This window comes from Diceros bicornis, chromosome 28, assembly GCF_020826845.1.
Source record: "Diceros bicornis minor isolate mBicDic1 chromosome 28, mDicBic1.mat.cur, whole genome shotgun sequence".
NCBI lineage: Eukaryota > Metazoa > Chordata > Mammalia > Perissodactyla > Rhinocerotidae > Diceros > Diceros bicornis.
The window spans coordinates 39,696,222-39,803,566 of record NC_080767.1 but is presented as its reverse complement, the minus strand read 5'-3'; the positions used below and the strand labels follow the sequence as shown (position 1 = coordinate 39,803,566).

At 43.3% G+C, this 107,345-nt stretch overlaps 2 protein-coding genes across 4 annotated transcripts; one reads left to right on the top strand and one right to left on the bottom strand.

Annotated features, from left to right (window-relative positions):
* Positions 1-4,375: 4,375 nt before the first annotated feature.
* Positions 4,376-27,854, bottom strand: GTF3C4 (general transcription factor IIIC subunit 4). Of its 2 annotated transcripts, XM_058524362.1 has the most exons (5): positions 27,257-27,854; positions 18,842-20,668; positions 15,731-15,861; positions 12,330-12,418; positions 4,376-10,467 (listed from the first exon to the last, which is right to left on the bottom strand). In XM_058524362.1, the coding sequence occupies exons 1-5, from the start codon at positions 27,602-27,604 to the stop codon at positions 10,403-10,405; spliced, it is 2,460 nt and encodes an 819-aa protein (XP_058380345.1). In that variant the 5' UTR covers positions 27,605-27,854; the 3' UTR covers positions 4,376-10,402. The 2 variants fall into 2 exon arrangements, with proteins under 2 accessions (XP_058380345.1, XP_058380346.1); XM_058524363.1 differs by lacking the exon at positions 15,731-15,861.
* Positions 27,855-28,165: 311 nt separating this feature from the next.
* DDX31 (DEAD-box helicase 31) lies at positions 28,166-106,535 on the top strand. 2 transcript variants are annotated; one of them, XM_058524364.1, is made up of 20 exons: positions 28,166-28,442; positions 33,443-33,696; positions 33,804-33,879; positions 34,840-34,883; positions 36,038-36,108; positions 37,084-37,148; positions 42,335-42,379; positions 44,185-44,226; positions 45,030-45,094; positions 46,646-46,765; positions 46,877-46,983; positions 47,907-48,142; positions 48,909-49,085; positions 52,550-52,609; positions 68,878-68,928; positions 70,569-70,708; positions 75,969-76,047; positions 82,407-82,518; positions 88,110-88,278; positions 105,791-106,535. In XM_058524364.1, the coding sequence occupies exons 1-20, from the start codon at positions 28,347-28,349 to the stop codon at positions 105,975-105,977; spliced, it is 2,196 nt and encodes a 731-aa protein (XP_058380347.1). In that variant the 5' UTR covers positions 28,166-28,346; the 3' UTR covers positions 105,978-106,535. The 2 variants fall into 2 exon arrangements, with proteins under 2 accessions (XP_058380347.1, XP_058380349.1); XM_058524366.1 differs by lacking the exons at positions 82,407-82,518; positions 88,110-88,278; positions 105,791-106,535 and adding an exon at positions 81,732-82,358.
* The last annotated feature ends 810 nt before the right edge of the window (positions 106,536-107,345 follow it).

Genomic DNA, 107,345 nt, shown 5'->3' with positions numbered 1-107,345 from the left:
TACATCAAGTTCAGTTTCCCCACATGAGGAAACAGGGCCTGGGACAAGACAGTGAATGTAGACTTCAGTCTTTCCTAGGGGAAGGCAAGCTACTGTTGATCCTCTTCTCTGATGGGCATTGAGAAGAATGCATTTGCCTCATCAATACACCACGTGTTGATTGCCAGAAGGTCTACTTGTCTGTTCTAGTAAAGACATCACATCTGGCACAGCTGCAATTGGTGCTATAACTTGATTGCATTTAGAGAAGCCCACCATCATCTGTTGTGACCATCTGCGTTCACAGGGGCCAGCCTGGTGCACTAGACAGAGATGTGATGGAGACCACCACCGCTATATCTTTAAGTCTTTGAGGGTGACAGTAATCTTCATAACTCCACTTGAGTCAGAGTATTGCTTCTGATTTACTATCTAGGCTAGGGCAGGAGTTTCAGGGGCTTCTGCTTGGCCCTTTCTCCATAGGTCAGAGAGCCAACACTAAGTGTAACCATCCCGAATATGAACTCTGGGATTGGGGAAATGACTACAGACTGGGTTCTCAAGCCTATTGGCCCCCCATTTTTGTTTAAAATCAAACAAAACCCTCATTGTCTACCCATCTATCTCACCCGTAAGAACCCCCGTCTATTAGCCATTGCCCCAGAGCCTCATACGACAAGGCTCTGATCACCGCTCCAGCCTGCCTGTTGTGGCAATTCTATTTCCCGTTCTTTAGCAGTTCAGTGCCACCACTGGATCTCTGCTATTCTGGAATCCTATCATCATTGACACTAAGAAGTCCAGATCCTTGGCAGCAACTGTTACTGTCAATCCTGGCCTGGGGACAGCCACCATAGAGCTTCTTACTGACTCAATGCCCACCCCGGGCTTTAGCCAAAGGGACATCCTCTGGTCTCTCCTGGGAAACACGGTCAGCTGGTATGCTCCCTGGCCTCACATAACCCATTCTAATGTGCCCTTCTCTCTTTCTAACACGCTACATACAGATCTCTTCCTCGGTCCTCTGCGCCGAGAACCACGTTCTTGTTCTGGCATCCAAGTACTGAGGGCTGCTTTAGTGTCCCAGGGTCAGTCAGCGATCCATCATTACACAGGACCATCTGTAGGTGTCCTTGCCTGAGTCTCAGAGCGTGCTTCCACATCAGTAAGCTCTCCCCCGTCCAGCTTCTTCTCCTCCCTCTGGGGCCCAGACTCCCTGGTTTCTGCCAGATTCCCTGGTTTCTGCCAGGTCCGGCAACTCTTTGGTGATATCCTCCTGTGCCATGTCCTCCCGTGGCAGGGACTGTAATTCTCCACGTGGGTGGGGCCAAAATTAACCCTAGTTATTGACCTAGAAGGAATGAGGGGAAGCGAGGTTGGACCTTGAAGTTGGAAAATATCATCTTGTGAGGCTTCAGGTGGTCTTAGCGTGGTCTCCAGGCAATCAGAGGTGCTCTCCTTTATCAAGGGGGAGGGGACCAATCTGCTGACCCACAGGATTCCAGGGAATCTGGGGATTCAGTATTTTTAAGTCCATTCCCAGATCTCAGCATCCTTATCGGGAACCTTTTAGTCTAGATCTTCTTGGCTGTGCACTCAGACTCCTTTGTCGCTCCCAGGACGTCCCACCAGCACTATGGTGCTTGTTGCTGACTGACTGGCAAGTGAACCAATTCCAGGATTCCATCTTGAGGGTCTGCTTTCTAGGGCTACTTATGGTATCAATTGTCTTTGTTTAAGTCACCCCCAAAACAGACCGTGAAATAAGCACTTTGGTGTGCATAGTTTGTTTGAGATGTGATCCAAATAAGCAGAGAGGAAGTGAGGAAAGCAAGGCAGAGAAGGGGAAAAACCTTAAAATGAGGGTTAACAGCGGGTTACTGTGATGATTTCAGTCACATGAGGGAGGCCTGAGAAAGTGTGTAGAATGCTGGTTAGAGGACTGAGATGCTGTGCATTGGCTGAGGGTGGGCCCTGCAGGGTAGCTTCTCCATGCCACTGAGTTGTGGCTGAGCAGGCCACCCTGGTGCTGGAGACAGGCCTCAGGCAGAGATACAGATCTCAAGGTAGGAAGCTAAACTGCTGGCCCTCAGTGTGCCACAGAATGGTTACTGAGCTGCCAATAAACTCAGGACAGAGGATATGGGGATAAATAAAATCTTAAAAGCAGCCAGAAAAAAAAAAGACGCATTATATATAGAGAAAAAATAATTTACAATAGAAGCCAGAAAACAATGGAACTAGATTTTTAATATGCTGGGAAAAAATAAATTAAAAAATATGTATAATTTCCACTGTATTCTGTGAAAATATTCTTCAAAGATGAGAGTAGAAAAAAAAGATTAAATGAATGCATAGAAACCAGTTTTTTAAAAAAACAGCTAAATATATTTATCAGATAAACAAAAGCTGAGAAAATGTGTCACCAGCAGAGCTGCACTGTGGTAAATGCTAAAGGCACTCAGCATCACTAGGGAAATGATACCAACTGGAAGCTTGGATCTACAGGAAGAAATGAAGAACACCAATGGTATGGTCTGAATGTTGGTCCCTCAAAATTTATAGGTTGAAGCCCTAACCCCCAACATGATGGTATTTGCAGATGAGGCCTTTGGGAGGTGACTTAGGTTAGATGAGGTCATGAGGGTGGGGCCCTCATGATGGGATTAGTGCCCTTATAAGAGACGTCAGGAATCTTGCTCTCCTGCTCAAAGTCATGTGAGCACATAGCAAGATGGAATCCACCTATGAGGCAAGAGAAGAGGCCTCAGAATGAAACCTACCTTGTTAGCACCTTGATCTTGGACTTTCCAGCCTCCAACAATGTGAGAAATAAATTTCTCAGTTTAAGCCACCCAGTCTACGGTACTTTGTTATGATAGTCTGAGCTAAGACAAGTGACTGTTAAAATAACTTGGTATGTTGGGTTTATAATGTATGTAAAAGGAAACTATATGACAGTGATAGCATGAGGGTTGGGGGACACAAATGGAATATCAACTACCTTTTGATTTGTGTTCACATAGTATACTTTTCCATTCTTTAAAACTTTCTGCATTGTCATATATTTATCGCTTGTAAGCAACATGGTGTTTTTTTTAATTGAGGTCATATTGGCTTATAACATTCTGTAAATTTCAGGTGTACATTACATTACAGTTTCTGGATAAACTGCACTGTGTTCACCACTAATAGTCTAGTTGGTGTTTTTTTTTTAGCCAGTCTGACAATCTTTGCTTTAATTGGATTGTCTGTTCATTTACATTTAGTGTAATTACTGCTGTATTTCAGTGTAAACCCATTATCTTATTATTTGCTTTTCATTTTCCCAGCCTATTCTATGTTCATTTTTTCCTCCTTTCTTGCCTTTTGGATTATTTTTAAAATGCTCTAGTTTTCCCTCTATTAGCTTAATTATAGACTCTCTTGCTATTCTTCAAGTGGTCACTCTAGAGAAAACTTGACTTATCCAAGTCTAATTTGGATTGGTAGCTTGACCTGTTCCTCGACAAGGCAGGGAGTTACAGAATTTGGCACCTTCTGACTTGCAGTCCCATGTTGTATCTCCAAGTCTCTTGGAACATTCTGTTCGTTTTATGTGGTCGGTTTCTGCCCACCTTTTTTGCCTCTTCAGTGCTCTGCATTCCTTGCTGCTTCTCTGAACTTCCTTCCACCTGACAACACCCCTTAGAATTTCCCTTAGTGCTGGTATTGGTGATGCATTATTTTCCATTTTTATTTGTTTGAAAAATGTCTTTACTTTCACCCTTAAGGGTCATTTTTGCCAGGTTCAGGATTCTAGGTTGGCAGTTATTTCCTCTCAGCACCTTCCACTGCCTTCTCACTCTCATCGTTTCCATCGAGATGTCACCTGAGTCTTCTCACTGCTCCTTTTAAGGTAACTTAACCTCTTCCTTTGCTAAAATTTTTTTCTCTGTCTTCGATTTCCAGCAGTTTTACTAGGACGTGTTTAGGTGTGTTTTTCATTTTCTTTATGCTGTTTGGTGTTTATCTAGCTTTTCTGGTTGTTCTCAGCAGGTGTATTTGTCTGAATTACATGTTTATTGTTGCTGAAATCCTTGCAATCAGTACTCATTTAAGTACTCACCAGACACTATTTATGACAGTGTTAAGAATACATGGTCTAACATCCCTACTGAAGCTCTACTGATTATTTCCCCTCACATTCCTCATAACGTTCTCTGTAATAAACAACCACAGACATACTGAACTGATTGGGGTAGTTGCTGATGGCCATTTCTCTGACATACATAGCTCTTTCCTTCTCCTCTGCACACACCTGGGCATTACTTAACCTTGCTGGTGCTGGTCAGGCCTAAAGAGGTTTCTAAACTTTGTACAAACCATGTGAACCTGATAAAATATGCACACAATATACAAATAATTCTATTATTTATTTATTTTGAATAAAAAAGTGGCCAAGATAATACTAGTGGCTCTGCATACAAAACACAACATATTTGAGGTTCTTTCACATTTATAAAACTGCCAGTATGTACAGCACTGGATATTCACAGCAACTTTATTAGACTCTAAGGACTAGAATCATACGAGCAATTGAGAGGAATCCAAAATGCGAAAAAGCTAAAAACCAATGGTCTTTCATAAACTGGATAACCAGCTAACTGGTAAAGAAGCAGAGGCTCTATCACCCCTTTCTTCAGTAATAACTAAAATAAGATTGCCCCACAGGGCTGTATACTGACAGAAAAACACCCTCCAAAATTTCCATTTCATTTTCTCTATAATATTCCCCCAGTTCAAACTTTCCCCAGAATCCTCTGCCCTAATATTAGATAAAAGCTCAGGATGCTGGTATGTTATCTTCGGGAAGAGAAGGCTACATAGTGCTAAAGGATATGGCATGGTCTGGTTCAACCCAAGAAACTCTGTTCAAACCCAAGAAAGAATTTGGCCCTCTTCTGGTCATTAGTTCTTTGCAGTTTTGAATGCACTGGAAAAAGTGAAGCATGCTTCATCTTAAAGGTGGCAGGAAGTTACTCACTCATTCTACATGTCATGAGCACCTACTCTGTGCAAGGCACTTTCCATTAGGTGCTGCAGGAGCTACCAAGATGAACAGACAGTCCCTGCCATGAGGAGCTTACAATCTAGTAATAGACACTATGCGCATATGTACAATGGAAGGGAGCAGCCAATCTTCCCTTGGATGGGGGGGATTCCCAACAAAATGTGTTATTATTCTTAAAGTTTTTAAATTTAAACACTAAAAATCTAAAACACACTACCTAATCAGATGGTAAGAATTAAAAAACCATCTCCTTTTTATAACCTTAAGTTTTTTAGATGGCTGTTCTTTTTATTTCAAAAAATGTCATATGTAAACATACATATAATTCAAAGCCAAGCACAAAGACTAGCACAGGCATTGGGTAAACATAAAATATATCTCACTACACACAACACAGACTTATTTTTCTTTACAGTCTCATTTCTGTACAAACAAGTTTGATATTCACTTTCCTTTCATATGTTAAAGTACAAATCTGAGTCAAAGTCTTGAAAAAGATAATTCATTTTTGCATTAGTACCAAAAACAAAACAAAATACCCAAAACCCTCCCAATCTGTTAGCCAAATGTAAAAGTGATGAAGTATGAAATGCCTCAAAGCCATCACAACCTCCTTCATTGTCCAATATGACTACTTTACAGGATCTTTTTATGAAAGTAACAGGATTTCATGACGATGAGGTAAGCAAAATTTTACCTTAAAAATAACCATAAGATTTAGACTTTTGAAATGTAATTCTTCCAAACCCATTTACAACATTTCAACTAGATGGCCTCTGCCTTTACTTGATGATATTAGGACAAGAGTATCATCTTTCCCTTTTTTCAGCTCCTCCCCAGCCTGGCAGGAATGAATGAACACCATGTTGGTAATTCAAACAATATTGTTCCAAATAAGCTCACCGACTGGGACCTCAGACTGGATATGAAGTTTCCTGCTGGAGCACAGTTATAACTCAAAGAAAATTCAAGATAAGAAAAGCTGAATCAACTAATTGGATAAAGAGGTTGGGGGAGAAATAGTCACATACCAAAAAGATTAACTTTTTTAGAGGACATCCTAATAAATAGTCATTCCTCTATTAAATTTACGGATTTCCACAGCAAGTTTCAGAAACAGCCCTGTCTTACACCAAATTATATATGCAGATGGGAGGCTGTATCCTATCTCCCAGACAGCCCAGCTAACAAGTCTTGATACAATCTTCTGAAAAACCCTGCTGTTTCATCAGCATAGTGACGCTGTATTAGATCATTAGAAGCAACTCTATATTCTGCAAATTTGATTTAATTCAAGGATAGTCAAATTTCACATGCTCTATAATCAGTTTGAATAGCAGATATCATGTTAGCAGATGTGAAGATCTTAACTCCAAAAACCTCTTTTAGCTTCAAGAAAGAGCAGTTCAAAGTTTAATAAACATGAGACTGAGATACAGTCTAAAACTCTGCTTGAAGCTGCCAACTGGTACTTCCACTAATAACTGACAACAATTCACTTCAGTTAGATTCTTTAGAGGCATTCTGAGAATCCGACAAGCTTGAGGGGAAAGGGTGGGTTCTTGAGATGCTCTGCAGTCTCACTGAGTTGCTCACCTCCACCCACACACAGAGGAGCAGGTGAGAGCACGAAGCTACATTTATGATGACTTACGGAAGCCATGCAGAGACTCAGAACAGTCCACGGTGGGCTAACTGTAAAGAGATTCACTTATTCATCTGGCTACTTGCTGTTTGTGCTGCCCAAGCTCTAAAAAGAAACAAGGGCAGAATAAAAAATTATTCTTTCCCTTAAAAAATTTAGGCTTGCTGACTCTGAATATAACCCATTCCGCTTAGCTTAAACCAGAATTTTTGCCTGTCAAGAATCATACTGGCATGGGGAGAGGGGCAGGTGGTGTTAAGGAGCTGACATCTAGCACACTCCAGCCCAAAGCCCAGCCAAGAGCTGGTGAGCACTCTGCCGGGGAAATTGAGTTCTGAAGAAAACCAGATACAGTTTACCAAGTTGTTAACAACGAACACTATTACCTTTACAAAGAAAAATTACTGTTTAATAGCTTCTTCTAGGAAGCAAGACCTACTATGTGATTTAGCTTTTAGAAATTTTATCACTAATATATTTTTCTTTCAAACATGAAATCTGTTAGCTCTGAATGTGTCCTAAAGCTGAGAGAACTAAAGGAACGGAAATCAAGAGGACCCCCCCCACCCGCCTCGGGCCCCCTCGGGGAAGGAAAAGCCAGAGAGAGGTCAGGAGCAGAAAGGACGGACAGCTCCTGTGGAAATGGACCAGCGTCCAGGAACTGCAGCAATTCACCCAACTCCAGAGCAGCAGCTGCTCCACAAACCAGCACTGCCTTCCTCCCAACAAGCACCAACAAGCATCAATTTCTTCTGTGTCTTACCTGATACTGTTATAATTACAACAGAATATATTTTAATATTTAATTATTACCCTTTAACATTCTTTTAACCTAATTAACCTGTGAAACTAATAGGTCCAACCCACACGATTCAATGTTAACATTCTCCAAAGCTTCTTAGAGGGAGAAGCAGAAGAATGTCACATTCAACCATGAGCTTCACTAGTGGTTCTAATAACTTTTGACACTGAAAAATAATTGGTAGTTTTGGCAGATATAATAGCAGGTAGAGATTGCCTGAAGTCTGGGTGGTGGACACATGAGGATTTCAGAATGAATATCAAGCATAACAAGCTATCAATTTCTTATCTGGAATAATAGGAACAAATTAACCTTAGGCAGAAAAAATGTGACACAGGTGTGCATATCAGACTCCCAAAATGCAACACGGTTGTAGCTTAAAAGGTCTAATTGTCTAGAATCTTTGCTCCTGCACTTGAACACAGCGCAGCAGCATCACTTCTACCATTTCTTTCATTCCTGAAACAGTTATTACAGTGATAGCTGAATAAACTTAGAATCCACTAAATAGATCAGGCAAATTTTAGGAAGGCATAGAGGGTATGATAAGTTTAAACCAGGAGAGGCATTTAATAATCCCAAGACTCCTGTGTCACTCTCACTTTTCCAAGGTTTCACCAATCAACACTATCCTCAGGCAGGCTGAACCTTAGTGAAACTCAAAAGTGCACTGTGATGCTGCCAGTAACTCAAAATCTCCTCTCATTCTCACAGGGCAATGGAGTAGCCTCCACGGATGGGGCGTGGGACAGGAAAAGTGGGAAGGCCTCTCATCTGGGGGTGCAGAAGGTTGGGCTGAGGCAGGTGTTGGCTGGATTTCAGTCTTAAGAATGCCACTGGGCCCAGCCCCCTCTGGAGAAAAGCCATGTTCTTGTGAAATAGCTGCCATGTTTACTCCTATACAGACATACAAAATGATTCGGGAGATCCTTTTTAGTTAACTCCTAAGAGTTAAATGTTCCCCAAAATGCAGTGCTGCTTTAAATAAAAACTTAATGTAAGTTTTAAATGGCAGCAGCACAAAATTCCCCAATAAGAACAACTACTGACTACAACTACTGAACAAGAAAACAAGTGAAACTAAGCATGCCATGATTATTAAAACTGCAATAACTCCTTGCCATGATCCCAATTTTTACTGTCACGTTTATTGTCAAGTGAAACAGCTACAGCCACAACCAACTACAGCCATACCAGTAGCCTCTGAGCTGTGGTGATCACGATTTTAATGCTGCCTGGTTCCTTCTTGAAAATCAATTTAACATGCTGGACCCTAAAACCTGGATAAACACTATTCTTGAAATTACCACCAAAATGAGAAAGATAATCAGAAGACTCCAGCAAATACATAATTAAACATAGAAGACAAAACAAAAATTTGAAGAGGAAACAAAAGACATTTCAAACCAGACTGAAAGTGCCTCTTAAGGGCTTGTCTCCACTACATCTGAACCGGGGGGAGGGGGTGGGGGGACGGACACGACACACCATGGGACACAAGTGTGGTGTGTGGTGTGTTCTGTTACAGTGTTATCCAAATATCAAGTGTTTCTCAAGTGAGGATAAAATGTCTTTCACTAAGGATACAAAATAAAAGAAAATTATATTCTATTAAAGGCAAAATAGCATGTAATATGAATTAGAATTTCACATTTTGTATTTCCTATTCAACTTTCGAGAAATATGCACCATTTCAAGATGTGTGCATTGTAGTCCTATTGATTAGCACCAATCCCTAGGATACTTATTTTAAAAATCCAAGAACACTGTAATTCCAGAATGTCTATTTTTTATTTTAGGTTTTAAGACCAATTAACATCTAACATCTCCTCTTAAGAGCCCCCAGAAAAATACCTGTATTATAAATATCAAGGACCTTTGCAGAGAGAAGACATTCCCAGGCTCTGGTCAACTGAACTACACTCACTTATAGCACCAGAGTGCAAGTGTCTGCACTTCTGAGCTGCCCGTCTCTTTCTGGAAGTCTCTACATAGATTCTGTGCACACTCTTATACCAGATAGAAATGAAATGTCTGGAAATGTCAACATTAAAAATATTAAAAGTTTTAATTTAATACTAAAAGGAGAAAATATTCTTTTTCTTCTATGTACAAATATCTCGTCTAGGTTATCAGAGTTAAGTCTGTAGCAGAGATGTGACACAGGTGAACTGGAATACTTGACATCTGTATACATATTAAGGAGTTGGGGCAGGAAATCTGATGACACAGGAGATTAAAAATAAGTCACAATTATTAACATATAAGAGTCACATGCTCTTTTGACACATTAAAACCAACTTTAGTCTTGGCTTCACCCTCTCAAAATACCAAGTTTTAGAAAAATGTTTTCAATATGCATGAAAAACAAGAATCAGTGGAACACAGATCTGCAGCTATCTGTTGAGGACAAGATATCAGGTCTATGAGTTCTTTTAGACACTTTTAATATCTGTTAGTATACTGACCTCCACGTACCAGGTAATTTAAGCTCTCTGGAACCACAAGGCAGTTCCAGACCAAGGCTAGGATTAAAGTCTAACTCAGCCCGGCAAGGCCCTTATCCAAACTCCCTGGAAGAGATCATTCTGTTCCTAAAAATGACAGGGCATTCTTTTTGTTCAAACTGCTTCAGTCAAGACACCTGAAAAATAAGTGTTCCTCATTGAGTAAGGAGTGGGGACTAACGTTCATCTCAAAATGACCTAAAATCTCTGCATTCAGTCATTTTAAAGATATCCTTTAGCCCCTGGAGATGGAGAATGCACTTCAGAAATGAGTTCCCAGGGCACTATTTACAATCATGAAGAGCGCCTCTACGCTTGGGAAGGCCAGGCTTACTCCAGCACACCCTAGCTCTTCAGGCTAGAGGGCACTTTCTATAGCAGAGTACATGCCCCTTCCATCTTCCCACTGCTGACATTTAGAAGACAGGAGAATCGCAGAAAGGGCAGGGGCTTTGCAGTAACCTCTTAATCCAGTCCGGATCTGCAAAAGGAAGACAAGCGGTACTGAGCTTGTTAGCTTCAGAAAAGGCAGTCAAATAGGATGAACCCTGGAGGGACTGCAGTGTCCAGAGACAAGCGCTCTGGTCCCAGCTCTGCGGCCTGGACAAAGCACCTCACTCCAACATTCTAATCGAGGCAGCACTAAATCTGTGGTTCCCAAAGCTAACTGTGTGATGAAAGAGGAAAATAAGGGTAACAAGTGTTTCATAAAGCTAAATTTATTCAATTTAAAGAAAGGACTATACTTTGTTCTGAGAGTGTACCCTTCATACACTGTTAATGTTGAAATATTCTTTTATAAAATTACAGTAACAGTAACTTGTTAAACACGCATTATTTGGAGAAATAAAAACATGGCAACACTGGGGCGACACCTTCTCCCCCTCTTAAAAACTTCCCTGGTCTGTGAAATGCTCTACTCTACTACTACTCTCCAGACCCAGTAGATTCTCTCTTCCCAAAAGCTGTATGTGGCTTAACTCAAGTCAACTGGCAGGTAGGTGTATGTTTTTTGTTTCAATCTCTTCCTGACTTCCTGCCTAAAAAGTATACCTATTCTCAATCGCAGTGAGTGTTTAAAAGTTCCCAAAAATTTGTTTCAAAATAATCCAATAAGAGGGAAGAGAGTGGGGGACTACGGAGGAAACATAAAAGGGCATGAGTTGGCAGTTTCTGAAGTTGAGTGATGGGTACATGTGGGTTTATTATACTCTTTTCTCTACTTTTATATATGATTACACTTTCCATAATAAAAAGTTAAAACAGAACACAAGCTGCCAACACACCAACTTCTCAGAATTAGAGAGCTTTAGCCAGTTTAGAGAAAAAACCAAGAATAAAGGTGTAGCTTTATATAGAATGTTTTCTGTTGTAATGGAGACCACAGATTTCCCCCAAAACGTATATAACTGTATATGCTTGTGTCTAGTTAGCTCCTTTGGTTAGAGTGTGATGTTAATGAACCTTTGGGGGCCGGCCCCGTGGCTTAGCGGTTAAGTGCACGCGCTCTGCTACTGGCGGCCCGAGTTTGGATCCCGGGCGCGCACCGACACACCGCTTCTCCGGCCATGCTGAGGCCACGTCCCACATACAGCAACTAGAAGGATATGCAACTATGACATACAACTATCTACTGGGGCTTTGGGGGAAAAAAAAAGGAGGAGGATTGGCAATAGATGTTAGCTCAGAGCTGGTCTTCCTCAGCAAAAAGAGGAAGATTAGCACGATGTTAGCTCAGGGCTGATCTTCCTCACACATATACAAAAAAAGAAAAAATGAACGTTTGGTCATAAATTTGACATTCGTGTGGCTATTTAAATCACTAATTCCTTGCCCTGGTCTATGATCTTATTTCCAACTAGTTATCTCAGACATGTGGGCTTTGTCACCGGGGCTATCAGGAAAGAGAATATAGACCAACTGGAAAAAACCCAGCATGGCTACTAGAATGACTCCAAGTGCATATCTTACTGCTGGCTTAGCAATGCTGTCTTTGTATACATTATCATTTGCAGAGTTTTCATTCAAATATAATCTATATATGCTGTCTAAAACAAGTTCTGACATTTTTTTGAATGAATTTGTTCTCAGTGACAGAACAGCAAACTGCACCCCCACACACTCATATACTTAAATGCAATATGTACTTTAACATGACATATCCCAATTATCATTTTTAATCAGTTGTGCCTTCATAATACTGTGAAGAGCAGAACGAGCCTGCTCAGCCTCCCTGATGCCATAAGATAAGGAGTGTGGAGCCTGACCCGAGGCACGATTTTGAGGCGCTGGCGCTCTGCCAGCATGCTCAATCTCCCTGTCCATGGCTGGGAAAGCACTCACCTTCTGGAGCTGGATGGCAGGCAATGCTGTCGTGGAGCAAACACCTTCTGTATATCAAACTCTGGCAGGACTGGTAGGTTAGAAAGCACCTGAAAGAAGAGAGACTGCATCGTCAGTTCTACCGAGAAAAGCAGCACAGCCTTGAGGGCGACCATCGCCAGTTATTCTAAAACCACACGGTAACCAAGTAAAGGGCAGAAACTCTTCATAAACGCGTGCCAACAATGTATCCCTCCGCACACCTAAGCTGGCCTGACCTCCAGCCCCGACACTAGTAAAGGGGAAGTGTGGGTGTCAGGTGACTAAGCGAAGCCATGCAGAGCTTCTAATGCAGGCAGCCACTGCAGCTTCTTCCCCCAGTTTGCAGCCCTGGGAAAGAATTGAGTCTGCCCATTCCTGACTGTACTTTGAATTTTTGATTTGTTAAAAAAAATTGATCATGTATTATATTGAAAATTATTCTTAGTGATTTTTAAGATTAGGTATAAGCATTATCTTTAAGAATCTGACAGTACAGTGGGGAAAACCTGAAGAATATAGAAGACAATATTAATGGTGCAAAAAAAAAAAGGGGGGCCGGCCCGGTGGCGCAAGCGGTTAAGTGCACGCGCTCCGCTGCGGTGGCCCGGGGTTCGCTGGTTCGGATCCCGGGCGTGCACCGACGCACTGCTTGGCAAGCCATGCTGTGGCGGCGTCCCATATAAAATGGAGGAAGATGGGCACAGATGTTAGCCCAGGGCCGTCTTCCTCAGCAAAAAAAAAAAAAAAAAGAGGAGGATTGGCGGATGTTAGCACAGGGCTGATCTCCTCACAAAAAAAAAAAAAAGGGACATGAACAAATGTTCAGAGGTTTGATTCATCCAATGACTATTCACTGAGCATCTCCCAGGACCAGGCAAATAAGAGAAGGGGGACTGCAATGAGACGGAGAGTGCACCTGGTTTCCGCAGGGAAGCTTTTCTGAAAGATCACAGTTAAGTTAAGCAACTAAGGAGTAGGAAACTACAAAGAGGAAGGGGGATGGGGCAAGAGATTCCAAGTACATTTACTTTGAGTAAAGACTTGGGTATACAGGAAGAAAGATTACACCTGAGTGAGGGAAAGCACCCATTCTCACATGGAGAAATTAGACCGCCTATTCTGGCATGAACTGCAATCAGCAAGAATGAAAACAAGTTTTGTGAAGGAACCCGGCTGAGAGACCACAATATATAGTGGTTGGTTACACGTGAGCTCTGGAGCCAGAATGCCAGCTTCTCAGCTCTGCCACTAACTGCCTGTGTGACTTTGGGCAAATTATTTAACTTCCTCAGCCATCAGTTTCCTCATCTGTAAAAACAGAAATAATTACAGTGCCCCTGGGCATGCTTGTGAGGATGCAGGAACCCAGGCCATGTGTACTGCTTAGAATAGTGCCTGGCATACACACAGTGCTCAACAGAGGTTAGTTGTTGTTGTTATGATGACGATGATGATGACAAGCCTACTACTACAAGCTTGTTTCCTGTCCTCTCCTTTAAAAAAAAAAAGGCTGAACAAATTAGAAAAAGTGTAGGAATGCAATAAAAATTGTAAAAAATCCAAATATCCATCAATGAGGGAGTAAACAATGGAACATCTACACAATGGAAAATTTTACAGCTGTTAAGAATGGGATCTACGTACTGACTGGAAAACTGTCCACAATATTTTGATACAGAGAATTGGCAAGTTGTTAAGGTAGTATGTGTAGCACAATTCTGTTACTGTTAAAAAACTCCCTGTCCTCATGGAGCTTTCTATACCAGAGGAGGGAGAACAACAAAAAATAAAAAATATATTAAATGGTGATAATTGCTAAGGAGGAAATTAAAGCAAGGAAGAGGGATGAAGAATATTGGGAGGGGAGAGGAATGTCAGCAGGGTGTTATAATTTTAGGTAGCATGGCCAGGAAGGCCTAACTGATAAAGGGACAGCTGAGGAAGCCATCTGGACACCTGCTGCAAGAGCACTCCAGGCAGAGAGAACAGTCAGTGCAGGCATCCTGAAGCGGGAGGGGTGCCTCGTGTACCTGAGGAACAACGAGGCCAGTGCGCTCAGAATGAAGTGAGCAAGACAGGGAAATGTGGGGGGGATGGGGGCCAGACTGTGTCGTCTTGATCACTAACAGGATTTTAGCTTTTACTCATCAGAAAGGGGCAGCCACTGGAGAGTTCTGAGCAGAGGGGTGACCCGAGCTGACAAGTCTCAACAGGATCACAATCACGGCTACACTGAGAACAGACTGGAGGGGGCAAGGATGGGAGCTGGAAGCCCAGGTTGGGAGATAATTGTAATGATCTGGACAGGAGACGCTGTTGTCTTGGACCAGGGCCGTAGAGGTGGAGGTAGTGAGGAAAGGCTGGATTCGAATTTGAAATGCCATTTAACCTTCCAAACAGGGATACTGAGCAGGTGGTTAGGTATGTAAGTCTGGACTGAGGGCGAGAGATTCAGGCTAAAGCTATATGTTTAAGGCACCAGTGTACACATGAAATGCAACAGCCAAGGGAGAGTGGTGACAGAATAAAACCAAGTCAAAGATGGACATCAAGAAGATGAAGTTTAATCAGCAACGACGACTAAGAGAAGAGTCAGAGGCAGGAGGAAAAGCAGGGAGCACTGCGTGCAGGGAGCCAGGTGATTGAGTGCTTCAAGGAGGAGCAAGGAGTGATCAGCTGTGTCAAACGCAGCTCAAAGGTTCATAAAATGAGGACACGCCAGGGTTCCCTCTCAGAGTGAGACTAAGAGAAGGAAGAAGACTTCTACCTTTTATTATAAAGTTTAACAAAAAAGGGCACAAGCACTTGTATATTCCGTTAACAGGTATTACTTTTGTAATAATAATTTTTAAAAATTTAATGCTACTTTAGGGGCCGGCCCAGTGGCGCGAGCGGTTAAGTGTGCGTGCTCCACTGCAGCGGCCCGGGGTTTGCCGGTTTGGATCCCAGGCGCGCACCAACGCACTGCTTGTAGAGCCATGCTGTGGCGGCGTCCCATATAGAGTGGAGGAAGATGGGCACGGATATTAGCTCAGGGGCAATCTCCCTCAGCAAAAAAGAGGAGGATTGGCATCAGATGTTAGCTCAGTGCTGATCTTCCTCACACACACAAAAAAAATTTAATGCTACTTCAAAGGAAAACAGCATTACCAAAATAAATTTAAAAACCCCTATAAATATCAAGCAGCAAAAAACTGTCTTTAAAGGAGGTCCTGCTTTAGTCAAACTGACGAAAAAAGCCCACACCAGGTCTTATAACAGCAGCTTTCCTCCAACTAACAGCATGGGCAACATATATTTTGGATAAATTCTTTACAGTGGTTTGTGCTATACAAAACTCAAAAATGAGCAAAAGCAGCAGCTGGCTTAAAATGGCTTACCGGAGCCAAATGTGGCCATTGGAACAGACTGCCTGTTTGCGATCTGTGAATGGCAAGATCTCTTTACACAAACTACAGTGCTCAGGGAAAGTCTGTTTGTTCATCTTCTTTGAGATGTGTCCAATCAGCACCTAGTAAGACAAAGCAGTCAGCAGTGTTTAGTGGAGAGTGCAGGGCATCCTGAAGGAAAAGCCTACCAACACAGGAGAAATGAACAAACACGCGGTACCTGCCACGAGGCAGGAGATCTGCATGTCCACATAGGCCCATCAGAATGTCTGAAAGCGAAAAAGCTAGACCTTCAACTTGTGCCAGCTGGCTGAGTAAAATAATTCATTCAGGGACCCTGTGATAACAGGGTAAACTATAACCACTATAGCAAAAACTGTTCTGAAAAGCCAAAATCTGATTACTTGCCTCGTTTTAGTTGCTTCTGAGACAAGGACTTCAGAGTTCTGTTAGAAGACAAAGTATTTAACTATTACTTACAATGTGTTGACTTTAAGAAGGAAAAGCATAATCTTTATAGGCAAAATAGTCCATGAAATACTAACTTTGTAGAACTGTACAAATGTCTATTCTTTAAGAAAGCCTTACAAAGTAAAAAGAATCAGAATTAAAAAATAATAATTTCCCCTCCTGATGGTCCAAAGACCCATGAGCAATCTAGTCTAGGAGTCTGCAGCCTGAGATCCGCTGAGCTCCACTGCTGAGGCACGGCAGGACCCACGGTGGGAGTGGGGAGGTGGCAGTGAGGGTCGACAGGGCAGGCTCCAGGCCTTGTCCCTGTTTCAGCTTCGCTTTTCTCGGCTTTGTTTGTTAGGATTACACCACTCTAAAAGTGAAAGTCTGAAGAACACTGATCCACTTCAATATTTTGTTGAAAAACCCTTCACTGGCTGTATCGAGAGGCATGGGATACACCAACCCTTAAGAACCATCTTGTCTTACTAGCAGATAATGTCCTTCCAAGTTTTTAATCCATTTACACTTAAGCTCTCGTGGAAGAACTCTCTAAGTCTGCCATTCACTAAAATTAGTTCACTAAGGTTTGAAGGGTATCTTAATAGCTCAGAGGGAGTCTTACCTACTCTGTATATAATTTACAAATTTAAAGTCCATTAACTTTTAGCCTTTTTTGGTCTTCAGAATTCTAGTTCATGGTCCATTACAGCAGGGACAACTACCCCTTCCCTCTTTTCTAGATAGGCCAAACATCCTGATAGTGATACAGGAACAAAATCTGCTCAGAATTCCTCCAGTAGAGATGCACTCAAATCTTACATAAGGAAGTACTGCTTCTGTTTGCTCTTAAGAGCCTTCATTATGCAACCCCAGCTGTGTCAGTTTAACTCACACATTCTCAACAGGGGTGATATTCCTTCCAAGGGGGCGAATATTGGTTCTCGGGGGACAAAAAATCTTCACCCTTTTCATGTATAAAGCACAGATATACACATAGTACCTGAACAGATACACAATATATCTGTGGTATTAAAATTTCACGGGTAAGAACAATTAGGAAAAAAATGCCTTAAAATGCTGGGGGGTGGGTGGAAGGATAATGAAAACAATGGCTGAGAGATGCTGGTCTAACGATACCAACATACCAGGCTGAGAATCTCAGAAACAATTTATAATTATTAGTAAGTCAACATACTAGGTTTGAAAAGATTCATTTTATGCATATAGTGGGATTTTAAAGACATGCAATGCATTGTTTTCAATCAAAACTCAGTTGCTATAGATGGGCAGAGGTATAATATTCCCATCTTTAAACTGGCTCTGCTGGAATCACATGACTATGCTAAATGTAGCTTCCCACGCTCATGCAGCATCTGGACAATCACTCTAAACCATTACCAATCAACTTCCATTACATATGTTCTAAAATGTTTTTGTTAATATTTCACTACCTCATAATATCCCTGCTAGGTCCTATGAGACAGTGATAACCAGAAAATTCTTCCACACAATTTAGACCACAATGAAACAATTCTTAAAAGCTGACTTGCAAACATGAAAAGTCAGTTACAAGAACAGTACATCTTAACTACTCTTCAGATTACTGCAAACATCCTATGAGCAATAATTTTAGGAGTGTACGTATACACACTTTCCAACAAGAAAATGCAACAAGTGATTTTCAAATGGTTTAAGATTAGACATGAAGATATTTGAATTTATTGCCTTCAATTAATATTTTAAATAAGATTTTAGGCAGTGAGAATAAGCATCAATCTTTGGGGTAAAAAGGAACACAGGCTTTTGTGGTTTTGAATATTTTAGTATATAGCATGCTCCTTGAAACACAAGTTCTTCAAGATTTTAGCAGTTGTTAGCTCAAAGAAAGGTTCCCTGATGAGTAAGTCTGGATAACACCGAGCTACACAAAGTTAAATGGTTTCTTCTCTGTAGGAATTCTCAGAACCCTTAGAAGGCTAATGTGCACTGGGAACCTTTAAGAGGACTATTGAATATGCAGTATGTTCCCTAGCTTGGAACCCCAGTGTTCTGTTGGGGAACTTGAATTCTGTGGAATACACTTTGGATAACACGGTAAGATTGTTCTAACATCAAAATAAAGATTATGCTCAGTTTTTGTAAAACAAAAAACCACAAAACATATTAGTAATAATTTGTTTACTTTATATGCCCTTCTTGACTAAATTAGAAGACCTCCTCAAGTCCTTTCAAATGGAAACAATCCCTGCCGCCACTCCTACCTAAAAAAACCCTCCAATTTTTTGCAAACAGTGAGGGAAGGGCGCATGGTGCCACACGCCCCCTGCTGTGAGGGCCCAATCACAAACTACTCTGCTAAATGCAGCCTGCTCGAGCTCACCCACAGCCTGGAAATCTCATCTTGCAAATCTTGCACATCAATCAAGGCCATAGTGAAAAGAAGAATCGAAATATTCTTTTCATGATATGATTATGTCCTCTCCATTAATCCATGTTTTCTATTTATTATCCTGCACCTCATGCCAATCAATTACCAAAAAATGTCAAAGTAAAAGTTGAGCTTTAGGAATTCAATTTAGGTCATTTCTTTCTCAAGAAGCAAGCAGACTTTTCACGGTTTCAGTGCATTTGTTAATAAACACCTACCCGTGCTGTTCTGTCATCATACTCTTCATCAGACATTAAAAAGTTACAGAGTCCCCTGGTGGGGATGCTAGTGTTTTCTGTGATCCAGGTGTGCAGGTACACTTCTCCTAAGACTCGCTTCATGTGCTCCCTGGTCAAGTGCATTTCCACGGCTTCAATTTTCCCTTGGATTTCAAGGAGTTTCTCTTCCATTGGCTCACGGCCTCCAACATCTCCAGACTGGGTAAGTGAGTCATCTGTGGGGTCCTCTGGATCACCTTCCTTGCTCCTCTCCTGAAGGCCTTGCTTAGTCACCTGTTTGGAAGAAGTGCCTTCTTCCTGCTGTTCATCCTCAGTATTGCCCATCCCAGGTGAGTCAACTAGTAAGATTTTTGAGTCCTCATGGGTGGGTTTACATAAGGCTTCTGAAGGGGTTTTCTGCATTGACTGATATAAAATCCTCAGGAGGAAAAGTTTGAAACGCCAAAAATAAGTGGCCCCACTGCTTTCAATCTTTTTTTCCAAAGCTTCTTGTAAAAACTGAGGGATATGTTTATCTTTTAAAATCTTCCAGCGTACTAGGTCTATTAAATCTACCTGCTTAAAGAGATTTTGAACGGAAGACTCCAGGAGCTGAGCAGCTGCCTCTTCAAAGGTTTTGAGAGTAACAAACTGGACCTGGTAGTTTTTGTTCACAGGATGGAGGCCGTTGACCATGCCCTCAGTCGTAATGACGGCCAGATATGCACCACAGGGGCTCACTGCTATCCCGTGTGTCCTCACCGAGCCAAACACATCTGAGAGTTTAATCAACTGGTGTTCAAACTTTAATGCAACATCAGTGAAAATGGGAATCAGCTGCCTCACTTTCCCATCACTGGAACAAGTATAGACGGTTCCATTCTGCTTGTCTGCAGTCATGGAGACAATTGGCAGTGAGTGAAGGCCTGTGACGTGGGAATTGTGAACATTCAGACCTGCTTTGGAGATCAGAAGAAGACACCAAAACACATAGGATCCTCTTGCAGCCACCACTAAGCTACAACTACACTTCTGGTAAGGGTGATAAAGTGGTACACATTTGATGCTGTGCACTGGCAACTGGTCCATTTCTTTCCATAAGACAACAGGCTGCCTTAAAGTGAAATAGCCTTTAACTGCTTTGAGATTGACAGGAAGAATTTTTACAGGTCCAAAAGCACTCCCCACAATAAGGCCACTCATTTTCCGATTGTTGTGCTCATATTCCCACCAAAATAAAACACTAGGAGAGTTGATTCCTGACTCAATTGTGTTGCACGAAGAGATGGATTCCTTTCCTACAAACGGTAGCTGAAACTGCCACACAGCAATGTTACCGTTTTCAAACAGGACTGCCAAAAGCACGCTGCCCACGTCCCGGCACTCGTTGTTATGCTTGACTTGCTGTGTAGTACAGATGCCCGACCACTCCATCCTCACTGGTGTCTGCATGCTGTGTCTTCTCTGAAACTCAGCAAAATCCCCAAGATTTCCTTCCGGGGCCTCATTTTTAGAGAGCCTGTAACTGGTCTCATAAAGACGTTCTCCGTAAATCTCAGTTAGATCGACCAGCTGGACCCACTGCAGTCTGTTGAGGTTAGCCTGAATGGTCAGGCGATTGTCCATGGTCAGCGCTGCCAGGAGGCACCGGCCGTTAGCATCACAACCCATGGGGGACCAGCTAGTGTACTTGAATCCTCTCAGTGGAGGCAAAGCCTTGCCCTCAGGGTTGAAAACCCTATCCAACATGAAAGTCTGACTGACTGTGGGGTCTTTAGAGGTGGCAAATTTCTCCTTACACTCAGCAACTTCTGTTTTTGAGCCAACCTGAAAATAAGAGACATAAAAACTATCAGATAAATATTTCACTCTAAGAGGAATATATTTATATTGTTTGGGTGTATTAACAGATTCACATTAATATATGCAGTAATTTTATATCAGTTCTGTTAATTTTGGTATTACATGCATTTAAAAGATCAAGTACATGTCTAAAACTAAATGAGTATTTACTCAGGAAGTGGCTTTTTTTTTTAAAGAGTCAGAATAAATGCCGTCAATATTCGTAGCTTGGTTCCCACATTCTTCTTAGAATTGACGTAAGTAATAGAGATGATACAGATGTACTTGATTCTTTTTTTTTTTGGCCCTGAGCTAACATCTGTTGCCAATCTTCCTCTTTTTCTTTGAGGAAGATTGTCCCTGAGCTAACATCTGTGCCAATCTTCCTTTATTTTTCTATGTGGGACGCTGCCACAGCATGGCTTGATGAGCAGTGTGTAGGCCTGCGCCCAGGATCCGAATCCAAGAACACCGGGCTGCCGAAGCAGAGCGCACGAACTTAATCACTATGCTATTGGGCCGGCCCCAAGATGTACTTGATTGTTAAGAGCCAAGAGAACATGTAGCTGAACTAGTCACAAAACAATAAAGGTATTAAAAAAGTCATGAAAATATATATTTATATACATCTTTGATACAATTAGATATTTGGATTTTTAATAATATCTTCATGATATAAATGCCAGCTTTAAGTTTTCTATCCAAAATTTCATTTACAAATTATGCTGAGGGCCAACTCGAACTGCTTTGTCCGCTGTTTCTAGAGAATAATGTTCACTCCGATTAGGCTATCTGCCATTCCCTGGACATTCCCACCTCTGCCTTCCCTAGCTCCCTTGGCTAGAACACTCTCTTTCGTCTTTTCTAAATCCCATCCATCCTTCCAGGTCTAATTCTTTGAGGCCTTCTGAGATCATCCTACTTTTCATTCCTCTCTCCCTCCTCCAAGTTTCTAACATACATCAGCAGTGCTATTTATTTAGTGTCTAGCTGTAAGATGGTGAGCTCTTTAAAAAGATTTTAAAGGGACATTAAAGGTGGAGGAAGAGATAAATGACCAAAAGAAAGTGGTCCAGAGTCATAATAGCCAGGAAGTCTAAAGCCAAAAAAGAGGAGAAATCAACTAAAATATGGTTTCTGTTATGTTGGAAGCAGGAAGAAGAAAGGACTTGACCCACTGTCTTTAGAGAAATGGATAACACAGAAAGAAAGCAGAATCTTTCAATTCCTTTCTAGTGTCAATCTCCTTTTACATAGAGGCTGATGTTGAAACTGGAAAGGGTAGAATAAACATGATTAAAAAGGAATTCAAGCCTAAGATATAAATGGATATAATAAAAGTCACTTTAAATGTGTTTAAGTCCCCAAACCCAGAGGGATTACAGTCCAGGACACAGAAAGAACTCGGAAGATGCTGAACTCAAAATCACTACATTCCTCCACAAAGCTTAGACAACTGGGGAATGTGTCAGAAAACCAGAGTGCAACAGATAGTTAAAAAATATCCCCCAAATGGTAAATAGATAACAAAAACTATAGACCATTAAGCCTGACAGGGAAGAAACTTCTTCCATGTATTAGCAAACTGCAGCGATCATGAGAAACTAGCATAGGATAACTGGAATAATCTAATCTTACTCTCTTTTTTGCCGAAACTGCTAGACGACATCATAAATAAGCATATAAAATGAAAGGTAGATATAAAGTTGTCCAACAAATGAATTAGATGACTAACTTTTCCTAAAGTGTGTTATACAGAACACCACTCCCCCAAATTGTCCCCTGAAAACGAGTTCTGTGGCCAAATAAGTTTTGGAAATGCTATATATTACACATCATTCCCCCTTCAAGAGTCACAGGAGCACACTGAATGCCTTGGCCAAGGAGCTACCAAAGAGACTTATTTAACCAGAGTTATTCAAACTTTTATTTTTTAAAAACAGAGCCTCTTTTGGGGATGTCATCCTTTATCATCCTAATGATAAAGGATGAATGTTAATGACACTCTGGAAATAGTGTCCTACGCAGTATATCTTGATTTTAGAAAGGCATTTAAGGTAGTCTCTCAGACACACTTATGGACATGCTGGAGAAATACAGACTAGAAATTCCAACTAAATAGAGGTGTAGCTGGTTAGCCTGTTAATAAAATAGTGCTAATCAAAGCCCAGAGCTTTGTATGGGTAGATAAAATTTGAAATCTGACATAATGAAGCAAAGCATAATGACCGCAAATCTGTGCTATGACGCCCAAGTGCCTGGCTCTATCACATACTAGCTCTGTGATCCTGTGCAAGTTGCTTAAACCCTCTGGCCCTAATTTCCTCATTTATAAAGAGAATAACACATGTCTCATAGAGTTAGGAAGGTTAAATAAGTCACTATACGTAGAGCATATATTAGTAAGTGCTCAATAAATGTTAGCTATGATGATAATTATTAACACTCTCTGAGGATTAAGTGAATGTTAATGACACCTAATAAAAGTATATAAAATGCAGGGTAGATATTAAGTTGTCCACCAAATGAAGGGTAGATATAAAATTGTTCACCAAATCCTATAATACTGTAATAAACTAAGCAATAATCCTTACAATAGGTAAATTTACTACAAATAAAAGCTACTATAGAACTAAAAGTAACCTTACAGGATTTGTAACCCAGAGCAGCAGCACAGGAGGCAATAAGTAGGCTCAAGCAACCCTTGGTCCTACTGGTTGTAGGAAGAATTCTCGATAGGATGGAGAGCAGCATGGATCTCAACCAGCAGGGAAAATCCTTATGGTTCTGTACAGTAATTGCTAATCTATTAGTTTGAATGAGCCTACTGCACCTCCCCCCAACTCTCCATTATCACAAAACAAGTTAACAAAATAAAACAAGTACTCAGATGCCCAAGGAGCATACCACTTATGAATCTAGCTCCTAGAGGCCTGCCCCTAGCCAATCATTTAATTATATACTATCCTGTTCCCAGTTGGCCACTATTACTGCTAATAGCTGTGTACTTTGTAAGCAGCTAACAAATAAAAACTCATTTGAAGCTATTAGACAGGAAGCTTCTTGAGGGCAGGAATATGATTCCAAGAGTTATTTAACTTAATGTAGTAGATGGAGTTAATACTTTCTAACGCTCCTAACAAGTGATACACAATAAAATTAGTTATATATATATTATTGGAATTTGGAACTGTATACAACTAGATGATTCACTAAATCAGCAGTCCAATGGGAAGAAAAATTGCAACTTAATTTAAATTACTATTTTATTGCTTTTCAGATTTATATCATTCACCTTCATATCACATATCCTCAGTGCCCAGGACAGTAACTTGCAAATAGCAGATACCAGATAATATCAACTATTCTATAACTGCATATTTTCTTGAAAGAAATTCATAAGCTAAATAACAGAATCACAGAGCAAAGCTTCAAAGGGGGTTGTCATGTAGCCTTCTAGCAGAGCTACACACTAATACTGTGCTCTGGTTTGCAGAATGTCCATGTTTTCTGTTAGAGCAAAGGCAAGCAGGAGGACACTGAGTAGACTTAAATCCCCAGGGACTGTCAATGGGTAGAGCCATCAAGGTACTGAATACAGACTTCTTTGCATTCCTCCATTGCATCACAGTTTGATCCCACACAGGCCTCTTTTAGAATTGCAGGGACGACTCAGCATTCATTCACCAGGCAGTCCTAGTCTAATTAAGACTGCTGACTGATTGATGGTTTGTGTGATGTACATACCGAACAGTACAGAAGGGGAAGATGCCACTAATTAATTTCAGGCAAGCTATCTATCAATTATTAGAGGGATATATACAGAGTTCCTATTCCTTGTTAGACACTTGTGGAACCAATGATGGAGTCAAATTTTTATCAGAATACTACGGACATCTTCATATCCATAGCCACAGCATTAATCCAGACTCATTCCTTCACACCCGTATGACTGCATTTTTTAACTTGAGCATTTAGTGTGCCAGGAACTGTGCTAAGTGATTATGTGTGTGTGTGTGTATACATATATAAATATCCATATATATACATATGTGTATTTAATTTAATCTTTCAAAAAGTCTAAACAAGGTGGGTTTTATTATCCTCGTTTTATAGATAGGCCTATCTTGCGCCAACGTCCAATCTCTTAACCCCTATTTTATACTGATCTCAACAATCATCTTCTTGCCTCTAATCCAGCCAAATTCATATTCTTGAACCATACCAGGTCTGTACATGCTTATGATCCTGTAACAGCACCTTAGGGTTTCCTAGATTGACGCCAACGTCCTCATACTGACCTCCAAAGTTCCCAAATTGACCTCATTTTACTTTCTGACTCTCTAGAAGAGCTACTTGAGCTCATCTGTTGACCCTTCATTACTTATACAAACAACAGTAAATTATGTTCACGACTTATATATTGTATGCGCATGAGATGGACATGTCATTCATGCTACCTGGATGACCTTTCCTCCCTTCCTCTTACAACCCCAAACCTGCCTTCTTTTAGGATTGCTGCAGATTCAACACCAGATAACCTTCTCTGATAAGCACGTCCCCTCACTAGTCCTTATTTTCTTTAAATTCTCTCTGCTAAAGCATTAAATCTCCACCATATTGACACACACTTAAAATTTTCTAATTGATGTGCATATAAACATCCTTGGAAATAGTAAGTTCCTTTTCAGTAGAGGATACACTTTTTATTTATTAATTTATTTCCAGAGGAAGATTCTCCCTAAGCTAACATCTGTTGCCAATCTTCCTCCTTTTTTTTTTTCCTTCCACCCCCCAACGCCCCAGTACATAGTTGTGTATAGTTGTAAGTTCTTTTTTTTTTTCCCTTCTCCCCAAAGCCCCAGTAGATAGTTGCATGTCACAGCTGCACATCCTTGTAGCTGCTATATGTGGGACGGTGCCTCAGCATGGCCCGAGAAGCGGTGCGTCAGTGCGTGCCCGGGATCCGAACCCGGGCCGTCAGTAGCGGAGCGCACACACTTAACCGATAAGCCACGGGGCCGGCCCCTAGTTGTAAATTCTTCTAGTTCTTCTATGTGAGCTTCTGCCACAGCATGGCTACTGACAGACAAGTAGTGTGGTTCCACGCCAGGAACCGAACCCGGGCTGCTGAAGAGGAGCTCGAGGAACTTGAGCTGCTAGGCCATCAGGGCTAGCTCCAGAGGACACACTTTTAAAATCCCTTCTTCCGCCTCCCTCTTTGAGTGTTCCTGAATTTCACAGCACCACCAACATCTGTCCACCTGATCGGTCTATACTTGAACCAATTTGTTCATATCTTCTCCAAGAAGACCTTTGAAGGCTTAGTCATACAAGTTTACCAATGATCTAATACAATAACAAGGTGTCTGTTTAAAACTTGAATTAAGTATGCTAAACAGTGGTGTGGGCTCCCTGCACCCTACCCACAGTTAAATGATTCATATTTAAAATGTCCGGACAAAGTACGAGTTTTCATAAAAACACTTCCACATAAATACGTTCTCTGTACATGAATACATATCTTTACAGCACTTATCACTACCTGATATTACAGGGTTATTTGTTCTTGACTTGCCCAAGAATGTAAGCTCCACGAGGATAGGGACTTTGTACACTGCTTTATTTCCAGAACCTAGATCAGTGCCTAGCTGAAACACGGTGGTATTCAAATATCTGTTGAATGAGTGAATATACGCTGTGGTAGACCACATATATGCATACAGATCTATAAAGGAAATAGGGAAGGTTTTTATACTTCCAAATCACTAAAATAAACGATATGACTTACTACTTAAAAAAAAGAATTTGAAAATGGTGATATTAAAACTAAAACGTTAGGAATCCTAAACTTCTGAAGGCAAACTTAGTTTGTATGAGGCTGAAAGCGCTAAATCTACACAGAGACCTTGGACTTGAAGTTAAAAACTGCATTTATTTCCGGAGGCTTATATTTCTCATTCTACAACCCAAAGACGTTTAGTTATTAAAGAAAAACTGGAGCACAAACCCAGAGATCCAGTATTTACCCATCTGCTCAAGGTGAGAAGCAAAGACTACTCATAAGAAAGCCGCTGAAACAGTTAAGACAACGGAAAGGACCAATTTTTCCTCTCCCAAAGCAAAAGCGGCGCAAGAGGAGGGCACGTCACAGTAAACAAAGCCAGCCAAGGGCCTCTGGGAGTCGGTCCCAGACAATAGGAGCAACTGTAGAGGCAGGTCTGGGGTTGGGTCAACGGGAGGTGGAGTCTCAGAGAGCACGACGGAGAGTAATCTGCGCCCGCAGCCAGCCAGCCGCAGGGGCGAAGGGAGGACACGGCTCCGAGGGGACCTCTCAGAATACATGTGTGTGTCGGGAGGGGGTGGGTGATTCGGGAAACGGCGCAAACCGCTGCAAGATTTTTTGTCTGTCTGTTTTTTAAGCCACGGCGACCCTAGCCGCTTAGCCGTAAACGCTGGGTGCGAGGAGGGGAATCCCCGGACTATGTGGGCCGGGATTCCCCAGGGACAGCGACGCGGCCGCGCGAGGGGGACAGGAGGAGACCCCAGGGCTGGGGCCCGGGAAGGACTTACTTTGAGGAGACAGCTGTTGAGGGGCGCCGGCACCGAGGTGCGGTGGATGACCAGGTCCTGGCCCGGGTTGTGCACGTCGCAGATGAGCTCCAGCACAGCGACGCTGCGGGCAGTGGACACGGACACGCGGTGGTCCTCGGACCAGGCCAGCGGCTCCAGGCCGCTCACTGCATACTGCAGCTTCACGGCCGGCTCGCGCCGAGTCACCAGGAGGCGGAACGCCGCGCTGGGCCCGGGGGCCGCGTCCACCGCCGGCTCCTTCCCGCCCGCCTCGCCGCCCCCCTCGCTCTCCTCCTCCTCGGGCGGCGCAGGCCCGTCCGCCGCGGGCCTCACCCGGGCCTTGTCCATCTCCCCTCAGACGCAGAGGCCGGATCCCCGGACTCGCCAAGGCCGCGTCGCCGCCCCGTGGCCGCCTCCCGCCCCGTGGCCGCCGGCCCCCAGCGCCCTCCGCGGCGGTTTTCTCCCCTCAGACCCGGAGCGCCCCAGAGCCAGGAAGGACCCCGCCGTTGCTAGGCGACCCAGCCCTGCCAGGTGGCCAAGGCGCTGCCTGTCTAGAAAAGCCGCCTCCCCTGCGGGCCGGACCGAAGCCTTCGCTGGTGCTCGGCCGCGGGTGGGTGCGGGGCAGGGAGCTTCGAGGACCCCCTCTGCGATGACCAATGTCCAGGCCTCTTTAGGGACCTCCCGGGCAACGAGCTACGCCTTACTCAACTGCTGAGGAAACAGGAACTTGGCGGCAAAGAAGGGAAACGTTGGTTAGATGGCGCACGGCCTCTTGTTTCTCAGAGGAATTCAGAGAACTTCACAAGCGTGAACTCTGGGGTTGAGTGTCACTTGGCATCCCCTGCCATAGGCCCAGCCACGAAGGACGCCAAGCGAGCGGCCACTCTCGCCGGCCGGCGTCCCTCGCCCGCCCTGCAGCCCCGGCCCGCCGCTCCGCTCCCTAGTGCGGCCCGTGCGTTCAGGACCCGGAAGGGGCGCGGCCGCAGGACCCGGCGGGGCAGCTACGCGGGGTCCTCGCGCGCGTCCCACGTGGGCCCGAGCGGAGCCGCGGTCCGGGTTCGTGAGGTTCGGGCGCGCCTTCTCGCTGGCCATGGCAGCTGCGGACGAAGCGCTCCTCCACGTTTCCGAGCTCCGGGCCGCCGCCTCCAGGACGTTCGCCAGACCCCGCCTGGCCCGGCCGAGGCGGGTGAGTTCTGACCCGGCTTCAGACCCGTCTGCACCCGGGTCCCGACCCGCGGCGCGCCGCGAGCTGCCACCTTGTCTCTGGGTTGGGTTCCGAATTATTTACGGAGTTAAGGTGGAAAGTGAGACGTCAGGCAGCTTCTGGAGAAGTCGCTGAGCAACACGTGTCTCAGCCCGGAACACTCCCCCGCGGGGATGTTCTTGGAGCGAGTGTGGACGGGGACTGGCTCGGACTGCTAGTTGCAGGACTCGAAAGGTTGTGGAAGGGTTTGGAGGCTGTTTCCCGCAGAAGTTAGGAACTGACGCTCGGGCGTGAGTCCCAGCCCTGTCTCTTACCAGACACGTCGCTCAACTTCTCTCAGCCACAGTTTTCTTGACTCTGAGGGTCGTTTGTTTCAGGAATGAGGACTGGAGATTAGAAATTTCAAGAGTTTTCAGAAACGAGATGGATTTTTATCCACGTGCGATGGAGGGGGAAAAGAAGATCCAGCTCATCAATGTAATCCCCTCACTAGGGAGGGGAAAGATGCCTTAAACTTAACCCCAGCCAGAGTTGAAAACTGGTTACTAGGATGGTTGACTTATCTCCTAGAAAAGAAGAGGGCTACAGGGCAGAAAGTCTGTTGTAAAATCACGTTACCTAAAAGACCAGGAAGGATACAATCTCGTGCCAACAAAAGTGTGTGTGTTTTCTCGAACAAGTAGCAGATAATTCCATTGAAAAGTCAGTTGCCAAAGTTCAGTTCTGTCCAACCGGTATGTTGAAGCTGAAATTCCTTGAGTTCATGTTAGCTCACACCAGCTAACACCCACTGTCTGGATTCTCTTTGGTGATTTTTTTTAGTGATAATCAAGCTTTAGGATTTAGAGGTTTTGGAGTAAGGAGTTTTCAGTTAGCCAATGGTGTAGCAGCATCTATACGGGAGGGGGAGGGGAAGTACAGAAGAGCCGTTGGGAGCATGGGATTCTGGGTTGGGCAGACCTGGCATTAGATGCCAGCCAGCCTTGCAACACTCTAGCTCTGTGACCTTGGGGAAGTTACTTCACGTCTCTGTTCCTCACTTTTCCTATCTATAAAGTGAGAACAATAATTTTTACTTCATATAAGGTTATTATGAGGATTAAATGAGACAATATACATAGAGACTATACATTTTCTGGCCCATAGAGGCACTTAATAAATGCCAATAATGAAAAATAAATAAAGGCATATTGGTTCCATTTTGGGTAATAGAATTGCTACATCAGGAGATCATTGGGGTTCTTGTGCGTGTACATGCTTAGTAACTAACACATAGGAAGTACTTACTAAAACTTTGTTGAATGAGTTGAATAAACAAACATAAGGTATCTGGTTTTGTAATTGCTTGAACCGCTGTGTCAAAAGAGTGTTAATTAGTGAGGTGATGACAAATGTCCACAGTGGCTTTGTCTGCATCTACATTTTTGTTTATGTCTTGAATGAGAATTAAGGATATGCTGATCAAATTTGCCAGTAGCCTGAACTTGGGATGGGTAGCTAATATGCGAGATTTGGAAAGACCTTGACAGCTTAAGTTACGATATATCTAACGCTATACAAAATATTTTCTTTCTAAAAATGTTTTCTGATTATTAAACTGATGCGCATTTATTTTAGGAAATTTGGAAAGTAGATTGAAAAAAACCCTGCCCATAATTGCCATACTCAGAGATAACTCTGGTTAACATTTTGGTGTATACTCTTCTAGAAAGCAATAACTTAAAACAAAATAGGGATCAAACTATGCATGATACTTTCTAACCAAACAGGATACAATTAATAAGTGATATTACAGCATTATGTCAGGAACCCGGGCTGTGGAATGAATGCCTGGGCAAAGCCCGGATCCCTCAGTGATCCTGGGACAGACACCTCACATCTCCGCCTCAGTGTTCTCATCTTAAAATGGGATAATACCAGTACTGTATTGATGAATGAGACACTTCATGTAAGTACTTAGCGTACCACCTGTTGTATAGTAACTATGTGTTTATCAGTGTGTTTATTAACATCAAAGATGTAGTGTCTAGGCTGTTAGGGCTAGATGGGCCCTCGAGGTCATCTGCCGTAATCTCCTCATTTTACAGGATCAGGAACAGACTTAGAAGTGACTTGCTTCATGTTGTGCAGCTAAATTTTGGTAGATCCAGGTATGTTCTTGCTCCTTTCTGCTCAGATGCACCTCACGAAGCATTTCTGCTTCCTTTTGTCCTCTCCCCTTGCTGCAGCCCATGATAGTCGTCATCTTTTGTGCTCCCATAACCCTTTGTACATACCTCTTTTATTGTACAAATAGAGGTTTGGATTTGTGGTTTTACACTTTTGTCTCTTCCACTAGTCTGTGACTGCCTCAAGGGCTAATCTTCCAGCTTTGTATGTTCAGAACCAAGCTACTTGACAGCTGCTAAGTGGTCAGTTTTTTATTTTCTATTTTTTTATTTTTTTTGTGAGGAAGATCGGCCCTGAGCTAACATCTGCCAATCCTCCTCTTTTTGCTGAGGAAGACTGGCTCTGGGCTAACATCCATGCCCATCCTCCTCCACTTTACATGGGACACCACCACCACAGCATGGCCCGACAAACGGTGCGTCGGTGCGCGCCCAGGACCCGAACTGGCGAACCCCGGGCCGCCACAGTGGAGCGCACGCACCCAACTGCTTGCGCTTGGCCCCAAGTGGTCAGTTTTTTAAATAAATATGTTATGGATACTGGGGGAAAAAAGCTAACAACTAGTAGAATAGTGTCCAGATTGTGGAAAGGGCTATTTGCATTGGGTGTCTTTCATTCATCTTACAAGTATTGATTGAGCACTTACTTTGTGCCGGACCCGGGACCATGCAGAGGATTCAGTGCTATGCAGGACAGACTCGTCCATTTCTTTATGGAGCTTACAATCTAATGGGGAAGACAGACACCACACAATGAATTTCATCCTGTGTTTGTTATTGTACTGAGTGCTACAGAGGAAAATGAGGGTGCCAGGAGAGCCAAGAACAGGAACCCTGTCTTGACTGGGTGGAGAGAGGATGTTAGGAAAGGCTCTTCTGAGGACCCAGTACACCTAGATCTCAAGGATGAGTATGAGTTAGCCAGCCGACGGGAGGGTTGGAGATGTGGGTGTGAGAATAGCATGTGGAAAGGCCCTGAGGAGGAAAGGATCATGGTACATTCTGGGAACAAAGGAAGACTAGGATGGCAGAGGGTACAGCTGAGACTGGTGAGATGGGCAGAGGCCAGATTCTAGAGGGCTTTGTAGATCATGTTACAGATTTTTGATTTTAGCCTAAGACCAATGGAAAGCCTGTCTAATATTGTGCTTAACTCTGAATACTTGCTTTCAGAGAGAAGTTGACATGGGAATAAAGGGTGATTAGGTTGATAAAGGATCTAAAGTTTGTGTCTTATTTGGAATATTTATTCCAAAAAAGAAGGAAAAAAGGAGTTAACGTGATGTATGAAGCAGTGTTAATGTACAAGAGGAAGTAAGCTTGTTCTGTGTTGCTGCAGAAAACAAAACCTCAGACTAGTAGGTAGATGAGTTCAAGGTGGCAGATCTTGCCTGAATGTCAGAATCAGCTTCCTAACCCCTAGCATTTGGTCTGCCCCGAGGGATGGAGGTAAGTGAGAGGGGGTATATAGGCAGAAACTGCAAGGCCACCTGTCAGGGAGCCTGTAATTGGAATTCCCCACGTGGTGGGAGTGGCCTTTTAGGCCTTTTGTGCTCTGAGAGTCTGTGATTCTGTAAATCATGTAAAATCTACACATTTCATTCCGCCTTGCAAATGATTCAACAGACATGAAACTTGACTTCATCTCTTTCTTTAATCTGAAAATTCATAAACTTGGGACTTTGTAAAAATAAATTTATAAAATGAAGTAGGCGAGTACTGCCTTTATTAATATTAAATATTTGAAATTGTGTTTATTGAATTGCTTAGTTATAGAAGTCCTTATGGTTGCCAGGAACAAAGAACTATTGTTAGGTTAGTCTGAAGCTGACCGTCATGGCTAAAGTGAGCTGATGTGTAAACGGAAGTCATCATTTCAAGCAAAGAGGAAAATAGACTATTCCACGAGGAACCAAAACTCCAGAATAACAAGCACTGGCTACCTGGGATGTTTATATACGTGTGTAAATTGGAAGAGAAGGCCAAAGAAAATGGAGGAATTGGATGTTTCTTCTGCTAGGGGAAGTCTGGACATCATGCATTTACCCACCTTAGTGTTATGGAAATAAGAAGCAACAGGCAAGAAAATATGTAGTGTTGTAGCCTGTAATCGACGATCAGATGGGGAAATGAAAGGCAAGGAAAGTTGGATATAATTGTGATAGAAGTGATGGATGGAGCAGAATTCTCATTTGGAATGGAAACGGCGAGTAGGAATTGTCTCCAAGCCACTGAATCTGGGGGAGCAGCTTGAGGGGAGAGAATGACAGCGATCCAAGCACTCTAGGGTAGAACAGTGATGAAGGTTTCTGCTTCCTGGGCATGAGCTGGGACGCAGCATCCCACTTGTAGTCACCAACGGCTTTGTTGATAGAGAGAAAATATTCATTTCCCCCCTCGCCGTTCTTCTCGTGTGAATAGATTCCTAGGGATGTCGATTGACTTAGTGTGCACACCTCACAAGGTAGCTAGGTTCTCTCTTCCCTTAAAACAGACTCCATTGGTTAACATTCAGCCTGAAAAATGTTTCTCTCTTCGTGATCCTCACCCGCATCTTGGTTGAGTTGACAGTTAAGATGGATGGTGAGGTCTAGTAGATGAATGAGCTGAGATTTTGTGGGGTTTTTTTTCCTTTTGGAAAAAAAGCTGAGTCAATGAATCTGATTGCAGACCCTAAACTGTTGCTTGACATATGGGGCATAATGATCTCTGCAGGGAGAGATGCAATTCTGTGGGCAGTCAGGCTTCACTCTGAGGTCTGTCTTCATGGACTAATGCATCTCTTGTTGCTCTCTCCTTCTGGGAACAATGCAGCAAGCAGAGGCCACCAAAAGAAAATACCAAGCGTCTGGTGAGGCTCCTCCAGCGAAACGGAGGAACGAGACATCATTTCTCCCAGCCAAGAAAACTGCTCAAGAAACTCAGAGGACTTTTAAGAGGAAGGCACAGAAAACGTTTTCTCCAAAGAAGTCTTTGGCCGGTGCAAGTGACAGAAACCAAGAGCAGAAACCGTGTGTTAAGACTTCATCATTGTTTAAAAACAACCCTGAAATTCCAGAACTCCACAGGTATGTCCAGGTGCAGATGCACTTCGGGAATAAAAGGAATTAAGTATATTCTGCCCTTTTCTTTGTTTATTGGAACTGATGCCTGGGTTTATTTTCATCATTTGCAGACCTGTAGTAAAGCAGGTGCAAGAAAAAGTGTTTACTTCAGATGCTTTTCATGAACTGGACCTCCACCCACATTTGGTAAGTATCTCTCAGTGTTTTATTCAGTGGATTTCTTGGTGTGTTCATTTATTCGGATTGTCTTTGGAATGATAGTTCTAGGAAGAAAAATCAAAGCATGGTTATTTCTGCTCCAGGTTACCTGAATGAGCTCAGATGGATGAGATATTCTTCTAGGACAATTCAAGTGAGCTTAGGTTACTGCTCACTGGCCTTACCCCCAACTCCACCCCCGCTTTCTTTTAAAGAACGAAAGATTTTTCCTCACCTAATTGAATTTAGGACTGGGACGCCACTTACTGGCCTTTAGGACAACCTCTACTTACTGGATAGTATGACATCAAGGCTGTTCTGGGTGGCAGATGTCACGGTGACCATAGGAGAGGGAACTGAGCTGGCATCTTGCTGTTAAGAGAAGTCTTTAGTTACAAAGAATTGAAGGAAGAAGGAGCTATTTTAACATGCGTTTTCTACAAACAAATGGATACTTTTTTTAAAAAAACCATGAATGAGTTTTCCAGAATTCTTTATGAGAAGGGAGAGAAAAAGGAGTCTGGATTTCCTTTGCTCACATGGTCACAGCTCGCCTCCTCCTTCAGGGTGGGTTAGATGACCTTGTTTTCTCCCCTACAGGGTGAGCAGAGTTTTCAGCCTTGGTTACCCTTTGTCATGGGGACTATCCTGTGCATTGTAGGATGTTGAGCAGCATCTTGTGCCTCTACTCACTTGATGCCGATAGCATCCCCTCCCCTAGTTGTACCAACTAAAAATTCTCCAGACGTTGCCACATGTCCGGGGAGGGGGGTGCAGAACCACCCTCAGTTGAGAACCGTTGAGCTGGAGGAACTTGATTTGATCATGGTCATCAGTTTTATCCTGGTATTTTCTCCTTTTTTGCATCCTTGTTTGCGTTAGATATATTTGTCCCCCAAAAATTGATAGTTGAAGAAAAATATTTGTTTTTTTTGTCTTCTCTTTTAGATTTCCACAATAAATACAGTCTTAAAAATGTCTAGTATGACCAGGTAAGAGTTCCAGGCCAGTCTTGATTTTCCTAAGACTTAATAGGGTATAACCAGATGAAATCTGAATTGTCTCTGGAGGACAGAGCAAATTTGTGTCTTGGCATTAGAGAACTATACCAGATTATTGACCATCAAGGCCTTTACCTGTCACTTAGCCACTTGGTTTCCCTACCTGTTAAATGGAGAGACTGGGTGTCCATCCAGTTCTGCTCTCAGCTCTAAATTATAGGAAATCTCTGGTCCAGAAGATGGTCTGCATAAGATCCCACTCTTGTCCATGTTTCCCTGAAAACAATTTGTCTAAAATATAGAATTTATCATGTCACTTCTTAGTAGTAAGAATTAGAGTTAACCAAAAAGACAAGAGTAAATATTTAATTGGATATAATGGGATACTGAAAAAATTTTTTAGAGTGTTTGTTAATAGTGATGACTCCTGGAATACAGACTAGAGTAGTAAAAGACGTGGCGCACAGATAGACTTCCTCTCTTTGAGTATGCACGCTTCTGTACGTTAATAATAATCAGGTTTTACTTGTAAGTAAAAATTAGCGAGAATATTAGGAGGCCCCTAACCAATTTTTTTTTGTTCAGTTTTATCAAGCAAATTTAAATGATTTCTGTACCCTTTTTGTTGTTTGTTTTTAAATACATGTGTAGACACACATCTTAGTGTGTGTGAAGCAGTCAGGTCTTGGTTCTCTGGAGAGTGGACAGCAGTTCCTGGCTCTCTGGATGGCTCACACGCTTCCTTTCACGCTTCTGCCTGGGAATCTTCCCAGAATGTTTCATTGTGTTTCATGTTCCCTGTTAGAGAAGGCGAGAGTGTGTGAGGTATGCTTTTATGGTAGCTCCAGGTTGTCAACATGCTGTCCCATTTTTCTTTTTAATTAGCCTAGTAGAATCGCCAGTCTGAGGCTTGCCTCAACATTTTCAGCTAAGTTCCAGAAATTTAACTGAGGTTTTATTCTTCTGATCATCATAAGTTTCTCAGCACCTGCATTTGAATGTTTGGGTAACTTCTAAGGTGGCAGTTGATAGACAAATCAAAGCATGGGGCAATTGCATTTTGTGTATTCTGCATCTCTGCCTGTAAACATAAGTGGGTAATATGTTATAGATAAGCACATGTTCTTTCTTTTGGGTGGCCCAAGTGTTCAGAAGCAAAGCATTCCTGTGTTGCTGGAAGGCAGAGATGCTCTTGTGAGATCCCAGACGGGTTCAGGTCAGTCGTCATTTAATTTCGCCCTTTGTCCCCTGGTAGCCAGGCCATGGTCACGTAGAAGGTTCTGTAGTAAGATGTCTGTGGTGGTGGCTGCTTTGTTTCGTTTGGGGGAGGGAGGCCATGCTTGCTTTTGATTAGAGCACTGAATTTGTTCACATAGTGAAAGGAAGGGGAAGTTTGATGGAACCATGATCAGGAATGATCAGGATGTAGTCAAGTTCTGCTGTCATTCCTCAGAGCCTATTTCAGGGCTTCGCCACGTCCCACAGTCTGTGGCCAGAGCTGCCCATCCTCACTCCAGTGGGGGTGAGTATTTTCTTCTAGTACTAAAACACAGTTCTGGCATGAGCACACTGATTGGGTGCCAGTCATTTTGCTCAAACGTGGAACACAGTTTTTGAGTGTTCCAGAACTGTCTGGACTTGTTCTTCTGACCCTCTTGTGCCCTTGATGGCAGGTCAGCTATTCTCTGCTCCCCCCAGCCCAGCCAGCATGCAGATGGGTGGAAACCCAAAGCTTTTGCCATCCTTTGGTTTCCCCTTGGTCTTTAGAGGCTAGCTCTGGGATTCAGGCTGGCTCCTAATCACATCAGCCCTGCAGAGGACATTCACTTGACCACTGAAGCTTATTTGAGAGGTTAAGGACCACTTCAAAGAAGTTTTCTAGCTTCTAGGAACAATTATCAAGTTGAGCTTTTGTGTAACTTGGGAAATGTATCATGGTCTCCCTTGTTAGATGGCTAAAGGAGCTGAAGCTTCAGGGTGTTATAGAAGTACAGAATTTACAAAGCAGAGTTAGGGGCTGTGGCAGACAGGTGAATTCAGTTTTCACCTCTCTTAGATGTATGACATGCACTTTCCTTTCCCCTGAATTTAGTACTACCCAAAGAGAGCAGAGCCTGTTTCCTTTGCTGTCTTTGCTTTTCTTACGTGTACAGGGTCTGTGATTGTAATTGGTTTTCTCCTTTCTTAAAAGGTAAAACTCTTGCTTATTGCATCCCTGTGGTCCAGTCCCTTCAAGCAATGAAATCAAAAATACAGGTGAGTGTAAAATGTGTTTGTTGTTATTGTATGTAGTGCGTAAGAAACCATCAAACTGAACTTCACAAAGCAGTAATATTGGGACCAAAAGAATCTGTTTTCACTTAGCATTGTTTTCGTAGCTAGTGCTTGGACCAAAGGGGTCAAAATTGGGTTCCTTGGGTTCCCTAGGAGGCCAGTTAACTACCATGTTCCATAGGCATAGGCATCATCTCAAAACTCAGCCCCAAACCCCACAAATACAGCCCTGGGTGGTCTCAGTGGAGAGGAAATGGCTAGATGAGAAATAGGAAGTGAGCTGGGTTCACAAACAGATGAGAAGAGCTAATTGGTTGCTTTCTTTCTCAGTTTGGACATCTGAATTAGACATGTATCAAGCTTACCTGATGTTTCAGTGGCTAAGTAAGTAATGATACTATTGAATTATAGTCCATAGACTAAAGTATCCATGAGTCCAAACGATACATATAAATTATTGAATAAAGAAATAAATGGGGAAGGAAAAGCCCTTCCTTATAGTAGATTCCAATGAATAAATGTAGAAGAAGTGATAGAAATAGAGCATCATCATTTGGCAGATGCCACACTAATATTATTTCAGGCAAGAATCATCATAGATGCTAAAATGAGTGGATGAAAGTGTGATGAAAAATAGGATATTTACTTTGTCTCAAAGTATCTGCCCACAGATAACTTGTTTTTTTTGTTTGTTTGGAAGATCAGCCCTGAGCTAACATCCATGCCAATCCTCCTCTTTTTGCTGAGGAAGACTGACTGGTCCTGAGCTAACATCTATTGCCAGTCCTCCCCTTTTTCTACCTTTTTCTCCCCAAAGCCCCAGTAGATAGTTGTATGTCATAGTTGCACATCCTTCTAGTTGCTGTACGTGGGACGCCGCCTCAGCATGGCTGGAGAAGTGGTGCGTCGGTGTGCACCTGGATCTGAACCCGGGCCGCCAGCAGCGGAGTGCGGGCACTTAACTGCTAAGCCACGGGGCCGGCCTCCCCACAGATACTTCTTAATCACAAAGGAGAAAACAGTAACTTGACAGTGGGGAAGCCTGGCTGTCACCACTTTAATGAAGTGATCAGAGTTGGCATCACCAGTGCTGAGATATGTCAACCTCCTGTGCCTTCTTCCAGGTGCGCGGAGGATGTAACAGCACTTTGTGGTTTTCTTGCCCAAAATGCATAACCCCAATTTAATCATAAGCAAATGTCAGACAAACCCAAATCCAGGGCCATTCTACAAAGCAGCTGGCCAGTACTCTTCAAAAGTATTAAGGTCGCAAAAGACAAAGAAATACTAAAGCTGTACCCTAGGTTAAAAGAGACGAAGGAGATATGAAAGCTAAATGCAGTCTGCGGTCCTGAATCGGATCCTAGTCTGGAAGAAAGACATTCATAGTTCAGTTAATGGAATCTGAATAAGGTCTGTAGATTAATAGTATTGCATCAATGTTGATTTACTGGTTTTGGTCTCTATACTGTGATTTTGAAAATCGATAATGTAGGGAAGCTGGGAGAAGGGTATAAGGGCATTCTTTGTACTATTTGTGTGATTTTTTTGTAAATCTAAAATTATTTCAAAATGAGTGAGTTAGAAAATTTTTAAATCATTAAAAAAGAAAACCTACACAATCATCCAAATGATGGAACTTTATATAGCCATTAAAAGTAATATTGATTTCAATTACTATTTGTGAACTTAACAAGTTCATGTTAATTGAAAAAAGGCAGGTTACAAAACAGTATGTATAGTGTGACTCACATTTCATAAATAATAACCTATGTATATATGTATGCATAAAAAGACAAAGATACTTAAACTGTTAGTCTTGGTTTTCTCTGAGGAAGATAAGAGAATTTTATTGCCTAAAGGTGGCTGATTTTTTTCTTCCCGTTGGGCGCTTTACAGTGAGATAATTCCTATAAAGGGCTTAGCGTTGTACCTGATACATAGAGAAGAATAGATGTAAATTATCACAATAATGTAGTAAAGTCTCATCCATTGATAAACTCTAGGAGAACTTCTTGCTAGTAGAGGGTTTTTTCTTCGTACAAAGTTAGCGAGTTTGGGAATATTTGAGCTAGAACGGGTTCTGCAGCTCTAGCCCAACTGTCTCATTTCATAGGTCTGTGAACCGAGGACAAGAGAGAGATTAGATTACATTCCTAAGGTAGACACTGTGGTGGGCAGCTCTGCTCAGATCTGGATCTGAGTGACTTTAGGCAGATCATTTCATCTGTCTGTGCCTTCATCTGTGGCGTGGGGATGAAGCAGTGCTTAGCTCCCAGAGTTTCAATGAGGATTAAGTAAGTTAATGCAATGGAGGGTTGAGAACTGGTATCTAGTAATGGTACCTGCTCAGGAAGTGTTCACCATCGTCATTGGTCCTGTGGCGACTCTGAAGGGCAGTGATTTGATTTGCTTATATTCAGAACCATTAGCAAGCCATGTAGTTGTTTTTATTTGTTCAAATATTTTTTAATATCAATAACCGCTCATTCTATTGAAGACTGAAATATGCTGTAGAAGAATTTTCCAAGCCCAAATTTAATTCACTTATTTCAAGTAATATTCAGTATAGACCCTTGGAGTTCATTGTAAAATGATTTGACCTGTAAAAAACGTGTCTGGAGGGAGCAGCAGATTCAAGGCACCCAACAGAGTCTTAAATTACTCTGGTGATGGAATGAGAATGGACTGCTTTTTTGTGTTTTCACTCTTTCCGTTATTTTGGCTCTGATTTTTTTAACATCACATCCATCCTTCACTCACTTCTGCCCTGCGAGGAATTGATTTTTCTTTCTTCTTCTCTGTGTAGTAACACCTTTTGAAATGTCAGAATCTCCTACCGTCACACTGTGGCACATTGATACCGTTGTACTAACATGTTTACCGTTCCTCGCCTGGGCTGCAGCGCAGTCTCACCAAGTTGATGTTGAGTACAGACAGCTCTAGTTTGAATTCCAAATCCTTTTCTCCTTGTGGGTAAATGTTTCCTATGCAAAACATGAAAACCACACCTGTAATTGAATTTGCTGCTAAATCTGCACTTAGCTTCTGCACTAACATTGTTTTGATTCATTCACTAAATGTCTGTGAGCACTTTTGAGGTGCAAGGGACCTTTGACTTCGGGGCCTTTATCTGATTATTTTGTTTTCTTTTGTTATTATTACTATTGTTTTTAGATATAATGTACATATTTTAAAAATTTAGAGTATCAACAAATGTATAGTGAAAAGTCATTCTACTCCCCCTTCCGCTGGGGGGCACCGTTCTCCTCTCAGGATGTAGTGGTCCTGACCACCAGTCTCTGTATCCTCACAGGGATAGTCTTTGTGTATAAAGCAGATATGAGTATACATAGTTCCCCTTCCCCCTTTAATTGAAGTTTTTATTTGTTTGATACACAAATGGTTACCTGTTATACATGATGTTGTCTGCCTTGCTTTTGTTTACTTAATATGTTTTGGGGATGGTTTCTTGTCAGTACCATGTTGATCTGCCTTGTTTTTTTAATGACTGCCTAGTATTCTACTGTATGTGTGTACCATAAATTATTGAATCATTCCCTCATTGGTGGAATTTACATTATGTTCAATATTTTGCTGCAAACAAGGCTATTATAAATATTCTACATTCTGTAAAATATTTTCTGACTTCTTTATGCACATGTATGAGTATATCTTTTAGAGAAATTCTTATAAGTGGAATTTACATTTTTATTTGGGAGATAATGCAGAAATTGACCTTTAAAGGAGTCACACCGATTTGCACTCCCACCAGTGGTGTACAAGAGTTCTTGTTTGCTTGTGCTCTTATCAACACTATCAGCTGTTTTATTTTTGCTCATTTGACAGGGGAAAATACTATATTATAGTTTCAATTTGAATTTCTCTTAAGAGTAAAGTTGAACATCTTTTCATATATATATAAAAGCTGTATTTTGAATTCCTATGTACATAAATTAGCTGTTTATATCCTTCTCTGTTTGTCTCTTTGAGTTGCTGATCTTTCTTATTTTTAATTGAATTATAGACCTTCTTTTTAAGCTGAGGAAATTGGCCTTCTCTTGTGTGTGGCATATTTTTTTCCCACCTTGTCATTTGACTCTTGATTTTATTTAGGTTATTTTTACGTTCTGAAATTTTAAATTTTTATGTAATAAAATTTATCAGTGTTTCATAGTTTTTGAGTTTTATGTCATCTATAAAAAGGTCAACTTAATTCCAATCTTATTTTTCTAACTTAATTTTTTTCTAGGAGGACTTTTGAATAATCCATCTTTTCCTACTGATGTAAAATGCCCCTTATTGCCTAAATTTCTATATGTATTTGATTCTATTCTTGACTCTATTTGCTATTATTATTTCCATGTGCCAGTATCAGTTTTTTAAAACTACTATAGATTTAAATTGTTTTAACATCTGATGCTATTCAGATATGTCTTGGTTATTCTTGCGCATTAATTTTTCCATGTGAACTTTGAAATTAGCTTGTCTGGTTACATATATTATTTTATATATGCATATATATATACACATATATGCATATTCATGGCATTTTTCTTAGAACTGCATTACATTTATGGATTTATTTAGGGAGAATTAACTTATTTATAATATCGAGTCTTCTTATCCAAGAACAGGATACATCTTTCCATTTATTCAAATTTTATTTTATGCCCCTCAGAAGTATTTTTTAATTTTCATTATATAGATTTTGTCCATGTTTTGTTAAGCTTATTCTTTTTATCTTTTTGATTGCTATTGTAAGTGTGATTTTTTCCCCCTTCGTTGTATTTTCTAACTTTCTGTGTTGGAAGGCTATTGATTTTTATATGTTAATTTTGCATTCAGCTAGTTGACTGAGTTGTCTTCTTTGTAATAGATTTTCAAGTGATTTTCTTAAGATGTTTTTTTAGGATGAAGTATCATCTGCCAATACAATTTTTCCTCCTACTTTCCAGATATATACATATTTCTCTTGTCTGATTGCATAGGCCAGAAACTCTAGAACAGTGTTCCATAAGAATGAAAGTAGAGGGCAGTCTTGTCTCTTTCTTTAATGAGACTGCTTCTGATGTTTTACGAATGGCCACCCTTAAGTTCTGTCCGTCTGGACTTGTGTAACCTTCGTTCATTCGACTCATGGCGTTTCTTTCCTTCCATGTTCACAGCGCAGTGACGGCCCCTATGCTCTAGTACTCGTGCCAACGAGAGAGGTAAGTGGTCTCACTTTTGGGATGAGTCTTAAGCAAGTATTTTCAGTGACATTCTGTTGAATATAAAAGTGGTTTTAGGGGCCGGCCCAGTGGCGCAAGCGGTTAGGTGCACGTGCTCTGCTGTGGCGGCCTGGGGTTTGCCAGTTTGGATCTCGGGCACACACCAACGCTCCACTTGTTAAGCCATGCTGTGGCGGCATCCCCTATAAAGTAGAGGAAGATGGGCATGGATGTTAGCCCAGGGCCAGTCTTCCTCAGCAAAAAAGAGGAGGATTGGCGTTGGATGTTAGCTCAGGGCTGGTCCTCCTCAAAAAAAAAAGAAAAAATGATTTTACCATTTTCCTCCCTAATGCACAAACCACTGCACCCTTTCCTTTGCCTGGGATCCATCCTTCTAGTCCCTGAAAGAAGAAAAATTCAACTACTCTTTGAAAATCATAAGTATGGAAAAGCATTTCCCTATTATCTAAAAACTAATGACTCTATAAATTTCTGTCCCTTTAAAAGGAATTAAAATAATCACATTTTTGTACGTTTTTTACAACTTAATTCAAAAATAAGAGCAATCAGCCCTAAAAATGAATTTTTATTTTTTTTAAGAAGCCACTATACCAAAAATTTTACTTGTTTCTGAAAATTAAGCTTCTTGATATTTTTCTTCTTTCTTGGTGGAAATCTCTCCTGTTTGACTTATTTTATTTGCCTACAGAGGCAATTTCAGATTAGGGTATCTGTTTTCTATATCAAATGCTAATCACTTCCTTGTAGAGAATTGATCATGGAGATGGAGGTTTCAGCTCAGCCTCTTAAACAGCCTGCAGTGCCCGTCTCAGCACAATCCAGTGAAGGAGGAGGCCTGAAGCTGTTTAAATTTTTACAGCAGCAAACTTGCTTCTTCTCTAGGATGTTTCATGAATACTCAACATGTGGAAACTATACATATCCTTGGATAAGGAGATTGTGTCGAGGCTTTTTTGATGGTTGTTAATGGTTATAACCTACATTAGTTTTCACTTTCTCTAGTTTCCACTGGGCTTGTTGGTTTATTTTTTCTTTAATAAACTTGGGGAATAAGCGTCTCTCAGTCTTCAGCTACTGTTCTTCCCTGGCATACTTTTAGGGTACAGTCATATCACCTTTATAATTTTATTTATTTATTTTTTTTCCCACAAAGCCCCAGTAGATAGTTGTATGTCAGAGCTGCACATCCTTCTAGTTGCTGTATGTGGGACATGGCCTCAGCATGGCCTGACAAGCGGTGCGTCGGTGTGCGCCCGGGATCCGAACCCAGGCCACCAGCAGCGGAGCGCGCGCACTTAACCGCTAAGCCGCGGGGCCGGCCCAGTCATATCACCTTTAAAGCAAAGTTCCTGAAGGCTAGCCTGTTGCATCTTTGTTCTGATTTACGTCTTTATGCGTATTATCTTCTTTCTCTTTCTAAAGAGAGCCAAATTCAGGTCGACTCTGTTTCGTTTTCCTCCATCCTTGTGCACCATAGACTAGTACTTCTCTTTGTGGCACTCTGGGAATTTGAGCCAGCAGAGGGAGCACAAAACACTATTTTTGTATACATCCAAGAAATAGATGTGATGTCTCTACCCACATGCTCCAAACTGACAGGTTTCAGAATTGGTCTAAGGATAAGATGTATTTCTGAATAGCTTCTGTGTATAAGATTTGTTTTTTCTTAAATCTTAACTTGAGGTCCAAGTTTGGATCCTAATCACTTTATATTGTCTACATTTTAAAAATACAGGGGGGAGAAAGGACCTTGGTCGTTATCTCTAACTTTTTAATATTTACAGCTGGCTCTACAAAGCTTTGACACTGTCCAGAAACTCCTTAAGGTAAGATGAGCCGTGAGTTCAGTTTTATCCTTTTTTTCCTGACTTTTTAAGGAACGAGAAATGTACCACAGTCTTTTGTTTATTTTCAAAGAGCTAGGAATTACTCTGATTTCCCTCTGTTCCTTGGATGTGTCTGTTCTTCTCAGGTACAATTTGTAGGTTTTTACTGATCTAAAACTTACTAACTGCTGATTTCCAGCTTGGCTAGATTACTAGTGTTTCCTGGTGCTTAAAGTCCTATAATCTGTTCCTCATTGTCACTAGCCAGCCGCATACAGAGATTCACAGGTGCATCTTAAGGTGATCCACTGGAAAGCAACTTACAAAGCTCAGGGTTTGTTTAAGGAAGAAAAGAGAGAAGGCTTCAGAGCCAAAGCCTGCCAACCCAGCAAATTATATCGAGAATTGATCTATTTTTTCTTTTATTGGGGTGGGGAGTAAGGAAGGATTGTGCTTGGGTTTTATCTTAACCAAAAAAAACCTAGGCGATAGACTTACTAAAATGTGTTTTCAGTTCACGCTCCTTGGGGAAAGGCAGAGAAGCTACCAGAACCATTTAAAAAGCTCACATTTCTCTCTTACAATGTTGGAAGCTGGGTTATATAGCTATAGTTTAAGTTACAGCTGATGGTAACCCTGAGTGTGGCAATGCCTGGGAATTGTGTCTACACAGTGACGCCTCATGCAATGAGAAGCCCGAGTCCTCTCTCCCGACTTGTTTAAAGAAAAGGAATTTAGAATCATTCTCTGTGTTTTCAGTAAAGGGAGCTTTGCATTGATTTTGGTCTGATGTCTTTCTGTAGCCGTTTACCTGGATTGTGCCCGGAGTGTTAATGGGAGGAGAGAAGAGAAAATCAGAAAAAGCCAGGTAGGGGGAGGTTGGCTTGTTGTTAATTCCTTTTTGAATCTGTCTTTTGTGCCTTCCTATTCAGTAAAACCTGGAGAGAGCCTTGTTTCAGACTGTGCCTCCTAGTCCCAGTGCAAAGGGACAGATTGAGTCAGCAGGGAGTGGTCACCTCTAGACGGTGCTCTCTTTATCTTTCAAAATATTGATGAACCTACAAAGAGATTCCCTTCTGATGTGGTCAGTAACAGTGCTCATTACCTTCTAACTCCCATCCCCCAGTACCCTGCAGTCCCCCTTGCTTAGTCTACATCCCCCTTGGTGACTCCCTTTTTGTGCACATTGGGAGTTTGGGGTTTTGTTGTTTGGTTTTACAAAAAAACAAGATCATAAACTTACATAATGCTTTGTACTTTGCTTTTCACACCCAAATACATTGATTCCTAATTCTCTATTAGAACTGGTAATGGGTGTCAGTAGAAAATTGTTGCAGCAAGTAAATCCCAAATTGTCTGCATTTTTTTAAAGACATTTTTATTGTATTGTAGCTTAATGCTTAGTAGTAATAGCCAACTGTATGTGTAGTCTATAACTGAGGAGTAAATATTAAACTTGAAACCTATAAGTGTTGGTTGGGATTAGATTCAGTGTAAAAAACAACAACATATAGCAGTGGCACAAACAATATGAAGTTTTATTTTTCTTTCACAATTAAGAAGCCTGACGGTGGCCCAGTCAGCTGGCATGCTGCTCCAGTGCCAGTACCCAGGCTCCTTCTGTCTTTTTGCACCACTAAATGAGGCTTCCATTTTCAAGATTACTTCATAGTATTAGATAGTTGCTGGAGGTCCAGCCATTACATCTAGTTTCCTGTCAGCAGGAACAAAGATAATCATACCTCCTTCCTCTAAAGGTACTTGTGGCATTTGCATATTCCCTTTATCTTTTTATCCTATTGCTTGAACATAGGCACATGACCATACTTAACTGCAAGGGAAGCTGGAAAATATACTCAGCTAAAGGTTGGAGGCTTTTATTACTGTGGAATAATGAGATAAAGGATGTTTGGGTGTGAAAAATTAGATTTATTCTACCTAGTCTAGGGGGCAAAGTTAGGCCCATTGTATGGAAGTTACAAAAAGGATTCAATATAAGAAAAAAGGCTGTAGTCATTAGAGCACGTTAGGCATGGGGTAACTCATTGGCGTAAGAGATTCCCTGGCACAGAAGCCTTCAAGAACAGGCCAGGTGACCATCTGGAATGTTCTAGAAAGGATCTGTGGCTCAGATGAGGGGCATTGGATTATATAGTTAAGATTCCATTCAAAGTTAAGGTTTTATGTTTTACTATAATTTGAGATCTTAACAATTACATTTTACAGGAGAGAGAAACTTCAAAGGAAAATTAAAACTCAAATATATTATTGTATCCATTTGTCATTATATTTGTCATGATTTCAAGTTGTGGCACATTTGTGCTAGACATGAATCTGTCTCCTTTGCCTCTTCCCTGTGTTTTCTACCGATACAGCCCCACTTGATTTACTTTCTTTTATGATATATAATTTTAAACAGACTCCGCAAAGGAATAAATATCCTTATCTCAACTCCTGGACGTCTGGTGGATCATATAAAATCCACAAAGAACATTCATTTTAGTCGGATACGGTGGCTGATTTTGGATGAAGCAGACAGGTGAGCCTTGTCCAGGAAGCATGAAAGGTAGAAGAAAAGGGCTGTTTCTACTGTCTTCATTGCAACATTTATTCTTCACGTAGATTAAAATTCCTTGTCTTGAAACCACAGAATCTTGGATTTGGGTTTTGAAAAGGATATCACAGTGATACTCAATGCTGTAAACGCCGAGTGCCAGAAACGACAGAACGTCTTGCTGTCGGCAACACTCACGGAAGGTGAGTTGAAAAGAAACGCTCTTTGTTGTTAATGGAGAGGAAGGGTTGTGATTGCCACCCACTGAGAGCAGCGTTCTTGTCCTGAAGATGGTGACCTCTATTCAAGTGCCTTTTCTAGTGTAATCACCTACCTTTCTCCTAAAGAGATATTGATCTTTAAACAAGAAATTCTTTAAGCTCATTTCTGTCTTTCCATCCTCCTGAGATGGGAATTCTTCACTCTCTTTTATGGCTGGGAACACCAAAACTTGGAGAGTTGTATCACTCTCTACCAGAATCACCCCGCACAATGAGCCGTTGTCTGAATAACAGCGCAGCTTTCATGTTCTTGTGTCTGGTTTACTTGTTACTAGCCGCATTATGGTATGCACATACCAGATGCCATTTATGTGACCCATCAACAGCGCTCAAAGTACATTCTAAGTAACATTAATCTTAAAGAGATAATCCATGAAAAAGGGATTCTGTGCTCAAAAAATTGGGGAAATGCCACACATTACTTCCTCTTCTTGGAGATTCATGGTGCACGTTAACACAATAAAGCTCCCAAGAAGGCCTCTAAACCTGTAAAACCCTATGAGAGAATCCCATGAAACCTTTTTATCAGGGTTTTCATAACTTACTTGACCATCGAACTCTTTGTGGGTGGTGGTGGGCAGACATCTGTTAATGTCCCTTTCAGTGGTCTTCCGCAGGTCCGAGTTTGGAAACACTGGTGTGGATGGGTTGTTAGGTGTAAGAAGAAATCGATGGGTCTGCCCCCCACCAGATTGACAGTAGGGCAGATCAGTGCTGCCACTTGGTGTCGCTCATAGAGAGTTTCTTAGTGAGCCTGGATGTGTGGTGTGTGTGGGTGTGCATACGTGACAAGTTCCACAGTGTATGCTTGTCATCTCTTTTGCCTTTTTCACTTTGTATCCAAGGTGTTACACGGCTAGCTGATATCAGTTTGCATGACCCAGTCAGTATTTCTGTCCTGGATGAATGCCAAAATCAGTCTCACCCAAAGGGCAAAGCAATTCTTGAAGTCTCTCCTCCACAAACTAGTGACGAGCTGGACAGCTTTGCAATACCAGACAGTCTCGATCAGCATGTGACATTGGTGCCCAGCAAACTGAGGCTTGTCTCCCTCGCGGCCTTCATCCTGCAGAAATGCAAGGTAGGACTGGGCCCTAGACTCAGCTTGATCCAGGGAAGGATGACCTGTTTTGTTTGTGTCAGGCATTGATAGCAATGAGTTGAGAGACACAAACACACACACACGTTTTCCAACTTAATAGGTTTGTGAATGCAGACCTTAATAGATATCTTTTCAGTCAGTGGTTCTAGGGTTGTCGTAAAGAATCAGAGGTCACTGATAGCCCTTATGTTCAATGTGAAATCTGCCTTAAAGATCTTTTCTGGAACTCATACTGGGCATGTCATAGGTGGTAGAAACATGTTGGATGTGAGGCAGATATAGGGGCCTGTGCCTGTGTTTTTTAGAGAATCATAGTATTTGTATGTTTATTTACTAGATTCATGTGATAACTTTCTCTGGTATATGGGAAAATAGTAGGTAGAAGGGCTTGAGAATGAAGCTTCCAGATTTACTGCATATGCGGAGCCTCAGCTGGGTGGTATTGTGTATGGTGAGCCCTGAATGAATGAAAGGAACAGAGCTAATGTGCAACTTCACTCTAAAGTATATTTGTTTTTCTCAGATAGAGGAAACCTGTTCGAGGTTATAGCTATACCATTTTCCTTTCCTACCTTCTTTGTAGCATGGAGTATCAGTGTTATTTTGTAAAAATAATTCAAAGCTTCTGTCACCTATGTTTCCAACTCGAGGCCACCATGACTATGTATTTTAGAGAAATATTCATTTTGGTGTCACCTAATCTTAAAAACTTGTGCTTATTTTCTCCCCCTTTGTATCAATGTAGTTTGAAAAGGACCAGAAGATGATTGTCTTTTTCTCGAGTTGCGAGCTGGTGGAGTTCCATTACAACCTCTTCCTCCAGACCCTGCTGACCAGCACAGGGGCCCCGGCATCAGGGCAGTTACCATCTGCCTCCATGCGATTAAAATTCCTGCGGCTGCATGGCAACATGGAGCAGGAGGTGAGCACTAGCCTCCCCCTTGAGTGGAAACAGGAACACACCTGAGTCCCGTCGAGCTTGAACTCTTCCTCCAGGGTCAGCACTGGCTTCCCTCGCAGGCTCCACTGGGCTGGGAAAGAGCAAGCCTGAAATGGGTGACCCGCTGGAACAGAAGCATATCACACCGCTGTGTTGATGTGGGCAGGGGGGTCTATTGTTGCCGTTTGTTCTTGCTCCGGGGGCTGGTCTCTTCCACCTGAGAGAGCTCACAGTCCTGGCTTGGCCTGAATCTACCTCAACCAGCTGTTAAGGCAACAGAGTACCACTAAGTAGCTGGCACCAGGGAAGGGTTTTGCCTTTTTAGTACCCAGTGTGTAATTAGGGCTTGATGTCTTCAAATTAAGAGCATTAATGGAGCTAAATTGTGGATCCCATATGGTACTGCTGAGCACGACTGCTGTCATTGTCAACAAGATGCAGCGCTTTCTCTCTGAACACTTTTGGTTGGGAGAGGGGACTGTGTATCAAAGGGGCTTCGGGTCTCAGTTCTGTCTCAGCTCTGAGTAATATTTTTATTCAGGGAGAAGAGTGTAACATTTTCCTTATCATAGGTACTTAGCTGCATAACCCTCATTCCACTGCTGGTAAGTAGGCCATCCACTTAGGGAATCGGGGCGGAGGACAGAATGAGGTGAACTCACTGGAATTGGAAAGGAAGGACACACAGGGCTTGGAAGTAGGAGCCATTTTGTCCTCAAGGAGAAGTTACCAGGCAGCTGAGAAGACGAGGCAGAATGAGGGAAAGCGGAATGAGACTTGACTAGAGCTGGCTGAAGAATCGTAACATGTTTAGAGCTAAAAGAGATGTAATGGAGATCAAATCCAGTTCTTTTTGTTTTTGCTTTTTTTTTGTTTTAGTCGTTAAGGAAGTGGAGGCTTAGAAAAGTGAACTTGCTCATGGCCACTCAGGGACACGGCCACTTCTTTACCGAGATTATGTAGAATTTTCTGAACATTTCAGCCTTTGTGAACTTGATAAACTCTTGGTTTTTACCTTCAGGATCCCTGAATCAATCATGTCTGTTCATTTCATAATGTAATACCATTTGTGATGTTTGCTTGTTTCTTTAAACTTAATTTACTAATCCTCTGGGTCTGTTTTCATCAGAGGCATTCTGCAGGCTAGGTCTGAGGATGATGAAGGAGCCGGATATGGACTCAGAAGAATCTAGGAATTTGAATAGATCATACAGAAGATTCTGTAGTTAAATTACTTCAAACCATTTATCTCACATTATAAGAGGATAGTAATCTAGTGGGGTGTAGATAGCCATGTGCTCTGGGGGCACACTGATCTGTTCTAGTCCTGGCTCTATCCTTTACTGACTGTGTGACCTCAGGAAAGCATTAAACCTCTCTGTGCCTCAGTTTCCATGTTTCTAAAATGGAGCTGGTACTACTACCTATTTCCCAGGGTGGTTGTGACGATTCGTTGAGTGAGTGCAGATAAAGTGCTTAGTACTGGGCCTGCCGCAGAGTAAGTGCTCAGTAAATGTTAGGTGCCGTCATTGTTATTTCTCTCTCAGGAATAGTTTAATAATTGTCAATATTTTACTTATGTTGTTTTGTTATTGTGTAGCCTTCACTGCCTCCCCATGAGATGGGGCAAAGATGGGAGGGAGTGTCTGTGTACTTCGTTTTATAAGTGCTGAGGTTCAGTGTCTTGTCCCAGGCTAAGCTAAAACAGTCCCAGTCACATTTCCTGGCTTGTTACCCTGAGCATTGCTCCACATGACCTTAGTGTGGTCTCCCTAAATGATTGACCTGACCCTGACCAACTTTATGAGCGTTAGAGAGAGGATACTGTTGGAAGAAGTTGCTGCATGATGGTTGTGATGAAGGCTCAAGAGTTTGGTAGTTTTTTTCCTTACCCCAAATCTGAATACATTATGTCCAGTCTTTAAGGTATTTTGGGGGGTTTTATGGACTTCTCTGGTTTTGACTCTATAATGCCACGATTAAAAGTGACCCTTATAAAGACCATGCAGCAAACTGGGCAAATGCAGCTGTCCTTTTGAGGGTCTGAGCACCGGCTCTGGAACACAGCTCTCTGGGTTCAGATATCAGTCCAGCCCTGTACTAACTGTCTGTGCGTGTCCCTTGGGCAAGTTCCTTTACCTCTCTGTGCTCAGTTTCTTCATCTGGAAATGGGGTGGTGATGGTACCTACTCGTAGGGTGGTTATTCAGATTCGGTGAGTTCAGACGTGTAGGATAGGCCAGGGCTGGTCCATGAAAGCTCTCAATACGTGTTGGCTGCCGTCATCCACTATTCTCAGTGAGATGTACCCTCAGGTTCCAGTTATGTGACAGATACATGCACGTGAGAGACCAGAATGAGGTTCACCTCAGTGGCATAGTGGCTGTGCCAAAGCGGAAGGAGAGACTTGACTTTTTTATTTTTTCCAAGTTTTTTAAATTTAGTTATATTTCCTCTTTTTTTGATGCTGACAGATGGACATGGTCAAGTCTCAACTGCTTGCAACGCTGTGACTTAAACACACTCCGAGTGTGCCCTTTGCAGATTCACACTGAAAGCCTTTTAAGTGTACATGCCTTTTGGTCCAGCGAGTCTGCCTTTAGGAATGTACCCCAAAGGAATAATAAGCGTGTACGTGAGGACTTATCTAGAAAGATATTTATCATAGCGCTGTTTGTGATAGTGAACGATTGGAGACAACCTCAGTTGCAGTGATGGGGCATTGGTCACGTAAATGATGGTACACCCATTCAGCTGCATACTATATAGTCACGAGGGATGAGGTGGTTTTTGGATATTTATTAGCATGAAAAGATGTTCACATTCTATTGATTTGTGATAAGAGCATCTTAATAGTATAGGTAATATGATGCCATTTTAACAAAGCCACGTATTTGGTTATGTTTTATGTAGAAAGGGGCTCGGGAAACATCAAGGTGTTACCAGTGGTGGTTTGCTTTGAGTGGAGGGTTGATTTCATTGTCTTCCTTTGACTTAAATATAATTTTTCTACAGTTAAAATATATGGTTTTATAATTTTTTAGTATTTTTTTAAAATTAGTTTTTAAAAAATTGCTTCATAGCAAAGGTTGATTGGTCTTCATCTCTCTGTAGGAAAACGTGTTTAGAATCAATTCAGTAACTTGTGGCCTTTGGCCTTCCCTGCTCCAGTATTGGCCATTTCGGAAGGATGTGTGCGCCCTGGCATTGTCTTACTGAAACGGGCTGCCCTTCGAGCTCCGCTGCTTTGCCATAGTTTGAGAAGTCTAGTCCTGTAAGCAGTCTTATTAGAAGATGTGAAGAACCCACTTCTTCTTTCTTGGCAAAGCCTCTGTGTGCCTAAAAATAGTTACAGCAGAAGGAAATTGGGAAAGTTACGGGAACCTACGTGTACCTTGCTGGAATTGATCCCAGAGTTGTAAGGCCTCGTTTTCTTTGTTTTTGTAGGAAAGAACAGCAGTGTTTCAAGAATTCTCACATTCCAAAACAGGCGTCCTCCTTTGCACGGTATGTATCATTCTATACTTTGTGTGAAGATTGAAAATATCTATAATGGTGGTTGCAGTTTTCCATCTCTCAACAATTTGCCTTGAAGTCAGCCCCACAGAGAGGGGGAATACCAGGGGCCTTTGTGTGTCTGATCTCTTTGCACTTCTGGTTTGCCACCTGACTGTGCAACGGATAGCCGGCTGCCACTGTGCAGAAGACTTGGCGATTTGCTCACTAATAGTGACAGCTGTTGGTCTGAAAACGTGTGAATCTTGGCGATTTCTGTCCCCCCAAACTTGTAAATTACAGCTATCGGGAGTAATTAGAGCTGAGAAAGTCTTTCCACAACAAAATCACTCTACTTGCCTCTGCTCGTCTTCTCTTAGCGGAAAATAGATACACTTGGACAGCTTTTATTTGCTATTGTCCAAAACTATCATTTGCCCTACAATCTTCAGGGCCAGTTCCTTCGGCCTCAGTTTTTGCGGTCTTGGATAGCTGCCTCCTCCAGCACAGCACTGACCTTTTTTATGCCCATCTCTTGCGCTCATTCGAGATCGAAAACTCACACCTTTGCTCGCTCCCAAGATTAAAATACCTTCTCTGTTTGTGCCATCTTGGATGATGTAACTAAATCCCTAGCTGGTTATTTGAGAAATCCTTGTATACACAGTCATGAAATGGCACTAGAAGTTGAGTAATCCAATGAACAAGTGCTGGGTGGAAACAAAGACATTTAGCTGTTTGAATACCTGTCTAGGCCTCACTTAAGCAGTTACTTGTTTTTTGGTGAGGAAGGTTAGCCCTGAGCTAACCTCTGTTGCCCGTCCTCCTCTCTCTGCTGAGGAAGACTGTGTGGCCTAACATCCATGCCCATCTTCCTCTACTTTATATGTGGGACGTCTGCCACAGCGTGGCTTGGTAAGTGATGTGTAGGTCCACGCCCAGGATCCAAAGCTGTGAACCCCGGGCCGCCAAAGTGGAGCGTGCGAACCTAACTACTACGCCACCAGGCTGGCCCCTGTAGTTACTTTTTAAGGACCTCTTACTTTATATTCAGTTTGAAAGGTAATAGATGCTTTTCTCTTTCTAAATTTAGAGTTTTGGGGTGAGTGCAGGTTTGTTTCTTGTGTGTATATATGTATGGGCTTATACAAGTTGGCCTACCCGGTCACCTGCTTACCCTGGTGTGCTGATTCTCACACGTGTGGCAAACAGCGGCTCTGCCAACTCTGGTTGTTCTGACCTGAGAGCAGTTACTGTGGGAATGCTGGCTCCTAATGAGAGCTGTGTCTGACCAGGCAGGCCTTCCCTTTACGAAGCCCACCCACAAGTCAGATGCTTGGGTTTGCTCTAAAACCATCTTTAAATGCCGGGTCTAAAGTGAAGACAACTCCAAATCATCTACTTGATAAAGAAATTTGTCAAAAGTCCGTATCATGTCCAATAATTCTTTCTGGAACCTGACTCCTTCCTGTCTCCTCTTTCCCCCCTGTCCTCCTTGCTCCTTACCCCGCAGCCAAGCAGGCCCCTCTTTTAGCTCTTTGAATGTGTCATTCTTGCTTTTTCTGGCCTTGGGGCCTTGGTGCGGATATTCCCTCTGCATGGGACACCCTACCCTGACTTTGACCCTTACGTAGGTCTCAGCTTAAAGTTCCTTTTTTTTTTTTTATTTTTTATTTATTTTTTTTTTTGTGAGGCGATCAGCCCTGAGCTAACATCCGCCAATCCTCCTCTTTTTTTTGCTGAGGAAGACGGCCCTGGGCTAACATCGGTGCCCATCTTCCTCCACTTTATATGGGACGCCGCCACAGCATGACTTACCAAGCAGTGCGTCGGTGCGCGCCCGGGATCCGAACCAGCGAACCCCGGGCCGCCGCAGCGGAGCGCGCGCACTTAACCGCTTGCGCCACCGGGCCGGCCCCTAAAGTTCCTTTTTTTTTCAGGAAACAGACTGCTGAGCCCCAGTTCTTCTTCATTAGGCACTCCCAGTGCACCTGCATTACTTTATAATGCTCATCATACTGGGTCTAGGTGTCTTCCACCAGATCACTAGCTCACGAAGATAGGGGCTGCGCAGTTCTGTCACAGTGTCTGGCATGGAGCAGGCGCACAGTAGGCACTTGGTGTTTGTGGATTGAATGGGTAGATAGTTTGGGACCAGGAAACTCAATGTTGAAAACCACCAGTGACAGAGAGGCTGAGATTGATATACTTGCCCATTGGGAATAAGTTCACTTTTTCATATATATGGTGCTATCTCAAGAGTGAGTGTTGTAGATTGTCTGTATTGAAACAGAAGGCGGTAGGAACCTGTGTTATGTTGGAGTTTGGGTTAAGATCTAAACAAAATGTCGTCCCCCCACCACAAAGGCCCAGTAGATAGTTGTATGTCATAGCTGCACACCCTTCTTAGTTGCTGTATGTGGGACGCGGCCTCAGCATGGCCGGAGAAGCGGTGCGTCAGTGTGCCCCCGGGATCGAACCCGGGCCACCAGCAGCGGAGCGCGCACACTTAACAGCTAAGCCACAGGGCCAGCCCTAAACAAAATGTTTTATCTTTGATCCTTAAGATGCAGGATTGTCCTTGGTGGGAAATTGTCGAGTCTCTTGGTGTACAAATGCCACTGTGTTTTACAGACATGGGTGAGCTCTAAGTCTCAAAGAAAACTCCAGGTATTTGAAGTTCAATTTTTTGGTTTGTTTTGGTTTTGGTTTTCATTTTTTAGTAGCTCTACACGGAAGAAAAGATAATTCTGAAATGTAATTCTCAATGGGGTCAAAAGCATCGATGACTTTCCTTGTTCTGTCTGGCTGGTACCTGTAGGCAAGTGATGTCAGCTAGACAAGAGAGTGCCATTGACTTGGCAAAGCAAAGCACCCCTCATGCCCTGCCCCCTGCCAGTCCTGGGTGCCCCATGGAAAACAAACTCTCACTTGCCCACAGTCAGATTTCTCGAAAACCTCTTGGGCCATGTTCATTTGCTTGTCCAGGTCACTTCCAATACACTGATCCTCTGCCAGTCTCATCTTTTCTTTACTCTGCATGAAGACTGCCGGAGAAGAGCTCGGTGGGGGCTCATTTCCCTCCATTTCTAAGCCAGGATACGAGCAGCTTGTCTGGGGATGAGAAGTTCTTCATTCGCTCTCTCAGGATTCCTCCTGCCTCTGCCATGTATGTTTGCTTTAGCCTGACACTTCTGGCGTTTGAGAGCTGTGGGGCACATGAGACATGCTGTAATAGATCATGCCTGGGTTGGGGGAGATATTGTCACTCTGCATCCTTTTCAGCAGCCTGTTGCTTGCCAGGCTCTCTGAGTGCTCTCCAGGAGCCTCCGTAGTGTTAATGAGGAACGGGACCACGTCAGGACGAGGCAGATGGAGAACTGGCTTCTTTTGATAAAGAGGAATCATGTTGTTAATTGTTGGCGTGGGGATTTTTCCCCTTTATACCATATTTTTTGCTATTTTGATTTATCATCCCAGGATCCTTTTAACGAGGCCAGAAGACTGAATGTCTCTATGGAAAGTTGGGAACTGTGGTGTAACCAGACAAAAGCTTACAATTACTTTATTTCCTTTACTGCTAGAAAATCCCTTCTCCCACCCCATTTCCTCCCTGCTATCTTTCCTGTTATTAGGGACAGTTAAGGTATGCATATGCTTGTGTGCACGTGTGTGTGTGTTTTCTTTCATCTTAATTATAAACGTCTTAAAAGCAAGGACCTTTTTAATTCCATGCACCTCTTTCAGGACCTGATACATGGCTCTTGATACTGTGGGTTCTCAATAAACACGTGACCACGGTGAGGTGGAGTCTAGGTAGAGGTAAAGGGTAGTTGGGAAGGAGAGACCAGTTTGTGAAAGAGAAGTCTTTACATATCTAAAACGTAATTTTGTGTCCTCTAGAAAATTAGATCTAAGAAGAAGCCAAGTGAAGGAGGGAAGCAGGAAGGAGTCATTTGAAAGTTCAAAGCCCACTTTCCCAAATAGAATTAAGAAATCAAAAGAATCAGATATAGGGTGTTGGATTATCTACAAAATATTTCCTACAGTTGTGAAGAAATCACCCTAAGTGGAAGGAAGGGGATGTGGTTTTTAACACCATTGTTATGTTGATGAGTTGATAAAGAGAAATACCACTGAGTGACTGGAAATTGGTATTTCCAAGCTATCTCTGGTTTTAAGGCTGACACTAGGCTTTCTGTTGGTGCATGTGGTGCTCCCTGGTTGTCCCTGGATAAGTGCAGTGCAGTCACCTTGTCCCCAGCAAGGAGAGGCACCTGCAGCTCCACCTGGGTCTGCTGGCTGATTATCCGTTGGGATATATCGTGGTTGTCCAGCACATGCTTTCTTTTCCAGAAGATACCTAAATCATCTGTGCTGCTTTCCTCCACTGTCTCTTTTTTTGTTTTTTTTTTTTGCTTGAAGCAAACTGTTATGTCTGTGCAGTTCTTAATTTCCTCTCCTCCTAGGGAATTTCCACCGTGCCAGGAGGCTACGAGACAAAGGAGTGAGGCTGTGCGAGGCACAAGAATGTCAATTCACTACCCAAAATAAGTGGAGACTTTCTTGGTTTTCTCTGGGGTAGCTTTTTAGGTAAAGTTGATCTTTTCTCCTTTATTTCATTAGTGTTAATGGCAGGATCATTTGGAGATGGTTGGCTGTTTACTCCATTACGCTAACTCATGTTGCCAGTTTTTTGGCGGCTCCAGCCAAGATCTCTCGCCTCTGACAGCTTCTGCACTCTCTCCTTCCTCCTCTGATTACGCAGCCCAATCTGTCACCCGGACAACGGGGGCCTGTACCCCGCTGATGGCTTTCCACACACGGCAATAATGACTTTTGGCAGGCCGGGAAGGTGGCAGAGGCGAATTTGCTGCGTCCCTTGCTCAGAGAGGCGGCAGGCCCCCTCTCCCTGTTAGTAAAAGCACTTTGTGAGGTTCTTGGGTAAATAAATGAGTCATTTTAATCCAACTGACAGGCTGGCACCTGAGCAAGCTGCCTTCCATCTGTACTCCTTGGTCTCATGGAGGCAGCCAATTGTCAAGCCCAGGGCCTTCAAGGCCTCGCTGTCGAGTGTCTTTCAGAACTGACTTTAGCAATTCTTTTGCCCTAATTAGGTTAAAAGAATACAGTTGGGCTGGATCTAAGTTCTAAGGGTGGACAGGGAACTGAAGCCTTCGCTGAATCTTTGGCAGGTCATTTTCCTGTGATCTGGTGCAGCTGGTTGACGGCATTCCAGGAAGATTGAGCAGTCTCCTGCTTCTCTGTGTCCTCTGCCCAGGTGGGGTGAATGAGGTGTGAGGGAGAAAGAGAGTGAAGAGGCTTTTAAATCACTGCCTAATTGCCACCATACCAAGTCTTACTTCATCATGAAGTGGAATAGATTTATAATTCTCAAAACACTTTTGGCCTACACTGTCTCATTTGATATTCACAACAGCCTCATGAGATAAATAGGGTAGATCTTATAGTCATTTTATAGGTGGGTAAACTGAGGCTCAGAGAGCTGAGTTGACTTGCCCAGATCGTATGGCTTGGAGTACAGTTCTCTCTGTTCCCTTATTATAAGATTATTCGTTTCTCCTATTCTCTGTGGTAGCCTCGGCTGAGACTAGGAAGAAGTACTTAAAGAAATAGCCAGATTGAGTCCAAGCAGTGGTTGGCTGTCAGTGAGGTTCCCCTACCCTACCCCAAGAAGTAGTGGGAGGTGGGAAGATTGTATCTCAGCCAGTTGTTCTGAGCTAGATCGCCCACTTGGGAAATAGGACCTTGAACCATCCCAGTGAGAGGCTCTTGGTATTCTTCCTAATGCACTCTTTCAGCGTGTTTGTACTCCGAGTGAATTTCATGAACATCATTTGCTGTTTTAGAGTTTTATATGTGTTTCTTGGTTGAATTTACTAAACCAATGAGTGGTAAATTTTTTACAAAGCTGTCTGTAAAGCTCAGGCAGTCCGTTGTCTACACACGTCTCCCACTGCAGAGCACTCAAATAAAATAAATCATTTCTTAACAAGAACTTAGCAGATTGAAGAAGCCGTCAGTTTTTCTAAAGACGTCAACCATGGGTAGTATAGAAAGTAGTTCCTGCTCCCCTTCAGATAGAGCACACTCGAAATTGTGTTCTCAGAGCCATCGGCTCTGGAACATCAGCCTTCAGCTTTCAGGGCGTGTGGGAGCTGTCTGAAAACACTTCATGGGCGCTCGACACACTGTTAGTACATTAAACTTCTGCTTAACAGTTTATAAATGCAGCCTAGCCACCATTCAGAGGAAACCAGCAAATCACAGATGTAATCAGAGTGAAGGCAGACAAATCCTGACTCACCCTCAGTGGTCCTTCTGAGTGAGTTAGATGATGGTGGGACATATCTTCCTTGGGTCCTGCCTCTAATCCTGGGGGATAGGAAATGATTGTTTTAACCTACTTCTTGCAGAAACTTTGCATAAGATTATTTTTCAAAAACACTTTATACATATAAATCCTTAGTGATACTTAAAAGTGAGGAGAGAGGGAGGAGAGCTGTCCTTTACAGAAGAATGCCAGCGATCAAATGGAAGTAACGAATGATAGACATACAAAGTCATCATTTTGCAGCCGTCAGGGTAAGAACTGATAGGGACAAGCAGCATCAATAGATGCTACAACTATTGGGCAAAAGGTTTTGGGAAACAGTCTCAAAGTTTCGCTCCCCAGTTTACTTATTAGTTACAAAGAAGAAAGGTACCTATACGATGGAGAGAGCTGGTGGACGGCACTCACTCCAGTGATTGAACATAGCATCACCAGGATGCTATGGACATACTGCCCTAGTGCATCTCCCTGTATCATAACACTCACAAGTATACACCACCCTGGTGTCTTTCTGCCAGAATACTTCACCTTAGTCTTACCATGAGGAAACAGACAAATCCAGATTCTGGGGTGTTCCTCAAGACACCTGGACTCTTCAACATTGAAAGTTAATCGAAAAACTAAATAAGTCAATAAAGGGCAGGGATACCATTCTAGATTAAGGAAGTCTAGAGGAATATAATAAAAATAGGATGCATGATCTATGATTCAATCCTGGATTGGGACAGAATAACAACTATAAAAGTTATCTTCAGTACAGTTGGGGAAATTTGAAAATGGACTGATCATTAGAAAATAAGGTTATTTAATATTAAATTTTTTTTTATTGTGAAATTTTTGTTGTACATTATTGTTTATCAGTCACCATATAAGTGCATCCCTCCACCCCTTGTGTCCACCACCCACCCCTCTAGCCCCTGGTAACCACCAGACAGTTCTATCTGTGCATGTGTTGGTTTATCTTCCACATATGAGTGAAATCATGCCCTGTTTGTCTTTCTCTTTCTGGCTTATTTCACTTAGCATAATACTCTCCAGGTCCATCCATGTTGTTGCAAATGGGACGGTTTTGTCTGTCTTTATGGCTGAGTAGTATTCCATGGTATATATGTACCACATCTTCTTTATCCATTCATCAGTCGAGGGACACGTGGGTTGCTTCCATGTCTTGGCTATAGTGAATAATGCTGCGATGAACATAGGGGTGCATAAGCCTCTTTGGATTGTTGATTTCAGGTTTGTTGGGTAGATACCCAGTAGTGGGATAGCTGGATCATAAGGTGTTTCTATTTTTAATTTTTTGAGGAATCTCCATACTGTTTTCCATAGAGGCTGCACCAGTTTGCATTCCCACCAGCAGTGGATTAGGGTTCCCATTTCTCCACAGCCTCTCCAGCATTTGTTGCTTTTTGTCTTGGTGATTATAGCCATTCTAACGGGTGTAAGGTGATATCTTAGTGCGGTATTGATTTGCATTTCCCTGATGACTAGTGATGTTGAGCATCTTTTCATGTGCCTATTGGCCATCTGTATATCTTCTCTGGAGAAGTGTCTGTTCATTTCCTCTGCCCATTTTTTGATTGGGTTGTTTGTTTTTTTGTTATTCAGTTGTGTGAGTTCTTTATATATTATGGAGATTAATCCCTTGTCAGACATACGGTTTGCAAATATTTTTTCCCAGCTGGGGGGTTCCCTATTCATTTTGATCCTGGTTTCATTTGCCTTGTAGAAGCTCTTTAATTTGATGAAGTCCCATTTGTTTATTTTTTCTTTTGTTTCCCTTGTCTGAGTAGACATGGAATTCAAGAAGATCCCTTTATGGCTGATGGCAAGTAGTGTACTACCTGTATTTCCTCCAGGAGTTTTATAGTTGCAGGTCTCACCTTCAGGTCTTTGATCCATTTTGAGTTAATTTTTGTGTATGGCGAAAGAAGGTGGTCTACTTTCAATCTTTTGCACGTGGCTGTCCAGTTTTCCCAGCACCATTTATTGAAGAGACTTTCCATTCTCCACTGTATGTCCTTAGCTCCTTTGTCAAAGATTAGCTGCCCATAGATATGAGGTTTTATTTCTGGACTTTCAATTCTGTTCCATTGATCTGTATGTCTGTTTTTGTACCAGTGCCATGCTGTTTTAATTACTATGTAGTATGTTTTGAAGTCAGGGATTATGATGCCTCCAGCCTTGTTCTTCTTTTTCAGGATTGCTTTAGCTATACGGGGTCTTTTGTTGCCCCATATGAATGTTAGTATCCTTTGTTCTATTTCTGTGAAGAATGTCCTTGGGATTCTGATTGGGGTTGCATTGAATCTGTAGAGTGCTTTAGGTGGTATGGACATTTTAACTATGTTTATTCTTCCAATCAACGTGCATGGAATATTTTTCCATTTCTTTATGTCATCATTGATTTCGCTCAATAATGTCTTATAGTTTTCATTGTATTGGTCTTTCACTTCCTTGGTTAAATTTACTCCTAGATATTTTATTCTTTTTGTTGCAATTGTAAATGGGATTGTCTTCTTGAGGTCTCTTTCTGTTAGTTCATTGTTGGTATATAGAAATGCAACTGATTTCTGTAAGTTGATTTTGTACCCTGCTACTTGGCTGTAGTTGTTGATTATTTCTAATAGTTTTCCAATGGATTCTTTAGGGTTTTCTATATATAAGATCATGTCATCTGCAAACAGTGAGAGTTTCACTTCTTCGTTGCCTATTTGGATTCCTTTTATTCCTTTTTCTTGCCTAATTGCTCTGGCCAGAACCTCCAGTACTGTGTTGAATAAGAGTGGCGAGAGTGGGCACCCTTGTCTTTTCCCTGTTTTCAGAGGGATGGCTTTCAGTTTTTCCCCATTGAGTATGATGTTGGCTGTGGGTTTGTCATATCTGGCCATTATTATGTTAAGGTACTTTCCTTCTATACCCATTTTGTTGAGAGTTTTTATCATAAGTGGATGTTGGATCTTGTCAAAAGCCTTCTCTGCATCTATTGAGATGATCATGTGGTTTTGTTCCTCGTTTTGTTAATGTGGTGTATCACATTGATTGATTTGTGGGTGTTGAACCATCCCTGCGTCCCTGGTATAAATCCCACTTGATCATGGTGTATGATCTTTTTAATGTATTGCTGTATTCGGTTTGCCAATATTTTGTTGAGGATTTTTGCATCTATGTTCATCAGGGATATTGGTCTGTAGTTTTCCTTCTTAGTATTGTCTTTGCCTGGCTTTGGTATCAGGGTGATGTTGGCCTCGTAGAATGTGTTGGGAAGTGTTCCAGCTTCCTCTATTTTTTGGAATAGTTTGAGAAGGATAGGTATTAAGTCTTCTTTGAATGTTTGGTAAAATTCTCCAGAGAAGCCATCTGGTCCTGGACTTTTATTTTTTGGGAAGTTTTTGATTACTGTTTCAATCTCTTTACTTATGATTGGTCTATTCAGGTTCTCTATTTCTTCTTGATTCAGTTTTGGAAGGTTGTATGAGCCTAGGAATTTACCCATTTCTTCTAGATTGTCCAATTTGTTGGAATATAGTTTTTCATAGTATTCTCTTATAATCTTTTGTATTTCTGTGGTATCTGTTGTACTTTCTCCTTTTTCATTTCTAATTTTGTTTATTTGAGCCTTCTCTCTCTTTTTCTTGGTGAGTCTGGCTAAGGGTTTGTCAATTTTGTTTATCCTCTCAAAGAACCAGTTTTTTGTTTCATTGATCCTTTCTACTGTTTTCTTAATTTCAATTTCTTTTATTTCTGCTCTAATTTTTATTATTTCCCTCCTTCTGCTGACTTTAGGCTTTGTTTGATCCTCTTTTTCTAATTCTGTTAGGCGTAGTTTGAGGTTGCTTATTTGGGCTTTTTCTTGTTTGTTAAGGTGGGCCTGTATTGCTATGAGTTTCCCTCTCAGGATCGCTTTTGCTGCATCCCATATGAGTTGGTACGGTGTATTTTCATTTTCATTTGTCTCCAAATATGCTTTGATTTCTCCTTTAATTTCATCAATGATCCATTGGTGGTTTCGTAGCATGTTGTTGAGTCTCCACAGCTTTGTCACTTTCCCGGTTTTTTCCTTGTAGTTGATTTCTAACTTCATGGCATTATTGTCTGAAAAGATGCTTGTTATGATTTCAATCTTCTTAAATTTATATAAGCATGCCTTGTTTCCCAAAATATGGTCTATTCTTGAGAATGTTCTATGCGCGCTTGAGAAGAAAGTGTAATCTGCTGTGTTTGGATGGAATGCTCTGTATATATCTGTTAAGTCCATCTCATCTAGTTTTTTGTTTAGGTCCATTATTTCCTTATATATTTTCTGTCTGGATGATCTGTCCATTGATGAGAGTGGGTTGTTAAGATCCCCTACTATTATTGTGCTGTTGTTAATATATCCTTTTAGGTTTGTTAATAGTTGCTTTATGTACCTTGGTGCTCGTGTATTGGGCACATATATATTTAAAAGTGATATGCCCTCTTGGTAGAGTGTCCCTTTTATCATTATATAATGCCCCTCTTTGTCTCTCATTACCTGTTTTATCTTGAAGTCAACTTTGTCTGATATAAGTATGGCAACACCTGCTTTCTTTTGTTTGCCATTAGCTTGGAGTGTTGTCTTCCGTCCTTTCACTCTGAGCCTGTGTTTGTCTTTAGAGCTGAGATGAGTTTCCTGGAGGCAGCGTATTGTTGGGTCTTGTTTTTTAATCCATCCCACCACTCTGTGTCTTTTGATTGAAGAGTGCAGTCCATTTACATTTAGGGTAATTATTGATACATGGGGGCTTGTTGTTATTTTATCACTCTTTTTCAGGTTCTTTTGCATTTCTTTTGTTTCTCGCCCCATGTGTTTCGGACTACCAATGCAGTGTGCTAATTCTATGGGAGTTCTCTTAGTTTTCTCTTTCTTTATCGTATGTGATTCTGTTGTGATTATTTGGTTAGTGGTTACCAGGAGGTTTGTATAAAAAAACTTGTGGATGTGATAGTCCATTTTTTGATGGCCTCTTATTCCCTTAGACTAAGTCGATTCGATCCCTTTCCTCTTCCCCTTGTATGTTATTGTTGTCACATCTTATTCCTTCCTTTGTTGTGAGTTTGTGTTTAACGTGATGAGGTTATATTTATGCTTGGTGCTTACCTTCCCTTGATCTTTGGTTTTATACTTAAGTGTTTGCTAATCCGTTTTGATAGAGGACTGCAATTTTTCTGGTTTTGTCGACCTATTTTCCTCCTCGTTCAAAACTTTGAATCCCCTTTCTCTTTTTTTCCTCAGGGATGAGGGCCTTCTTGAGCACTTCTTGTAGTGGGGGTCTTGTGGCAATGAACTCCCTTAGCTTTTGTTTATCTGGGATAGTTATTATTTCTGCATCATATCTGAAGGATATTTTTGCTGGATAGAGTATTCTTGGCTGCAAGTTTTTGTCCTTCAGAATTTTGAATATATCATTCCACTCTCTCCTAGCCTGTAAAGTTTCTGTCGAGAAATTGGCTGAGAGCCTGATAGGAAATCCTTTGTATGTTATTTTTTTTTTTGTCTAGCTGCCGTTAATATTTTTTCTTTGTCATTGACTTTTGCCAGCTTTACTACTATATGCTTTGGAGAGGGTCTTTTTGTATTGATATATTTAGGAGATCTATTGATATCATTCACTGGTATTTCCACCTCCTTCCCCAGATTTGGGAATTTCTCAGATATTATTTCTTTGAACAAGTTCTCTGCTCCTTTTTCCCTCTCTTCTCCCTCTGGAATACCTATAATCCTTATGTTGGATTTCCTAATTGAGTCAGATATTTCTTGGAGAGTTTCTTCATTTCTTTTTAGTCTTAGTTCTCTCTCCTCCTCCATCTGGAGCACTTCTGCATTGCTTTCCTCAATACTGCTAATTATTTCCTCCATATTATCAGCTCTGGTGCTTAAGGCTTCCAGATTTTTCTTTATCTCCTCTGTTGTGTTTTTCATCTCTAAGATTTCTGATTGTTTTTTTTTTATGGTTTCAGTCTCTTTTGTGAAGAAACTCCTGATTTCACTGAATTGTCTGTCTGTGTTTTCTTGTATTTCATTAAGCTTTTTTATGATGGCTCTTTTGAATTCTCTGTCATTAAGGTTATACATTTCTGTGCTTTCTCGGGTTGACTTCTGGGTGCTTCTCATTTTCCTTTTGGTCTGGAGATTTAATATATTTTTGCGTGGTGCCTGTTGGTGTTGGCTTACCTTTCCTCATAGTGAAAATATATGGTCACAGTTTCCTCTTGCTGCCGCTCGCTGGGGGTCAAGGGCTGTGTATTCTGGCCTGCCTCAATCCGTGGGCACTCTCTTCGGCCCCTGGGTGATCTGCAGTGTGGCTGAGTGGACGCTGCTGGAGGGGAAGTGTGGAAACAGCTGGAGCTGGAGCGCAGCTAGGCCAAAGCAGCTGGGGCTCAGGTGCGGGTGGGTTGAAGCAGCTGCAGCTGAAGTGCCGCTGGGCCAAAGAAGCTGGAACTGGAGAGCACTGGGCAAAAGACGCTGGAACTGGAACGTGCTGAGCCGAAGAAGGAGGAGCTGGAGCGCCGCTGGGTGGAAGAAGCTGGAACTGGAGTGCCCTGGGCCGAGGAAGCCGGAACTGGAGTGTGCTGGGCAGAAGAAGCTGGAACTGGAGTGCGATGGGCTGAAGTTGCTGGCGCCAAGTCAGCTGTAGCCTGCGCACAGACCAAGCCGAAGCAGCTGGAGCCAGGGGAGGGGGGGCGGTCAAGCTGAAGGAGCTGGGGGTAGGGCACGTTCCAGCCAAAAGAGCTGGGGCCGTGGCACAGTGGAGCCGGGGAAGCTGGGGCCGTGGCTTGGTCCAGCTAGAGCAGCTGGGTCTGTGGCGTGGTGGGGACTAAGCTGCCACTGCCTCTGGTGCAGGGGTGCAGGCTCGACCCACTGCTGGTCGGGCTGGGCCCCTGGGCTGCTGCCTCTGGGGACGGGGCCGAGCTGAAGTGCCACTGTGCTGAAGCGCCACTTGGGCAGTCCGGGTAGGGGAGCTGCGCTTACTTTCGCCTTCCCGATCTCAGAGGTTTCTCACCTCGCTGTCGTTCTCTGCTCTCCTAAGGGGCTAGCTTGTTGAAACTACCCTTGCAACAGTTCCGCTCCCTTCGTAGGCAGATGCCCTCGGGCTGTGAGGGGTCTTGGCGAGCCGCCCCTCCCCCTCCTCTGAGAGCCGCATGGTCTCAGTCTCTGGGTCGCAGTCCTTGGGGAAGGAAGGGAGCTCCTCTTACTACCTCCTTCCACTTACTCTGGAGATTCCAGCACCTCAGTCCTCGGGTGTACGCCTGCCTGGGTGCCTCAGGCGTCTCCTGTGTTGTGTGAATAGCTTCTGTTGGAATATGAATATCCTTTTCGTCTTAGAGGGGGAGAGTTCAGTGGGGGAAGCTCACTGTGCCATGATGCTGATGTCACTCTCTCAATATTTAATTTCTTAGGTATGATAATGGTGTTGTGATTATATAAAAGAATGTCCTTTTACTTAGGGATGCATGCTAAAGTATTTAAGGGTAAAACGTCATGACATTTGCAACTTACTTTCAGATGGTTCAGAAAAACGTTTGTGTATAGAGAGAAAAAGAGAAAGCAGATGTGCCAAAGATCAGCAATTGCTGAATCTAGATGAAGGATATACAGATGCTCACTGTACCATTCTTCCAACTTTTCTATAGGTTTAAATTTTTCTAAATAAAAATTTGGGAATAATATGCATCCATTGTTAAATAAAAAACAAAGCAACAACACAGGAACATGCAAAGAGAAAAGTAAAAATCACCCCACTTCCTCTACCTAGAGATAACCACAGTGGACAGATTTGGTGAACCTCCTTCCAGGTAGTGGTTCTCAGTTTATCTATTGATCTATCTGTCCATTTATCTGTCAATTTAATGTGTGTTTTTGTTGCTCTCTCTTTTTTTTTGGCTGAGGAAGATTAGCACTGAGCTAACATCTGTGCCCATCTTCCTCTACTTTGTATGTGAGTTGCCGCCACAGCATAGCTGACGAGTGGCACAGGTCCACGCCCAGGATCTGAACCTGGGCCGCTGAAGCAGAGCGCCCCGAAGGCCACGGGGCTGGCCTCTTGCCCTCCTTGAATTTTTTGGTGGAAGAAACCAGACCATTTGTCCTTTGAAATACCCCACGTTCCAGATTTGGCTCATTGTGTCTTCTTAGTGGGGTTGAACTTGTTCCTCTCTCCCCCACATTTCCTCTACACAAGCAGTTAGGTCTAGACACTTGTTTAGATTCAGGTTAGGGTTTTGTTTTTGTTTTGGCAAGAACCTGCCCTAGGTGATACTCTGTCCTTCCTACTGCTGGACAGCTGATTGGCTTACTTTTTAATTATGTCAAACATGGTCTCAGAGTCAAAATGATAAAGGTCCTCGAACGGAAGTCTGGCTTCCCTCCTTGTCCCTTCACCCTGTTCTCTTCCTGCCCCTATAGGTAACTATTTCTGTGAGCTTTTGGGTTTTTCCCTCCATTGTTTCTTTTTGAAATATGAGCAAATATATTTGTATTTCCCCCATTTCTTACACAAAAGCATACTATATACATTCAAAATAAATCCTAGAGATTTTCCATATCAGTACGTGGGAGTCTTCATTCCTTTTTTTTTTGTAGCTGTTTAATACTCTATTATATGGGGTAGGTATTGCCATATTTTATTCAACCCGTCTCCTGCTAGACATGGGGTTTTTATCAGACCCGCGATTACAAATAGTGCTGAAATGAATAGCCTTGTACATTTATTATTTTGTACTTTTGCCATTGTATCTTTGAGATGGATTTCTAGAAGTGAGATTGCTCTAGGTCAAAAGGCAAGTGTGTATGTAATTTTGCTGGATATTCCAAATTCCCTGCCATAGGGGTTTGTGCTGTTTTGCTTTCCCACTAGCACATATGAGGGACATGGCATCTTTTTTTGATGGTGGAGCAGTGTAATATAATATGGTCTTGGAAAAGTAAAGCAGACCTCGATTTGAGGGCTGCCTCTGCTTCTTAGCTGTGTGTCCCTGGATAAATTACTTAATCTCTCTGAACTTTGGTTTCCTCTCTGTCAAATGGGAGTAATAGTTGTTTTGAAGATCACTCAAAATAATGCAGGTAAAATGCTCCACACAATGTCTGGTGTATAGTAACTGCTCAGTAAATGTTGACTGGGGATATTCTTATTATGACTGTTACACTTGAAGATGAATGCCAAGTGTAAATTTATAGATAAAGACTGCAAGATTCCCATTTTCTAGTCTTTCTGCCAGAATGACTGGAAACCAGACAGCAGAGTCTCTGCTCTTTAGGTGGCGACCAGCTGAAAAGAAAAAAATATATCTCTGTTGCTTTTATGGTTTTCCTCTGTCTGGTTAAGTGCCTACGTTCTGACTTAGCTGTCAGAAGAGGTGGGGCATTACTTGATCCTTACTGCTCTCTGAGGCTAATAAGCAAAATCCTCAGTAAATACTTTGCAACTCACCTCCCCAAGGGAATACCTTGGGGTGGTCTTCCAGAAGCACGACTTGAAGCCATGTTGTTGTTAGGCATTGCTGATAGGTATGGGATGAATGCATTCACCATAGAGTGGTTTTTCAGATAAAATGGAAAAGTAGTAAAACATGCTAGAAGTTTTCAGAATTCTTACATGACACAACTGATAATGACTTGTTTAAGTTCTTGTGCTAACCTGCAGGTTATGTTCTTTTAGTGAAGTGGGTTGTGACTGCCTCACCAATGGGTTCTGTAGAACTTAACCCCAAATCAGAATTTTTAACCACAGATGGACTTCAGTGCGTTCCTGAAGTTGTATGTAAATGGGCATATGTGCGCACATGCCTGCACATTTGTGGGGGTGAGCCCTCATAGTTTGCATTAGATTGTCAAATGGATCTGTGACCCAAAAAAGGTTCAGAAACTCGGTCCTAAGCCATATTTTTTTCTGTTTTGAAGGATGTTGCAGCTCGGGGCTTAGATCTCCCTCAAGTCAAGTGGATTGTTCAGGTAATTTTTTAATTGTTAAGGTGTGAGCTTGAGGCAGGAATATATGATCATGTGTAGATGCATTGGCTTTAAGTAGGATAATTATTATTACCCTCTTGGATGTTGCCCTGGTAACCAGGCAGCAACTAGCCTTATCTGCACAACTCTCCTGATAACTTTCCTTAACCCAGGCTGCCTAACGGCTGTAGCAAAACAGCCCGATTGTGCAGTCAAGGGAAGGAGGGAGTGGGCTCCCCTGCTCCCAGGCTAATGCATGTCACACACAAAGTTTCAGCATCTGAAAATAACGAGAATTACCTGGGCCCTTGGGAGGCCTCATTGTGTCCAGAAGGAGATGGCTCAGCTGTCCCGAGAGCCGTGTCCGTGTACATTGACCTGCAGGGGGCAATTAAGTCCCTGACAGCATCTTACACATACCTCGATCCTTAGACGCCTTGCCAGAGGGTACAGGTGTTAGCACTAGAGTCTAGTGGTTTTAGTTTTGTTTTTTCTTTTCATTAGTCTGCAGAATGATATTTTTAAGCCCTTCTGTGTGGGGGTCAGGGGACACGTGCCCTGTTTACGTGAGTCATGGTTTATTCACATTTTAGTGGAATTGCTTGCCTGTCACTGGCTAGTAAATCTGATCTGCTTACTGAAGATGATCACTTTGCGACTAGAGTCATTGTGTCTTCTTTCCTGCTGGCCACAGAGCAAATTAAAGATAAGAAGGCAAGGATAATTTTAATGTGTAGGGGGCCAGACACACAAAATTGATCATAGAGCCTTCTTATATTGTAAATATTGATTAGTTGAATATGCCTGGCCTCCGTATATATGTATTCCATATATATATATATATATATATATATGGAATATAATATATTCATCTTGGCCCTCTGATCTTTGATTCATGTCGCAGCAAAGAAAAAAAAGAATGAAAATATGGTCAGTTAGTTTTAATGATGACGAAGTTATTGCCATACAGAACATCCAATGCTGTGATAATCCATTCTGCTGAGTTTTTGAGTCTGCCCATTTCCCCAAGTCAGGAATGCTGTCCGTGGGAGCAGAAGCACGTCCCTGTGCAATGGGAATGCCTCTCAACTGCCCTGCAACTCCACTCCATTGGGACGGAGTGGAAGGTAGTGGTGACCAGCTCCTGGTGGCCCAGCATCAGAGCTGAACTCTGTGGTCAGAGTAATCGGCCCCTTCCTCCTTGGCCTCTCCAGTATCTTCTGTGGCCTCATCCCCACTGCTTTGTCTACCAAGGAAGTAGGCCAAGGTCGTGTGGTCATCCTGCAGAAGTTTACCCCCCCACCTACGTTTTCACCTTGCACAGTCACCACAGTGAAAAGATGCAAATAGGAAAATGAAGAGACCTGTGGAGAAGTAAAATTAAAAAGGAGATATTGGGATGAGAAGACATCTCGTTTATCTGAAACTTGGCCACTGTTCACGTTTGCGTGTCAGAGCCTTGTTGTTTCCAATGAAGCCAGGAGTTTCAGGGTTGAGTGACTTCTCCTTGTGATTGTGTTAGGGTAACCATAGCACCAGGATTTAATTCCAGGGATACCTGGAGGCAGGTGAGGGGTATTGCACTTCCAATTAATGGCAGTCCCTTGATCTGTGAATCCCTTCATTTTTGTTACCCTTTTTAGTACAACGCTCCGTCTTCACCTGCTGAATACATCCACCGGATTGGGAGAACCGCCCGGATTGGCTGCCATGGGAGCAGCCTGCTCATTTTGGCTCCTTCGGAGGCAGAATATGTCAACTCGTTGGCTTCTCACAAAATCAAGTGAGTCAGAAACCTGAACGAGGTTTCGGCTGATCTCACCTAATTAACTTTCTGTCGCTTTTTATAGTGGATGGGCCTTGTAAGCTGACGAAGAGCCATTAACCCTTGTGATCCCTAATGAATCCCAGAATAGCCGGTGGCAAAAACTGAACCCTTAATACCATCAGCACATGACAGTTTTCTCGGCGTTGCCAGACTAAGTCATAGAACGATCTGTTGCGCTTCATTTTCCTTTAAGACCGAGGTCTGTGTTTCATCTCTTACTGTAACATAAGTGTGCACAACCCTCACAGCCAGCTGCTTGAAGATCTTTTTTATTCACAGTTTTTATTTCTTGCAGTTAACATGTTGTACCTTTAAAGTTGATTTGTCTTTGAAAAAAATACTACTTTGTTCTCATCACGCAACTCCCCCTCTCCCAGGAAGATAAACCTGGGGAAGAAATCATTTAGAGGCAGTTGAAATATGCACCATACACTTGCAGCCAAGACTGTCCAGTCGCCATCTTATTTGTGCCCAGTCGAATGGCAGCCCCTCATGTTCTCCCGTGTAGAGGCCCCAGTTCCAGCCCTGAATCACAGACTTGGCAGGACTTAACAGCATGGAAGCATAGTCAGGGGCTTCCGTCAGACCCTGATCTCACTCAGGAAAGACAAAGAAAGCAAATAGAGAAAGCAGTGGCTCCACCTGGCCAGGAGTAATTATAATGAAAGCGGAAAGAACTCACCTGGGCCACAGAAATGAATTTGTCATGTTTTCCATAAAACTCTGGCACCTGAAACAACAAGTTCGAGTAATGGGTTTCTAAAGGCATGCAGGTTTCACTCTGATCTAATTTCAAGAATTTCTTCTGCTCAGACATAGCACAATGGTGCATGAAATGTTTTTAGAGGCACGGGAACAGTCGTATATATGACCAAGATGGTGGGACATGATACACGGCATGCATGGAAGCAACGATGGCTGCTGACTGACGCTGTGACACTGGCGCACAACTCAGCTCTGTGGCTGAATGTGAGGGTCTCGTTTCTTGGTGCTTTCTTTGCCCAGCCCTATATTTTATGTAAAGCAGCCAATAAAACTATGAGAATTTCTTTCCCTAAAGTACAGAGTTAGGAAAATCGTTGCATTCTAATCTGAACTGAAATGTCCAGGCAGATGGCATGGGGACCTGGTCTGGAGGACCACAGGACTAAGTGCAGGCCACCCACTTGGAGAGCTGTGTGTGGCTGTCCTGACCAGTACCTGCCATGTTTCCTACCCTACAGAGCTCTCTGTCTCACCCAGTCAGACTTTGCAACACTCTGAAGGTTGCTAGTAGGAACATTTATAGACTGTGGCTTACTCTGAAAATGTGCCTTACATCCTTCAGTGTTGAGGGAGGCCAGGGACCCACTCCTGATGAATCTGGTAATAATTTCAAATGGGCCAAAATAAAGATGGTTTGGGTTTTCCTTTTATTTAATGTGTCTCATCTTAATGTAAGTTGTCAGTTGAAAGAGTAATTTTTCTTTGGGAAGATATATGTATTTTATCTTACTTGTGAGAGAAATCTCATGTCAATCGAGCAATCAATCACTTTTCACCAACAGCCTGATCTCCAGCTGGAATCTTAAGTTCCCCGCGGCTGGAGGCTGGCTGGTCCTTCTCTTTGCAGCCCTTTCAGTGTCTAGGGCGGCACCCGACCTGGCAGTTGTGCTCCAGAAATACTGGGGGGTTGAGATGAAAACCTGTCGACGTAACCCATTCTCCTGTCTTCCCTCACCCCGTTCTCACAGGCTGGGAGCCCATCACAGGACGATAGCTTTATACCTGTGTCACAGGAATTTGTATACCTATGGAAAGCGTTTTCAGAATTGTGTGTTGTCATCCACAAGAGGAAATATAGTCACTGTACCTTAGCAGCCTGTCTCTTGCTCCACAGTGTCTTTTCCACCTTCCACTCTAGACCTGCAAATTCACATTTCTCCCGTCCTTCGTGTCAGCTGCTCTCTGGATGTTCTCCCATGCTCGTTCACTTTGACATGCTCTCCTCCTCAGAAAATGAGTACCAACGGTTATGAAGGCAGTGATAATCGTCCAATGCTCAAGTTATCAGCATAGGTGCCTCTGCCTCTCTCTGCTCTGTAATTTTTCTGTGATAAACTCATTTGAATTGATTGCTATGAAAGGTTCAAATGTAAACCTAAAATTGAAAAGGGAATATAATAATACCAACATGAATTATTACTGAGCCAAATGCATTTTAAAGATATAAAAATATACTCATCCTCTGTGATGATCTCATCTGGAAAAATAGTGTGCCAGCCGGCTTCATGGGAAAATCAACGTAATGTTCACCTTCAGGAGACAGCGCAGTGCTGCCACGGGCTTGGACTCAGAGAGGAAGTTCAGGAGATTAAAGACAGGAAGATACACAGAGGAAGAGAGCAGGATCTTCTGTGGAGAGAATATACCGGGTGGTGTAAAAACATTCATTTAAGGGGGAGAGTCCTGTAGGAGTCCAGCCTCGCTGGTCTCTGCCCTGAAAATTCCCCTGTTGAAGTGCCCGTGCCTGCACCACTGAGTGTCGTGGGCTAGATGTGGTCGACCTAAATCAATATCAGAATCTCTGTCGTTATGTTACAGCCGTGCGTTATACTTCCTGAGTTCTGTTTGAGGAAGGGCTGTATGTTGGATGTCTACACATGGACTGTTTCTTTGACCTAATACAAAAAAACTTAATAAGAACTAGTTGCAAAGCATGCAGTGGAAAGAAGCAGACTTGAACATTTTTGGAATCCACAAGGTACACTCCTAAATACTGAAAAAGGAGGAGGAGGAAGAAGTGTGTGTATGTCTTGTACCTAAGAACCTGAGAGGCGGGCAGCAGGCTAAAGGGATGGCTGATGAATTACAGGGAGGATTCAGGAAGGCAGGCTGAGGCTCTGGGCAGCAAGGGCCATCACAGCAAATTGCCGCCTGCCTTCGTGCACTGAGCACTGGGGAGCTCACCCTGACAATTTAATTTAGCACCCAGGGCAGCAGACAGGTGCCCGGGCTGATGCTGCCTTTGTCTAAATGCTCAGAACTTTGTTTCTACCTCCTTTTTTGACTTTGTGTTTGCCAACTTCTTAACTTTTTTTTGTTTCTCCTTTAAATGTGTTTCTCATGAAAGTCATCATTGGTTTATTAAAATGTAAATGCTTCATCAAAACATGTATTTCTTAGATCAGGCATAAGACAGTTCCCTGAATTTATTTATTTATCTCTTTTTTCCTAGTAAGGTGGGGTAATTCAGGTCTGTTGATAGAACCATAAATAAGCAGAGTAGATTTGCTTTGTTCATCAGAAGCATTTCTTAGAATAGGAGGAAGTCCCTTTTAAACTGTAAATCACTCCAGTTCATTCTCAACTCCTGTTCACTTAGGGTGAATGGTCCCCCACCATTGTCATGTGGACACACACACAGCGTACGAGCCGAGCCCTGGCTGGAATGTCCACGCTCCCATGCACTTGAGAAACTGCCTTTCTGTGGCATATTTAGTTCTGTGTATCCCTGACTGTGAATGACCTTATTCTTTTTTTCTTTCTCCCTGCTTCAAGATTTGACCCCAAATTCTTATGTTTCTTTTACTTTTGTGTTTCTCCGTTTTTTTTTCCTCAAGAAAAAAAGTGATGAATAGAAGCAAGTCAGATACACAAAGAAAAAGATAGGACTGGGCTATGTTTTCACCTTCCTTCGGGTTTCCAGGCATAAATAAGAGGCAAATTCAGTAGCCATAACATTTGTCTCTCATATGAAAATAGATTTTCCATGAAATCATGAGCGTTTTCCCCCTGATTCCTGCCCCTTCAGTACGTACTGTGCCTTCTCCAGTTGACTCTTGCCGCTGTGAAAAGATTTCACATATCCATAAGGCTGTGAGCTGGCAGCAGAGAAAGAGCGTTGAGAGGTGGGGGCTGGGGGTGTTCAGGGAAGTGGTGACACATTTCAGGTAAATCGCTGTCAGAGACGTGACATTTTCATTCATAGCTTTGTCAGAGTAACCTTTAGGGGAAAGGGGGAGGATTGTCTTCTCCCACATAAGAGGTTGCCATTCGTGTTTTAATTTGCTGTTATATTTAAAAAAAAAGCACACAAAACATACAAGAAAATCATTTATCTCTTTATGATCTGTTTTTCTCCTCCAGAACTCCTCCTTGCCTTTCCCCTTCTCCCTGGGAAGTATATTTTCAGCAGCTTGTATTCCTTCTTAGTCTCTAGTACATGATTCTGCATGCACTTCCCATATTCAGATGCTGTGGCCTTACAGAATAGTGGGTGAAGCGTGGGCTTTCCAGACTCCACTGCTAGGCAGGGTGGACTGTTTTGTTCTAGCTCCTGATGGCTTCTGTTCATGAGTGAAGCCCGAATTCTGGTTCCAGCCATTTGCACATAGCTCTAGATTCATCAGAGATCACTTGGTTCTCACCCCTTAATAATTAAGAGACAAGGTTGGTGAAGATCCTTTAGGACAGATGAGAACAGAGTCTGGTGCTGTGGACGGGAGGTGCGGGTCACTTGTTAATCTTCACTGAGGTGTTGACCTCAACGGTTAAGGATCTTTAGCCATCCTTTTTTTTTTTTTTTTTTTTTTTTTTGTGAGGAGATCAGCCCTGAGCTAACATCCGCCAATCCTCCTCCTTTTTTGCTGAGGAAGACGGCCCTGGGCTAACATCGGTGCCTATCTTCCTCCACTTTATATGGGACGCCGCCACAGCACGGCTTACCAAGCAGTGCGTCGGTGCGCGCCCGGGATCCGAACCAGCGAACCCCGGGCCGCCGCAGCGGAGCGCGCGCACCCAACTGCTTGCGCCACCGGGCCGGCCCCCTTTTTTTTTTTTTTAAGTATAAAACAAAGGAACTATCTGAAATGTTTTCTATTTCATCATCTGCTCAATCAAGGTGCTATATCACTAAGCAGGCCTACTTATTTAGTATTCGAGATATTAAGAAATAATGACATGATCCCTATAAAGGAAATTCTAAGTGTAGGGTATTTAAAAATACATCAGGGAGGAAGGAAATTGTTGGGAATGTTACCCCATGTGTCCCTGTAATATCATAGAAGTTTCCTTCCAAATTCCTAAAGGTTTAGGGAAATATTCCCTTCCCTGTGAAAGTATAGCTTCTACTTTATGTCTAATTAGCTTGAGAATAGGCCAGTTTTATGCATCAAGATTCTGGATGTTTTTGAAAGAATAAAGAGTTTACCTTGATATGCCCTTCCTTTTACAGTGTTTCTGAGATTAAGATGGAAGATATTTTGTCTGTTCTGACAAGGGATGATTGTTTTAAAGGGAGACGGGGAAACCAGGTGAGTTTTATTATTTATTGTGCTTGCTGCTAACAGACGTGACTCATTTCTTGATTTGGGGTAGCAGAGATTTTGTGTATGGATAGTTATTTTCTCTGTCGAACAAAATGTATATTTTAAGGATCATGAACATTAGATGAGGCTGAATCTTGATTATGTTTTTTCTCTCTTTGCTTCTGGATGTATTTGCTGGTCTCATCCGGTTAATGGGCTACAGTCCATTCTGGAAGTCTGCCAGGCAGCAGCAGGCTTCCCAGAAAGGAGGTCTCACTCTAGGCCAGAATGAGTTTGGAGGCAGTGTTACACACTCAACCCTGGTGGTCCCTCTCCAGATTATCAGCAAGGACAACTGACTAGACCCGTCCACCCAAGACAGCATGGAAAAAATAAATATCTCTGTGTCTCCTTTCAGACACACTTAGTTCATCCATTTTTTAATGTGTGTGCTATACACAGACGAAGAGTAAAGTTGAGATCATTAAGAAGAAAAATTTTTATTATCCATGCAGTTCCATATGGAGATCCTGAGCAGATGCAGACAGCCCTGAACATCTCTTCCTGCTTCTTTTCTGAGGCTTTCGCCTGCTAAGCAGTCATTCCCCCACACGCTTCGACACATTACTTAATATATCACATATACTTGTGTGTGTGTGTGTGTAATGTTGCTGTATGTAATTTTGTTTATGAAATATTAATTATTTGAATATTTTACATTTGTTTTCTTATGCCTGAGGATGGACCGGGAAATCAGAGCCAAATAGATCAAGCTTAGGAGTTTCTTTTATGTGATAGTGTGTGTCTTTATTTGGATCGATATTCTGCCTGAGGCAGGGACTCAATTTGAGTGACTTTCACTTAAGTTCTCTTGTACCAGAGAGCACCTAAGGAAATTTATCTAAGAAAAGGAGAGGAAATAGTCACAGCATCTGTTACCTCAGCGTGTGTTCTGGACCCGGAACTACACTAAGCTCTTTACATGCTCGGTCCCATTTAATCCTTCCAGCAACCCTGTAAGGTAGATGTTGTTGTCCCGCTTTATAGATGAGGAAACTGAGGCTTGGAGAGCTGAAGGCACGTTCACAAGGGCACACATAATTGTGAGTCCTCCTGGGGTGTGAAGGCAGGCAGTCTAACCTCAAAGCACATGTACGTCACCATATACCAGTATGCTGCCATTAGTATTCGCTAAACCAAGAAAATGAAACAAAATTGCTTTTTTAAAAAAAAATTTAGTATTATTTTTTTACTGAGGTAACATTGGTTTATAAGCTTCTATGAATTTCAGGTGTACATCATTGTGTTTTGACTTCTGTATAGACTGCATCGTGTTTACCACCAAAAGTCTAGTTGCCATCCGAAAGTTGCTTTTTAAATTAGGTAATGTTAGCCATTTTCAGAGGTGAAATTTGGTCAGTAATGGCACCAAACAAAGATCCCTGTGAACAGGAAAAGAGATTAAAGACTCAATCGATCAGCAAGTGATTTAAGCCTCATTTCATTATAAAACATCCCGGCCACACTAGACTTTGGACCATCCCATATTAACAGTTTGTTGTCGAGGTGACTGACCAGTAACCCAGCAGACACTCATTGGTCTTGGCACACTTCTGTTCTTCTGGAACTATTACAAATTCTAGTTAGGGTTTTTTTTTTTTTTTTTTTAACCTTCCCACAGATACTTCATTTTTGTCCCGGGACAGCTGTGTGGGGTAAGCAGGGGTACCTGCGGAGCTGGCTGAGGAGGCAGTGGAGCAGAGTGGTTAAGGGCAGGATTGGGAGTAGTGGGTAGTCAGATTCCTAATCTCAGTTCTCAGTTGTGTGGCTTTAGGCAAGTACTGGACCTACCTAAGCCCCATTTTCTTCATGTGTAAACTTGAGATAGTGATGGTACTCTTCTCATAAAGAGACTGGAGGATTGAGTAAAAAATAACCTGAAACACAGATACTGAAGGGTATTTTACTATTATTATTGTTGTCATCAGTTAGTAGCAGATGTGGCCTTAGAGCCCAGACTCAGTGACACGGAGCCCAGTGTCCTTTTTTGCTGTATCACAATAAGTGGAACATTAGCATCTGTCTGATGCTCTCCAGAAATAAGAGAAAGCAGTAGAATTACAAAATGAGATAGTGAAGGTTTGATCAAGTCTAGCCTTTACTTACACTGTTTCCGGGACGGGCTTCAGTGTCACTGTTTATCCCCTGACACAGATCAGTTCTCTCCAGGGAGCTGATTGTCGTGTGCATCTGCACATCTCCAGGGAAGCTGTGGAAGGGCGCAGAGCCCTCCTGAAGGACATTCCCCCAGAGGGGCAGAGCAGCTGCAGTTCCCTCTGCAGGTTGAGTCTTTCAGGAACAAGCCACAGCCGTTTTTTCAACATCTGCCCTTCTGTGGCCTTGCAGCATCAGTTCTCCTTAAGCCTTTTCCTTGGCTTGAGACCAGCCTTGCAGAGTTGCTGAGACCGGAGGAGCCGTTGTAAGGTCGTGGGTCATTGTAAGAGCCGGGCCCAGAAGCAGACAGACTGGGGTTTGAGTCCTTGCGTCACAGCTGGTGGTTCTGCAACCTTGGGCAGATTATCTTCTCCCTGCCTTGGTTTTCCCATCTGTAAAATGAGGAGAACAAGAGTACCCATCTTGTAGGGTTGCTGTGAGGTTGAACTAGAACAAGGCATAAAGCGCTCTGCACACTTCTGGGATGTAAGTGTGTTTCAGTCTTGAGCTCCTTCCTTGATGGATAGGAATGAATAGAATGTTTTGATATTTTTAAGGTTTGGTGATCTTTGTTTTTAAAAAGAAAAAATGCTAAGCAGGATTGGGCTTTCACTAACGCTAAAATAACTGGTTGACTTAGAAAACTAAATTAATCAGACTAGATTCTAGGTGTCTTGTCGATAAAAGCCTGATTTGTTTGAGCAAATTTAACTTTAATTCAAAGGACAAAGAAAAACTAAACTAAATTGACTACATTACTACCTATCACATAGATAGGCAGCCTGAGAGAGTGTTTTATGTGTGTGATCCGTGTGAATAGTAAAAAGAATAAAGTCGATACTGGATACAACTTTTTACTCTGTTTTTTTAAGAAACACAGTGTGTCTTAATTGCTGTTCTCGCTTTGGGCAGTTCCCTAGCAGACAAACCAGGCTGGGCACATAAAGGTGGACTCAGGAGACGAACCTTTTGCACATAGAGCCAGACACCACGTCATAATGCCCCTCCTCACCCAGCATAGTTGAAGTCCATTGTAAATGTCCCTTTGACACATACCTTTTTGGGCTTCTGTGAACAGAAAGAAACGAGTGAAGCACCTGTAAAATGTATATTTCATATTTAGGTATATAAAATATATATAGCTATGTCTGGTGTGTGAATGTTCATCCACCTACAAAGAGAATAAATTTGATCTTTCAACTTTACTCGGAAGCACTCAGAAGGTTCTAGGGACTGTGGGGGTAAAAGTCAGCTTGGCAATAAAATGAGTAAAACAAAATCCTTGCATTTAGCTTAAAAATACCTTAAAAGTTAGTAATATCAAGACACATGCTTTAAAAAAAAAAAAAAATCCACCCTCCCCTACCACTGCTACCACCAAAAACTTTTTACAACAAAACGATCCAGCCTAGTTATCTAATACTCATCTGTTGCTTCTTGATGAGTGTGAAATTTTCATCTTCAAAGTATACACACCCCCAAACATGCTTTTCCTGCAAGTTTTTTCGTCCTATGAAATACACCTGTAAACTTATCCTAACAAAAATCTACTACTGGTGTCATGAGATAATAAAATAAGATGGATGGGAAGCCCTTTGCTTAGTACTTTTTGATCATCTGTTCTCTCTGAGATCAGTGGGGTCTCACGGACAAAGGGGTATTGAGTGCATATAGACTGTTGGAAAGATATTTTTCTAAACTCCCCGTGGTCCACTAGTTGCAGGTTAGCTTCATTACCCAGTACTGAAGCTGTGCATCTTTGAGGGTGGGAGAGCCAGTCCTGGGGGATGTTCATGTGCCCTCTGGGCTTTGACCCACTCTCAATTATGGGAGCATTTCACCTGTCTGGGGCTGAGATGGTGCTGCATAACTCTGCCCTCTCTGTCTTCAGTTTAAATTTAGACTGTCCTCTCCAGAAGACAACTGGGAAATACCTCGCTCATTCTCAAGAGGGGCAATTTTAAAATAAAGTATTTCTGAAAGTGGGGGTGGAGGGCTAAGACTTGCTTTTTCCTAAGTATATTAGGTTTTCTGCCATTCGTTTTCTTATATTTTACTAAAACTGACTTCATCATTTCAAATGTGTGAACCTGGTTTTATTGCCTTTTTTCTACATATTTCACTTGTATACACACTCACATTATATATATGTGTATATAATTTCTTTTTTTTTTTTGGTTGGGAAGAAAAGATGCCTCATTTTGAAACCTAAAGGGGGGAATAAGAAAAGCCCTTTGTAATATATTGCCATATTATCACTAAATCCCCTGACAGTTGTGACACAGAAGCAAGTCACCTGTCACTTAAGCTTGAGGTCTCTTTAATTTTCTCCCGGAATTCACACCAGGCTGTCTTTAATTTGAGGCCTTTATTGGAATTCTGAAACCTCTCTGCCTCCCTGGCTCTCAGATCTATTCTGAGAGCTGTTACAGAATGTATACAATAACCAACAGAGGGATTCGAGAGGGCTGGAGCTCTGTTTATTTAACACTCTAGAGGGATTTTTGTGCTCATTCGGTCCTGGCTGCCCGGCTTTCAATATCGCTTTGACAACCATTCTGCCCTTCTCATTAATTTTAAACAGTTAAAACACAGGAAAAAGAGGAAAAAGTTTTCATTATTAAAGTGCTTTACTTTTTAATAACAGAGGATTCTGTCCGCCGGGGGAAAGGGCATCCTCGCTAATTTCACATTCATATTAGAAAAAACGCAAGGAAGGTGACAGTTGTGCTGCTGAGGTGGCTTAACGAAAGGAGGGCAGCAAAAAAAAGTTTGCATTTTACATCAGTTAAGAGGGTAGAAAAGAAATCCTTGTTAATGACAATAGCAAATGCCCACTACCGTAACACAGCTCCTGAGTGACTTTTCTCTTGACATTTGAGTGGATAAAACCCTTAGGGGGACCATGTACTGTGAAATCGGCTAGACTGTCATCAACCAAACAGGTAGCAGGAATGATTTGACTAAACTAAAAACATTTTCAGGTGGTTAAGTCTCTATTAATACAGAGATAAATGTCGATCCAGAGAATGAGGCTTTTTCTTCTCTCCTCTTTGTTCTTCCTCTGGCAGCTTTAAAAGTGTAAGAGACTCAGGAGTCCAGGTTAGGCACGGTCAGCCATACACAGGCGCGTGCACCCTGTCCTCTACGGGGTTGAAAGAAACCTGAACTGGGTCTCACACTGGCTTTTTCCTGGTCACCCACGTGGGGAGGTAGGGGTGGGGTAGAGACTTAATAGCATTATTCAAAGAATCTGTCTTTGGGGAGGCACATTAGCCAAATTGGGTTGGAGAATCTGTGTTCTTTTGGATCTCAGTTTTGCATTCATTAGAAAGCATTCATGTCTGTTTTCAGATATAACAAACAAAAACTACTGGGTTTTAGGGGGATATAAAGAAAGGGAATCTTTTCTCTGGGATTGTTAAAGGATAGAAAGAAAATAATTTTTTTATTTTATTAATATTTTCCATCTGTAGGATCTTTCAGTGCGTACAGATATTACTTCTTACAGAGGGACGCTTTGCTGCAAAGATCCATGCAGTCTGCTTTGAATGTGGTTTGCTGGAACAGCCCACTCCTTAATAGCTTCCTGGAAACTCAGCACAGTGGCTCTGGGCTGAACGAATGAATTAGAAACGCGAAAGTCTGAACCTCCCGAGGAATGAGGAAGCATACTCTGAAATTCAAGGATAGGCTGCATTTTAGGCAGGTCACTGTGGGATGCTCTTAGAGGAATTGCCAGTGTTCCATCGATGAGTATAGGGGAAGGGAGAAGATTTAAGGCCTAAGTGGGTGACACAAGATTCATTTGAAAACTGCTTATGTTCAGTGATGTTTTAAATGCCTGAGTTGTACTTGGAAAATTCCAGTGTCTCCAGTGGTCTCTCATTTTGAACGTGAGTGAAGAAAAGTAAGTAAATAAGTGAATAAATGAATGGACCTGATCTGCTCCTCACGAAGCCATCTTCATCTTTGCTTGACTTGCACATCTTTATAGCTCTCTTTTTTTTCCCGAGTAATATTGAAAGGATTACCCTTGTTGGCCCCTAGGTGGTTACTGTGTGATTTTACTGTTATTAAATCTATTATAAACTGCTTCATTATTCCTGACTCTGACTGTCTCTTCTTTAATCCTTCCGTCACCCTCCCAGAAATCCCGTGCCATTGGCCCCCAGGAAATTCGAGAGCGAGCCACAGTCTTGCAGACGGTATTTGAAGATTATGTGCACTCCAGTGAGAGGAGGGTCTCCTGGGCAAAGAAAGGTCGGTCAATTTCTTAGGTGATTGTGGCTGGATAGCCCAGCGGAGCATCCTTCCCACCTCCACCGCACACCCCCAGCCAGTTGAGAGGCCAACCAGGCATCTCTGCTCACCAGCAAAAGCTTTCAATCTCCCTAATTCTGCAGAGTTCGGAAGCAGGCACGGAAGGCTTTAAAGTGATATTAAATGTTAATTTCATCCTTCCCTGTGTTTTGCACAAATGAGGCTTTATCTTGGCTTACATCTGGAATAGAGCTTTGACCCAGCAACTTGGATCTTAGGGATCTGTTTTTCTCTTTCTTTGAAAACTGGATAGAATAGAGATGACATGTCAAGAGAAATAGTTTTAGAGATTGAAATTAGAGATGAAGGTAAGGGCTGGAAATATTAGACCTAAGCAGTTCCTGTTTGAAAGTGCAGAGAAAAATGAGAAAGAGAGAAAGTGCTGAGGAAGGGCCGTAGATCATGAACCCAATTCCTAGGAAATTTACAAAAGATTAGGTATTAATTTAATATTCAGGTCTTTTATAGGATAAATTGGCTCCTGGGATCACCAAGCATTAGGTGTGGACTCAGCAGTTCACTTTGAGCACTGAACAGAGCATGGGGGAAGGGAGCTTTAGGATAGCCAAATGTCTTTCATAGAGGAAGGTTGTGTGTCTTGGCTTGTGACTGTCTCGTGTGCTAATGAGTCTTATTCCGTGTTGGGGGAGCCACCATTCTTTTTAATAGTTACCTGCTATTTTGAGAAGAATGCCAGGCTGGCTTACCAATATATGAACACTATAACATTCTTTCTTTTCTTCTTTTTATAAATTGAAGTTTTTCTTAAACCATTCATTTAACAAATATTTATTGAACTGGGCACTATTCTGTTTTGATCCCTGATATGTCTCAAGGGATCCCTGATATCAGGGATCAAAACAGACAAAAATCCTCACCTTTATGACATTCTAGTGGGGGAGCAGACGATGAGTGTGACAAACATAATGAATAAAATTAGACATAAATCAGATAGTCTATTAAAAGGTGATAAAGACTATAAAAAAATAAATCAGGTAAGGGAGATGAAGAGGGTGACAGGGCAGAATACATTTTAAATAGAGGGTCAGAGTGAGCCCTGTTGTGAAGGTGACATATGAGCAAAAACCCAAAGAGGGGTCAGCCCTGTGGCTCTGACAGAAGGGCATTCCAGGCAGTGAACAGAGGTGCAGAGGAACTCAAGGGGGGCAGTGTGGCTGGAAGGAGGGGGATTCAGCAGAGGCAGGACTTGGAGGCTTTCGGAGGACTTTGGGTTACCCTGAGTGAAATGGGAGCCATTGGAGGGCGTGGAGCAGAGATGCGGTGTGGTCTGACAGAGGTCTGGAAAGATCACTGGGCTACTGATTGAGAATAGACGAGGGCAAGAGTGAAAGCTGGGAGACTGGTTACAGGGCAATTGTGGTCATCAGGAAATAGATGACACAAATGGGCTAGTCAGCAAATAGTTTTGAGTACCTATTATATACCTTAGCATGTTATGAAAGCAGTTCTTGGTTGTTACCACAACACTGAACAAATCAGAACTACACAAGATGAAAGATGAAGTCCCAGTAGTTGCCCCGTAACCACTGATATATGATTAGTGTGTTTCCTTCTCACCTCGTTTCCAGTAATATCCTGTCCTAGCATTTCCCTAAAGTGAATTCAACAACTCCTAAGAGTTTTCCTAAGAACCTGCCTTTAGAGAAGTACTGGAACACGTCTCTCAGGAAGGAGAGAACATTTGTCACAGTGTAGGTTTACAGAGTTTGGTCATTTGTTGAAAGTCAGGCAAACTCAGCTGGCTGTGTGATCCATAGCTAGGGGTTGTGCTGCAGAAATGCAGGGTTAATAACAAAGTTGCAATGAAAAGAAGGCCACACCATCATCTTCGATTTTGGTGTCAGAGGTGTTTTAGATATTCTAGTGAGACTTCAGCTATTTCAAAGTGTCTCTGTCATCGGAGTAAAAGTTACAGTAAGTAATCCATAGGGGATGTGGTTTTGTGTTTTCTGTCATCATCACCATTGAACTTGTTACTACCAAGAAACAAACAGAGTTACTTGTCTTCTTTTTAAAGAATATTGGAATGGGGCCCCTCCCGAATGTTTGTGTACCAAGAAGGAATAAATATATCATTTTTTAATCTGCTAATTGATTTCCACACTAGATTGATGCTGGCCTGGGAGCAAACTACCTCTAGCAGATCTCAGTCACCCCACATCAGACATAAAGCTCTCCACTATTCTTTTCTGTCCTATTACTTAAGATTGTGAGTTCTGGAGGTTAGAGGGGAATATATACATAATTGCCACGGTGAAAGTGTTGAATTCACAACAAGGGGACAGCCACTACACCAATAAGTTGATACTATCTTTTGCATTTCAATCTGCATATGCAGATTCCCCACTACTGACTTGCCTTCCTTTTATGCCATTGCAGAACCCACCTCATGAATAATTAACAAAGCAGCTGGGTTTTGCCTTTATGGCAGAAAACTAGTTGGAAACTGAGCCAAGTATGCGTTTGTTCTCCTTTTGCATTTTCTGACCCAGTCATTGTTAATAACCAGCGTTTAATTGTTGTCAGTTTCCAGAAGCAGTTGCCCCTTTTTTCTCTCATTTTTTGCATCTTTTAGCTAGAGATTCAGGTGGTAAAAATTGTGGTAACATAAGTTTGAATGCCAGACTCCTGAACAAAAATTTCAGGAAGTGGAGTCCTTTACTTGGAAATGACCACTTCTCCTGTAGTTTGATCTTCTCCACCTTCTGGTCTCCCTGAGGAGCAGGGACGACATGTGTAGGAGTTACGCCTGGCTTGGAAGGGATGCTTCTCAAAGTCAAGAAAACCCAAACCATGGGTGACAGTTGCCCCTCTCTGCTTAGTGTAATCAGAGATAGGCTGGGTACTTGGCCAAATGCTTTGTCTTTAAGAGAATTATAATAAGCTGCCTCCTTTCCCACTTCCTTTGAGTAGTTGTCACTGTTGATGTGTCAGGAGGAAGATGCATGTGCCTTTCCTCTGTACAGACGTGCTCTTCTGGGGGCAGGGGTGGGGTTGGGAGGAGCGAGGAATTATCTGCACCTTCCTAGGCTGGAGTTTTGCTCCTTTCTACCTCCTTGATCCTAAGCTTCATCCATAAGATGTCCAAGAATAAATTTGCTCTTATGAAAAAGGACAAAATGTCCCTGTAGGGTATTTTAAAGTAGATAGCCCTTAATTCATCTACATTACAGCTGTGAAATAGGAATCAGTGACTACAGAGTGCTCACTCTAATTGGTGTAGCTTCATCCATCATCCCAAATAAATATCTACTTTTATTACTTCTCTATTTTCCGCTTGGCTTGTCCCCACAGCCCCTATTCCTTCTACACATTCTTGACACTGCCAACATGAGCCGCTTCCTGCCCCTTGGAAGGTCCTATAAACAGCTGCTGCTGCCTCTGAAATTCCTGCTTCTCTGAATCATCCAAAAATGGGAGTCCATGCAAGTATGTGAGGACAACCAACTGTCGCTGTCCCCAGTGAGACAGGAGCCTTGAGGACAAGGAGATTTAGTAAAAATATGCAGTGTGAAATGCTGCCTGACCAGTCGTCGAGGGAGAAAACACTTCTGCCATTTCTTGGCAAACTCATTATCCCTGTAAAACTGTTAGCTGGGCACCTGCGTCTCCTGGGACAGAGGCTCTCCAGTCATCAACTCTTAGGAGTGGTGGAGAGAAGAGGAGGAAGAGGGGTGTGTGGGGCGGAGGCCGGCGAGCTAATCTGCTTAAGCAGAAGAGTGGTGTGAACAAGGAGGTCTGGGCCAGCATTTGGGTAACTGAGATTTTAAAACTGCAAACTCTGGTTTGGCTTGGCTTGGCTTGGCTTGGCTTGGCTTGGCATGGCATGGTTTCAGTCTGCTTTTTTAGACCAGAGTAAATGTTGGGGGTTGAGGAGAGAAAGGGAGGGAGAGAAGGCCTGAGTCTCCTGGGCCATGGTAGTTGTGTGGTTTTCCTCTCTGAGGACTTGAATATGGAGCTCTGTGCCTAGAAGCCTGGTGTCAGAACCCTCCAGACAGCACAGACCATTTGAAATCTTAAAGATTTTCCTTGAAAAAGATAGTCCCCAGTTATTAAAAAAGAGAGTAAGCAGAGATTTAAGTGAGGGGTGCAGAGAAGTTGCCTTGGTTATTATTTCTCATCGATTGGGAAAAGGAGTTCACTTTGCTCAGTAAATAGAGCTTTGATGGATTCCCAGGATCCTTCCAGGAGCTGATCTGCTAAAATGACACTTTTTATTACTGTTCATAAACGCCAATCTCCAGGTGCTGCTGGGATATTATGTTTAAGCTGTGGGCAAACTTACCAGTCCAGTGGCTCAACAAGCAAGGGCGAGAGAGGCTGGTGTTTAGTGCCTGCTTCCATCAGCCGGTGCAGTGCTGGGCTCTGGCTTGGCTGGCAGAAGAGCAGGGCTGGGAAGTCAGTTAAGCAGGGATGGGGATGGGAGTGCTTTTCAGAACAATCCGTCCTGCCCTGTTGGAGTGAGAAAAGGGCAGACACTTGATTTTCATTGTTATGGCAAGATACTCAAGGGCAACCAGGTATGGGAAAATCTTTCCTCAAAGGAATGCCGAGTTAAGGTGTAGCAACAGATCTACCCTCCTGGGAAGCAGGTCTGGTGTTTCTCTGGCCAGTGCCGGCATCTAGAACCAGGGACCTTTTTCTTTAAAGTAGGAATGAAACTTTCATGATAGAATGTCTGATGAACATCTCTAAACTGTTGGCAATCCTCAAGGGAAGAACTGTTTTATGGACTATTTTAGAAATTTAATAATTTTCTTTATCCTTTTTAAAATTCTGTTTTCATTTCCTTTTTTATGCATTCTTTGAATGCGTAAGAAGCACTGTATCGGTCAATCCTGGATACTTTAGAATGAATTTGGTTTTAAAATCCCATGAGTACACGAAGACCTGGGATCAGTGATTCCTCTGCATGGGGGAGCTGGAGATGGGGTGTGTGGTGGAGGTTATTATAGTAATATCATATAGTAATAATAAACATAATGGCAATCATAGTAAAGCCTTTTGAACCTTTTGAATTTTGTAACATTTGCATGTATTAACTATTCAAAAAATAAAATTTAATTAGGAAAAAATTTGTCTAATATAAAAATCTAATGATTTCATTTTTCATGAGAAAATGATATCATACATTAATCATGTCTTAGTTTCTTCATTCTCACTTTCATTTGTTTATACAGTGAACATTTATCAAATGCCCGCTGTGTGCCAGGTACTGTGCTAGGCCCCAAGACTATAATGAAAAAGAAAACGGGACCCCTGCTACACAGTAAAATCTGAAATTATATTGGGTTTATTCAAGTGATAATTGTGGCCTATAGGGGTTTTTTTTGAGGAATTAAGAAAAAATACACAAATATAGATTTCAAATGTGCATGTATGTTGTGCTGTCCTGGTTGTGTGTCTGCCATTGCTTGGCGAGATAAACTGCAGGACGCCATGAGGCTGGGCAGAAGTGGTGCTCTGAGACCCCATCCTGACAGCCTCCGTCTCCCTCATTTTTCTTTCAGCTCTGCAGTCCTTCATCCGGGCCTATGCAACCTACCCCCGGGAGCTGAAGCACATCTTCCATGTGCGCTCGCTTCACCTTGGGCATGTGGCTAAGAGCTTCGGGCTAAGAGATGCCCCCAAAAATCTTAGTGTCTCAGCTATAAAGAAGAGGAAAGCAAACCTGAAAAGGTAAGACTAGCTGAATTTGTCCTGTGACAAATGGCTGAAAGTCAGGTGGATGTAGAGAGCCCTGTTCAGATTAGCAGAGTAAGATGATACGGTAGGCTGCTGTGTGCTCAGTGCAAACTCTTCCAACTTTGGTTTTTCTGGTAAATTATCACCAGTTTCTGCCCTTCTCTCCATATAATAAGTGCTTCGAACAATGGGAAAAATATCCAATCTGAATGTTTTTAAGGCAGCTGCAGAAATTCAGTGGTGTCTTCTGTCGGGACCAGAGGTAGTGGGGATTATTGGGGCAGCAGACAAGCCTGTTGGGTTGTCTTCACTGCCCACCAGTAGAGTCACTTGGGATTTGCCACAGTTGGAGCTTCAGATGTGCTGTGGAAAGCTTCTGGGACTTGTACGAAGACTTCTGGTGTGTTCCATGAAATAAGCCCTGGTGACATACCGTGACCTGGTGAGATGGGAGGGGCTGCCTGCAAGCCCCAGCTTTGCCGGCCAGGCTGGCTCCGGGGGCCTGGCTGGGATCTCCCAGCACTGCATGTTGCTCTCCTTGATGCTGACACACGTCTCTAGTGCTGAGCACTCGTAGAGGCAAGCGCAGTGGACTCCTCCCCTCCTCCTCTCACCCACCTCCCTCAAAAAGCATGTTCAGAACTGTCCAGAGGTCCTAGTGAGAGGAGAGTCAGAGCGAGCAGTGTTGTCCTGGGGGTTGGATGCTGGGCTCTGAGTCCATCTTCACAATTTCAGGAGGTCCTGAGATGATTTCCCTCAGCAAAATACATTTGTAAAAGGTCTTCTTTCTCTCCTCAAAGACAGGATGATCTTGTAGTACCAGACCCAGCCCCTCACAGGAACTAGAGTATTTTGAATACCATGAGCTGCTTTTATAGGGAATTTTGGGATAGATTGACGTTACTGCTTATGCAACGTGTAGGTGGCAAGGATACACTGAGCAAATGTTTGGGGGTACAAAGAACCCTTGAATGCTCTAGACAGTTACTTTGCATTGTAGATCCTTCTTTTTGCACATTGATTACAAATGTCAACATGTACTTGCCCTGTCTCAGAGAATCTGTAGGCAATACTCACGTTCCAGCACAATGTTCATCTTGTTCATTCACTGAGGAGTGTTGATTACATCATCAACCTCGTCAGGGCCCAGTCTCTCTGGTGTGAAGTGACAAAGGGAGAAGGACCGCCCAGTGTAGGGAAATGACTATTGGTGTTGGAGTCAGGGAACTTGGACTTCACTGCCAGCTGCAGCCTAATGTGAGCTTTGGACCATATCTTTGCTTCACTTCTCAGAGCCTCAGTTTCCTCAGCTACAAAAGAGAGAAGAAATCTACTTTTTTTAGCTACTTTGCGAGATTGTTTTGGGAATCAAAATTAGGTGATGCATGTGAATATGCCTTTTGAACCATAAGGGGCCATACCGATGAAGTGCTTAGGACAGAGAACTAGAAACCAGGTGAGTTAAGATTCCAGAACATTCAACTTGATCTGTCCAGGACTTGGCATCTACAGGGTTCTTTATAATGGATAAAATTTTACCTAGTTCTGATTTCAACTTTGGAATTTTTAAGATGCTTGGTTTTTCTATTGTATTGATACCTCTCGTATAGGACAGTACTCCAGTATGTGCGAGGCAGCTGTTTTTCCACATGCTGCTGTCGCGTAATGCCCGGATGAAAGCAAGCCACGTCTAGCTCTGGTTTCTTCCAGGCAGTTTTGAGGTGCAGGGTGCTGCCTGCCTCCGCACATTACCTGTCCTGGGTGGGGCTGTAGCCAGAGACTTCTCTGCCTGCCCACTGCTAGAGCCACGTCCTCCCAGAGGGAGGGGACACCTCAGATCTACTCCCAGGCGTGATGGCTGTTCCAGGATTTGGGGCTGCCATGCTCCCGAGTTAGATTCTTGTCTTTGGATTTGGGGTAGCTAATATCTGTGCGTGTTAGCTTCGATTCTGAGTATGTGACAAAACTGTGAGTCTTGCAGTCAGGTGTGAGAGTGGCCTCCTAGAATCTGGAAGGCTGACCATGCTGTCACCATCTCTAAAGTGTTGACACTTTGAGAAGGTAAGAGTAGACTTACCAGATGGTTACTGATAAAAACGCATATTTTGTTGATTCCTCTCCCTGTAAATAAATGCAATCCCAATATTTTATTGTTAGCAGATGATCTACCTTTATGACTGGGAATTTCATTAGCAAGTGTTAATCCAGATAGCAGCTCTTCAGACTGGGTTGTCCTCAGCTCTTACCCAGATCCTGGAAAGCAGAGCGGCGGGGCAGGGAAGCAGTTGGGAGGGGGACTTGGAGCCAGCATTGTCCTTACCTTGAGAAGCCACTAGGGAGAGAGCAGGCCGCTGCCTCCTGCTTCAGCTGACCCTCGCCAGCAGATGGGCACCAGGACTACTATACCCCTGTGAGCAGGGGATTTAACAGGGCTTTATTTAGGGAAGAATGGGCTGATTAGCCGATAAAGAGCATGTAAGATGGTATGGGGCAGCCTTTGATGTCTGGCTGGCGCGGCAGGGAGCCGGGTGGTGAGTGACAGCAGTGTGTCACAGGATTACTCTGCCCGTGACAATGCCGCTCTCTGTTCTTGCCGTGTCACCACTCTGTTATAGCTACTTCTTCCGTTGTTATGCCCTTCTTTTGAAGGCATTTCTCCCCACTCTCCTTACGTCCTCCCACCCCACCCCTGCCTTGCTAACGCAGACGGGCACTCAAGGATACAGTAGGTACCTTTTTTTATTTGGACAAATCTTGTCGCTCCTGGAGGAAGAATGACTTTGCAGCTAATCTGCACATGGACCGTACATAATTGTGGTCAGGGTAAGTGGCAGAGAAAACTGGACAGATTTTCCACACCTCAGTCAGGGCTCAAGCAAATACCAGTTGCTGCTTTTTGAGGACTGGAAAGAAAAGTCCATTAAACCCCACAAAGTGCGGAGAGTTATGCTGTGGCCACGATGATTGTTCGGGGCTGAGGCGTCTCCTCTGAAATCCATCTGTCAAGAAAGAGAATGGGTTCCTTATGTTTTGTATGGGTGGATAAAATAATAGCACCAAATTCTCTAAATTATTCTGCATTCCATTTTATGGTGTTTACTGCCTAGAATAATTATATGTCATATGCAAACCTCTGATATCTGCAAACCAAATCCATCAGACAGTAAGCAAAATCCTGTCTCACCTGTCATGTGCCAAACACGGAGTTCAACCAGGTGTTGAAATGGGAAGCAAGGGCAGGTTAGGTTAGGAGACTATTAGGCTTTTCCATGCAAATGACAAGGGGAATTTTATCTTGTCTGTATGCGTTTATTCCTTTACCTGACCACTTTTCAGAAAAGGAAAATAAATAGTTAATGTCCCCAAATGAGAACTTAATCACCAGGTCTCTGTCTACTTTTTCAGGGCTCAGTTCTGAAAAGGAACACTAAAGGTCTTCCCCCTGCACACAAATACAGTCATAGTCACAAAAACTCTTCTGACACCTACACACAAACCTGTCAAAACAGCCCCCCACCCCAACATCTACATATACATGTACACAGAGAGTTGGTGCTATTGGTAAAATATTGAATGGCCCCTTAGCAACATCCGTCACGTACACAGCATTTTCCTCCAGTGAAATGCAGCTCTTATTTTGAAGCTGGTAGACTCAGCAGTTCCTGAGAAGCAAAGGTAGCATACCTTCCAAAATTTCCGTCTTCTCAGGAGATACTGAGACTCAGCAGTGTCTGCTATGAAAGGGCAGAGTTGTATTATTTGCCAGGTGTCTGTCTGTCTAGGCCGTCACACATATGAGGAGAACGTGTCCAGGAACAGTGAGCAAGCATGCCGAGGGGGACTGTGATTCCTCATCTCTCTGACACTCTGTGAAGAAGGATGGCCCAAGAATATAGAAACTAATGTGCCTTAAAGTCTTGGTGTAATTCTGACAATGTGACAGACAATATGAACTACCCTATCTCATGTGAATTATGTGCAATAATTATAAAAAGCACTACTTTTCCCCAAACAATTTAGTTTGTAGCTACCTAAGACTGGTCTTACCCTGGCTTCTGCCATCTGTGCCTTTCTGATGTTGTTCTTAGTGCCTAGAAACATCTGGGACATCTTTATCAGTAATTCAGTAATTTTGCTCCCCTGTTCTCAGCTCCATTCTTTTAAAATTAGTAGATCAACAATCTGAATTGTTGACTATTCTGAAAAGAAATACAGTTTTATTTTATTTGTATAAATTTTCTCAAACCAGCCTAGCTAAAGTGTTACCTGGTAGTTCCTGATTTTATCAAGCAGGTAAATAATGTGAAATTAGGGATCTCTTATCTCTTACTACTCACTGGATCTGAGTGTGCTCAGCAGGCGGGATCAGTAATAAAAGGGCATGTGAGGCTGGCTCCCCTGGCTCTGGCCTCCCATCGGAACCACCACACCCTCAGGCACCACGAAGCATTTCTTTAACCTCTGTTGCTTCCAAAGTTCTAGATAGAGCGTATTCTCTAAAATAAGTACACATCCTTGTGGAGATCATACTTGCTTTTCTCATCTGAATTATCACAAATGCTTTGTCACTAAAGTTCAAATTAGAGACTTTGCAAAGCTCCGTTTTTTGGACATTTTTCATCTTTGAAGGCCTTTGCTGTGTCACTCTCTGATTCTCACTCTCACTCATTCAATAATTGTTAAATAACAAATAGGAGTTGCTATGTTGAATGGTCCTCTAGTTTGAGAAGATTACACCCCCACTAGCCGTCTCCCTTGCCTCTCCCTTTGTTTCTTAAACACCAACTATGGGGAATGGCGCATGGTGGTTAAGAGTCTGAGTTTAAGGGGCCAGCTCAGTGGCGTGGTTGTTAAGTTCATGTGCTGTGCTTTGGTGGCCCGGGGTTCATGGGTTTGGATCCCAGGCGTGGACCTACACATCGCTCAAGCCATGCTGTGGCGGTGTCCCATATACAAAATAGAGGAAGACTGGCACAGATGTTAGCTCAGGAACCATCTTCCTCACCAAAAAAAAAAAAGTCTGAGTTCGAGTCACCCAGGCATCTAGATTGAATCGTTTGTCATCTGTGTTCCCTTGGACAAGCGACTCAGCCTCTCTGCCTCTGTCCCCTTGCCTCTCAGATGGGGGCGCTGGAGCCTCACAGTGTTGTCATGGGATCAAACCAGATGATGAGGATAAAGCATTGACGCAGTGTCTGGAACGTGACTGCACGGGAGCACTTGTTGAGAAGGAGAACAATGACAGTCATACTGGTTCTTTCCCCCGGCCTTCATTATGCTTATGAGTATCCCTGGGACAGAGCATGAAAGTGTAGTTAACTGTCAACCTTTTAGCACCCTTGAACTTTTCTTTTGAGGAACAACCTTGAAAACATGGAACCAGTTCCCCCCAAGACTAGCATTAAGAAGCTGCAGCTGCATCTCCCTGTAAAGCAATATTCTCATCATTAGGAGCAGCTTGCCTGCCAATTTTTATGTGGCATTTACAACCTCCCTAATATCACTTAATTAGCTGAAGGCAAACCTGGAATCTTGCCCACTGTGAAAATTTACTCGATTTCATTGAGCCAATTATGATTCTGTAAAAAGACAGATTGGCCAAACGTGAGATCAGAGGCTGGACAGAGCCACACTTGGAAACGTGGGGGTGTCTCCGTGTAAACGCACTGCACCCGAGTCTGTTCTCCTTCCTCCATCTTGGAGCAGTGTTCAACACTGTCGATCCCTCTGGCCTCCTTGAATGGGTCTCTTCCCTTAGCTTCCCAGACCCTGTGTTCATGAATGGCAGCTCTCGGCCCCTCACCTTCATCTGAACTTCCAGAACAGTCTGCTGCTGAGTCTTCTGCAGCCGCTCTGCTCCCCTCCGACTTGTACTCCGCAGACAGCAGAGCCACCGCACTCCTCACCCATTTAGCCCTTGCTTCAAAACTTCTGGTGACGTCTCATTGCTCTAACGATGAAAACAAATGACAACAACAAACCCCTCCTTCCAAGGCCCTGCTGCCCTCTCCGCCTCATCTGGCACCACCATTTTCCCTGTTCTCTCCTCAGGGCCTTTGTCCCAGCGTGCCATGGGCCTGGGCTTCTCCCCGCTCCTCTTCATCTTTGGAGCCCCGTCCCTTCTGTGAGGCAGTCTTCTTCTTTTTTTCTTTTTAAAAAGATATTGATTTTTATTTTTTATTTATTTATTTATTTTGTGTGTGTGTGAGGAAGATCAGCCCTGAGCTAACATCCATGCTAATCCTCCTCTTTTTTTTTGCTGAGGAAGACCGGCTCTGAGCTAACATCTATTGCCAATCCTCCTCCTTTTTTTTTCCCCAAAGCCCCAGTAGATAGTTATATGTCATAGTTGCACATCCTTCTAGTTGCTGTATGTGGGACGCGGCCTCAGCATGGCTGGAGAAGCGGTGCGTCGGTGCGCACCCGGGATCCGAACCCGGGCTGCCAGTAACGGAGCGCGCGCACTTAACCGCTAAGCCATGGGGCCGGCCCATGTGAGGCAGTCTTCTGACCCGCCTGCTCAGGGGACACCCCACCCCTCTCCCCTCACCCTACACTGCCTTCTCAGCAGTTTAACATCTGCTTGTGTTGCTGTTTGTATGTGTGGTTCGTGTCTGTCTCCTGCTCTTGAGTGTAGCTCAGAGTGGAAACCCTGTCTGCTTTTTCTCATCACGTCCCCAGCACCTTCCATAGAACCTGAGACATAGTAGGTGCTCAGGAAGTATTTTCGAATATATGAATGAAAACTGAAAGCATTCTGTAATTCTGAGAGGAGGAGCATAAAGGGAAAGAAGGAAAAAGGAGATTGTTCTGACATGAAAAAGAGGTAAATGCCTCTTAATTGTTTGGTGAACCCAGCAAACCCAGATCCTGCCAGGTGGGGCACTTGCCTTTCAGGGTTCCTGTTCCACTCCTCAGTCAGTCCTGAGCAAACAAGCGTGGGATCACCTTTCTCTGGGCAAAATAGCAGTCCCCAGAAGGACTGGGCCTCTTTCTCTGTTTCCCTGACTTCGAGGGTGGAGGAGGCATGGGGATCAGCACGCGGAACGTGGAGGTGAACGGGTTCAGGATCGGGGTCTCCACCTCACCTAGACAAGGCCAGAGCAGATGTCCGGAGGGAGGGTCAGATCACTTGACCTCAATCTGAAGACCAGAAGGAAACAGCTAGGACCACCGGTAGTAGCTGTGAGGACAGATGTGCGTGTCCTGTGGAATTGGGGAACAGAATCTACCCAAGAGCTGTATAAAAATACCTTTGCCCAGGCCTCAACCTAGGAGACCTTGGTTCAGTAGAGTCTGAAGTCAGGAAGAGTAAGATGGAGGTAATCACGAACTTGACTACTGAATCTCAAAAATCTAGACCCAGGTTCAACCTCTGGGAACCTGAAATTGTGATCCCTGGAGCAGGTGATGGGGTGTCTTTCTTAACACAGGAGGGCAGTATGGTGCTAGCTAAGTGTACCTATGGTTTAAAGATAAGTTCAGATTAGTTAATAATTTAACGTAGAAGCTGGGTGAGCTGCACAGATTGTAGACAAGAGCATATTCTGCTGGCCTCTCTGCCAAGGGAGACAATGGGTGACTTTGAAGTCCACACTGGATTATCTCTTTGGGACATTTGTACTGAGAAGTGTCCAGACTGGGACAAGGGACAGGAAGAATGCTGTGAAAAGTGGCTAGGTCTCTTCTGGTTGGAGAACACCTGGCACAGAGTAGTCAGTCACTCAGGGACTATGTGTCAAATGAGTTCCTTGTTGGTTATTGCGTTCACCCCGTTGCGTTCACAGGCAGCTCCAAATGGATTGCACCGTGGAGGCCCAGGCCCCAGTGGAGGGCTCGCCCCCTTGCCCTCTCAGCACATCCGGTTTTAATTCCCTTCCCTTCTCTCTGTGGTCAGGTGCTGTGGGCCCTGCCTTTCAGGGCTCTGGTTTAATTACAGCTGTGCACACGCAGCTTTTTACATTTGGCCTTTGGCTTCTACCATGATTTTTTTCTATCTGACGCCATGCAATTACCAGCTCTCTGCCTCCTCGTGGAATAAACACACCCTCATCCCCACCCGGATAATGAGGCGATTAGAGGGATTTCACAGTGACCCTGTGCTTCCTCCACACCTGGGTCACCTGCAGACAGCGGGAACCACAGGGTGTGCTTTCAGTCAAGCAGTCAGGGCTGACAACAAAGAACAGGAACCCAGCCAGCCTCTCCTGGGAGGATGCTGGAGACGGTCACATTCGCTGTAGGAGCCTTCCAAGCGCTGGAATTAGGAGATGTGGCTGGCCAGGACGAATCGGCAGACACCAGATGAGGCTGCATGCAACAGGAGAATACCCAGCCCTTCATTAGGTCGTCCTTGCTTGGAGCTCTTCTGGTTCATACCATTTGAGAAATCAAGAAAGAGCTGACCCCAGCTCCCCCCTTGCTACACACGGTTTAGTTTTAGTCATCCTAAACCCCTCCAACTGCCAGCTACTCACTCTCTCCTCCTCTCATCTGTCCCATCCCCAGCCCCTCCACACTCTCTCTACTTGAATGATGCCACAACCTTTCCATCTTGATAGGACCTATACGAAATGACTCTAGGTCTTTAGCAAATGTCATCTTCATTCTTGTCCTGGTGTTATAGCAACAGTCCAAAACATAGAGTAATGTCTTAACTACTTACTAGCCAAGAAAAGGGATGCGGTTTGAGAACCGACATCCTGGAGAGACAGTGTGTGACTCTTTGCCTGTTAGTTTTAAGTTCTTTGGTGGCAGCAGCATCTCTCTTGAGGGCTTATGTGTGCCCTCGGCTGTGCTGAGTCCACCGTGTTATCTCATCGAGACCTCACCAGGTCCCTGTGACCAAGGCAGGGTCTCCGGTAACCCGTGAGGAAATGGGTGTGCCCGGTCACGTGGCCCCAAGTCTGAGAGACCGCGGAGCCAACATTCCTAGCACTTGTCTGCTTCCTTGCATATCCCTTTTGGAAGCTTCTGGTTTCTAGAATCAGTTTTGGGCAAAAACAAGTATATGAACCCTGTTAAGGGTGTTTTTTTTATGTGAACAGATAATTATGTAACTGAAGAAATAGACTTAAGGCAGGAGATATTTTGGTTGTGTATATGGAAGAATTTGATTTGAAACCATCAAAGTAGCAAACCCTGGAGTGGGTTGTAGTATCTTGATGTTCATGGGGCAGTTGTCTCAAAAGATCTTTGAGAAGAGATGATTGCGGCAAAATCTGGATCCGACTTTTTCTCTTGTTTTCTTCCACATCTAGAGGTAGAAGTGTGCAGTGGAAGAAGCCTGGGCATGAGGTCAGACATTCTCAAACTTGAGCCCAACCCTGGCAGTCAGAACAGCTTAGCTGTAAGCTGGGGGTCCCATAGGGTTGTGTGGGTGTGGGCAAAGATAATGAACACGTAGCACCTGGCACCATGATGTGCTTAGTTAGAGAGGTTGTTCAGTACATGCTTTTCCTCTACCTTGTCCCACTTCCTCTCTCTGAGTCTGTAAATAAAAGGCAAAAGTGTCATGGACTCTTCCCTGAAGGCTCCCAGCCTGGCCCGACCCTTTCCTGTCAGTCGCATCGCTCCTCGGTCATCTGTAAGGCCTCGGCTTCAGCGCTCCCAGCAGCGGGGGGCTCGCTGCCTCCGGAGTGGACCCTGCTCTCTGTTAGAGCTCCTGAAAATAAGCCCAAAGGGGCTACTTTTCACTTCCCACCCTTGGTCTGTTTCTACTCTGGTCTCTGTGAGATCCAAATGCTGAATGTGCGTTATTTGCAAACATAAAACTACAAGATGTTGATATCATTGATCAAAGGGATCCCTGGTCCACACGACATGTGTCAGATACCTGATGACAGCTCCTTACCTCCTCTGCCTTTCCTCTTTTCCATACTTTTCATAATAATACCAGTCAACGTTTAATGAGTGCCTTCCCAGCGGGCACTGTGATAAGCACTTTGATTCATTAGTTCATTTAATCCTTTTGTAAGTGAACAGACTGGGACTGGGAGCAGTAGGTACCCTAGCCAAACCTGAAGAGTGAGTGCCACGGCCTTCGAGGGACAGTGCCAGGACCCTCCCACTCTGAGGGGCCAGCTTTGCCCCGGGTGCCTGTCCCGGGCCCTACAGCCCCAGCACCTCCTGCTCCTCCAGCACAGTCCATTGTCTGGATGACTTCTCTCAGCCTAGGTTCTTTTGAAAATCTGCTTCCTAACGCTACCCAGACTTCCAGTAGAGACTGACCAGCGCAAATAGGAGGGCGATCACGTGTCTTGGTACAGCTAACGGTAAGAGCAAGGATCATGGCTACCACTGATGTGGCGCTCAGCACCGGCCAGGCTCTTGTCTCCTCTTGTCCTCCCTGCCATCACGTGCTGTCCCTCCTTGTGTGCGGGGCTGGGATTCGCACCCAGGCCTCCTGGTTCCAGGTTCACAGTCTTCACTGTAGCAGCTTCTCACATTCTTGGCATTTGGGTCATCCTCTGGCTCAGGTTGAAACTTGGCAGCTAAATCCCTGCCTGCCTGCACTCCTGATCGTTCGGACCACCCACCGTCATTGACCCAAGAGCAAGACCTTGCGTGTGCCCCAGCTCAGTATCACCTTTTAGCTGAGGCCCATCCCTGTGGCCTATTAGGGTGTTGTGGGTATTCTGTCATCCAGTGTGTTAGCTGTCCCTGCAGGCTTCTTTTCATCTGCACGTGTGATAAATATGCCTCCTAATGTCATCCGAGTCATCGATAATAGTGTCAAACAGGACAGGCCCAGAGGGTTTGGTGCTGGAATTCTGTCCTGAGCTTATCAATCTCAGTCAGTATTTTCAGGATAAAATCATACCAGTTACAGATACACTTAATTTCCATTTCCGTTTCCACCCTGTATTTCTCCATCTTAACAAGAATTCATAATATTTTCACAGAGAATGTAAGTTTATAAAGCACACTAACATGCTCTAGTTCATTTTCCTCCACACTAGCCCGGTACCTGTGTGGAGGCCCTTTCCGACCTGTGAGGAAACTAAGCCTGGAGAAGGCTCTTGACTCTACAAGGCCATCAGCTAGGGGAGGGGCAGAGCTGGGATTTCAACGAGGGCCATCAGAATTCTGGTTCCCCCCCCTTCCCCACCACTGCCACCCTGCCACGTGATGTCCATGCCTGAGTCCCAACAGAACCTCTGTAAAAGTTTCTGTCACTTGGGCTAAATAATCTCAAAATTCCCATCCCTTTCTGGGATTCAGATTCAGCGCTTCACTTTTAAACATTGGCCATCTCCAAGTGTTCTCTCTGTTCTCTCTTCCATTGCGCCTGCCTTTCCAGGCAGCAAATCCATCATGGCATCAGTGGACTGATTGCCTGGGACCCGCGCGGCCTGGTGGCCTGCCCGCCCTCGGCCTGGGGCTCGGAGTTCTTTTCTGCTCTTCACTGGATCTTGTTCTTTGGTGTAAGGTGGAGACCCACTTTTTATCGATTGCTGTGTCCACAAAGCCTGTCTCAGGAATTTTGCTGTAAGATCTGCTGCCACGGCAGGCTTGCCTGGAATGGGGTGTCTTCTGGGGCCCTGGTAGTTTTACAAAAGCTAGAGTTGGTTTGATCCTCAGAAATCACCAAGAAGGCATCCCTGAAATGGTCAGCCCACCAGTGTGCATCTCTGCCAGAGTAGGATCCAAAGGTTAAAAAGTCTTGATATGGTTCCTTTTCCTTCAGGGACCGGAAGAGGTTTGACAGCGTGTTCCCTTCAGTCTCTAAATTACCATCGCACGCTGGCTGAATCTTCACCTGAACTACTTTGTTGCACCAAAGGGACTGCTTGTCAAATTCTCCCTGGAGTTGTTTGTTACTCCTTCTGTAATCTGAGAGCCACCAAAACCCCGTGCAGACTTTGCTGCCTTTTCTTCATCCATAGAGCAAGGCAGAGTGTAGTGCCGTCTGATGTCGTCACTGTCTCCTACTGCGATCACTTAGAACCAGGCTTTTCTTCCACTTGGGAGGCTTGCTTCCGCTGCCGAGTCCTTCGGGGCCTCACCGTGGCCCTGGGTCATTTGCTTACAAGCTGACTCTTTCAGATTAGAGAAATAAATACACTTTACCAGGCCTTTGTCTGTTTGTCCATCTGTCTGTGTTAATTATACCAAGAGAAAAATCCCTCACAAAAATCAAACAAACCGAAAGCCAAGGGCAAAGAGGTTTTTGATAAGTAAAAATTACTTTGATATTTCAGCATGGGACAAAATTCTACCATGTGACTTTTTTCCTGAGATGAGTATACTGGTTTTTTTCTGATTATAAAAATAATACATGTTCATTATAAAAATTCAAGAAATAGAGAAAAGCTTAAAAACCCCTAGTAAGGGCCGGACCTGTGGCTTAGCGCTTAAGTGCGCGCACTCTACTACTGGCGGCCCAGGTTCGGATCCCGGGCGCGCACCGACGCACCGTTTGTCCGGCCATACTGAGGCCGCGTCCCACATACAGCAACTAGAAGAATGTGCAACTACCACATACAACTATATCCTGGGGCCTTGGGGAGAAAAAGGGAAAGAAAAGGAGGAGAACTGGCAATGGATGTTAGCTCAGGGCCTGTCTTCCTCAGCAAAAAGAGGAGGATTGGCATGGGTGTTAGCTCAGGGCTGATCTTCCTCACAAAAAAAAAAAAAAAAACATGAAGCCACAATCCAGGTTAACCTTGATTCACATTTTCTAAATCCTTCAGACTTTCTCTGCATATATGCATATATGGATTTTTTTGTGTCTATGATGAGATTGAACAAATCATATGATTTTTTTAAACTGCTTTTTTAAGTTATCCAGCTGTTACTTTTTTTTTTTTTTAAAAGATTTTATTTATTTATTTTTCCCCCCAAAGCCCCAGTAGTTGTATGTCATAGCTGCACATCCTTCCAGTTGCTGCATGTGGGACGCGGCCCCAGCATGGCCGGAGAAGCGGTGCGTCGGTGCATGCCCGGGATCCAAACCTGGGCCGCCAGCAGCGGAGCGCGCGCTCTTAACCACTAAGCCACGGGGCCGGCCCCCAGCTGTTACTTTTAAGATGCACTTTATCAGGGGTTCTAAAATCTTTGAGATTTGAGATAATATGAACATTGTTTTGTATTCAAAATATTTCAGGCAAGGAACTTGTTCCTCATTTTGATAAAAACTTAGAGCACAGTGGTTTAAGTGCTCAAGTCGTGGAGTCAGAATTCCTGGGCTCAAATCCTGGCTCTTCCATTACTGGTTTGTGACCCTGGACTCCATTACTGGTTTGTGACCCTGGACGTGTTAATTAACCTCTCCGCACCTCAGTTTCTTCACCAGTAAAGTGGGGAGACTAGTAGTGCCTGTTTCATAGGGTTGTTGGAGAAGTCAGTGAGTTAAATGCCTGTCAAGTGCTTAAAACAGGAGCTGACATACAGTCAGTGTCCTGTAAGGGTTGATAACATAATTGTTAAAGTCGCGTAGCCAGTTTGAATGGCTTTGATGTGAGCTGTTGTATATTTAAATCCATTAACAATTTATGTAATTGGTGTTTGCGTAAATGTTGTTTTAATATATTTGGTAGAACCCATTAATGTTGGCTGTTGTTATCATCATCATCATCATCATCATCATCATCATCTACTCTTTAAACATTGCCTGCAGGAAGTGTTCTAAAAGTCTGAAGGAATGTCCTGGAGGTGCATTTCAAATCCTTGGGGAAAAGATTTATTGTTCAGTGACTGTCTTGGATAACTGGGTAACTCTTGAGAAGAAATAGTTAAATTCTGCACATCCTACCATAAACCAAAATAAAATCTAGATGGAATTAAAGCAATAGCAGACTAAAAGAAAATACACTTGAATATTTTTAAAACCCTAGGATGAGGAAGACTTTTCTAAGCCTGTGTTAGAATGGCTAACCCTCTGTGAATTGTTCTGTGAATTTCTTGGTAGAATTAAGAGAAGGTCCTGAGATCTCTCTTCTCCAGTGGTCATCCTGCAGGCATATTGGTTTACTAATTAGGCTGCGATTTCACCTTACTGGCAGTGAAAGTAGCATCTGCCTATCCTGCTGGGTAATCCAGCCTGGGAACCAAGGGGGGTGATTCAGCCTTCACTATAAGGGTGTTCCCTGTGGTTAGATAAACTGATCTGTTGCTTGGTAACTAGAGGATTACTCTGGTGGATACTCAGGAAGCCCATTCGAGAGAGGTTTGGGTATTTGGAGGGCAAGAAAGGCAAGAAAGTTGCCAGGTTCCTGGGAGAAGTGCAGCTTGGCGGGAGAAGGAATCGAGCCCACATGTGCTCATCGTGTGCTTGGGTTTAGAACATTTCATCTTCCCATCTGTACTTTGCCTTTTCAGCACTGGGCCTTAGAACAAAGGAAAAGCAGGCTGTGAGCTGGCCGAGGGAAAGGTGGGTCCCCTTGGGGTGGCTGCTGTGACAGCAGGGGAAACCCCCACAGGGTTGACCCGAGGTTCTCCCCGCTAAGGAAGCAGTCTGGGTGTGGGTCTGGAAAGTGTGAACCTGTGCTTGCTCTCTGGACCACCAAGAGCCTGGGAGTTTGGCTTTGGGTCCCAAGTCGAAAGTACATTGACTGGAATAAAATCATAAAATAACTAGGAAATTTTGAGATCATAACCTCAGGGCAAGCAGGACCATCTCAAGACCTGCTTTCTAATGGCATCCTCTAGCGCAGTGTGGACTTGAAGGTCCTTAGTAAGTATGCCTGTGTGGCACGACACCCCCTACCCAGAGGTTACCTTCCGCTGCCCCAGACCAGCTGCATTTGTCTGGGACGGGACGGATCTTGTGTCTGTCGGAAGTGGCCCGAGTGACATGTGTGTCTACCTGTGTGTCACGTACGTTGGTGCAGTCTTCTGCGCCATCTCTTCCGCTGTCTACTGGACCACCAGTCCGAGGACACAGGCACGCAGCCGAGGGCCTGGGCCAAGTGTGCCGCCCTGCAGTCTGCGCTTGCTCTGTCGGCAGTTAGTGTATCAATCGCCCAAATAAGATTCTGGTTATTTATTTTGCTTCAGCAGTGGCAGGAGCAGTCGTTGAAGTGGTAGAACTTAGGCTGGGGAGGATATTTTGACTGAAATTTTGCATATTTTGAAACTCAGGTTGTTACATTTAAAATTATACACATTGTGAATACCTAGCTTCAAAAAGGGGGAAGAAAAAGCATTCCTTCCTGTCAGAGCCTTTTCCCTCTGTCTGTCATGTAACCCAACTAAAAATAAACTACAAGCACAAGAACTGGCAGCCTTCAGTTTGGAGCAAATTAGTGCTCACTGTGGGACCTGTCTCCTGGCGCTTCCAAACCACACATCAGCCCCCTGCCGTGCGGACCTCCCCCAGGACACCAGCGCAGTCCACCCAGGACAGCTCCAGGAGTTAGAATCACTGCTCTATGGGAGAGGGGGATGTGGTCGAAAGAGCCCTGGCCCACCTGTCCAGCGCCCGGAGTCAGTCCTGGCTGCTGTGTGGCCTTGGGGGAGTCGCTTGGCGTCTCTGGATCTCGTTTCCTCATTTTAAACTGTGATTGACTGAAATCCACATGCCAGCCACCAGCCAGCACCTTACATGTCTTATTTTATTCAATCCTTACAAAACCTTATGAGCTTTGTTCTAGGTATCATTCCCCATTTTTCAGATGAGGAAACTGAGGCAGAGAAAGGCTGAGTCATTCAGCTTGTGTTCATTCAGCTAATAAGTGACAGAGCCAGGTTCCAGGCCAGGCGTCTCCTTCACCCTTCAGCTCTCTTCTCTCTCCTTCACTCCTTAACACCTCTGTCATCTGCACCTATCGTCCCACTAAAACATTCCTGTGAGACCACAGAGGACTCGCCCATGTCAAATTGTGGTCGTTTGTCACCCTCGATCCTGGTGGACCTTCCTGTCACGCTTGATTGTTCCATCCTGGACGGGCAGCCTTGGGGGAAGAACGTGGGCTTTGAGTCCATCTGACCTGTGTTTGCATCTCGGCTTCTGTTCTTATGCGCTGGATCGTCTTGGGCAAGTTACTTTCCTCCTTGAGTCTTAGCTTCCTTGTCTGTAAAATGAGGATGATAATCACACTTACCTTGTTGAGAAAGGTAATACACGAGACAATGTAGAGGCCAGAAGGTACTTCCCTATGTATTTGTAATCTTCTCACAAGTCCTATCCCTGACACATACACACACGCTTGTTATAAACTCCTAGCCCTTAAATACTGGGTCCTAATTATCTCCTTGCCTCCAATCTTCTTTTTTCCTAGCAGTGGTTGGCGTTGCGTCCCTCCCTGTGTGTCACAGTAGAGGAGCACTGTAGACTGTCACACGGGTTCAGCCACATGTTGCTTGCACCCTGCCCTGCGGACTGTGCTTATAGATACGTGTGGTTGTGTGAACCTAGTTATAACGGCTTCACAGGATTCTGCAGCCTTTCATGATCACTAATAGCACAATAGTCTTGTTTTTAATTCTTGCATTTTAAAGGAGTTCTGTTATATTTATTTTGACCACAAGTTTAATCCAGTGTATCCTCTGATTATGACAGCAAAGAAAATGTTGTAAATGTAAGTAGTGGAGGGCAACACTGCCTTTTGTAAGAACCCCAAGATTGTATTACCCTAAGACAACGCCGTTTCGGTGTTAAAGAAATTGCCAACATGGCAATATGGATTTACTGGTGACGGTTTGTTGTTGTTTTGGTTAAAATCCTGTCTTAAGAAACATTATTTTACTCTTCAGTTTTCATAATCATTTTTCCCATGTATGATTGAACTTCTACAAATTTCCTCCTCTGATCTTCTGATCAAATGGTAAGGCTGCTGTCTTTTGAAAACAGTTACTAGGATTCAACATCTGAAATTGATTTTCAGCCTTTGGCATTTTCCGTGTGGATGGGGACAGGGAGAGACCTCCCTCTCACACCCTGGGTTGTGGGCTGCAGAAAGCTGCGGTTTTGGCCTCGGGGCGGACACTGACTGGTCTGCCCGAGCACACCCCGGGCTGGGGTTGTGTGGGGTCAGAGATATTTACCAGAGTCCCTGCAGTCAGTGAAGAGGTGTCTGTGACAGACACCCCAGCCCTCGCTGTTTGGCCCCATCAGGCAGCCGCTCTGTCCAGGGAGGAGGCCAGTAGCTTTGAACTGCATGGGGCTACGGGGAACTGCTAACACGCTTCCACTACTCAGTGTGGCTGAGTTTTGAGGTGGGGTTTTCCCCATCCTTTGGCAAACTGCTGTATCATACACCTCATTTGCCATCAGAGTAGGAGTGTGTATCGTTCTTTTTTTTTCCATGAAAACAACACAGAACAAAGCCTCACTTTTTAAAATGCCATGATATTTTGCCACCGTTATGAAAATCTGTCAGCGCCGTATCTAATCTTCTGGTGCATAGAATATCAAAACAAGCGCCATTGAAGGGATTGTACTCCTGTTAATACAAAAATGTCAGTTCCACAGTCTCGGAACCAGCTGCGATCAGCCTCTTGCCAAATAGGAAAGAAAAAAATAATAAAGTTTCTTTTCCCCTCTGCTGTTACTGTTCTTCAGGCCTGACCTTCATAAGAAGACCCACAGTAAACACCGCCTTGCTGAAATCTTGCGTTCGGAATACTCAAGTGGGATGGAGGCTGGCACTGCCAAGGTCAAAAAGCAAAACAAACACGCAGAGCCCGGGAGCCAGCCATGCAGCGCTGTCAGCTACCGGCGCCCAGCCTTGGCCGTGGGAAAAAATTAAAAACGCTCTCCGTGAAAGAGAAAAACCCAGAAAGGCTTACTGAGGGATGACAAGACTTCCCAGAAAGTTTTTTTAAACTATGCCTTTACAAGACTGGGCCTCAGAGTGGATCCTGGAGTTGACGTCGTGTTCTTGTCAGAGGGGCCCTGTGAGAACTAGCGGTGCTGCCTTTCCCTGAAGACTTAAGTCCCTAAGATTCCTAGAAACCACAGCCCTTCTCTCGTGAGGGAGGCCCTGGGAGGATCGGGGGACGGTCAGCATGGCATAGATTAGCCAGTTAATGCGTGTCTTATATAAGATGTCTTACGTCTTGTATTTATTCCATCAGGGCCAGACCTTATCTTCACCCGTAGGTCAGTGGTACCCCCACGACTCAGTGTCAAAGCCTGCCGTCCTGTGCGTCAGCCTGGTAACAATGTTCTGAAGAAGTTTCACAGTTTTACTCTAGCCCTATCAACACATACATTGGCATGAATTTTGTAAAATAGGATTTTAAAAACTGGAATTTGTAAAAGAAGAGAAAAAAGTATTTATTAAATCATTTTCTTGATGTACAAATGCTTTGTTAAGAAGGACTTTTGGTGTGGGTCACAACTGCTCGGGGTCTCCAGTCGATAAACCCTCTTGTTTTCCCTGTGCAGGCTGCTCTAAACGCCATCTTGCATTTACATGCATTGCTCTCTCTTTCATGTCCACAGAAAACTTACTTTCTCAGGGCTAATTGATTTACTGTTGCCTTTTTACTATTTGCCTTTGAAGTCAAAAGGCACGGTGTCCTCAGCTTTTTCTCCCATCGAATCCCATCTTGTCTTCAAGAAAGGTCTGGGGTCTTTGTATTGTGACCCAGGCCACAGCTGCCCCTCCCCCTTGTGTTTTCTGGGAGGTTTGAAAGAGGACTCCCAGGGCGTATTGATTTCCCAATAAATGTAAGATTTGGACACGGGTAACTGCGGAGGGTCTGAAGGAGAGTGGGGAAAAAGCCCCAGGCCTCTGTCGGGCGGTGCTCTGTTCTCTCCACTTGTTCTCCCATTCTGTTTTCCTTCTTCCTCCTCCTCTAACTTCAGTAGGTCCTCCAGACCCACATGAACTAAATGGCCAGGAAAAGATCACGCGAGTTGCAAGTTGGGCCGTTCTGCGGGGACCATGGAGGGGTGAGCGCCCTTGCCTCCGTCCCTCTCGTAGCTGCCGTCAGACGTAAGGCGAACGTCAGCAGATGCTCACACCAGCAAGGACGCCGGTGTGAGCCGCAGAAGCCCTGATCCTCCGCAGGAGGGAAAATTTGATCTTCTCCGAGTTGGCTGTCACACACGAATTAATAGGGATGGTTGGTGAATTTGTAACAATAATAATAATAATAAACCCTGCAGC

Coding starts and splice junctions, on each gene's coding strand:
- DDX31 (XM_058524364.1), top strand. CDS start 28,347: ATGGCAGCTGCGGACGAAGCGCTCCTCCACGTTTCCGAGCTCCGGGCC. Junction 52,610..68,877: donor CAGGCGTCCTCCTTTGCACG/GTATGTATCATT, acceptor TCTGTTTTGAAG/GATGTTGCAGCTCGGGGCTT. Junction 88,279..105,790: donor AGGAAAGCAAACCTGAAAAG/GTAAGACTAGCT, acceptor ACTGTTCTTCAG/GCCTGACCTTCATAAGAAGA.
- GTF3C4 (XM_058524362.1), bottom strand. CDS start 27,604: ATGGACAAGGCCCGGGTGAGGCCCGCGGCGGACGGGCCTGCGCCGCCC. Junction 20,669..27,256: donor TCAACAGCTGTCTCCTCAAA/GTAAGTCCTTCC, acceptor TCTTATTTTCAG/GTTGGCTCAAAAACAGAAGT. Junction 15,862..18,841: donor ATGATGACAGAACAGCACGG/GTAGGTGTTTAT, acceptor TTGTCTTACTAG/GTGCTGATTGGACACATCTC.